Source organism: Physeter macrocephalus, chromosome 8, assembly GCF_002837175.3.
Source record: "Physeter macrocephalus isolate SW-GA chromosome 8, ASM283717v5, whole genome shotgun sequence".
Classification (NCBI taxonomy): domain Eukaryota; kingdom Metazoa; phylum Chordata; class Mammalia; order Artiodactyla; family Physeteridae; genus Physeter; species Physeter macrocephalus.
Genome location: NC_041221.1, coordinates 12,053,150 through 12,175,617, shown reverse-complemented (window position 1 = coordinate 12,175,617; position 122,468 = coordinate 12,053,150). Strand labels below are relative to the sequence as shown.

The following is a 122,468-nucleotide window of genomic DNA, read 5'->3' as shown; positions in this document are numbered from 1 at the left end:
TTTGTCTGATATGAGAATTGCTACTCCAGCTTTCTTTTGATTTCCATTTGCATGGAATATCTTTTTCCATCTCCTCACTTTCAGTCTGTATGTGTCCCTCGGTCTGAAGAGGGTCTCTTGTAGACAGCATATATACGGGTCTTGTTTTCGTATCCATTCAGCCAGTCTGTGTCTTTTGGTTGGAGCATTTAATACATTTACATTTAAGGTAGTTATCGATATGTATGTGCCTATTACCATTATCTTAATTGTTTTGGGTTTGTTATTGTTTCATCACTTTAAATATGTCCTGCCACTCCCTTCTGGCTTGCAGAGTTTCTGCTGAAAGATCAGCTCTTAACCTTATGGGGATTCCCTTGTATGTTATTTGTTGCTTTTCCCCTGCTCCTTTTAATATTTTTTCTTGGTATTTAATTTTTGATAGTCTCATTAGTATGTGTCTTGGTGTATTTCTTCTTGGATTTATCCTGTATGGAACTCCCTGTGCTTCCTGGACTGGATTGACTATTTCCTTTCCCATGTTAAGGAAGTTTTCAACTGTAATCTCTTCAAATATTTTCTCAGACACTTTCTTTTTCTCTTCTTCTTCTGGGACACCTGCAATTCAAATGTTGGTGTGATTAATATTGTCCCAGAGGTCTCTGAGACTGTCCTCAATTCTTTTCATTCTTTTTTCTTTATTCTGCTCTGGGGTAGTTATTTCCACTATTTTATCTTCCAGGTCACTTATCCGTTCTTCTGCATCAGTTGTTCTGCTATTGATCCCTTCTAGAGAATTTTTAATTTCATTTATTGTGCTGTTCATCATTGTTTGTTTGCTCTTTAGTTCTTCGAGGTCCTTGTTAAACGTTTCTTGCATTTTCTCTATTCTGTTTCCAAGATTTTGGATCCTCTTTACTATCATTACTCTGAATTATTTTTCAGGTAGACTGCCTATTTCCTCTTCATTTGTTTGGCCTTGTGGAGTTTTACCTTTTTGCTACTTCATCTGCTGTGTATTTCTCTGTCTTCTTATTTTGCTTAATTTACCGTGATTGGGGTCTCCTTTTTGCAGGCTGCAGGTTCGTAGTTCCCGTTGTTTATTGGTGGCTAAGGTTGGTTCAGTGGCTTGTGTAGGCTTCCTGGTGTAGGGGACTGGTGCCTGTGTTCTGGTGGATGAGGCTGGATCTTGTCTTTCTGGTAGGCAGGGCTGCAGCTGGTGGTGTGTTTTGGGGTGTCTGTGAGCTTTGTATGATATTAGGCAGCCTCTCTGCTAATGGGTGGTGTTGTGTTCCTGTCTTGCTAGTTGTTTGGCATGGGGTGTCCAGCACTGGAACTTGCTGGTCATTGGGTGGAGCTGTGTCTTAGTGTTCAGATGGGGATCTCTGGAAGAGAGCTCTCGCCACTTGTTATTACATGGGGCTGGGAGGTCTCTGGTGGTCCAGTGTCCTGAACTCGGCTCTCCCACTTCAGAGTCTCAGGCCTGACACCAGACCGGAGCACCAGACCCTGTCAGCCACACAGCTCAGAAGAAAAGGGAGAAACAAAGAAAGAAAAATAATAATAAAATAAAATAAACTAATTAAAATTAAAAAATTATTAAAATAAAAACATTAAAAAGTAATTTAAAAAAAGAAGACAGCAACAAAGTCAATAAACAAATCTGCCAATGATTAGAAGAGCTAAAAACTATACTAAGATAAACATAAAAATCAGAAACAAGTCAGTCACAGACAGCAAACCCCAAGTCTACAGTTGCTCCCAAAGTCCACTGCCTCAATTTTGGGTTGATTCGTTGTCTTTTCAGGTATTCCCCAGATGCAGGTACCTCAAGTCGCTTGTGGGGATTTAATCCGCGGCTCCTGAGGCTGCTGGGAGAGATTTCCCTTCTCTTCTTTGTTCGCGCAGATCCCAGGGTTCAGCTTTGGATTTGGCTCCGCCTCTACGTGTAGGTTGCCCTCAGGCCTCTGTTCCCGCCCAGACAGGTCAGGGTTAAAGCGGTGGCTGATTAGGGGACTCTGGCTCACTCAGGCTGGGGGGAGGGAGGGGCACGGTAGTTATAATTGGAATGCGGGGCGAGCCTGCAACAGCAGAGGCCGTGGTGACTTTGCAACAGCCTGAATTTCACCGGCTTTCCACCAGCATTCTTTTATTGTTCCAGGGTCCCGTTCAGGTCCTCCACGGATTGAGCTGTTGCTTTGCGTTTGTCCCCTGCGGGCCGTAACAGTTTCCCAGTCTCCCCTTGTCTCTCTGTGACCTTGACAACTCTGAGGGGTCTTGACTGTGATTTTGCCAAATACCCCTCGGTTTGGTGTTTTCACGCAATCGGACTGCAGTTGTACAAAGCACAGAAGTGACGCGCCCCTCTCAGCGTGCTGCGTCACGGGGCGCGGGGTGTCCGCGTGGCTTACTGCTGGGGAGAAGCAGTGGCCTTCATTCCTTGGTTAAGGTGACTTCCGCCTGTTTCTCTTCTTACACCTTATGTCTCCTCTTATCCTTTCCCCCTATAGTTACCACATAACTTGGGGAGATGCTTTGAGATTGTACAAACCCTGTCACCCCTCATACTTTCACTCACTGATTTTGGCATCCATCTGTGTATCTCGTCTGCAGCCATTGACTTCTGTGGAGTTTGCCTAATGATGATTTTCTGTTTCCCTCTCTCCTTCTACATTTATTCAGCGGGATTCTACTGCACGAAAGAGCTGCCACTTATCCTCCATCTGTATATTTAATTGATGATTTACATCAGTATGGACTCATGGGTATTTATTTTATTCCATGGGTTTATAAATCAGTGCCATCACTATTTATTTTGTTGCTTAAACTGTTCTTGTTTTGGCCATTAGAAGCTCTTTTGTGTTCTTCCATTGAGATGTATATATAAATATATATATATATATAAATACATATATACACACACACGTGTGTGTGTGTGTGTGTGTGCGTGTGTGTGTATACACACACATAGTTTTTTTCTTTTCTTAGCATTTCCTTGCTTGTTGGTCCTGCAAGATGTTTGATCTGAGCTCGTCTTGTATTTTCCTCTTCTCTGGCCCTGGATTCAGACACTTTTCTAAGCAGCTCTGATTCCTTTTCCTGGAGAAGTGTTTAGAAAACAAGATCTGGGCATCAGGTGTGCTCATTACTGCTGGGGTCTCATTGCTTCTAGACCCTCTTCGTGGACAGACCTAGGAAATGTATACATGGAGGCTAACACGTTCATATGCGCACACATCTCTGTGTCTGCATCTTCAAAACCACGACTGTGCCTATATCCTGGATTCTAGGTCAACGGCACAGAGTTCATTTTCATCTCCCCCTTTCCTTATCTCTAACTTCTTCCTCCAAAAGTGAGGTACCTGGGACTAGTTTACACATAATTCTAGTTTACACATAACTTACTTTCTGGATTGCTGACCTGTACCCCCATGAGAAACACATTTTCTGACTAGATTCTCACATTTATGAGCAGCCAGGATACTGTTTTCTTCGGTTTCTCAGGTTAGATCTGTTTCCCTCCCCTTCGCGTGGTTGTGTTCTTTACTTGTAGTGGAGTGAGGTTTGCGTTCTATCTGGGTTTCCTCCCATATCCAGATTTTTCAAAAATCCATCTTTCGCCAGTGATTTGGGATGCCACCTTTGTCACGTACTGTTTCCACATGTGTTGGGGTCTCTTCTGGACGTCCTGTTCAGCCCTACTAGTCGTCTGTGTGTTCACACTTTGAATTACAGAGGTTCTAGAGTGTGTCTTAACGTGTGGGAGAGCTAGTCTCTTGTTTTTCTTTCTCAGTGTTTTCCTGGCAATTCCTGCCTGTTGCTTTTCCTGTGGACGTAAAATCTTGCTCTAGTCTGAGTGGGGCTGAGTCTGGAACGGGGATGCCTGCCCAAGGACAGGGTGCAGAGATGTGGGAGTTTGTGGTTATGCTTCATGCACGCCGGGCTTCCTGAAACTCAAGGGTCAAGCAGAAAGGGAAGGGGAACCTCTGGGTCCTTATTTTAACTTCATAATGTATTTCCTTTGTGAGACTGCCCCTTGACATTAACTTCCCTAGCAAAATATTTCCAGGGTTTTCATTCAGAAGCTGTCATACATAAGAGGGCATAGATGGCACCTCCTGACAGGCAGGGGCAGGAGGTGGCATCGGGGCTGCTTAAGGCAACGTGGTGTCTTCAGGCTGGTGCAGAAGGTGCGTTGTTTCACACGCAGTCCCGGCAGCTGTAACGACTCCCGCAAGGGGTCAGCTCCCTGCCTGGTGCTAGGCTCTGTGCTGGGTGCTGCTCTTTCAGCCACGCAGCTTGGCACACAGAGCGATGTCATCCCCAAGCCCCTGGTCAGCAGGTCACACCAAAACAAGCTCTAGCCGTGGAGGATGTCAGCAGAGCAGCCCCCAAGGCATGACTTCATTGCGCTTGAGAAGAAGATTTAATTCTTCCTTGATGATTTTCAGGGAGTGAGATCAGTGTTGCCAAGACAGGGTGAGGTTAGAAGCATGTCAGTGACAATGTTCTGTGCCTTGTAGGTTTACTCTGGATCACTGGGAATTCTTAAGAAACAGCCCCGTGATGACTTCATTCTTGTTCCTCTGTACTGCACTTGCCAGGAGAGATTTGGTGCCTTTTTGTACCATTTTAATTCCCTTCCCTTGATCTGGCCTTGTAGTTGGAACCAGCACGCCACAGCTGAGAGTCTCAGAAATAGATGAGATACGGAGGGAAGTTGTGGGTCTGAATCTCTGTTTTAACCAGTCAGTCGGAGCTCACTTGACGATGATGTACTTTCTGCAGCATGTCAGGAAAAGAGTTTAAGAAGAGTTTCGTTCCGGGGTCGTACTGTAGGCGTAAGTGTTCAGCTTCTCAAGAGAGCTTATTTTTAAAAGGCCAAGACTTGGTCGGCAATCCGAGCCTGATTTGTTCCTTTATAAAACATCAATCTTGATGCCTTGTGGTCGTGTTCATTACTTGTACGTCTTGCACTTGGAGATTTTAATTGCAAGAACCAAAATGGGCGTAGGGTGACAAGTCACAGAGGACTTTTCTGGAAGCTTATGGGGATGCATAGAGCCGAGGGCGGGGTTGAACCGGGAGACCCTGGAGGGCAGGAGCCTGGCAGCTCTGCAGGAACCCGATCCTGGGCATGGCCACCGGCCCAAGTTCATTTCCAGCCAAGGAATCCCAAATTCCGGGGAGAAGCAGCCACACCTCCCACCGGCCCCGCCCGGGTTCCCGCTCACGCGCCGTTTGGGCAGTGAGAGAGGAGAAGGGGCCGCCCTAAGTAGAGTGCCAGCGCCCGTGTGGAGCAGGGAGAGGTGATTCTCTGAAACCGGAGAGCGTGCTTTCCCAGAAGAAGGGCAGCACAGCCCTTGAACCTGCTGTGCTTGGCCAGGTGCTGGGCTTCATCTCCAGACCCACCATCCACCCCAGGAGCCTGGGCTTCTCCCCTTACACTGTAAACACGAACTCTCAAAATATCCTTGGCCGACTTTATTGCAACATCTTTGGTTTTGTCCCTGCGTTCCTTACTGATAGTTGCCCGTTGCTGCTATTTAGAGGTATGGATTGAACCAAAAGAAGTCAGACCACGTTTTCTGAGGTCTGCCGAGCTTTGCGGCAAGTACGTCATTGCCTTTAGAAAGTAGCCACCCTGCCTGGCACTGCACCCATCTCCTCACTGTGCTTTTCCGTTCCAGGGCCCGCCACTCTTCTGCTTCCAGGAGGACCCGCTGCAGCAGCCCCTGGAGCTGGCCATGGGACAAGTGTCCAGCGTGGCCCAGTCAGCCCAGGAGAAGGTGAGCCGGGCACCGTCACCTACCTTGGGCCTTTCCTCACTGAGGAAGCGAATTTAAAGCAGGGTTGGATAACTGAGTCACGTTGCTGTGCAGCAGAGATTGACACAGCATTGTCAATCAGCTAGACTTCAACTTAAAAAAGAAAAAAAGCTGGGGTGGGGGAATTTATTCTGTCTTAGAATGATTGAAAATGCCAGACACCTTATATCAAAAGAATAAATAAAAGCTGATCCATCGACTTGATGACGAGATAAATAAAATATGGCATGTCCACATGATGGAGTATTATTTGGCCTCCTAAAGCAATGCAGTTCTGACACGTGTTCCCACGTGGATGAGCCTCGAAGACACTCCACTAAGTGAGAGAAGCCAGACATGAAAGGACACATAAGATTCCATTTATATGAAATATTCAGAATAGATCAATCAGTAGAGACAGAAAGTAGATTAGTGGTGTCCAGGGGCTGTGGGGCCGGGTAATGCTCGAGGGGACGTGAACAGTGACTCCCCAGGTGAACAGGGTCAGGGTTTTGGGGGGTGACGAAAATGTTCTAAACTGGTGATATTTGTACAATGCTGTGAAATATATTTAAAAACCATTTAATTGTATAGTTTAAATGGGTGAATTGTATCTCTCTATATATAGTTATATAAATAATATGTGAATAATTTCCGTAACACGATATATAGATTTGAGTCATTTAGATATTACATAGAGTTTATTTTATAGTTGCTAAAAACAGCTCACATGCTGAAGTTGCTTATTAGACTGGTCAAATACCATAAATAATTGTAAGTTCTTTTTTTTTTTTTTTTTTTTTTTTTTAACAAAAAGTATCTGTAGAAGTGCTGAGAAACTCTTAGGTACAAGGCTTACCCTTGTATCTCTGTATATTTTATTATCAAATTAAATGCATATCATTTAGCAGACAGCAAGGAGGGGACACCTGGGTGGCCCCCGGGCCCAGAAGGAGCTCACATCCAGCCCCCTGGAGCCCCACCTCTTGTGTATCTCCTCCCTGGCTCAGCTAGAGCATTGTTTGTGCGTTTCAGACGTTTATGGTTCTGTGTGCACAGTTTCACAGAAGCTTTCTCCTTATAGAACATGACAGTTTGGAGGTTCATCCAGGTTGATTTGTGTTACTCTAGTTCATTAGCTGGAACTACAGTTCAGGATTCTGGGTGGACCAGGGCTGCCTTTTCCACCTTCCACTGATGGATAATTAGGTAGTTTTCTCTTTTTCTCAAGTACAGCAGAGCTGCCATGGACTGTCTCCCGAGTCCTCAGGCGCAAGAACGGGAGTATCTCCAGGGCAGGAGCGGCGTTCCTAGGTTGTAGGTACGCACGCTTCAGCTTCACCACGGATTCAGGAATTGGTCGCCCAGGGGCTGGCCCAGCTTCCTCTGCCCGGGCAGCGCAGGGAAGCTGTCTTTCCCCACCCTTGGCCGATACGGGGGTCACAGAGCTCCATAACCCCTGCAACAAGCGTGGAGAAGTCGCTGGAAGATATTGGGAGGAAACCCGTGGCCACAAGGCAGGATGCTGAAACCAGCACAGCCCATAAGAGCTGGAAGGGGCCTTGTGAGCAGATGCTCCAGTGCCTAAGTTTCAAAGGCTGGGGGACTGAGGGACAGATGGCTGCTGGCCTCACCTACCCAAGGCCCCTGCTTGGGAAGTGTCCCTGTGCAGTGGGTGCCCTATTATTACAAATAGACCCCAGGTCGCTTTGTGGTGGACAGTTTCTGTTTGCTGATTTCTGACACTGTCGGCGTTAAGAGAGGGACAGGTCTCAGGGGCTGGCCTGGAGGTGCCGGGAGGGAGCAGAGATTGGAAATGGCAATAGACTATTTTTATTTTTTAAATTTATTTATTTATTTATTTATTTATTTATTTTTGCGGAACGCGGGCCTCTCACTGCTGCGGCCTCTCCCGTTGCGGAGCACAGGCTCCGGACGCGCGGGCTCAGCGGCCACGGCTCACGGGCCCAGCCGCTCCGCGGCACGTGGGATCCTCCCGGACCGGGGCGCGAACCCGCGTCCCCTGCGTCGGCAGGCGGGCTCTCAACCACCGCGCCACCAGGGAAGCCCAATAGACTGTTTTTAAAGGTCTTGATATACAGTGCCAGAAAAGCATCCTTCGGAAAGTGGACAGTTAAACTGTGTTTGTTTTAATACCGTTACAGAAATTGTGCATACCCGTCAAAAAGTAAAAAACAACATATAGAAGTGCATAGGCTTTCTTTTTAGGCCCGCCCTCTTCCTCTCTCCGCTCGGCCTTCCTTCCTCTGCTCTCCCCGGATAGGGCCGTGGACGGCTGCCCACACTATCTTCTAGGAAGCTTTTCACCCAGTAAACTACTGGGAAAGTGCACGTGATCTTGTTTTCTTTTACAAGTTTCTTCGTAGTTCTTGGCTCCCGTGTTTTCTTGACCAGGGACCGGTTTTGTGGAAGACAGCTTTTCCACGGATGGGGGCTGGGAAGCAGTGGGGGGGGCGATGGTTCAGGCAGTAATGGGAGTGATGGGGAGCGGCAGGTGAGGCTTCGCTCGCACGCCCACCGCTCACCTCCTGCTGTGGGTTCCTGTTAGGCCACAGACCGGCCCCGGGGTTGGGGACCCCTGCGTTAAACGAAGGACAGGCGTTGTCCCAGGAGCTCGTGCTCTAGGACTGCCTGTGGGGCAGGACGCTGATGACGGTGTCTTCCTCCTTTTAGGATCTAAACACCCCCATGGGTTCCAAACTTAGGTTGAATCCTGTGCCAGCGACGTCATGTGTTCTCTCTGCTCTGTGTAATTCCTGAGAGGGGAAGAACCGTAGCAGAGTCTGAGGACTCAGACGGTGTGCGAGGAATGCAGACGGGCGGTTCGGTGACATCCCCCTCCCCTTTCCACGCGCCCTCCGGAGTGTCAGGGTCTGTGTTTCTCGTCCCGCTAACTCAGTGCTGGCAAGGGACGTGTGGATGACGTTTGAGGTAACGAAAGGGCTGACTCTGGGGTCTGGTGTCTAGTCACGTCTTCGATCAAGTAGATGAGAATATGGGGCTCTGGTCTCCCTTTGCAAAGCATCTTCCCAGCTTGCGTTTTGTCTTGGGTCTCCCGGCACGACCCTCGCAGAACAGGACCGCGTCTCCCCTGCCTTCCGGCTGCCACGTGCTCGGACTTTCTCCTGCAGCCCTCAAAGACCCCCATGTGCCAGAGCAACTACCTTTGCAAGTACCTGGCTCATCAGCAAGCCCCCCGCCCCTCGTCCTGCACAGAGCGTGGGGTCTTGCAGAGCTTAGAGCATCTGAGTCACCTTGCGGGACCCGTGGTAGATGGACCGTCCACACCCTGCAGCCGTGGCTGAACTGGGGGCTTCTGAGCAGTTTACTCATGACTCTTCTGACACCAAACGTGTGCGATGTTTCTTGCACCCAACAAGCAGTCCTGCAGTTCTCTGGACACCAACAGGGTGTCCTACAATTCAACTCGATCCTGGCACTAACTACCCACACAGCACAGACCCTACAGGTTAAGGGCTCAGCCCAAGACTGCCCCTCACTTTAGACGCCAACCCCAAGTCTGGGCCACCTGTACCCACCAACTGGCTATAAAGCGGCAGGTTCCCACAACCCCTTCCAAATGCTTGATCATTTGCTAGAACAGCTCACAGAACTCGGGAAAGCACTTTACTTACTGTTATCAGTGTCTAATAAAGGACACAGCTCAGGAACGGCCAAATGGCAGATGCCTGGGACAGGGAAGGGAGGAGGGGTGGGCAGCTTCCACGCTCTCCACGTGTACCGCCCTCCCAGGACCAGAAGTTCTCCGAACCCCATTGTTTAGGGGTTTTCTGGAGGTTCCATTACAGAGGCCTGGCTGATTAAATCACAGGCATGGGTGAGCGTTCCCTCTCTGGTTCCCATCCCCTCCCCTGAAGTCCAGGTGGCAAAGCTGCTACCCTCTAACCACATCTTGGTCTTTCTGGCCCCCAGTCCTCATCCTGATGTTATCTAGCACCCCCCCCCCCAGCAACCACCAGTCATCTCCTTAGCATACAAAAGACGTTCTTATCACTCTGGAGATTCCAAGGGTTTTAGGAGCTGTGTGCCAGGAATTGAGGACAAAGACCAGATAGTTATCCCAAGAGGCAAGCTGTGCTGGGGCAGGGGCACTTCTCTAAAGTTCTCCCATGCAGGGCAGGACGCCTGTGCCCCCGTGTGGACGGGCATCTTTTCAGGTGGCGACTGGAAGCACCCCTGGGTCTCCAGGGCTCATGGTCTGCAGACACACGCTCAGCTTAGCCGGGTGGCAGGCCCAGTGAGGGCTCGGTACCGAGAGGCATTCTCGGTGGGGCACTTCTTGTGGAGGAGAGCATTGCCCTTCAACTTCTCTCCAGGGCTCTCTGTGTCCTCCCTTCCAGTCTCAACACACCCCAGTACATTTCTCTCTCCCAGACTGTAATTGCGCTCTTACACAAGAGCAGCGAGTTTCAGCTATGTTCTTTCCTCATGTCCTAGGAGAGGTTTGCTCCAGAATGTTTGACCCAGAAGGAGCAAACTTAATTCCGCAAGTGGCCTGAGAGCAGCTCTTCCTTCTTGGGGTTCAGCCATAACCCCTCCAGGGCAAATGCTTGGGTTCGGAAGCTTTGTGAAGGCATGAGGTCTACAAGGGCAGCGTGGGAGCTCTCCAAACGTGAATCAGGGCTAGGGGTGTTGTGCTGGGACAGGCACTCGCTGCAAAGGCCACACATTTACTTAGCAAGCGTGGCGAGTGTCCCTGTGAACAGGATGTATATGTGGAAGGCTTGCCAGGCAAAGCAAGGGTCACTTGCTGCTGGGGGACTGCAGTGACGCTGGCCTTCTCGGTGTGAGGCCCTCTCTGAGCCACGGGCTTTGTGTCTGTAAAGGACGAATCCCTCGCTGGCCCCGGCCTGTGCATGCAGCACATGCAGGGCCCCTGCCACGTGGTAGCTCTGATGCCATCGGGCAATAAGGGCCGTGTCTGTTCTCATTAGTGCCCACAGCTCTTCTCTGCCCAAGGAAGCATTGTGCCCACTGTACAGAGGAGGAAACTGAGGCCAGGAGAGGCTGGGGCACTCGGGCAAGGGAACTAAGAGCTGCTGAATAACAGCGGCTGGAACTGAACCCGAGTCGGCCTCCAGAAATGAACTCCAACCGCAGTACACCATAAACAGCACTGTTACTATTATTGTTTATATTTTTATTTTTATCATTTCACTTAAGCTCCCACCCACCCCCACCAGGAAGGAGACGGTGAAAATGGGAAAAAAGGAACTGAAAGGCACTAACCAACCCTTGCTTCTGTAAAACCATAGCAACAAACAGACCTCGGGCAATTGCATGGAATTTCCCCTGGAATCTTGTATGTCGGGAACCCCACAGCCATCACTGGGATGAATTGTATATTGTGAGCACATGGGTTTTTTCTACCTAAGGCTGTTATACATTCATACACTAAAATATACTCTAGGAGCTTCTGGGCACTCCTGTGCTCTTTCCAGACCTTGGTGGAGCCCTTACTTTGCAAGGGTAGAGCACACAAAGTTGTAGTTGCAAATAGGAAATTTGGTTGACTCTTTTTTGGCTTTGCATGACTTGAAATTCGAGGTACCCCATTAGCCTGGTATTTATGCTAAAATACTCACAGGTTGTGAAATTGTTTTGAAGCCAGGTCTTTCCAAGGGCAGGTGCAGAATTCCTCATTGGAGGCCCCGCCCTTTGACATGTGAATGGGAGCAGTGTCTCTGGGAGGGCCACCTGTTTGTTCGGATAAAGGCATGTGGAATTCTGGCCTGAGTCAGCCCTCAGGTACTTCGCCTGGTGAAGACCAGGTAAAAGGACCCTCCGGTAAGCTGGGGTTTTGTTTGTGAGTTGGAACACACCCAGCAGCGGCATTAGGTGGAGGTGTGACCAAGTGCCTTCATTTCAAAGGAAGTGTCCTGTATACGTCTTTTAATGCATAGAGTCCGTGGAGGAGAACAGCACATTCTTGGATTTTTTAAGCCAAGGAACGTTCACATTAAACCACATGATGTAGTAACAATACCTTCTGGTCGTGTACTATTACTGAAAAGCCTCGTTGTCCTTTTTAAAGTATCCCAACAAGAGAAGGGATGGAGAGTGTAGTTGGGGGTGGGGTATCGGAGCCCCGTGTGGCCCAAGGCACACCCCTCGAGGGGATGAAATAGAGCATCTACCCAGCATTCCTTGGGGTTGGCTGCCATCTTGTTTCCAGCATTTTTCACCTCGGTCCACTGGGAGAGTCCTTATAGAAATATACCTTCAGCCAGGTATTGTGAACAAGCCGGCAAGTAGGGTTAACTTTATAGATGTTCTGAGAATAGTCAGCTCTGACGGAGGTTACTTTTTAAATTGAGTCTGTTCCAGAGTACAAGTAATATTTTCTATCAGGCTCGTGCCATCTTAAAGAATACTTACAGGGCTTCCCTGGTGGCGCAGCGGTTGAGAGTCCGCCTGCCGATGCAGGGGACACGGGTTCGTGCCCCGGTCCGGGAAGATCCCACATGCCGCGGAGCGGCTGGGCCCGTGAGCCATGGCCGCTGAGCCTGCGCGTCCGGAGCCTGTGCTCCGCGACGGGAGGGGCCACAGCGGTGAGAGGCCCGCGTACCGCAAACAAAAAAAAAAAAAAAAAAAGAATACTTACAGGGCCAAGACTGGGTTGCAGAGTTGGGGAAGAAATCTGACTGGGAACTCTGAAGGATTAGTGAAGGGTCTTTACTTCCATTTTTATTTTGGAGCTCTTTCCCGCACGATGTCATATAGCGTGATTGAAGTGAAATCTGTTGGGTGACATAAACTTTTAGGTCCTTTTTCTCAGCTGTATTCCTAATTCTTTTGGAGACAAAAGTAATTAAATTATTTCCAGTTCTCTAGAGTGTTCTCAGAGAAGGAGGAGCTGAGGCAATCATACAAGAGGCTTAATTGAAAAGGAAAGTGGAAAAGTGTGGTGAGATTGACAGATATCTGAGGACTTTCTTGTTAGCAAGCAATAGCAAAACCTGGGACTACCTAGGCCTGGAATTCTTTGGGCCCCTGTCTAAACAAAGGAATATGGTTTGAAGATAAGAGCTATTTGCATAGGTATGTGACTGAGTTTAAGGTCTGGAGGCTAGAGAGAAAAAAAACCCTTGACTGATGGCCTCCCTGCCGGTATAAGGAACCGTGCCCACTTTCTCATCCTAAAGATGCTTCCCTCGGCTGCCTCCCCTCTTGACCCTTGGGGGTGGACCAGGGACCCTGACCCTTCACCTGTCAGTGCAGCTGCTCCTTGGGCTAAAGACTTGCACCTTTGAAACCCTCCCCATGTGGAGCCCACCCCCCATGAAAGGCTCTCGTATGTAGAGAGGAAGGAGGAAGGGGATTTATCTGAATACACGGTTCAGCCTTCTGTTGTGTGATTTTTGAAATGGTTTGTGTAATCGAGGATTTCTTTGCTTGCTTTGGGAAAAAAAAATCTCAAGAATAAAGCAGGTGGATTTGTGGCTGGCTGCTTTCAAGGGAGCTCGCTTCGGTGCGTCCAGATCTTGGCTTTGTGGAGTCCTGCTCCAGGGCCTCCACCACAGAAGCTAGATATTGCTTCAGTTTAACTTTAAAAATCCAGTACAGGTATCAGACTGCTTCGGGGGGAGGCCCACGCATTAAAGGTTTGACAGCCATATTTAAACAGCCCTGTATAATTGGGATATGCTCCAAGGAGCTGACCTGTAACCTTCAGAAGGGAGCCTCGCGAACACGACTGTGTCTGGGGCAGGGAGACTCCAGGGTCAAGATCAGGCTCTCCACCCGCTCGTCCATATTTAGGTAGAAGTCAACCCTGGGCGCTCTGGCACCAGCTGGAAGGGTCTGCTTCACCTTGCATCAGGTGATTCTGCCCTTCTGCTGTTCCAAGAGGGGACCCCTTGGGGATGCGGACAGCCTTGCCGCTATTTGCCTGGGTTGAGAGAATTTAACCCCCATCGTGGATAACACCTTAATGCACTAAAAGAAGATTACTTATTTTTAAAGCCTCCTTTCCATTCTGTTCTCATCCATTTGGCAAATGGGACATCATTCCTCTCAGAGGGGCAGGGGCAGAGCCTGGCCCTGGACGCGGATGTGGCCTAATGGTCACCCCTCCAGCTGGACCCATAGGAACGGTGGTGGCATTTCGTTTGGCCATATCAAAACTGATCAGATTGTTGATTTAATTAGTTTTTCCAGCTGAATATACTAAAGAGAGGCCAAGAAATGGTTGGTCTGTGTGACAGGTGTTATTTAGAGGGTCAGAAAGCCATAGGGCCAGGGAAGACCCTCCGGGGGGTCTCTACAAAAGGGCATTCAGACCTTTAGATGTCCCATTTTGAGTGATTGCACTTACTTTCCCGATGTGACTTGAATGGTAATTGTGACCTTTGGAGGCTTGCATTCTAGAAGTTTTAAAGTCTTTTAAAATCTTTGTTGGATTATTTGTTTATTTGCTTTTAACCAGGTGCTTGGGCTCTCTGTGTATCAGGAATGGAGCAGTGGGGTAGCTTTTTGTAGAACTGGGTACAAACGGAAACCAAACTCTTCCTTGAGTCAGGGCGCTAATGAAGCTGTCAGTGTTCTCGGTAACACTCTAATTAGCTTAGTATAGAAGTTTCCAAAGAAGAAGTCAGCCAGTCACTGTCTGGTTTTTCATTTTAAGCAGTAAAACAGCCTCGGCTATTGAGACAAAGAACAGAGAATTTTCTCCGTGTCATGTCACTTGTGTGTATAACTCATCTGGCATCAAAATACATTCCTTCTGGGACTTCCCTGGTGGTCCAGTGGTTAAGACTCCACGCTCCCAATGCAGGGGGCCCAGGTTCTATCTCTGGTCGGGGAACTAAGATCCCGCATGTCACGTGGCTCGGCCAGAAACAAAAACAAGTTCCTTCGAAAAGGATTGTTTATAGAGCATTTATTTTTAAAATGAATAGATGACATTTCTTATACAAACATTTTTTTGTGCCACCCTTTGATGAGCTCTGGAGATGCAATTACCATGATGAAGATAATAGAACTAATCCACATAAATCAGTCCTCTGAGAGGGACTTTACAAGAACGGATGAAAATAAGGGTTGTGCAATTTTCTGCCAGTATTTGGAAAATGCAAGATTTTCTTTTTCTAACCCTGCACTGTCAAGAGCATTTCTAGTGGACACTGGAAATGGGCCCCTTGCTGGGGGGCCTGGTATAGTAGAGGACAGGTTTCTGTTGGAGGGGCAGGTAGGCCCCGAGTGGAGAGGATTAGCCACGGGTCAGCAGGGGGACATGTTTTTAGTCTGAACTTAGTGAAATAGCAGTTACGCTGACAAAGTAACTGTTTTGACAGTCTTTCTACTTGGTATTTTAGGTTCTAAATCCACCAGAGAATTAAAAGACTTTTTCCTTCCTTCCCAAATGACACCATCCAATATGGGGTCAGCAGTTCCCTCGGGAATGTGGGACCCATCCAGCCGTACCCTCAGCCTCTGCCGACCCGGCCTTGGCCAGACGCACTGGCCACCCACCTGCTGGACCCCCTCCATCCTCTCCCTGCCTTTGCGCACCTGGCACCTGGCCTTGTGGTCATCCCACAGTGGGCTTGCCTGGCATCTTGCCAGGAGGGTGGCCGACCCCTCATTCTGGAAGGGCTGCTCCAGTTGGGGGATTCTGTGACAGAAACTCGATTCTCCTCTGGGAGGTGACAGCGTTCACACTCATCCCTGTAAAATGCTTTGCGATTTATGTCAGGAATATGGTCAGGTTTATACCTGATGTAATTATTTTGTCTCGTAGGTCTTTAAATGAGCTCATTTTATAATTCTGTTTTTGTTAAGGCTATATCATCTTGTAACTGTTTAATATTGCATTCGTGCTTTGAATTATCCCTGCATCTTTGAAAACCACAATAGGTTAAAATTTATTTAAATAGAAACAATTTCTTGTGTTCTGGGTACGTTTTTTATTTTTTCCTTGTAACATCCGTAAGGAGTTTTCTTTTTAAGGCCCATTTTTAGTGAGAGGCGGTGGCTAATGGCGTTCACTCCCTGTGAATGTGGAACTGTTTGGGCAATTTAAAATCAGCTGCGTGGAGAAATAGAACAAAGCCACGTTTAAAGAAAAAAATCTTTATGAGCGGAAAGATCCCAACTAGATTTGGGCAAGTCAGAGTTAGCTCCCAGGAATCCGTCGGGAAGAAAAGATCTGAAATATTGTTTCTAGTTTTCAAATTACTGCGTAAAAGAAAAGGTGTGAATCTGGATATTCATCCATATTTGAAACTCTGAATTCGTGTCCTTGCTGATTTATAGAGTCCAGATTATTTTGTTCAGTGAAATGAAGATGGGTAAGGTGCAAGCTCTCCTCTCTCTTGCGTAAAGTTCTGTTGTTTTATGGCCCCTTCTCTAGGTGGTGTTTTGTCATGTGGTGGGCGAGACCATCCAGTTCCTGGTCAGCGTGGGGCTACCCTCGTCCGAGGACACGGGGCGCCCGCTCTACAGTGTGCGGCTCTCCCCGCTTCATCTACAGGTAAAGCTGGGGAGACTGAGCGAGTCCTAGGAAAACAGTTCTCATAAACCTGCAGGTGAGAGGGGTGCAGTCACAGACGTGGATGCTCCTGTTTTCATTAATTACTGTTCATGTCATAAGTTTCGAACTGTCACCTTCCATATTGTATTGACTCTGTAGGAAATAAAGTGTGTGTGAAATAGGTGTATGCATATACACACACACGTATATACACACATAGGTATACACACAGACACATATATATACACACACGCGCACACGTACGTACACGTATATATAACGAATTCAGAGTTTCCCATCCATCAAATACGGGAGATACGGTATTTTTCAAGGCACTGAAGCATATCTAGGGTGTTGTCCACTGTTAGATTAAGGAAAATGGCGTCTGAGAGAAGGCAAGTGGTTCTATTTCAGGATCAAGTACTAGACCTCAGAAGTCTCCTGCAGCCTGGAAAACAGCTTAGGGGCTGGACTTGGCATTCCTCCTTTTAGTGTTTGAAAAAGTCAGCTTTAAAAGACCCCTTATTATTTTTCTATGTTAAAGGATGAGTACTACCATTATTTTTTTGGATAATAGACGTGATTATAATAATTATATTAGACTTACATAATTATAACTTTTATGATTGATATATTTCTATATCGTGTATATAACGTTAATAATTATACATAAAGCAATTATAAATAGAGACATATGTAATAATTATAATAGACTTATTAGTGAAACTTCTGGATGCCTAAACCATCCGATGGCCGTGCATGTCACACACACACAGAGGCGGAAGTTCACTGAAGCTCTTGTGTAGCCGGTGTGTAAAAATTGTGAATTTCTGGGTCTGTTTCAGGGGTCACTGCTGATTCCAGCTGTTCCCTCTCCTCTGTCCTTGTGCTTGGCTGCTAATTTGGGGCACGAGTGCAAATCATTCGGGGTTCTCAGCCACAAGGGAAGATTATATTCCATTCGCTTTGCTTAAAAGACATGGTTTTAAACAACCAGAGCAAACAAAAATTTCTGGCTCCCTAAATGGCTTTTCTCTGAAGCCCAGCCTCCCCACCCCTACCCTGGTAACATTCCCTTTCTGAGAGTCGAAGAGGTTAATTGACCTCGTGGACTTGTCAGATGTTAAAGCCCTCCTGCTCCCCGCCTAGTTTTTTGGACAATGTGATTAGAAGATTATTTTAAATTCTGGGACACACGTACCCAACGTGACACACGTTTCAGGAGGGGGTGAGTCCAGCAAGGACCACAAACATTCACCGAGGAGACATAGTTTCTGAGATGCTGTTTATGTGCCATTTTCGGCAGCTCAGATACCGGTAACACAATTGTATCTTTGATCTCTTACCATAGTTTAAAAGCAGCCTGCGGATTACCTCTCAAAGCAGAGGCAGCTGCTAGAGGTTGGTGAATTATTAATGCTCATGGCAGGAGGCGTCCCCTCCCCTGCAGATGAAAGATGCGTAGAGACTGGCGGCTCACCCCTCTCCCCGACCTGGTGGGAGCGACTCGCGGACTGTGGCCGTGAAATTAAAGTGCACTTTTGTGAGAGTCACCCAGAATTATAGGGCAAGGGAAGCGTCATTTCTCTTACCTCATGCTAGTTGCTAGCGTGAGGGAGAGTACTGAGTACTGAGAAAACAAGTCTAAAGCCATTCTCTCCTTCCCTTTCCCTGGGTGGTGGGGCGGAGGCGTGGAGGTTTTGGCTTTAGAATGAGTCTCCAGCTGAAGAAGGAAGGATGGCGTATTAGTCTGCTGTAGCTGCTGAAACAAATCACCGTAATCTTAGCTGAAAACAGCACACATTTATCATGTCACCATCCTGGAGGTCTGATGGCCAACACAGGCTAAAATCCTGGTGTTGGTGGGCTGCCTTCCTTTCTGGAAGCTCTTGGGGGAGAATCTGTTTCCTTGCTCACCGTCGTCAGCAGGATTCAGCTCCTTATGGCTGCAGGACTGAGGGTCGGATTCCTTGCTGGCTGTCAGCTAAGGGCAAGGTCGCAGGTTCGAGAGGCAACCTCATTCCTGGGCTCCTAGCGTCCTTCTCTGTCTTCCGGTCACATCTCCCTGGCATGCTCGTCTGTCTTGCTCTTCCATTTTTAAGGGCTCCTTTGCTTCCCCAGGGATCACCGGGTTAATGCAGGGCTGTCACCACACCCCAAGGCCCTTACCCTAATCACACCTGTAGAGCCCCTTTTGCCATGGGAGGTAATATAGCCACAGGTTCCAAGGACTGGGGTGTGGACATCTTGGGGGGGGCAGGCGTTATTCTGCCCCAACAGATGGGTAGGGCCGGAAGGGGCATCGGGAGAGATCAGAGTCCAAGTGGAGGTTGTGTAGTGGCCCCGGCAAGAGAGGATAAGAATGCTGACGGCTCTGTACACAACCCTCGGGGGCTGTGTCAGCATGTGGGGCTGGACAAGGCGTCCGGCTCCCTTCTCTTTGTCCCTCCGGCTCCATTATGCCTTGGTGATGCTCGCAGAAGAGAGCTGCAAAGCAGAGGGTTGGTCATCAAGAGGCTGCAGGGTTTTCATGGCACCTGGCCTTTAGCCCCGACCCTGACGTTCCTCTCTAAGTGACAGGCTGAGGCAGAGGAAGGCGCCGGGGAGGGCGAGGTGGGCTACACGACGGGGAAAGGCAGGTCAGGGGGTTTGGGACCCTCCTTTCCATTTTGAAAGCACACAGTATGCCAAGGAGGCGATAAATAGCGGTCTAAGAAAACAAATGAACACACAGACACATTTTGAGGCTCCAGTGAAGAGAGCAGTCCTCCAATAATCTTTTTTTTTTTCTTTTTTTCTTTAATAGCTGGAGCTCCACATGAAGGAGAAGAGAGAAGACATTCAGATCAAGTGGTCCTTCATCAGTGCGCCGGAGATGGCCGTTACGATCCAGCCCAAAGCACCGGGGGAGGTCAGTCCGTGAGTTTTTGTGATTCCTCCCTCGTGTATGTGCAAACATGGCACATTATGACCACCTGCTCTGGGAGACGGAGCCTCTGATTAATGCGTGTCTGATGCGTGATCCCGGGGAATGCACAGGGCCGTGATGGGGTGGGCGGGGTGGGGGGTAGGGGAGGTGGGGAGGGCCTTCCGTGGATTTAATGCCAGCTCTCACCTGGGCTGCACCTGCAATCACCTGGCAGCTTTTAAAAATCCTGAAGCCTGCCCTGTCCCCCAGGCTTTTAAAAATCCTGAAGCCTGCCCCGTCCCCCAGGCTTTTAAAAATCCTGAAGCCTGCCCCGTCCCCCAGGCAGGTTTAATTGGACTGGGGATTTTTTAAAGCACGTGTGTGCAGCACGTGTGTGCAATGGTTGAAAACCATGGCAGTGATGGAACCTAGGTTTTCCTCACCCTTCTATCACACCCGACCCTCAGATGCTTTTCCTTCACTGTGAGGGCGCTTCACTCACCTACAGCTCAGCCTGAGTCCAAAGCCCGGCTTCCAAGGCCACCACCTCCTTTCTCCCCACAGCTTTTGCAAAGCTGCGTCTCAAGTCTGAAGGTGATCTCCCCGCTTCCTGTGGTCTTGGGGGTGTGAGGAAGTGAGTTTGGGAGCAGGAGGGGCCTGCTGAGTCACTTGGGTGCTGTCACTTTCAGTTGCTGGAAAGATCGTGCAAAATTTAATAATTTGTCCATAAATAGTGTAACTGTTTGTGCCATGATGTAGGTGTAGGCAGTTTGTTTTTAAGACTAAGAGGTTTGAATTGTAATTCTTTTCCCTTGCATACGTCAGAAGTGGAATTGTTGCCTGACCGTTTAGTTGTACAAAGTACGCGTGTTAACTGTTTCCCTAGTCACTGCTTTATTTTCTTTTTCTCCTTCCCGCCCACGTTTGCATCTGCTTTCCCCCACGTGGCACTGCTTTTTCAGGCCTACAGTACCCACAGAACGGTTCTGTAAACGGCTCCCCTGCCACCTCTGACATCAAACCTTCCGAAGTTCAAGATTGCTCTGCTGGTCTTCATAGCAGAGTGTATCCCGCCGAGGGGGTACTGAGTTCTGTGTTCAAAAACTACTCAAATTAAGTGTTTTCCTCTGTGTGGTTACGTTACCAACTTGATGTGATTTAATGTAAGCAGATGTCAGCATTTGCTTCTGTTAGTACAGTTTCAGGTTTTGTCCCCCATCTTTGTTGATTTACATATTTTTTGAACGTGCAGAATATTAACATAGTTCAGAAGTCAAAATTACATGAACTGTTGTGTGCAAAAGTCCAGTCTCCACCCCTCTCCCCTCCACCCCATCCATCCCCTTCTCCCGGCTCGCTTGTTTCTTTCGTTTTCGTTTACCCATCCTAGGCTTCTTTCTGCAAAATGGACCTTATTCCCCCGTCCTCACCCGCTCAGCGGCATGCTGTGTGCGCTCCTCGCACCTTGCTCCCCACAATGCGCTCTACGTTTCTCTGCCAACTGTGGCCTCCCCGTGTTAACGAGAAGCATGACTTTCCCAACGAAGTATTCCTGTGCGATTAAACCAGCCCCTTGGAGCTGGGTCCTGTGGGCTTAGTAGCCCCTTGGGCCCCTGGCGGTTGAGATGGCATGGGGGCAGGGGGACAGCTGTAAAGGAAGGTCCTCAAGTCAGCTGCTCTGCGGATCTAAAATGTGACGGACCCTGAGCACCCCCGAACCCAGCTTTCCCCCTTGGTTTCCTCCTCCGTAAAGCGGGGAGAAATGTGCGGGTTAAAAAAGATAGAAATGGGTAAACCAAATGCAGTACATCCATACAATGGGCTATTATTCAGTCATAAAAAGATTGGAGTACTCATATGTGCTAGATTATGAATGAACCTTGAAAACATTGTGCTCAGTAAAAGAAGCCAGACATAAATGACCATGTCATAGGATCCCGTTTCTAAGAAATACCCAGAATACACAAATCCATGAAGATGCAAAGCAGATCAGGGGCTGTTGCGGGGAGGATTGGGGAGTGACTGCTAATGAGTAAAGGGTTTACTTTGGAGGTGATGGAAATATTTTGGAACTAGATAGAGGTGATAGTTTTACCACACCGTGTATGTATGTGCTAAACACCACTGAAACGCGTACCTTAAAATGGTTACATTTATGTTATGTGAATTCACCTCAGTTTAAAAATAAGGGTATCAAGAACCTATTGCAATAAGAGAAAGATAATGGCGGAGCGGTTCTCAGTGCAGACCCCGGAGCCTTAGTGCCTGGGCTTAACTCTCAGCTCTGCCACATATGAGCTGCGAGACCCCGCACATGTTAATTAATTTCTCTGTGCCTCAGTTTCCTCATCTGTAAAATGGGGATGATGGTTTTCAACGTGGTTGTGGGGATTAAACTAGTTAATGTGTGTAAGTGCGTAGCATCGAGGCTGACACATCCTAAGAGTGACATAAGTGTGAGCCATTTGGATTACTATTAGTTTAGAGTTCCTGGCAGAGAGTAGATTTTCAATAAATGGCAGATTTGGCCTAAGTTTGCTGTAACAAGGCCTGGCCAGCTGGTTGTCCTTGGGACACCACAGACCAATTTCTGAAATCACTTCCAGCCCCGCAAGTTGGAAGATTTTTCAATAGGTCTGTGGTCCTGGTGGAAATCAAGTCCTGCCAGTGTCCACCCCCCTGCGCAGGGGGGGCTGGAGCCCCACAGTGGGGGCATTTACACCAGAAGTGACGAGGGACACAGAGGTCCCTGGAGCCGTCAGTGGCAGAGCCAGAATCGTGGCCAGGATGGCCGAGCATCGGCCCTCACCACACTGCAGCAGCTCTCCTGAAAGCACGGAATGATGGCGTGGATGCCAGCAGAGCTGGCAGAGTTTGACATTTTCTTTTAGCAAGTGTCCAGCCAGATCCAGCTTTTAAGAGTTCAAAACAAAAGCTATTATATTTAAACAAGGCTTTTAACTGAGATTTTAAAAAATAGATCCTCCTTGCTTAAAAAATGAGAGATAAGATATGCAGAAAAGTGCACATATTGTAAACGCGCAGCTCATTGAAGCTTTCACACGCTGACCATTCATGAGTACCCAGCGCCCGGCTCAACAAACAGGGCGGGGTCAGCTCCCCAGCAGACCCCCTCTACCCGCTTCCACTCGTTACCTGCAGCCCCTACAAAGGGTAACCATGCTCCTGACTTCTAACATGTATGAGTTATCTATGCTTGCAGCTAATAATTACCTCAAACCCAGCAGCATGAAACAACACACATTTACCTCATAGTATCTGTCAGTCAGTCCAGGCTTAACTGGGTCCCCTGCTCAGGGTCTCATGGGCTGTCATCACAGTCTGGTCTGGGCCGACTGCCCTTCCTAGAGCTCGGGATCCTCTTCCAGTCTCCTATGGTTGTTGGCAAAACTCGGTTCCTTGTGGTTGTAGGACTGAGGCCCTCAGTTCCTTGATGGATGTGGGCTGGGGCTGCTCTCAGCTCCTTGAAGCCCTGCGGTTCTGTGCCATGTGGCCCCCTCACACGTGGAAGCTGACTTCTTCAAGGTTGGCAGGAGAATCTCTTGCTCTGGTTTGCTAAGAGGGAGTTGTATATAACATAACCTTTGGCCATCACATCACTTTGCCGTATTCCGTTGTCTGGAAGCAAGTCACGGGCGCCACCTGCCCTCGAGGCGAGGGGATGATGCAGAACATGACTCGTTGAGGGTCATCTTAGAATTCTGCCCACAGACAGCATTAGCTTAGTTTTGCTTGTTTTGGTACTTTAAGTAAGGGAATCATGCAGTACTATGTATGTGTTTTTCTGTGTTTGGTTTCTTTCACTGAACATTATGTCTGTGAGATTCATCTGTGTCACTGTGTGTGCTTGTACGTTGTTTGTGCTCGTTGCCCTGGGGTATTCCATTGTGTGACTGCACCATAACTTGTGTATCTGTTCAGGTATTGATGGATACTTAGGTAGTTTCCAGTTCGGGGTCGTTGTGAATAGTGGTGCTGTGAACGTTCTAGAACACATGAGCGCGTTTCTGTTGGGTATTAATTATTGTAGCCTCTTATAGGGCTTGACATCTGGTGATGAGAGTCATACTGCTCTGTTATTCCTCTGCAAGCTTGTCTTCATTTTTATTGAGCCTTTCCATTTACTTGAATACCATTTATTTTTTTTTCTTCTTATTTTTTTTGATGTGGACCATTTTTAAAGTCTTTATTGAGTTTGTTACATTATTGCTTCTGCTTTTATGTTTTGGTGTTTTTTGTTTTGTTTTTTTTTTTGGCCACAAAGCATGTGGGATCTTCGCTCCCCAACCAGGGATCGAACCCGCAACCCCTGCATTGGAAGGTGACGTTGTAACCACTGGACCACCAGGGAAGTCCCTTGACTACCTTTTAACTAAAAAAAAAAAAAAAAATCAAACATCAGGCAAGAAAGAAAAAACATGTGCCTGTATGTTTACGGGAAGGGACTGAAAGGATATACGCAGAAATGTTAACACATGTCTATGTTGCACATGTCTTATCTTTAACTTTTAAAAACAAGGAGGATGAATGACTTCTGAGATCGGCAAAGATAAGAGTGAGTGAGCATCTCACTGTCCTAGTCTGATCTCCTGGAGCCCCGGTGACCCCAAGTCTGTTTCGTCCCAGGGACGTCCGGAGAGCCATGCATTTGCTTTTGCCCACTTGTACACGTGCCTGGTGACAAGATGGTTTGGTGACTCCCTCCTCTTTCAGCAGGACCCGGCGGTTGGGGCAGATGCAGTCTCTGAAAGTCTCAAGGATACTTTGAAACACCTGGTTAGCTCTGCCTCCCCATCAGTGGTTCTGAGCACAAAGCCTACGGATGTGAGGGAAGTTCAGGTAAACCAGTTCACGGGGTGTGGGTGCTTCGTGACCCCCTGAAGGACCGCGGTCCACCCGCTTGGAGAATTTGTGCGCATTTCCCATGCTCACCCGCCCCCCACCCCTGCACCTTGCCTCTGGCCCCCCCCACACCCCCCCCGTGGTAGAGCGAGATTGCACGGTCGCTTGCTGGCGGGTGGCGACCGTGGTCTGGGGCAAAGCTCTGAGTTCAGGGCACAGGGTTCCGAAGCCCCATGGGAGGAAGGGAAGAGGTGTCTGGCCCACTCAGCAGAGTCCAAGCCGAAGTAGCCCGGATCCTCTCCTTTTAGGAACCAGAACTTGACTTTTCGCTGTGCCCCCAGAGCCTGTTGTCTGGGATCGCACCCTTCCAGAACTGAGGTACCTGGGAACTGCCCCAAGGCAGAGGGAATGCACTGGACCCACAGTCTTTTAGCCCCGGACGGGGACAGCCTCCATCCACACTGCCTCTCCGGGGGCTGTCGCCCTCAGACAGCGCGGACACATGAGGCCATCTCCTCTGTGGGGTCCTTCCCGTGCTGACGACCCCCCTCCCCATGCTGGGGCCCTCCCCACTGCCCGATTAGGTGCTAATTCTCTGGCTAAATTCACTTCCAGGGCATTCGCCCAGGACAGCCTCCCTGGGCTTGGTCCCGCACGTCTCTTTTGGCGACACATCTAAAAACCTTGGCTTGAGGTGAATTAATTCTCCCAATCATGAGCAGATCTTTTCGTGATGACTATGCAAAACATACATTTACAGTCCCTAAAGTTATTTTTCCATGTCTTTCCAGTATTTTTATGTGGCATGGTAGAATATCCACTGTCATTATATAGTGGGTGGCGGAGTCAGTGTGAAGTGTGAAAGTATAACTTTTTTTTTAAAGTCTTTATTGAATTTCTTACAATATAGCTTCTGTTTTTTATGTTTTGGTTTTTTGGCCATGAGGCATGTAGGATCTTAGCTCCCTGACCAGGGATCGAACCCTCACCCTCTGCCTTGGAAGGCAAAGTCTTGACCACTGGACAGCCAGGGAAGTCCCTAAAGTATAACTTTTTTTTTTTTTTTTTGCGGTACGCGGGCCTCTCACTGCTGTGGCCTCTCCCGTTGCGGAGCACAGGCTCCGGACGCGCAGGCTCAGCGGCCATGGCTCACGGGCCCAGCCGCTCCGCGGCACGTGGGATCTTCCCGGATCGGGGCACGAACCTGCGTCCCCTGCATCGGCAGGCGGACTCTCAACCACTGCGCCACCAGGGAAGCCCCGCCTAAAGTATAACTTTTACTATGATTTTTCGATGCAGGCTCTTGGTCTCTGGTTCCTGTTAGGGCATCACCACTGTGAATGCGTAGAGCGTGGAGACAAAATCTCTTTGATTCACTGCACAGATATCAGGGGATCGCAGTGCTTTGTGGTTCGCTCTGGGTGTTGAAGGTTATCAGAACATAAGAGCCCTGATGCAGCAGAGGGAGGGGCTTGTGGGCGCGCGGGGTTTTCCCAGGGCTGTGCCGCCAGGTGGGGCTCGGCCCCAGAGATAGGGGGTCAGGCCAGGCTCCCCAGAGCTGAGAGCAGAGGCTTGGCTGTTCTCTCTTTCAGGAATTCTATCCTGGTGGCTTAGTTCAAATCAGAGCTGCCTGTTTTGAATATGACTATACATTTTTAATGTCAAAATTTGAGAAACTTCACAAAATAGAACTGCATTTTTAGAATACATGGATTCAGAAAATAAAGGGACCAAGAGTACCAAAGATTCAATAATGCTTTTAAATAAATTTGTAGAGTGTATGTATCAAAATAACATGCATATTATACTAGGGTTCTCTAGAGAAACCGAACCAATGGATGTGTGTGTGTGTGTGTGTGTGTGTGTGTGTGTGTGTGTGTGTGTGTGTGTGTGTAAAATAGCCTCCATAACTGCATGAGCCAATTATATATTTATGTATAAAATATATATATTTATATATATAAGGAGACTTATTCTAGGGAGTCGGCTCATGCCAGAGGCTGACAAGCCCCAAGAGTTGCAGGAGAAGCCAGCAGGCTGGAACCCAGGAGAGCTGATGTTTCCACTCAAGTCCAGAGACAGGGAAAAATGGATATCCCAGCTGTAAGGCAGTCAGGCATGAGGAATCCCCTCTCATCTGAGGGAGAGTCAGCCCTCTGTTCTATCCAGGCCTTCACCTGATTGGACGAGGCCCACCACAGTAGGGAAGGCAATCTGCTTTACACGGTCTGTTGATCTAAATGTAAATCTCAGGCAGAAACCTCCTCGCAGACATACCCAGAATCGTGTCTGACCACATGCCTGGGCACCCCCTGGTCCAGTCAAGTCAACACATAAGCTTAGCCACCATGCATACACAATTGAGAGAACATTGCACCTCCACCCCAGGCATGTGGGCTGCTCTGTCCCCAGTGCTCAGGGACCTGGATCTTGAGGACTTCTCTGATTACTTCTTGGCCTCCCAGCACCTGCAGCTCGCAGTGGGCAAGGCCCTGCCCTGGCTCAGAATAACGTCTTCTAGGTGGTGACCTAAAGAACACTACAGTCGCTTGAGATGTTAGTAAGCATATCCCCCCCAAAAGCACTCTGAGGCCAGATCAGCTCTTAGGATCCCTCTCTGGAAGGCTCTCGCTGTGCAGAGGCCTGTGATGTCTCTGAGAAGCTTTTCCAGGATTCCCAAATGTTTGTACCTAAGGAGCCCCTTGTAAATAACACTCGTAGCCATGAGTGGGAGGTGGAAGCTAGCTTGAGAAAGGCTGGTCTGAGGGTGAGGTCCCACAAGCTTGGGGAGGCTCTCTGTTGGAAACACCGTGATGCCCATTTGAGGATATGGTGATGAAGCAGGCTCAAGGGGTACCTGCCTCTGCTTTGTCCCTAGCGTGACACCTGGATGACACTTAGATCCTCCCCACGTGGATGGCAGGTCTGCCGGGAGGTGGGAAGTAGCCAGTGTCCTGGCTGGTGTCACACTTCGTGCTGGTGGGCAGTTGGGCCCCTGCATCCCAGGGAGGGCGCCCCACTCTGTCTCAGGCTCCTGCCCTGGGTCACGCGTGGACCCATCTCCACCCGCAGTGAGATTCAGGGGAGTCCTCTCTGGGTGAGTGCTGAACTCCTTCGCTTGCTTTCTGTGGGAGGTACAAGGCTCCCAAGCAGGGGAAGCAGCTGTGGGTGACCGGTACCCTCCCTCCCCAGTTGTTACGGAGCAGGCCTGGGGGCCAGGCTCCCTCTGAAGGTTTTCTTGAAGATTCCTGCCCTGTAACAGGTGTCCAGCGGCCACTGCCCCTTTCCCACGGCTCACTGTTCTTTGTCTTCCTTTCTGCAGCATCTGCAGTGCACTTCATCTACTCAGGAGTCCTGCCCTCCCAAGCCTCCAAGGGCTCATGAGCTCAAACTATTGGTGAAGAATATCCGAGCCTCGCTGCTGAGCCATCCTGGTGCTTCAGGTGGGTGATGGCGCGGCAGGGGCACCCAGGTGAGGGCAGGGCACCCGGCTGGCTGTGGATGTGACCGTCTGCAGTGTGAGCAGAGGGGAGGAGGTGCCTTGTGGGTTGTCCGTGGCCTTTGCTTCCTCCTATGGAAGGGGGGTGCCACCTGGGGGGATTATGGGTGTCCGGAAGGCTTTGGGCCCACCGGGAACCCTGTGTTGCCCAGGGAGGCTGCTGTGGAGACAAGACAGAAGCGTTGCAGAACGGGTGACTCTTTTTCGGTGATTCTGAGTCACTGCCGAGACCCCGGATGCCGAGTAGCCTGGGACCGGACACATCTTTCCACTGTGGTGTGGTTTTTGCTAGGAGTAGCGATGAGTTCTTTGTATTGTCTGAGGATGTCGGGGTTACTTACGTTTATTTGTGGGGAGTTTCCTCCCGTTCCAGAAGTGCAGGTGGAACACACTGAACGACCTAGAAACTCTGTGAATGAAGCTGGGTATGGGTGGTGTTTTGGTAACTCCCACCTCGCCCCCCGAGGCCACGCCGCTTAGCGGCCGGGAGGGGCTCCCGGGACCCAGTCGGCCAGGGTTGGGGTCCCAACTTCTAACCTCTGCCAGCAGGTCCCCATCTGAGTCAGAGTCTATCCTTGAAAGTGACTGTGGTGATTAGTAAGATGATGTGTGTAGAACACCAAACACCACCTGGTACACGGTAAAGGGCCAACATATTCCAGTCCTTTACCGTTGATTATTGATTACACGGTATATTCACGGCTTTCTGCCATGGCGCAAGCATTGCCTCGAAGCAGACACAACTGTTCACTAGTGAAATGTCCTGTTACCTGGATCAAATACCTCAAAAAGTTTTGACTGAGCTGAGTTAGGTATAAAAACCTACATCTTTGTAAGAGGGAAATGGGTTCTCTGGGAGGTATCCCCAAATTTAGCAGTTACCCCAGTTGCCCTTCCTTTTCCAAGCTGTTAGTCTTGTCCAAAGTGAGGCCCACATCTCTGCTGGAGTAATGTTGCCCCCAGGGAGGGCCCTCACCAGAGAGCTGTGCCTGCAGTCAGAGCCGAGGGGGGAGCAGGGCGCTTGGGGCAGAGCCCAGGGCTGTGGACATCCAGTGAGTAAACCCAGGTGAGGTGCTTTGAGAGTTTGTAAATGGCAAATGAAAGGAACACTGGACCCTCTGAGCCAAGGGTCCAGTGAGCCAAGACCAGACATTTAATTCAGCCTTTCTTTCATATGCAAGATGTCTTAATGCAACTAGAAAACAAAAATAAAAGCCAATACGGTGCCCCTCTGTTTGATTACAGGCAACATTAACCCAGTATGTGTAGTTCAGCTGAATGATCCCATCCAGAAGTTCTCCAGCACCCTCTCAAAAAACGCTACCACCCTCACTTGGGAAGAAGAATTCACCTTGTGCGTAAGGGGCCCGGGTTTCCATGGCCACACCTACTCAAGACTGCCAGATTCTAAAACCATTCTGCAGCACTGTTCATACAAAAGAAGGGAGGGAGGGAGGGAGGAAGGAAGGGAGGGAGGGAGGGAGAAAAAAGGAAAATATAAAAAATTAAAAAGAAGTATATTAAGCATCTGAGGAAGCTGTAAGTCAGACATGGATTTCTTTTTGAAGGCAGCTCTTAGTATCGATTCACTCCTCGCCTACATATCCACGCCCTGTTGTGATGAGAGATCTGTTGTTGGGCCTTCCACTTGCTTTAGAAACACACACCATCCAGAGCAGAATGGAAGGAAACTTCTGATTGATACCAAAATCTGACAAAGAGAATGGAAAAAAGGAAAATTATAGACCACTTACAAATTATGATGTAGGAATTCTGACTAATGTATTATCAAATAGAATTCAGTAGCACACTAAAAATAATACACCAAGACCGGCTGAGTTCATACCAAAAATGCAAGGATGGTTTAATGTGAGGAGGTCTATTAATGAAATCCACTGTGTCACTAGATCAAGGGAGAAAACAAACTTATTATTTCTCTATATGCCCAAAAGATATTCAGTGACATTTAATAACCATTTCTAATTTTTTAAACTTAATTAGAACAAGATTTATGGTCACTTTTTTCATACGATTAAAAAAAAAATCACTGTAAGTGATAAGTAGTAGGAACAGTCCCACTAAAGTCAAGAGAAGGATACCCACTGTTTTGTTCTAGAAGTACTAGTGAATGCAATTAGATAAGAAAAAGAAATAGTACACAAGTAGTGGAAAGGAAGAGGCAAAACTAATCATTACTTGGAGATAATATTATTGCATATTTAGACTACTCCAGAAAATCAATTGAAACTATTAGAAATAATGAATATAGGGTAGAAATAATAATATTATAAAAACTAATATAAATAATATTTCAGTAAAGTAGCTGAGTACAAAAATACAGAAATCGATCACTTTCTGGTGCGTAAAAAATAAATAATTAGAAAAAGTAATGGAAGGAGGTGTCCCATGTATAACATAAGAGCCTTTATAAATTATTAATGAAAATATGAGCGCTCTCTTAGAAAACTGGGCAAAATTTCTGTACTAGAAAAGCAAAAGTAAGAGCTGTAGATAGCTAGAAACATCCGAAAAGATGTTCAGTCTCAGAAATAGCTAAAGTAATGCAAACGTAAACAAAAGAGATTGTTTTTTGCCTTATAAGTTGGTAAAGAAAAAGTAAGAGAAGCCAGTGGAAATACTGTATATATTAGAATAATCATTCTGGAGGCCATCAATATGTATGATAAAAGCAAGTCTCTTATATGCATGTACCTTTTGATTGGCAATTGCTCTTTTCCTAAGGAGATAATCACACAGTGTGTGCAAAGATATATGTATGAGGATATTTATCTCAGCTTGTTTATAATTACAAAATATTGGAAACAACCCATTATTAAGGGTTGGTTATTAAGGAACTGGCTGAATAAAATCTCTTAAGGCCAGATAGTGGAATACTAGACACCTATTAAAAAGGATGTTGCTCTGTAGTTATTGACGTGGAAAGATGTCCATGATATCTTAAGTGAAAAAAATAGGTTACAAAGGAGGAGGGAGGTATGTTATGTTCTATATTTGTTTTCAGACAATTATATGGCTATATCTTTCAATACAGTACCTACTAGCCACATGTAGCTCTTTAAATTTCAATTAATTAAAAGTAAACAAAATTAAACCCAGTTCCTCAGTTTGCACTGGCCTCATTTCAAGTTCTGAATAGCTGTATGTGGCTAGTGGCCGCCGAATTTGATAGCAGCTCTACAGAACATTTCCACCATCATTCAGAAAGTCCCATTGGATTACTCTAGGAGACTAGTCACCAAATATTAACAGTAACTGTTTCTGGATGGTGAAGTTGCAGATAATCTTTGTATTTTGGTTATATATCTCTGTAGTTTCTTAAATATTGATGGTGATTTGCATTCCTTTCTATCATCAGGAAAAAAAAATACTATTTCAAGAAAATAGTAAAGCATTTTTAAGGATTCATGGCCCTTCTTCCTTTCCACAGTGAGTTGAATGCCAAGTCGAGGGAGTTGCACCTGCAGATTTCAGAGGATGGGCAAAAATCCTCAGAAGGTGGGTGGTCAGCAGGCAGACGGAGACCCTGCTCTCTGGGAGGGTCATCCAGCGGCCCTGACCAGGGCCTTGGGGTGGGGAGGGCGGGAGACCCAGCAGAGCCTCGCCGCCCCCCCGCCCACCCCCCGCAAGCCGCTCCAGGTCTTCCCAAGGGAATGTTTGGTTGGAAGTCCATTCTGTTATTAGCAAGGTCAAACATTTTTGGGAAAGAGTATATTCAACTGGTTCTTTTCTTTTTCTTTTTCTTTTTCAACAAATATCCAAAATCTTTTATTTAACAGTTCTTGGCTTAGAGCAGTTCTCAACCCTCTTAGCCTTAATAGACCTTTTACTTTTTTTTTTTCTTCAGTTTTTAATTGTGTTGATACATATAACTTAAAAGTTACCATCTTAGCAACTTTTGAGTGTAGAATTCAGTGGTATTAAGTGCATTCACATGGTTGTGCAACCATCACTGCCATGAATCTCCAGAATTCATCTTACAAAACCAAAACTCTGTCCCCATTAGACACTCACTCCCCAGGCCCCTCCCCCAGCCCCTGGCCCCCAATCTTCTGCTCTCTGTCTCCATGAATTACAGCTGCCTTTTCCTTGTAGAATAAGCCACAGCAGCTTAACTTGGACACATACTTTAGATACAAATCAGCAACAAATAGAGGTAAAAATCACTAAAGTGAACGTGGCCCTAGTGTGTATGTGTGTAAATCAGTAGTTTCAGTATTTATTCGGTTTTTAAAAATCCCTATGAACATATCCAAACTTGGGAGAGGTGACCCTTCCCTGGCTTATTCATCTGTGAAACCAAGCCGTCTGGTTATCTCCTAAAGTTACAAAGGCATAGGAAAAAACAATTCAAGCTCCTAGGTATTAGCAAGGATTTTTGAGGCGGTTTCCCTGGTTCTGTAGTCTAGAGATAACTCGGATGCTCCCGAGATAAGAACTGACATTCCAAGAGAGGGCGTGTGGTCTGAACACAGGGCCGAACCACTGTTTGCCTCATCCATTGCTGGGGCACCAGCCCTGTTGGCTCCATTGGAATTTCATTCCAGTCCAGCCTGATGGGATCTATGAAATTTCAAACTTAAAAAAAAAAAAAAAAACAACAACCCAGAACAAACAACAACCATATAACCTTTCCTCAGGCTCATATATTTTTAACATTTGCCCCATTTCCCCCATCTCCTTTATTATTTGTACTCACAGTTGCTGGTTGCCCTCACTTTGCTCTCTCTGTCTGTCCACACACACACACACACACACACACACACACACACACACACACAGGCCACATCAGTGAGAGGCCGGCGTACCGCAAAAAATAAATAATAATAATAATAATTTATGTTTTGAGTGACAAAAACAATGTAAAGAAAAATATAAGGAAGCTAGTTATTTGATCATTGAAATGGTATAACTTCACACACACACACACACACACACACACACACACACACACACACACACACACCCCGAGGGTAAATGTGTGAACCACGGAGTGTAAGTTTCAGGCATCCTGGCCCTTTACCCTGAATTCTTTAGTGCCTATTTCCTAAGAGCAGGGATATAATTTGTCCGCAGCACAGTTATCAGCTTCCTGAGTTACACTGGTCCGCTTCTTCACTGCCCGGATTCCAGTTTCCATCAGCCAAGCCCCTGAGGTCCTTCTCAGCAGTATTTCCCAGTCCTGTGTAGGGTCAGGTACTACCTCTTGATTGTCACATCTGTAGCCTCCCTTGGTTTGGAACAGTTCCACAGCCTTCCTTTGTCTTTTATGACCTTGACTTTTCTCAAACGTTCTGAAACGGGAGCATTTCCCAGTGAGCGGGGCGTGTGTCCAGAGTTGGTTCTGGCTGCAGCCGCTCGCGGGTGCCCTGTTCCTGTGGAGCCCCATGGAGACGCTCCCTGTTTGTCCCCTGCCTCTTTAGCTCTGTTGGCGATGACGACTGTCCCCTTGGATTTGTTCAAGAAGCAGCCTTCTGGGCCACAGAGCTTTACACTGACCAGCGGGTCCTCCTCGGGCAGCTCAGCATTGGGTTCGGTCACTGCAGAGGTATGACGTCATTCTCGACAATGCCAAGGCCCAGCTCGACCCACTTGGGAAGAGGGGCATCTTCATTTATGTCTGTCAGAGTCTTGCTCTCGCTTCAACATAAAGCAAGAAGCTTGTCCAAGACCTGATGTTTCCTCCCAGGCATTTCTAGACGTGAATGGGATGCCCGGGGTTGCGTTGCATTGTCTACCTGACATAACTTTCCGTGACGCCCTCTCACGCGGGCCTAACCCAGAAAGGGCTCTTTTATTTCGTTTGGTTCTCCAGCTCGTGTTCCCATCATTATGTGCTGAGTGGCTGGGTTTGAGCCTGGGTCTCATCATCCTGTGTCAGTTCTGGGGAAATCGGTTAATTATAAGTTACTTATGATACTAAGCGACAGCTAAAGCCGTCAGAGGTTATTGCAAAGGCAGGCAGCGTGCCGTGGCGGGGTGTCCGTCTGCGCTGACTGCAAAGCGTGTAACCAGCCCTCTCTGCAGTTTTCTTACATCGAACCTGGGGAAGCGAAATCCTGGCAGATGCCTCCACCTGTTCCTGCTGCAAAGATAGAAAAAGACCGCACGGTGATGCCGTGCGGGACCGTGGTCACCACTGTCACTGCCGTGAAAACCAAGCCTCGCTTCGATGCGGGGAGGGCGTCCCCGCTGAGCTCCGGTGAGTTTCCTCCCCGCAGAAACTCTGAAGTCACGCCTCCCCTGTAAATGTCTTGCCTCTATAAACTGCAGAGCAACGTAGGCTGCAGGATTATCTGTAAGAAAATGTCCTGGTACGGGAAGAATGGTAATTGGCAAGGCTTCTGCGTAGCTTTTTTTTCCAGACAATTATCTTTCTACCTTGTCAGACACATGACAAGCCAAAGCAAGGTTCAAACCTGTAGTGAATTCTGAAGCTAAAATCTAGATACTAGATGAAATATCTCGTTACATTAAGTACTCCATGACATTTACGTGGGGGCGGCGCACTATCTTGAAACATTAGATGTTTCGGCCAGCATAGAGTTTCTTATGTTAAAAATCATTCATTCGAAGGCTTGATGTGCAGTCATTTTAGATCTAGCCGAATTCTGTACCTGTCCCCATCGCCACCGCCCCAGAGACAACTTCTGTATAAGTGTATGATTTATTATTTTTTAAAATTTATAATGTGTTCCTGCCTGTACAAAAGTATTATCATCCCAGAATAAATCACTTGGCACTGTTCTTGAATGCAAAACAGAAAGTGAAATTCCGGCTTAATTAAAAGGTTTCTGAAATTTTGTTTAAACCTGGGCTTCCAATGCCCCTTTTGGGCATTCCTCCCCTCCCCCAAAAAAGAATCAGAGAGGTTGTTAAAAATATCTTAAGGTTTCCCTCTTACCTTTTCCAACTGCATGAAGTAGAGTTGAAGTGAGGTGTGATTTCACCTTCTGGTAACTGTAAGAGTCAGACAGCTTTCGGAGGGCTGCTGTAATCAGATTTCTCCCGGGCAGAATCTCCCCTGAGAACACCTGTCAAGGTGAAGGTCATCGAGAAGGACATCTCCATCCAGGCCATCTCCTGCCACGGCGCCCCCGTCAGCAAGATGTTCTCTTCCTCAGATACAGGTAACGCAAGGCCGCTCGAGATGGTCCCTGCTCAGCTCCTTCAGGCTCTGCCCTCGAGCCCCGCATCTGGTGAGAAGGACGCTTTTCCTTTTTAGAGTTCGGGGAGAGGTGTTTTAATATAGTAAGTGAGGAATTAGAAGGAGAAAAGGGAAATGGAAGTCGATGGAAGACCGGGAGTGGCGTTGGCATCCCTGCCCTAAGTTTTAGGGAACACCTGAACAAAATCAGCACAGAAAGCCAGCTTATGCCTCACTGTGTAAAATTTCTGAATGTTATTTTTTCTCTTGTTCAACGTACTAGTTCCACGGCTGTCATAAAATAAGTAGGACTCAGGGGGCATAATCATAAAGGCAACTTTATTTTGTCCCCCACTGTCCCTGAAACCTGTTTAATAGGATTACTTTCCCCTGGAACTCTGGATGCGGATTTCCCGCTTTTATGGTCGCTTGTGTCAGTGTCTCTTGGAATCCGAGCATCATCTAAATTCGGGGGTTACATTCCCTCCCCTCGCTCACGTGTGGCCTGCAGTCGAGGAAGGGCTGGGTGGGCAGCTTCTCCCACCGCCGTCCACTGAGCCCTGTTTCTGATCCTGCCAATGTCAGGGACGGGACAGGGAGGGGCAGGCAGTGGGCAGGCAGCTCTCATTTGATGGCTGCTCTCTTGGGACGGCCGTGTGTCCTCTGAACCTGGCGGAAGTGGAAAACTGCGTCTTTCCCTGTGGGAGCTTCCCTGGTTGTTTGGAAGCTGCAGGGTCCCCCCAGCTGCAAAATCCTAGACGGAAGCAGTGCCCCTCATTGGCCGCTCCTGGGGGCCCTTTCTCAGCTCTGCTTCGTACCACGGGGGCACCTTCGCCCCGGGCTGACATCCCTGCTGTGGCTCCCCCTCTGGTCCGTGGGTGCTGGCACCTGGACGGGCTCGCTGGGGGTGGACAGACGCTCTGGGCTCAGCGCCCCCCCGACTGGTGTCCCAAGGCCTGGGACTCACAGCGCAGCCCTCTCCCCAGGCGCCCTCTCCCCACGTCCTGCTCTTCCCGACGGGTCGGCAGCCACAGGGTTCCCGGCTGCTTGGGCCCTCGCCGCCGCCTTGGGAAATGTAGCGTCTGTGTTGTTAGAGAGATTTTAATAGTATCTTACATCCAGTGATTCCTAAAGGATTTCTTCCATTTTATCACTTCCAACAGGCCTAGTTTCTTGACACCAAATCCACCTCTACTTCCGAGAAAGATGCTGGGCTGGCCTTCTCTTAAAGGTCTTTCCAAACCCTCCTGGCATTGACCTAGACATTTTCTAGGAAGTTCTAAGTTGAGAAATTTTTTTCTGTAAAAAAAATTCTCAGGAAGTAAAATTCCTTTACTACTTTGAGTTGATATCATAAATTTTTTTGTTGTTTAACTGAAAGTTATCATAAAGTTTTATGTGTATATGTTTACCAGAAAAAGTCGATCTTCCTTTTGTGGGATATCAGTGTATGTTTTAAGTCGTTAGCATACACACACACACACACACACACACACACACACACACACACACACACGTAGCATGTTGTCAGCGGGTCGAGGCCAAACTGAGAAAAAGTTCCTGGTAACATCCTGCCCCTTAATCCCATTGTCCTTTTCATTTTCCTGCAGCAGCAGACACCTTAGTGTGAGTTCCAGCGTCAGCTCTGAGTGGGAGAGACCTGGCCGGGCATCTCAGCTCCGCCGCCCACCTGGCTGTCTCCTACCTGCCGCATTTCTCAAATGGAAACTGAAAGGCACCTCCCTCGGAGGGCTTGGGGTTAATTACCTGAAATAATGTGCACGGAGCACTTTGCGGGGCACAGGTCCGTGTTAAGCCCTCCCCGGATGTTGGCCCGGGTTGTGGAACTAACCCCGGGAGGAAGCAGCTTCTGTGAACCAGCCCTCGGTCACCCTGAACACTGGTTTTTGTGTTCGACCACTCCTGGGAGGGCCAGGGAGTAGCTGCGTTGCCTTTCAAAGGTCACAGTCTCCCCAAAGCTCAGAGGTTTCTGTTTTTCACCCCAATCGAGGCATATTTACATTCATTAAAGTGCGTGATTTGAAGCGTACACCTCGGCGAGTGTGTGTAACCACAGCATCAGCTCCAGACCCAGGGGCATCACCTGTCCTGCTCGTAAAGTTTCCCCAGAAGCCAGCCGTGGACACTTCTACATCCGGTCTCTGCTTCCTAGCGTCCAAGTCAGCGTGGAGTACTTGTGACAGGCCGGCTGCCCACAGAGTCACTGTCTGGCCCTTTACAGAAAATATTTGCCAACCCCTGCTTCAAGACCAAATCTGTCACCCCAGAAGCTCCTGTCAAAGCTTCAGATTTTGTTAACGTGCTTCACGCCCGCTTTTCCTCCGGCAGAGCTACTGGTGCTGAACGGTGCCGACCCGGTGGCCGAAGTCGCCATCCGACAGCTCAGCGAGTCCTCGAAGCTGAAGCTCAAATCCCCGCGGAAGAAGAGCACGATCATCATATCTGGGGTCTCCAAGGTGAGCCAGCCGCTCATCCTGCGTCAGCCCGGCCCCAGCCCTCGATCAGCTCCAGCGAGTTCCACCCCCAAATGTCAGGTTACATTCCCTCACCAACGAGGGGTTATTCGTGGTATTTCGTTGATGCAGCTTATCCTGCTGAGGAAGGAATCTTGAAAGTTTCTGACCGGGGATGCTTTGGTCTTTGAGAGGTTGGTGAATCATGTGAAGAAAAATTATTGAAAGAGAAAGACCAGCATGATGTCAACTCCCCTTTGGGACAGAACCTCCATCCTCATCGCTGCCCCGTCTTGGGGAGCTTTTACTTCACACATTACACATTTCCAAACCGTTTCCTTTTTTTTTTTTTTTTTTTTTCGGTACGCGGGCCTCTCACCGCTGCGGCCTCTCCCGTTGTGGAGCGCAGGCTCCGGACGCGCAGGCCCAGCGGCCATGGCTCACGGGCCCAGCCGCTCCGCGGCACGTGGGATCTTCCCGGACCGGGGCGCGAACCCGTGTCCCTTGCATCGGCAGGTGGACTCTCAACCACTGCGCCGCCAGGGAAACCCCCGTTTCCATTTTGCAGTGAATGTTTATGCCTTTCGCGATCAGAGAAACGAAGCTTGTTTTAACTCATCCTGATCTCCATTCCTTCCTTCTCCTGCCCTGTGACCTTTGTCCAGAGCAGCTGGCGGGTGCGAGGCGTCCCTGGTGGACGCCGGGCAGGCAAGGGCCCGCATTACAGTCCCTTACTCTTCTTAACATTTCGGAACAAGCAAGGAGAATGTGAGCAATGGAGGGGCGGGTGGGACGTTTGGTAGTTGGGAGGGGATGAGGAAGATGCATTTTTGGACACCGAGGGTGAGTTGATACTTTGAGGGCATGAGAGGGTGGGGCGGGAGGGCATGATGGCAGTTGACCCCTTGGCTACTGGGAGAGGGGCCAGAACAGGTCCTGGGAGGTGCCAGAGGTGAGTCACCAATGTGGCCGTAGTGTCCAGGGGTCGGGGGAGTCTCTGGGCTTCCTGGGTGCGCTTCCAGAGGCAGCCAGCAGGGGGCGATGGCGTCTCTGGAAGCGCCTGGCCCAAAGGCTGGGTTTTCTTTAGGGTGAATAAATCAATGAGTGAAATAAGGACAAGACTCGTGACCGTCTCCTCCTCTGTGCCTTCTCTAAGATTTTATTCTAGATCATTTAGTCCATCCAACCGACTGCAGTTAATATCTTTGCTGATGATTAAATTGTCCCAGACTGAGTCAGTGGGCACTTCTGACTTGGCTCAGAAAAGGGCAGTTGTCACCTGTCACTTAGCAGACTCTCCTGTACAACTGCCACGCAGATCAGGAACAGCAGACCGGCCCCCAGGTACCCCCCGCCATGTCCCTGCAGTCACTTTCCTGCCCTGCAGCGAACCACTTTCCCACCCCCAAGCACCTACATCTCTTTTACACATAAATATAACTCTTAGGATACAAAGTGCATAGCGGTCAGTTCCTCCTTGCGGGAAACACAAAGGTGCTGTAGGAACAAAGGTTAAAGATAAATGGCATCTGGCACTCCAGAGCTCAGGTCCTGTCACGCTGTCTGCCATCCCATATGTAGGAAGAATGCTCTTCTCCCAGACCCCTCCAGCCTGCGACCGCGGGCCGACCCTCTGCCCCAGGAGACCTTCGTCCACTGCGTTTCGGCCCGTGCTTCCCTTAGCCGCCTCCTTGGAGGGCCGGGGCGCCTTCTGACGCTGAATCCGCCAGCCGGGACGTTTGGACAGGGCTGCAGAGGCTTCTTCTCACCCGCTGCCCCTTCCAGGTATCCTTGGCGTCCTCCTCACCCTGACTTTGTCTCTCGCCCCCACCGGGTAGGCCTCGCTATCTCAGGACAACGACGCCTCCCTGATGCTGGACTACGCAGCCTCCATGGATAGCACCTGCCAGAAGGACGCCCCGGACCAGCCAGGGGCGGCCGTGGCCTCTGCCCCACCCGAGGAGGAGGAGGAGGAGGAGGAGGAGGAGGAGACCCCAGCAGGGACCCGACTGGCCCTGGAGCCCCAGGAGACTGAGCTGGATTCCTGGGACCTGGAGAAGGAGCCAGCGGCCGGGGCGTGGGGTGGCCAGGCCCCGCGGGACCCCGCTGGGGATGAGCTGTCCGAGTGCTCCCTGAGTGTGTCTGAGCTGGAGCCGGGCACTTCCCAGAAGCGTAAAGGTACCAGCCCCTCCCGGCCCCGCCCTGCCCACGCCCCCTCACTCCCCAGCACGCCCCCCCGCCCCACGGCTTTGCTCTCCTACTAGTTCCAAGCCGAGCAAGTTCTCACCCTCTGCTTTCCTTCCCTTCTCCTCTACAAGGGCACCCCACCCTCAGCGCCCCCACACCTACAGAAACACCTGCGCTGAACATCTGAGCCCATTTAGAGCCCGTGGGCAGGGGTAGGGGGCGCGGGCTGTATTCAGAGCCCTTCCGAGTGTGGGCGGCCGGGTCATCTCTCTTCATTCGTGGAGGCAGTTTGGGTTCATGGCTAGAAGCGCCCCTTCCTCTGTCTGGGCACTCCCCCCCCGCAGGAGTAGAGCTATCCAGGGCATTGAGGGGGGTCACCAAGAGCCACGTACCACGATGGAGCCAAAGAGACCAGCCGGGCAGAGGCTGGGGTTCCCTCAGCCGCGGAGATGGGCACCCCTCCCCTTGTGTGCCTCTCAGAGCCCCCCCTCCAAGGGACAGCAAACCCGACTTCCCCACTCGACCCTAACAGGGTCCACGGGGAGATGAGCTCCCTAGAAAATTAGCCGATTAACTTCATATGTGTGCGGTGGTGAGGGAATCCTTGCATTAGAATAAGCGACTTGTTTCCCCTTAGCGCTAAATCAGTGCTCTAGATCTGTAAATGTCTTCAACGCGTGCAGTTTTTCCCAGACGGTGCTGCGGCACGATGGTGACCTGAAGATACTTGCCGAGGGAATATAGTCCAGGGGCTCGGGCCAGTTCTAGATGTGAGGCTTCAAGACTCACTGAGCCTCGGCTCCCTCCTCTGTAAATGGGCATGTGCCCACCACGTGCGCCCACCTCCCCGAGAACCCCACGGGCCAGGCGGTAGTAGGAGAGCCCAGCGCAGAGGACAGGACGGGGGAGCCCGGGCAGGGGCCGGAGCCCAACCAGCAGTCCTGGGTGCACCTCCGCACCAAGTCCCGGCTCCCCCGCGAGTGTAGACATCTGGGGTCTCAGCCACTCGGGTCGGGAACCTTGGGGAGCTGCTCTGTTCTTGGTGCCGCGGACCAGTGGTTCCTGCGTGGGCGATCGTGCCCCCTCCCCGAGGCACACGGGCCATGGCCGGAGACCGTTTCAGTTGCCACAGCTGGGGGCAGAGGGTGCTGGGGGCTTCCGGTGGGTGGGGGCCAGGGGTGGCGCGCCACACCCCACCACAGCATCGCGTGGCCCCAGTGTCCACGGGGCCGAGCCGAGAGCCCCGCGGGGAAGGTCGGCATCCTGCCTTGCCCCCCTCTTTCCCATTCGCTTCCTGGGCTCCCCCGTGACCCACCCCCTCGCCGAGCAGAGCGGGACAGACGGGGTGGAGGCAGAAGAAGAGGAGGAGAGAGAGAGGAAGGAGCAGGGTCCCCGGATGTGATCTCCAGACCCTGCGATGGAGAGTGGGCTCTGTCTGCCCGCCGCCCGGTCCTGGCGCCTTATCCCGAGGACCCCGTCGGGTGGCCGGGAGCAGCGTGGGGGTGGGCGCCGCCCTCTGTGGTGGCTCCCTGGCTTCTGTTATGGAAAAGGGGGCCCGGCTGCTGGTCCGCAGCCCGGCACGCGCCCCGGCCCGGGCTTTGTCTTGGGGCCAGAGCAGCGCAGGGGGGCTCACCTGGACCTGAGGAAGGCAGGTGGGCGCTGGGCAGGGTGGGGTGCAGGTGGGGTGCCCCGTCTGTGACCTGATGGACCAGCAGCCCACCTCCTCTTCTCGCAGAACCCTCCCCTCCCTCCCGCCGTCCGTTCATTCTGGAAGGCCGAGCCTCACCACCCCGGGTCCGTTCCGAGACCGCCGTTCCTCCATCCACCCTCCTGCCCTGCCTCCCTCCTCCCCTCTGCTGTCCCTTCGGGGAGCCCTTCCCCTTGGGTTTCCGTCCTTGCTGTGTCCTGGCCACCCGGCTCCGCTCCCGCCACCGGCCAGCTGGATGACACGCTCACCCTTGGGGACCTGGTGCCGGCAGGTGTGCCTCGTGCCCCACCCTGAGGCCTGGCGGCTGGGGCCGGGCGCGGACGCTGAGCCAGCACTCGTGCGCCTCACTCTTAGCCCTGCGCAGACCCGGGAGTTTTTAAAGGGACACGTTGGCAGCGTTTTAAAAATTGCTTTTCATTCCATCGTTTCCGGAGAGATCTGCACTCGGCATCTCTACGAGATACTGTCAGAACCTTAGATGATTACGCTCTATGGGTACCAAATAGTTTTTCTTTTCCACCAGAATTTTTTCCAAACTGGTGATCTAGGGGGCAGCTCTGTGGAGTCTTCTCTCCTTTGTAAACTGAAGCCTATTTTTCAGTTCAAGAACCACCTGCATCCCCTGTCACAGGAAGGAGTTGGCTCTAGCTTTCCAAGACTGCCTATTTAGAATTCCCCTGGAACCCTGCTGATTGGAAATGTACATACGGTTATGATGCAGCCAAGACGGGAAATGCATTCCTCAAATTTGGTTTCATTTTCAGCTTAACAAAGCATCGATGTGCTGGTACAAATATGTGAATGTGCTTAACACAACCGAACTCTACACTTAGAACTGGCTACGATGGTGCCTTCTATGTTATGGGTATTTTGCCACAAGTAAGAACAGAAGCATTGGTGGAGACTTTGAAAAATATTAAAAAGGGAAACAAAAGCAAACCTTGCCAAGCACCCCGCACGGTAGCGTCCCACGTTGTACATAGCGCAAGCGCTTCAGCCTCTTAACCGTGTCTCGTTCCGATTTCGCTGTTGCAAACTTTTCTTCCCTCTCCCTTCCCTCGTCTCCTGCTCACCCCCTTTGACTTACGAGGATCGCCATGCCGACCGGAATTAATTGCCTACACAGTAAGTTATTTTTGTTTTATATACGTATTTTTTAATTAAGCATAGCCTTGCTGTGAGAAAAGCACGTATCATAACTGAGCCGGAAGTTAACCCCTCCCCCCTTCCTTTTCCCTCCCACCGCTTTCCACTGTGACCGTCCCCGGATGCCAGCTTTCCCGTCTTCCTCCTTCAAGGTGCCCTGGTCCGGTAGTAGAGGACCATCAACTCAGGGGAAGGCATCCCTGTGTGTCAGCTGACGTGACAGAACCACCTCGCCAAGAAATTCAGACAGACCGACTCCCTTAATTGTCCTTGGTTCTAAAACGTTGTCACTTCTGTAATTGGGCCTTCCGTGGCTCCCCTTGTGATCTAAAGCTGTTCTTTGGGCAGCAAACTATAATTTGTAAGGTTGCTTTTGGTCACTGCTTTCCTACCTATAAGATGTTAAGATGCATTCTTCAATGAGCAATTTACGTCTGTTAAACTGAGACGAGTGGGGATAAATTTGGGAATATTTGCAACATTAAAGCTATAATTTAGAGTAATTATTTTTAATTCCTTCATACATCTGTTTATACCTTAGCCTTATGATGGTTTTTTTTTATTAACCTTTAGTCTTACGATTGTTTGTAGAACCCGGGAGAGATTTTTTTTTCTCTTCCCTGTCCCATCTAAGATTTTGGTTATTTGCCTTAAATTTCACCTAACCTGTTTCCACATCTTACCTTCAGGCATCTTTAAGATTGCGAGCGAGGTCTGAGTCTTGCTTCTTGCCTGTTGGGTGGACGAGGTAGCCCAGAGTGAAGGAGGTGGGCTTATTAAATCCACACGGCCCCAGCTGCCTTGCCCCATTGATGTGAATTTCCCTATCAGCAAAGGGTGGCAGATTCTGTGGGCCCAGAGTCAACTGTGACATACACCAAACTAGAGTTCTCCTCTCGGCCGGGGTTCTCCAGGGAAGCAGAACCGATAGGTTCTGTCGTTCAAGGGACCGGTCCGTGCTGATGGGTCTGAAATCTGCAGGGCAGAGGCAGGGGCTGGCGCCGCAGTCCCGGGGCAGAATCTCCGCCCCGGGGACCTTCCTTTTTGTTCTCGGGCATTCAGTGACTGGGTGAAGCCCACCCACCTCACTCCGGGTTATCTCCTAGAGCTCAGGCACTGATGGGAGAGCTGGACCACATCGACCAGGAGCCTTCCCTGCAGCACTCAGCTCGGTATTGGGATGGAGTCACTGGGCGTTCTGGGACAAACTGGCACAGAAAAGCGAGCTCCGAGGTCCATTAGTCACGCAGCCGAGGGGGGCACTCGCCCGTCTGAGCTACGACCTCACACCCACCTGTGGTGCAGCCTCCTCAGCGCCCACTGAGCCCCCCTGTGTGTGTTCACGTCCTTCCGGCGTTACTCACCCCAAAGGTCGTCGTGCTTTACCGGCCAAGTTTAAACGGACGATAACATTTTTATTTAGTCATGAAAATGGAATAACCTCTGTTTGTGCTGGTTATTCTTCATGTTTGATGAGTTAGTCTGTGGACCCTGGAGATGGGCTCCCGTTGCTAGGATGTTCCGTCCTACCCAGGCCGCCAGCAATGCCCCTCGGGAGATTTACGTCATCCTGCAAAGCCTGTCAGAGTCGTTCCCCGAGAGCAGGGCTCTGCTCTGCGACCCCTCTGAGAGCTGCATCCATCTCGCCCTCCAGAGGCTTCGCCGGCGGCCACCCGCAGACCGGCGCTCCAGACGCCTACTGGCCACTGGCAGCCCAGATGCCATCCTTAGCAGCTCGAGAGCACGGCTTTTAGCGCAGAGCACGTCACCCCTCCGAGCCTCCGCTTCCCTGTTTGTAAGCAAGAGATGAGAGCACCGTCAGAGGTGGCTGGGAGACGTAACCGGGGCTCCAGCCTGTAGATTTGCAAACCTGTGTGTCTCCCCTCACATGACTGTCCTCTGTCCAAGAAGCCGACGTCCCCACAGAAGCCATGACCAGTGGCGTCAAGTTAGGGGAAGCGCGGACCTGGTGAGCCGTGCACGTGACCTCAGGACGCTGCACACCGGGGTGCACGTGACAGCATCCGGTTCAGGCGGTGACGCTGGACGGGCAAAGTTAACAACACAGCACACCCGCTCCAGGGGGTGGGCTTGAGGACCAAGAACAGAAGCAGCGCGTGGCAGGCCCGCCGGGGCAGCACAGGTCCGCAGCCGACATGGGGCTGGCTGGGGCGGCGATGCGCTTGAAACAAAGCACAGCCAGCAGGGCCGTCTAAACAGTTATGGCCAACACACCTCTACCAGCTCTGCTCCCAGGACGCAAGTCCTTGGCTGTTTCATGTTAATGTGACGAGAGTTTGACGTTTAGGCGTTTCAGGTGCAGCGTCATTTAAACGAGAGAAAGCGACCGCTCAGAAGTGTGCAGGCTCTCTTTTTAAGGAGTTTTGAGCACAGCTGCCCCTTGCCTGTTCCTGTGTTCTGGTTTCTCGCTCAATCCAGGGTGCAAAGCCAGACCCTCAGAACCGGGTGCTGTGCCCTGCAGGCTAGGCTGCCATGTCCCCGTCCCCCGTCCCGCACGGCCCTGAGATATGAAAACGTGAAGGGGCATCAGGAAACTACGTAAAAGAAAGTGAACGCACTGCTTACCTTCTGCCCTCCGGTCTGGGCCCCGGTGCTGACGTCTGTGTCCGTAGCAGTTTTCCACGTACCAAGTACCGATGGCGGTTTGACCAGGCCTTGGTGGGTGGTTTCCAGCCCCAGCTGCAAGTTAGAAAGACCTGGGTTTGTTTTAAAGATGCTGATGTCCAGATGTCTCCCCAGAACCCCTCACATCAGATTCCCCAGGGCTGGGACCTGGACGTCTGCAGGTTTTCCAGGTTGCTGCCCGACTCCAGCATGTCTTGGGGCTGAGAAGACTGCTCTAGCATCTGCCCTCTGCCCTGATCTTCCGCGGGGCGTCCAGGGTCCGAGGATAAGCAGGAGGCCGTGGCCGGTGCTTCAGGACCCTCGTCTCAAGTCAGATCCTCCCCTCCCCTTTCTTGTCTGTGTTAGATTCCTGGGGCTGCTGTAACAAAGTACCGCAGATGAGGTGGTTTAAACGACAGAGATTTCTTCTCTCTGAGTTCTGGAGGCTGGAAGTCCACGATAAAGGTGTGGGCAGGGCTGGTTCCTCCTGAGGCTACGAGGGAGAATCTGTCCCAGGCTCTCCTCCAGCTTCTGGGGCTTTGTTAACAATCTTTGTCACCCCTTGGCTTGTAGAACATCACCTTGAGCTCTGCCTTCATCTTCACATGGCGTCTCCCTGCGTGTCTCTGTCCAAATTTCCCATTTTTATAAGGATAGTAGTCATACTGGATTAGCACCTGTCCTAATGACCTCACTATAACTTAATTGCCTCTTTAGTGACCGTATCTCTAAACAAGGTCACGTTCTGAGGTGCTGGGGCTAGGACCCCAACATAAGAATTTTGGAGGGACGCAGTCCAACCCATGACACCGCCCCTGCTCACACCTCAGACCTTGGCTCCAGGCCCCGGACCGAATTCCAGCACAGGGACATGTATGAAATGGGCTTTGCAGATGGAGGCTTCCAGGGGAGATCCTCTCTCTGCCGGGCTTCCGCATCCCGAGATCTGCAGCTGGCTTGGGGGATGGACTGGTCCGTTCCCCTCTCCACACTTCCATCCCCTGCCCCCTGCCCCGGGGAGGTGGGGGTGGGGTGTGGCGTTAGGGTCCAGGTTAACGGAATAGATCCATCAGACCTGCCTTCCTCTCCTCTGTTCCAATGTGACAGCCCCCCATTCATGTGCTATTTGGGGGCTCCAAGCTTAACCCAAAGCAGGTACCTAGAGATCAGAAATACCTCCTAGGTCGCCCCCCCCCCCCGCCCAATCTGAGGTAACCTGGCCAGGCTGGGAGGCCCTGGGGCTTGCGATACGCTGGGTAACTGACCGGTGGGCATCACTGCATCTGCCGCTGGGACTGGCCAGAGTCCAGAGTCAAGCCCTGTCGGTGGTGGTGACCCCCGCCGTAACACACCCTACCCGGTGGTTTTTTGAGATACGCTGCATCCTACAGGGATTTGAACGGCTCCGGGAACAGACCTTTCTGGCCCAAGGAGAAGCCCGCTGAGCCTAAAGCCACTGACACTTTTATACTCACCCCTCTGCTCCACCCCTGTCCAGGCTTCCTCAGCCCCCTGTACACCGCCCCCCAGCTTTAGATAACGGTAGAAAATGTCCGAATGAGTCTTCGCAACAGGTTGATTGTATCCGAAGAGCAAATGAAAAACAAATGTTTTGGACAGCTTTGACCAAATTAAATTCGGCCCATTCCTCGGAGCTTTGAGCTTCTGCGTTCTGCTGCTTAACCCAGGCAGAGCAAGTAGGACACACATCCTTTTTTTTTTTTTCTCTTCATTGTTAATTGGAAAATTTGTTTTTTAAAAAAATTTATATGGGAGTACAGTTGCTTTACAATGTTGTTAGTTTCTACTGTACAGCAAAATGAATCAGCTATATATATATAAAATATATATAAATACATAATATATATTTATATATACTATATACAGAGCAGAAACCATCCCGGTTTATCCAAACGGGAGGCTGGAAGGCATCACTTTGCTTTTCTACATGAAATGTATGGACAGTTGTGGAATCTGACCCAGCCTCGTCCACAGACCCTTGCAGAATCAGCACTTACCTCGGGAAAAACAGCACGCCCGTGACTTTAAGAGGATATTTACTGGACCTGACCTTAAGGATGCATGTCCGAGGGGATATAGATATATATATATATATCTATCTATATCCCCTCGGACATGCATCCTTAAGGTCAGGCCCAGTAAATGGCCTCTTAAAGTCACGGGCGTGCTGTTTTTCCCGAGGTAAGTGCTGATTCTGCAAGGGTCTGTGGACGAGGCTGGGTCAGATTCCACAACTGTCCATACATTTCATGTAGAAAAGCAAAGTGATGCCTTCCAGCCTCCCGTTTGGATAAACCGGGATGGTTTCTGCTCTGTCATAGGTGTTGAAGTATTCTTTGGATCTGTCATGAAAAGAATGAATTGCCAAATTAGCTATAAAGCTCCTCATTGAGATGGTCAGGCCATTCTTCTTTCAAAGTCATTAACACCTACATGCACGTGGTCATGGGTTTCACAGCCTGGCTGGAAGGGCCCCCGGATCCCCCTGGGCCTTGTTCATAGGATGTGAAACTAGTTTGTGAAAAGGGAAGCAGGTTAGCGGGCTCTGGCCATTGGTATGTTAGCTGGCATGTAGCCTTTAGGGAACCATTGCCGTGGAAATCATTTTGCTGCTGATAAGTTTTTTCCCATTTCATATTTGCACCACGTGGCGTCACATACAGATATAGGTCAAAGCAAACAAAATTGAGGGATTTAGGTCCAAAGTGATCAAGTAACAGACATTTCACGTGACTTAGCCTGATACACACGTGCTGGACCTGAAGTTGTAAAAGATCTTCCTGCCCCAAAGAATAAATGTTATTTAAATTTCCTAAGAAAGTGAATACCGTTGTTCTCGGAGTCCTTAATTTGGTTTTAATAGCATGAGCACCCTTTCTGGGGCACAAAGCACTGCTCTGCCCTTTATACCCCTCCTCGTGATGGGAGCGGGTAAGGCCAGGGCAATCTCTAAAAGTCAGGGACCTAGATGCCTGCCTGGGAATGGATTCCAAGTGACGGCCCTGCTTGCTGCGCCTTGGAGGCACCTGTGCTGCGCTCAGGCCAGACCCAGCTGCCTTTCTTGTGCCAACAGGGAGGCGCGCTGCAGTCACAGGCTGCCTTGTATTAGGGTCGCTGGAGGGAGCCGCCTGCCTTCCTTTCCTCCTGGACGCGTCGCCCACCCGGCTTTTCACCCGCAGCCCCCCTGACCCCGTGCCTTGCTCTTGCAGGAGGGATTTTAAGGAAGGGCGCGAAGCTGTTCTTCCGCCGGCGGCACCAGCAGAAAGACCCCGGCCTGAGCCAGTCCCACAACGACCTCGTGTTCCTGCAGCAGCCGGCAGGGCCGCGGAGGAAGGGGGCGACGCTTGCCCGGATCCTGAACAAGAAGCTGCTCTCCAGACACCGGGGCCAGAGCACCGCAAACGGCGCCCCCCGGGACCCCTGCCCCTAGGCCGGCGCGCGCCTCCCCCCGCCGCGATGCTGCAGACGTGGACCCTCCGTAACCACCCGCCAGGCCACAGCCAGAGGGCCCGTGAGTTGTGGACGGCCTCCCTGTCCCCAGTCTAGCTGGGGTTTTTCCAACGATTTCATCTTTTAAAGGGGAAAAAAGCCAACAACAATCTGAGCCTCCAGCCAGGAGGTTTCCCCCGGAGAGAACCTACAAAGCCCAGTTTGCCACCGGAAGCCACGGGACCCGACGGCTGCACAGCGAGGGCGGTGCTCACGTCTAAGAGTTGAAGTTAAATGGGAGAAGGATATTTACCGCTGTGTGAACTATGGAAGTTACTGTAAGGGGCTGTGGACGGGCCGGTGAGGGGGACAAGCTTTGCCCTCCACGCTCTAACTGTGGTCCGTGCCTGGACCGCATCACAAAGAGGACGGCCCCTCTGTGCTGTCACTGTGAACGGAATAGATGGGTCACCTCTCCTAATTGGCTGCTCAGAATAAAAAGTGCAGGCGGCCCTGAGTACTGAGAGGTGGCACACAGGCAAAGAGAGAAATTACCATGGGAATGGAAACGCTGACAAACGTAGGAAGACATTTGCCTTTGATATTGGCCATATAACTTGAAAAATTATGCAAATACTAAATATATCCTATGCATATTATGCTGAACACTTTTCTAAGTTTGCATTGAGCCTATTTGCGAGGGGGCGATATATAAATCCTTATGTGGCTTTTGTATTTTTCTCTATAGCATCAGAGCTGTAATAATACCCACAGAGCAGCCAGCACATGGAATGTTTCTCTCCCGTCCGGCCTCCTCGTTCACGGAAGAGCCAAACGATGAAGTTAGGAGCAGTAAAGCCACAGCTAGAGGGACGTGGGCCCCACACTTATACGGGTTTTCTTCAGTCCAAGGTTGGTTTGTCAAACAGTGCCCATAGCCGGAACAAAGTACTTTTAGGGCAAAAGAGGAAATTATTTTATGTCTCAGGTGTGAGTCTTAGGAATGGAAGTTTAATAACAAAGGAGCCAAACGTGCATCACGTTTCTTCTGTGAGCTCTTCGGAATTCTACTGTGTTTAGCAACTCCTGGGATGCCCTTGTTTTGATTTCCAGTGGAAAAAAACAGTCAGTCCGGCACACGATGTTAACATCCCTACGTGTCTTCCAAACCGCTTTCCTCGTCTGCGCGCCGTTACCCTGGGGTTCGTTCACAGTTTTCACACTGTCCACTCCCGCTCAATGAAACCCTTTTAGGAGACGTGCTTATTGAACAGCACTTGTTATCAGGGTGAAAGGTTTTGAGTAAGATTCACTTTCCTCCAATAAGATTTAAAGGCTATAATGAAAACTTGGCTTCTGTCACAGATGTGAAATTGGGTGAGTTCCTTCCTATAGCTGCTTTTGTGAATCCTTAAGCATATATTTCAGGAGTAAGAGAGCCATGGATGAGCAAAAACCTTTATAAAAATCAAAATTATAGAATTTTTTCCTTTCCTTTTTTTGGGGGGAGAGATTAGAAAACTACATTAAGAATTTTAGTATAAAATGCACATTTAAAGTTCTTAGGTATCCCAAGAACTATCAAGTAACTGTAAAATGACTTTTTCAGCATAGTTTGCTTTTAAAGATTATACTCCAGTTGTAATCACTGTAAATTAGCACCTGGTATTCCAAAATAGCGTGTGTTCATACCAAGTTAGTCCTCATAGCCTAGTAATCGCTACTAGTCTTTTTGGAACCGATGGTCTCATTACTGTTCTCTTCTACTTGAAGGATTACTGTTCTCTCTCATGTGGCCGACAGAACCTGTGACATTCCAGAATTAATGCTAAGAGGATATTGTGTGTCGAATATCAGGCACTGATCAGAAGTCGTTGGTGCAATTTGTTTTTGATTTGGAAATTCAGATGGACTCGATTTATTCGAGCGTGAAGGTGTCAGAGAGTTTGAGATTCAGCTCTCTCGCTCTAAAACACAGTCTTGGCTAGTCCCATTCCTGAAGGACCCCATGAGCATTCCGTTCACTGCTTCATACCTTTATCCGGGGCTCTGCTTTCTCAGCTTCCTCGTGACTTGAAACCTCTTCAGGGTCCTGGGGATGTGTCAGGTGGGCTGCGTGCACCCCGTGTGTGAGATGCATGTGGATTAACACGAGGGGGACAGTGTCGCTGGGGAGACGCGTGTTTCTCGGTGTCTGTCGGATGCACATCAAGACCCCCGTACATTTGAGTCAGTCCCAGAGCTTACCCTCCAGACACACACACACACGGAGTCACCACCAAATGGCTTCTTCTGAAGTTACGGAGGCCGCTGACGTAGCAGGGGATAGGATGAGAAAAAAGAAGCGTAGGGTCAGGGTGGCACCATGAGAACAGGGGCTGTATCGATACTGTGAATGTTTCCTTTCCAACCTGTTTATCCAGATCTGTTTTTTTTTTAGCGGTGTAGGATATTTGTGTCAAAGTAAATGTCATTAAGGCCAAACATCAATCTAGATCATACACCAAATGCAAAACCTACTCATCTGTAAGTCACCTTATTCCCTTACCTTTTCCACATGCTGGAGGGTTTTGAGGGCTTTTGTTTATGTTTTGTCCGGATGAAATCTTTGCAGAGTGGCGTTCGGAAAGCAGTTTCTCCCGAGCACTAATGTTAACGTGCGTCTGTGCGTCTGGAACCAGCCGGTCGCGTTGGTTTTCACGAGCTGTCAGCAATTCTCTTGGATTTGTTGAAGGACGAGCCTGTGTTCTTTGCGGAGGAAAGAAATGGACCTTGAGGTGTGCGTGTCCGTTTTCGTGTAGCACCGAGAGAGGTACCCACCTCCTCGTGCCAGTTGAAAACCTGCTGGGAGGAAGAAGGTTTAGACCGAGGACTTTATTTAAATGAGGTCTCAAGGGTAGGTTCACAGGCGGCCCTGGCTTCCTAGAGAGGGCTACCCGGCCGGCCACTGCCGACCAGTCAGTCACAAGCTGGGCGCCTGTCCCGATGTTTGACTGTTTCACCGGCCACAGCTATAGAAGACCATTGCAGATTTTCTTCTTGAGCAGAAGGGGACAGGTTAACGTACACTGCCACCTCTCAGTTCCAACGCTTTCCGAGTAACCATCTCGGCTCTCTTGGAACCTGACGGCGCACGTTGGTGGGTGTTCGAAGTCAGAACATTTAACTCCATCCGATGAAAAGCAGGTCTCAGCGCCCGCCTAGACCCTGACGCCAGGCCCTGCCCCTGCCCCCAACCTGCGAAGGCGAGTGGCTCAGGGACGCCAGCACGGCTAATCCTGCCAAGCAAACTCAGGGTACACCTCTCTGGTTCCTTTGCGGGGGGGGGGCATTCCTACCTTCCGGATGAGGAGGCATTTGAAATGCAACCCACTACGCCATTCACCCAGCTGCCAACTGGTCAGCGATGTGCCGTTTATAATTTAGGCTCGTAGGGTTTTTTTCCCCCAAGAGTGTATCAACGCGACATTTTTTTTTTTTTTTTTCAACAAGAAAATAAGAGGTTTTCCAGGCACGAGTGGCTCAGGGACGCCAGCACGGCTAATCCTGCCAAGCAAACTCAGGGTACACCTCTCTGGTTCCTTTGCGGGGGGGGGGCATTCCTACCTTCCGGATGAGGAGGCATTTGAAATGCAACCCACTACGCCATTCACCCAGCTGCCAACTGGTCAGCGATGTGCCGTTTATAATTTAGGCTCGTAGGGTTTTTTTCCCCCAAGAGTGTATCAACGCGACATTTTTTTTTTTTTTCTTTCAACAAGAAAATAAGAGGTTTTCCAGGCACGTGGAGAGGTTAAGTGTGGCGATGACTCTAGCCGACAACGACCGTACCCTGGGAAGCACTCTAAAACGGGCCGCGGCCCTGCGCCAGCCCCGCGCGGGCGGCTCCACGCGGGGAAGCTGTGGCCGGGGCACGGGCGGTCTTCGAAGGAAATAAACGTGCCCGCGCGACACCAAACATTGAGTCGTTTTTGCCCAGTCGTGCGCTGTCCCCAAAGTCCAGCGGCGTCTCTGAGGCGCCGGGATCCTGGTCTTTCTTTTGTCAGGCGCCACCCTGGTCAGCTGGCTAACCGAGGAGCTGTCCTCCTAACATCCTTCTTAGGTGATCTGTAAGTCGCTCAGCACCTGCTTTAGGCCTGGGGCGAACATCCTGTACTAGACCGTCCCGTGTCTCCCGTGAGCTTTTGGGTTCTGGTGAATCGTAGGCGCGGCCGGTCGGGGTCTGCTTGGCCTGGGTCCCCCAGTGGCCACGGGACCCTGTGTGATCCCCGGGGACCTTAGGAGGCGTGCTGTCCCCGTGGGGCGTGAAGCCGTTATCCACCCATCGCCCCCTCCCAGCAGTCGCCCGAGGGTGGGTGCACAGTGGACACCTGCACGGGGTCAGAGGGGCATACGCCAGGTGGGGCTCCGTGGTGGCTGGCATCCAGGCTGGCGTGGGCTCCTCCACGGTGACCGGATGGGGCCGGGGCCGGGGCCGGGAGGGGGGCACAGACAGCGCCCTGCACCCGCAGCCCTGCAGGCCTCACGTCTCTCCTGGTCATCAGCTTCTCTGTTTCTGTCAGTTTCATCGCCCTGCTCTGCCCAAGCGCCCGGCACCTAGGAAACTGGTACCCACCCCAGCCCCTCACCCATCCCCCCACCCTTCCTCTCAGCTGTCCTGGCCCTGCCTGTCCCTTCGGGTGTGGAGTGGTCGCTTGAGGGCCGAGACTGACGCACGGCTCTGCATTTCAGAGGAAGAGTCTACCCACGCAGAGCCCCAGTGTTAGCGGGGCTCAGACCCTGGATTCTCTGCTCCGGACGTGGCAGGTGGCGATGGTGCTGCTACTGGTTTGGGATTAAGGTGTCCCGGGGCCTGGGCCTTCTGAACTGCTGCTTCCTGTGGGACCGGTGGGGTCCACTCTGCACCGACACGCTAGGAATCTGGATGGACTCGCTGGACGGCCAGCTTTCGCAGCCTGATCTCCTGCCGGTCACCTGCAGGCGGGCACCGTTCTTGCCAGTCCCCTCTCTACAGCCCAAACGTATCCACTTCGACCACCTTTGGTCATTCTGGAATGCACACCCCTCGGCCCCAGGATGCACTTCTCCCTGTTCTTACGATCTAACCAAACACAAGCCCTGCCTTCTGCATGAAGTGGTCGGCCCGCCTCGGATGCCCCAGGGCACTTCCTTCAGTCCCTGTCACTTGGCGCCATCTCACTCTCTCCTAGACTTGCAGCCCAGCAAGAACGCAGGTGCCCGAATCCCCTGGGTTTACGATGGTGCCCGCTTCAGCAGACAGCTTTATAGAAGCTCAAATAGGAAGTCTGCTTACGCCCATCCTACCCCACTCACCAGGGCCCAGGGTCAGGGGACAGAGCCAGACACGGAGGGGCGGCACGTGACAAAAAACGTGCTGCTCTTGACCTCGGTCACTTCCTACAATTGTAGGGTGCTGTGTGTACACGTCAATAAGTCGTTTATTAAAAGAAAATGCAGCTCGCTCACCACAGAGGGCTGGCCACCAGGATGAAGGACCTTGCGCAGCGCCCGCCCTCAAGAGAGAGCTGCCAGGCCAGACCCCCTGAAGCACCAACCTTCACCATTGTCCACCGCTCACCTTGGCTCTGTAACCATGACTGTCCATAATGCAAATTGCCAAGCTGTGCCCTGCATGTGCCAGCCATCCGAAACTATTCATTATGTTGATGTCATCAATATTTATAAAGTTGGATGCTTGCTTCGGTGCCTTGGGTTACTTGGTATTTTAGAGAAATGCCAGGAGAGAAAGACTCGAGATCACAGTGATTATAGCCAATACTAACTGAGCACTTACTATGTGCCAGGAATTTTGCAAAGTGTTGAACAGATACTGACTCCTATACTCTTTGAAGCCATCCCATGAGTTATGATCTACCTCTGCTTTACAGATTAGGAAACTGAGGCACAGGGAGGTTAAGTAACTTGCCCAAGATCACACAACTGATAAGTGGCAGAACCAGAATTTGAAGCCAGGCTGTCCGGCTGGAGAATCCATGTTCATGACCGCAAGTCTCTACTACCTTGTGTCAACTGGGGAGACCAAGGACTTGTGGCCTTATGTAGTCTCTCCTGAACTTCCGTGCTCCCTGTTGTGGGTGAGAATGATGATGGAAAGTGAGATGTGCTGCTTTGCACGTAGTGGGAATGAGATTATTTGCTGATGACTTCTCTCTTTATCTGGATGGGAAGAATTAGCCAGATTGAAAGTAGAAGCTAAAGGTGGTGTAAAGAAGTGAAGCTTAGGATATGTACATCCATAATGTCCCCTGGCAAAGGAGTTTTATATCTAAATTAACAAAAAACCAGAGCTGATGAGACAAGTTAGTTGGAAAGTACACGTGTCAGGCAGGCCAATGTCAGGACTGAGAGCATGACACCCAATCTGGGGCCACACGGTAAACGGATGACATCTTAACGTCACAGCTAGTCTCTGTTCAGGAAGGAAAATCCACTGACAATAAGGGAGGTTCTTCCCTGCTTATGTTTTTTTTTAATTCTCCCAATTTATTTTAAAAAATTCCAAACCTACAGAATAACTACACGCCCTGCACCAAGATTCCCCAGTTTTGCTGCATTTGCTCTACCCAGCATCTATCGGTCAATCGATCAATTATTGTTTGCGGACACGTTTCACCCTAAATTCTTCAGAAGGCTTTTTCTAAGAACACAGGCATCTTCATGTCATAATTCAATGCAATGATGATGCCTGGGAAATTTAACATTAATGTTTAAAAATTTCAATTTAACATCAATGCAATCCTATTATCTAGTATCACAGTCTATATTCACATTTCCCCGACTGCCTCCATGACATCCTTTATAGGTGGTTTTCCTTTTTTTCTGCCTGGAATTCAGTGGAGGCCTGTTGCATTAGCTGTTAACAATGAGAATCTGACACTTTCAGCAACAAAACTTTTTTTTTTTTAACTTTAGAATTTTGGCTACAAATCATCTGCCTTAAGAGGAATTATTTCTAGCCCTCACAGACAGAATATAATGAACAGGCTGAGATTTCTTTTGAAGATGCAATGACCTTGGGGAAAGTGGACCCAGCCCTGGGCTGCATGCATTGCTATGAGAAATGGCTTTAGGGGGGCTGAGGTCTTGTCTGCTTTTCCACTCTTGCTCTGACCTGACACTTTTTTCTATAAACGACCTGCTTTTGTGCCTATATGCCAGTAGATACTTAGTGTGCAGAGACCGGAGAACCAGCCATCTGGGATGAGAATTGTGAGTGATGTCACCAGAGGGGTGGGCGTGTAGGTGGGGGGAGCACATTAGCTGTCGTGGTCAGTCTGGGGCTCTTGGGAGTTGGGGCCCATTTGGGCAAAGACCTGAATGACGGGGAGATGGTGGTGGAGAACCTGGGAACGTGTTCCAAGATAGTGGGAATGAGTGCAGATCTTGGGAACGTGTCGGAGGAACAGAAGCCTGGCGGCGGGCTGGGATTTCACCGCTGGAGGTGGGGGGGCACTAGCAGGGTGGAGGCGAGGGGACACAGGTGAGGTGATCTAGGTGTAGGAGGCTGTGGTGCAGACCTACCGTGAGCGCCACCGGGAAGCCACTGCAGAACGGAACATCAAGCACGGGGGGGTGGCGAGACGAGCCCCGGCAGCACTCCACACTCCGCAGGCTCCCTCCCCACTCCCTGAGGATGTGCCCTGCTGATGGGTACTTAAGGTCAACCTCGGGACTTCCCTGGAGGTCCAGTGGTTAGGACCCCGCGCTTTCACGGCCAAGGGCGCAGGTTCAATCCCTGGTCAGGGAACTAAGTTCCCACAAGCCAAAAAGATCAACCTCAAAACACATACCAATTCATACAAGTGAGTCTGGCTGAAGGATAAATTCCTGCAGGTGGGACTGCTGGGCTAAAGGCTATGTGCCTCTAGAGTTTCTGTGGATATTAACAAATGGCCTGGGTGGAGGTTGTACCCGTTAAATCTCCCACCCGGAAAGGATGAGAACATTTGTCTTTCCACAGTCTCTCCAAAATCATGCTATTCAACTTTGAAAATTCTTCGCTAATGTAATTGATAAAAATGATCTCACTGTGATTTTGCTTTACATACATGGTTGCAACAATATAGTTGACTAGCACTTCCTATGCTTAGGAGCCATTGCATTTTCTGTGCACTGTCCATAGACTGTTCATTTTTCTCTTGGGTTCTTTATCGTTTTCTCAACGGTTCTTAAGAGCTTTACATACATGAGGGGAACGAGCCCTTTCTAATATCAATTTCAAATCATTTCCCTCAGTTCAGCCCCTCTCTTTGACTTTGCTAACGAAGGTTTTTGCCAGGCAGAAATGAACAAGACAGCTTCCATCTCTGAACATGAGAGGCCAGGACTAGATAAGCCATCCCTCTGGTCCCTTCTATTTCTAGTACTTTGTGACTGGTGGGGGTCAGGAGGCCACACCAGCCCCCAAGCTTGGGGTGGAGGGAGGGCCAGAAACACTCAGTGCCAGGGAGCTCTCTGGCCTCAGTTTCGCAGCCTGGGTCCGTGTGCAAACTTTGCAAAGAGCAGTGTGAGGTAGTGGTTACGGCGGGGACTTCGGGGACTCACTGGGCCTGGACTGAAATGCCCCGCTCTCCGCTCACCAGCGAGCTGCTCTGATTCATGAAATTGGGGGGCAGAGCAAGGGCTTCCAAGCGTTCACTGAGCGGACAGAGAGATGACCAAGAATGGCAGCAGTCCATGGGCTAGATTCAGAAATCATTATGCTTGGGCAGCAAATCTTAGAACTGTTTTAAAGAAAAGTTCGACCCCCGCTCTCACCTAACCCTCCCGGTCCCCTCCAGGGAATTCAGGCTCGACGGAGCCATCAGAAGAAAGGTACTGGGTGTGGGTAGGGGGCCCGCGCGAGCTGCCTGCGCAAAGCTGCCGGGGGTGGCGGCACCCGGCTGCGCCACCGGGTACGGGGCCGCGCGTGGCCGCCTGACGCCCCCTCCAGTCTCGGGGAGAGGGCAGCCTTGAACCCGCCCCGCTTCTCCCCGCCGATCCGGACCCACGCCACTCGCTCACCGCGCGCCCCGTCCACGCCTCGCCACTGCCCTGTGCACCCCGCCCAAGCCCTGCCACAGCCCTGTCTACACCGCTCCGGCTCCCCCTCGTCCACGCGGTCCGCAACCCCGCTGCCGCGTCCACCGCAGCCGCTCCCGCTCCACTGGTCTGTGCCACCTTCTCCTCCGTCCACACGACCCGCGCCCTGCTGCTCGCTGGTCCATGCCGCCCGCTCCACCGTTCCCCCTCCACACTGCCCGCCTCCGCGCCCGCGCCGTCCGCTCCGCGTTCACGCCGCCCGCTTCCCGTCCACGCCGCCCGCTCCTCCGCCTCCCCGTCCACGCCGCCCACTCCCAGGCTCTCCCGTCCACGCTGCCCGCTCGCCTGCTCCCCAGGCCAGGCCGCCCGCTCCGCGGCCACACCGCCCACCCCCGGTCCAGGCCGTCCGCTCCCACGCTCTCGCGTCCACGCCGCCCGCGCCCCGGGAGAACTACAACTCCCACAATGCCCCGCCACCGCCCCCCGGCTTCCGGTGCTGCGTAGTTTCCGGAGCGGATCGCAACCCGGAGTCCGGATCCGATCCCGCTCTGCACATTCCAAAGGCAGGTAAAGCCCGGGCCCCGCGCCCGCCGCCCGCCCCCGCACGCGCCGCCCCGGCCCGGCCCGGCCCGCCGCCCCCGCGCGCCCCCGCCCGGCCCGCCGCCCCCGGCCCCGCCCGGCCCGCCGCCCGCCCCGGTCCAGCCGCCATGCCGCCTGTTCTTTGTTACATTCGCCGGCTGCGGGCACCGTGGGCGATCGGAGTCAAAACCCGGCTGGATTTCCCGGAGCCGCTCCGGGATCGCCCTGCGCGCCGCCAGCCCGCCCGCCGCCGGCCCCGCCGCGGGCCCCGCCGCCCGCTCCCCCCGGCCCGCCCGCTCGGGGCGCGGGGCCGGGGCCGCGCTCGCCCGTGGGCGCGGCGCTGGGGGTCCTCCGCCCCCGGCCCCCGGCCCGCGGTCCCGCCCCCGGGCGCCCTCGTCGCCGATGGTGCCTCGTGATGTCACTCTCCGCCGTCCTGGGCCCAGCCCCCGGGGGCGAATGGGGAGGGTCCCTGGACCCCCCCGCTCGTGCGGTTAGCAAGGCAGACCCCAGGATTCGGGCGACGGGGCTGCCCAGCCTCCCCCCGCCGCCGCCCCGCCCCGAGCACCCTGCATCCTGTTTGTGTAAACCCTTGGGTGGCAGAGGCAAGGTAGTGAAATCCGTGGACAGGTGACATGTGCCCGCCCTCGGGGTGGGTGGCTGTGCTGGGAAACGGCGCTCTGGCCCCGCCCTGGCGCGGACAGGTGGACCAGACGGCCATGTGGCCTCTGGCGAGGGGACGGGTATTCGCGATGAAGGTCAGCTTTGAGAAGACAAGTGAAAACGCATTATGGAAATATCCACCGGGCTGATAGCTGTAGTTGTTATGTGTTAATCTCTATTAAGCTCTTAAGGTAGTAGATGAGATTTTTTTTTTTTTCCACAAAAACTCAGAAATTGCCCCCCTGCCTCACCAAGGGTAGATTAAAATGGTAGAAACAAGTGTGTGATCAGAGACACGTGGATCCATGTACATATTTAAGCGGCCAACCCACAAAAACCACGTTTGCTTAAGCCACTCTCATAGAATCTGGACTCACCAGATAAATTTGGAGAAACCCAGCTTGGTTCCTGGACGTATTTTTAAGGACGAAAAGTAAATGAGCAAGTGGTTTTGTGACAGATCTTCAAAGGCAACAGTGAGAACTCTCCCTGGAGAGTGTAGTGATGTAGACAATTTGTTTTTATAAGTTAGCCTCCCCCCCTTCACACGCCGCCCCCCCCCCACCCAGTACACACACAACACCACCGTATTTTGTTTCAAACCTGGACATTTTCACGTTTTCCACATTTTCATGGCTCCACTCTGCTTCTCTGGATTTCCTTGACATCACTGCCTTATGGTGAATGGTTAAGAAATAGGACTATGGTTTGAATTTTGAAAGGGAAGGATAGTAAGATTTATCCTGTATAAAGTTTTTTTCTCCTATATCTTTGATTCATATTTTTGCAAAAAAGCTGCCAACAAATACAATATGTTCGATTTTGCAAGCAGAAAGCATAGTTATTTTTTCCAGAAGACCAATAAATAAATTTAAAAATCACCGCCAGTTACAAGGCTAATAGCTTTTCTGGGAACAATTATATTTGAGAAAGAACTCCGTTAGCTTGGAATATACCTCTCCTATATCATTCTTTTGATATCATCGTCTGTGTAGAAGGCCAGGGGAAGAACACTTCTCCCATTTTGCAGATTTAAGGGAGATTGAAGGCAGCTGTTTCTTGCACATGTGATTTGAGAGGCTGAGATTGTGGGCAAGGACTCAAATGCTTTCTCAGCCTCCTTTCCACAGTTGTGACGTGTGACAACACCTGTCTTTCATCTCACATGGTTCACGTGTGCACGTACGTGTTCATTGGCCGTCCACCCAGCAGCTATCACGTGCCGGGCGCTGCAGAGGGCAAGAGAGAAGGCCCTCCCTGGTAGACCGAATGCTCTGGAGGGAGGGAGGTGGACAGTGGTTAGAGCATGTAGAAGAAGGCAGGAAGGGTGACAGGTGGAGGCGGGGGATGGGCAGGGGTAGGCACACTTGGGCAGTGGGGACCAGGAAGGTCTGTCTGAGAAGGTGACATTCCAACGGAAACCAGTGTTGCGATGGCCTCAGTGGAGATCTGGGGTGAGGGTGTCACAGGCAGACGTGGCAAGTGCAAAGGCCCTGGGGTGGCAACAAGCTTTGTGTGGCCGCGTTGGGGCAGCACAGGAGGGTGGCACAGGCTGTACTCTACTCAGAGTTTACCCTGAGAGCCCAGCGGACACCACTGGGGTTTGGGGCAGGGGTCCAAGGGATCTGTGTCTTTTTAGAGAGGACCCCGTGGCTGCCCGACCAGGTTCCCCTGGAAACAGGGTGGGGGCAGAGGGGAAGTGAGGTGACAGGACAAAGAGTATTTCTAGAGCGAGGCAGGCCTTGCTGCTGGTTTGGGTGGGGAATGTACAGGGGGTGACAGGAGGTGCCATTCACTGAGGTGCCGGTGACAGGTGTGCAGGTTGAGAGGTGGTCGGGGAATCAGGACCTGGTAGACCAGCAGCATCTTCACACTGCCCCTCGGGTGGGAGAAACCCAGATCTGGGGTGAGGGTGTCACAGGCAGACGTGGCAAGTGCAAAGGCCCTGGGGTGGCAACAAGCTTTGTGTGGCCGCGTTGGGGCAGCACAGGAGGGTGGCACAGGCTGTACTCTACTCAGAGTTTACCCTGAGAGCCCAGCGGACACCACTGGGGTTTGGGGCAGGGGTCCAAGGGATCTGTGTCTTTTTAGAGAGGACCCCGTGGCTGCCCGACCAGGTTCCCCTGGAAACAGGGTGGGGGCAGAGGGGAAGTGAGGTGACAGGACAAAGAGTATTTCTAGAGCGAGGCAGGCCTTGCTGCTGGTTTGGGTGGGGAATGTACAGGGGGTGACAGGAGGTGCCATTCACTGAGGTGCCGGTGACAGGTGTGCAGGTTGAGAGGTGGTCGGGGAATCAGGACCTGGTAGACCAGCAGCATCTTCACACTGCCCCTCGGGTGGGAGAAACCGTTGCCCAGGGCCCATGGTCCTGGTCATCAGCTTCCTTAAGTGCTCCCTTCCTAAGAAAGGGTCCCTCCCACTGTCCGGGAGATGGCGACCCCCAGCCCCAGTCTTGGTGTGGGCCGTGGTCAGCTCACAGCTATGTGGCTATCACGGTGCATGGGAGACCTCGGCAGGCGGTCGTTGCTAAGTGGCGACTAGAGCAAAGCTCCTCCGTCCCAACTACTTGTCTGTGGGAGCAGGGTTTCCTGCACTCACATCTGTAAAAACGAAGGGTAGGAACAGAGTCGAATCGGATTCCACGATACGTGACTGGATTGGCGGAAAAGTCCTATTTATCTCATTAAACCCAGCTTCTGTGCTAGGTGACTGTTTACCGGTGTGGGCGGTATTTCCGTCTTGATCGGTGGTGTCCCAGTTATTGGAACGAGAGCGTAGTCCAGGAGAAATTAGCACAAACTCATGGTCGTAGGAAATCAAGACTAATTTGATCTGTATGCCTAAAAGGTGATCAGTAGTCATTTCAAGCACAACACGTTGGGTTTAACATCTGTGGTGATGGTAAAGGCAGAAGTGCCACGAGCCTCCTGACAGACGAAGAAGAGCTTGTCCACGTGCCCTGTGACCGGATGGCAGTGGGTATCACGCTGTGGTGTTTCGATTCCAATAGATGTGTTTAGAAGAGCCGCGTAGCGGTTTTATTTTAAGACGTTAAGATTCATAATATGCTGGAGGTTACGTCCCTTGCAGCTGTTTAAAGTAAGGCTGAGCAGCTCACGCTGTCAGCTGAAGGGCAGGAGATAGGATTTTGTAAAACACTTTTGTGGGACTGTTGGCAAAGAGGTCGGTCCTGGAACCATGTGTCAGGTGGGCTCAGGGGCCTGGGTGGGCTCGGGCATGGGAGGTGATGGCGGGTACATGCTGGCCCCGGAGGGAGAAAGGACCGAAGAGCCGGCCTGGGCTGCCCCACTGTGGCGGCTTGAGATGGGAACACAGAGGGGCCTCGGGAGGAACAGCGGTTGTGATGGAAAGACCAGGAGGCCTCGCAGGAAAGGGTTTCCAGGGTGAGGGGTTGAAGGCTGCCTAGGGGATGAAGGGGAGCCGTCCACAGTGGAGGGCTTTGGTGGAGCCGTGAGGGCGGTTCTTTCCGTTCAAGAGAGAAGCCGCCGGAGTCCTTCCCAGGATTTTTGCAATGAAAGGAGATAGAGGTGCGGCCTTAGAGCCACAGTTAAAACTTTTTTGTTTTCACGAGTGAGCTCTGTTGAAGGCTGGTGTGAATAATCCAGGGGTGTAACTCTGCAGCAGAGACAGGTGTGTAATAAGGGTGGTGCAGGTGGGGCGGGGCCTCCCGGGGAGACGTGGCCGCAGTGTGCCCGTGTGGTGAGTGACAGGTGTGGCCAAGAGGGCTTTGGAGAGGAGGAGCCATTTGGATTAGGTTTTAAAGGTTAGGTAGGAGTTTGGCAGGTGGAGGGAGTTTCTGGAGGAGGGAACAAGAGGAAGGGGTCGTGGAAGCTGGGAGGCTGGTCATGGATGGTTTGGGGTGGTGAGGAACCTTTGGCTGTCACGGGGCAGGGGACAGCTCAGGGTCACAGTGGGGGCCCAGTTGAAGCCTCTCATCCTAATAGCGTCTGAGGAAGCCCAACTCTGGATGCTCCCCTGGCGTCTCCCAGAGCCTGGGGGGTCATGATTCCACAAACTTACAGAAGAATGAAGCGTGGGCTTCCCGGAGCTGACGGCTTTCTGTACCTGAGAGGTGCTGGATGTTAGGGCTCCCTTTGACTTGTTTTCAGTGTTCAGCACCATCTGCTCCTCCAGCTTAAGCGCTGAAATATTGCAGGTACCATCAGAAAACTCTCAATAAACGGCCTTCCACCATGATGAGGCCAGAGGCAAATGTTATAATTCGAGTGTCCCTAGATCATGATTCGTGTGTGGGGCCTGCAGGGGATGCTGTGCCAGAACTGTCACTCCCTGCTTGCTGTCAGGGGGAAGGGACCCTACCTGCTGGACAGAGAGTCTGTCTTGGGGAAGGAGGGTTCCCAGTGTTTTGTAACTCAAGGCCTTTGGCCTTTTGTCAGCTTAAAAATATATATGCTAATTAGTTATAGTAAGTTTGCCTTTTGTTGTGACCAAAAACATAAGTGCAGTTCGGTGCCATATTAGTCAAGAGGTTTACAAAATCTGTTCTGACCAAGCCGCTTCAATTCTGTTCATTGATCCATTGCTTCCATGCCACCCGGCCCCCGCCCCCCCCCCCCCCCCCCCGCCGCCCCATCCCTCTGGGCCCCTTTGTCCCACACATCTGACTTCTCTGGACTGTGGTTTCTCTTTCCACTGTGCTCTCGCCCTTATGCTGAGAATGTGTGAGGATCTTTTCACCACCGAAGCTCCCAGGGTGCCTAGTTTTAAAATATCTTGTCTGTCTCACAAGGCCTGTTAAATAAGAATCAGGCCTCACATTCCCCTCTTTTTTTTTTTTTTTTTTTTTTTTGTTAAGCAAAAGATGATTGCCCGTTAGAGCCCTCATCGGCCTGAGAAGGCCAATGCTAGCTCAGTTTCCATTTTTAAGACGGCAGAATGCAAACCTCCTTGCCCCCTTTGCTCAGAAATCCCTCCTAAAGAACCAGATGTGAAAATCAGAAAAACAGATGTCATCCCGGTTGAAACTAAGAGGTTCAGAAAGAGGAAACAGAAGAAATTATAAAAGAAAGAACACAAGAAAATCTGAGGACTGCAGGACAGGAGAGCCAGGTTGAAAGGGCCAGCCCGAGCTCAGCACCAAGGCAGACCGTGAGACTTCAGGGCCCCGGAGCTAAAACAGTCTAAGAGATCTGGGGGGAGGGAGTCACGTACAGAGGGTTTGCCTGCTGGAAAGTCATCAGACCCCTCAGCTGGAGCATTGGAAGCTGAGGACGATGGAGTCTCACTTTGAACCTTCCGCAGGAAAACCACCGCGTACCAGGCAAAGCAGCTGGCCCGTGAGACTGGAGTAAAGACATTTGCAGACAGGCAAGTCCCCTCAAGAGATTTACCTCCCAGGCACCATTCTAAGGAAGCTACTGGAAAATGTGCCCCCCAGATCAAAGGAATAAACCAAGAAAATGGAAGCAGCGAGGGCTCAGGAAACAAGAGCTCCACACCCAAGGGGACAAACGAATCCCAGGTGACAGTGGAAGGAAGGCCCACGCAGCCAGTGTCAGACCTGAAGGGCAGGAAGGGGCCAACTAGAAAATGAGCAAAAGACACGAAGAGACATTTACCGAAGAGGATTTACAAATGGCAAATAAGCACCGGAAGAGATGTGCAGTGTCATTAGCCATGAGGGAAAAATGCAAATTAAAACCACAGTGAGATACCACCGCACACGCGTGAGAATGGCTAAAATAAAACACGGTGACACCAACTGCTGCCAAGGACGCCAAGAAACTGGATCTTTCAGACGTTGGCAGTGGGGCAGTTTCTTTAAACACTGAACATCCACCTAACATAGGACCCAGTAATTACATTCTTGGGCATTTATCCCAGAGAAACGTCAATTTATGTCCAGAAAAACCTGTGCACAATGGTTCATAGCAGCTTTATTTGTAATAGGCAAAAATGGGGACAAAACCAAGGCTTCTTCAGTAAGTGAGTGGTTGAACTCACGTCATGGAGTGAGAAGCAGTAAAAGGGATGAACCGCGGATACATGTAACAGCCCAGGGACGTGACGCTGAGTGAAGAAAAAAAGCCAGAGTCTCAAAAGGCCACATACTGTGTGGTCCCACTTATACGACACTCTTGAAATGATAAAATTTGTCGAGTTGGAGAACAGGTTAGTGGTTGCTAGGGGTTGGGGGTGGTCAGGGGACAGGGTGTGACTATAAAGGGGCACATGAGTGAGGTCTTTTCAGTGATAGAACATTCCTGAATCTGGAGTGTGGAGGTGGTCCCATGAGCCTACGCCTGTGATGAGAAGACATTGGATTGCGTGCACACGCACAGTGCCGAGGTCAATATCCTGGTTTTGAGAGTGTGCTGCAGTTACATTCTCAAACTATGTTTGTGATATACATAGTTATGTAAGATATAACCCTTGGAGAAAACAGTGAAGGGTTCAGGGGACCTCCCTGTGCTATTTTTGAAACTTCCTGTAATTATTTCAAAACTAAAGATCTAGAAAGTATTCCATGTGTGGCTTACCTTATACTTCTGTTGAGACCACTGCTTTGGTCACTGACAAGGAGGGACTGCTAAGTCACGTGGGCCAATGGCAAACTTGCAGGACCTCAGCCTTCATCACCTCTGTCCTTTATCCGTCCCCCTCCATCACATAGGCAGGCCAGGGACGACCTGGGAACGCCCAGCCAGATTAACAAACAAGCGATAACCTTCGTTTCATACTTATATCAACAACCTTCTTGAAAAGGCCTTTTTCTTTGAGTTATTTTTAGCTACGTGTCTTTTAAAATTGTGACGTTTTCATTTTCCAGTGTTTCAAAACTGATTGTTTTTTTCTAAACCCCAGCTTCTGCAGATCACATTTAAAAAAAATCCTTATTGGGACTTCCCTGGTGGTCCAGTGGTTAAGACTCCTTGCTTCCACTGCAGGGGGGCACTGCAGGGTTCAGTCCCTGGTTGGGGAACTAAGATCCCACGTGCCACGCGGCGAGGCGAAAAAAAAGATTCCTTTTCACGTTGCATGCACTAGGACAGCTACCGTCAAAAAACCCAGAAAATAGCAAGCGCTGGCGAGGATGTGGAGGGAATGGAAGCTGCCATGAAAAGCAGTATGGTGGTTCCTCAGAAATTAAATGTAGAATTACTGTATGATCCAGTAAGTCCACTTCTGCGTATAGACCCAAAAGAGTCGAAGGCAGAGACCCGAAGAGGTATTTGCCCCTTGTTCATAGCGCTTCATCCACAGTAGTTAAAAGGTGGAAGCGACCCAAGTGTCTATCGACAGGTGAATAACGATGGGGTATTATTCAGCCTTTAATAGGAGGGCCATTCTGACACACAGTCCAGCATAGATGAACCTTGGGGACGTGACGCTCAGTGAAACAAGCCTGGCTCCAAAAGAGTCGAAGGCAGAGACCCGAAGAGGTATTTGCCCCTTGTTCATAGCGCTTCATCCACAGTAGTTAAAAGGTGGAAGCGACCCAAGTGTCTATCGACAGGTGAATAACGATGGGGTATTATTCAGCCTTTAATAGGAGGGCCATTCTGACACACAGTCCAGCATAGATGAACCTTGGGGACGTGACGCTGAGTGAAACAAGCCTGGCTCGGAAGGAGGAACACCGTCCGATCGCCTACAGGAGGCACTTGGAGGACTTGGAACCTGAGCGATCGTTGTTGTAACGAGCGTTCTGTCCCACGTTTGGCGTACGGTTCCCCTTCCAGGACCCGTTTCCCCGGGGAATCTGGATCGAGCTGGTCTGTGCTGGGCTGCGGGGGGAGGTTCGTCTTACCCTCTCTTTCCTCTCCAGGTGGTGTTTGACCAGCCGCAGGCTGGGGAACACTCCCAGTGGCAGGTGATCTGTAGAGCTGCCCTGTGTTTTTATAGAAAATGTGCGTGAAGCTGACAACAGGCCAATGAGGTTTCTGGGCCGTCTGAGCTGAGGGTGGCGGCGGGGTGTCTGCCTGCACATCCAGCTTCTGGGTGATGAACGTTCGCAGCCGTAGGAGGGGACCTGGTCCCTGACCACCTGCCTGAGAGCCAGACTCGGCCTCCCGGGGCCCTCGGAGCACCAGGCAGGGAAGCTGGGAGTGGCCCGGAGTTTGTTTTTGGTGCGTTGGGCTGCTGCCGGCTTCCAGGCGGAGGTGCGGCCGGGGAGCTGGGCGTATGTGTGGGACCCCGAGTAGAGTCACCAGCATCCACGTGGTATTAGCATCAGCCACAGAAGCAGGTGTGACTGCCTGGGAAGAGGGTCCAGCACGAGGAGGGGTGAGAAGGGGCCGGTGCCGAGCCCACGGGAGCCAAGGCAACGATCGGGTGGCGGAGGAGGATTCCCCAGGGGGGCCGGAGCCCCGGGAGAGAGCGGCTCGGTGCGGTTGGCTGGGAGAGGAGTGGCTGTGGAGGAGGGGAGGCCAGTCAGCCACATCCGGTGCGACCCAGAGGTCAAGCGAGGTGAAGAAAAAGATGTTTAGTGGACTTGGCATGCGTTCAACGCCAGCTTTGGGGGCAGGACTCAGAGTCAGCGGAAGAGGAGGACCTGGGAAGAGTGTGTCAGCACCATTTACACATAGCTTTAGTATGAACACACAAAACAGTGGACAGGCAGGCAACAGCCGACTGCACGTGTCCATCACCAGCTCAGCTGCTGTCGCCCAGGTCTGACTGCCCCCTCCACTCCGTCTAGGACTCCCCACCGGTAGGACCCCGAGGCAAACCCTGGTCACATCACTGCGTTTGTAAATATTTCAGTCTGTGTCTCTACAGGAGAAGGACTCTAAAAATAACCACAATACTGTTAGCCACCTAAAACATTTAACGCTGGTTCCTTAATATGGTCAAAATCTGGTCAGATATCCAGTCGGCATTCAGATATCCAGTTGTCCGATAAAAGTCATATGTGCTTTATCTCCACCAGGATCCAGACCATTCCCACGCATTGTGCTGGAGGTTGCTTTTGAACTACAGTGATTTGATTTCACTGATTTTGATGAGATCACTGTAGGTTCCCAAGTGGTTATAAGAAAGAACACAGAGAGATCCGTGTATCCTTCATCCAGTTTCCCCCAGTGGTACCATCTTGCACAACTCCAGTACCGGCTGGCAGCAAGGATGGTCACCTTGATGCAGTCCAGATACAGAATGTTCCAGCCCCGCAAGGAGCCCTCTGGTGCCCCCTTATAGCCTCCCCCTCTTTCCTCCCACCCCTCTCCCTCCTTTACCCCCACCAACCAGTGCTCTAGTCCCCTTCTCAATAATTTTGTCATTTCAAGAATGTTATGAGAATGGGATCATACGGCATGTAACCTTTGAGGACTGGCGTTTTTCACCCAGCAGCATTCTGGAGATTCATCGAGATCGGTTGTGTGTGTGTCAGTAGTTTCATGTTTTTAGTTGCTGATTATTATTCCAGGCTGTGGATGGACCACAGATTAGATTGTTTAACGAGTCACCCAGTGAGGGACTCTGGCTTGTTTCCAGTTTGGGCTGTTAGGAATACAGCTACCCTCAGTAGTCATGTACAGGTTTTTTGTGGATGTAAATTTCCATTTCTCTGGGATAACCTCCCACCAATGCCAGTGCTGGGTCATAGGCCATGTTGGTTTTATCAGAAACTGTCAAATGGATTTCCACTCGCACCAGCGAACACAGATGTCCCAGTCTCCTCATCCCCACCGGCATCCCGCCGTGCTGAAAGGTGTGTAGTGGTGTCCTGGCGGTTTTTACTTGCGTTTCCATGGCAGCTAATGATGTTGGACATCTTTTCATGTGCTTATTTGCCATTCCAGTGTTTTTGTTGTTGAAATGTCTATTCATGTCTTTTGCCCATTTTCTAATTGGCTTGTTTGCATTTTTACTGTTGGGTTTTGAGAGTTCTTTGCATATTCTGCATATGGTTACGTGGTTTGCAAAAATGTCTCCTGGTCTTTACATTGTCTGTTCATCCTCTTAACAGCACCTTCTGTAGAGCAAAAATGTTAAATTTTGGTGAAGTCCCATTTGTCAATTTTCCTTTAATAAACTATGCTTTTGGTGACAAGTCTAAAAACTGGCTAGTTCTAGATCTCAAAGATTTTCTCCTGTTTTTCTAAAAAAAAAATTTACTGTTTTATGTTTTAAGTCTCTGATCCATTATGAATTCATCTTTGTGTGAGATGTGAGGTCACAGTTGTTGTTTTTTTTCCCTGCCTCTGCATGTCCAGTTGCCCCAGCACCGTTTGTTGAAAAGACCATCCTTCCTCCACTGAGCTGCTTTTTCCCTTTGTCCAAAATCAGTTGAGCATATCTCTGTGAGTCTGTCCTCCATTTCCATTGATCTGTGTGTCTATCCCTCTACCAATACCAAAGTCCTTATTACTGTCCTTTATAATTAAGCTTGAACCAGGTAAACGGATTTCGCTCACTTTAGTCTTCTTTTTCAGAATTGTTTTTAACAGTTGTAATCATGGGGGCTGCTGAGTAAACCTCAGGTGTCACAGAGAACATCTGCCCCAAATCTCCCCTCGCTCCCCATTTCCCACCAAGTTACACACAGATACTCCTGGTCTAAGCCTAACTGACCCTCATGACGAATCTGGTTTCCTGACGTGATTACTGTGGTCCCCCAGTGATCACTGTTGTGGTTAGTTTGTTTGCTTTTTGCAGTAGTAATCATGTAAGTGTTTAAAGGATTGAAGGTTAAGCAGCAGTTCTCAGATTTGAGCTGCATCAGAATAACCTGGAGGTTTGCAGATACACAGAGTGCAGGGCCTCAGCCCAGCAGGTCTGGGGAGGGGCCCAAGAATTCGCATTTCTGAGAAATTCCCAGGTCCTGCTGGTGCTACTGTTTGCTGGTCCAGGGACCACACTGAGAACCACTGGTATAAGTAAGTTTCCCCAGGATCGGTGGTTAAAATGGCTGAATCTCACACTTTGAATATTTTTCTGTCATTTTCCCTACAACGGTACTATTTACAATCCCTTGGTCTGGGATTTCTTACATGCTGGAGAAGTCTGGAGACTGGACTTCCCTTCTGCAAAGGAGCATTCTGCACACCAGAGGGATTTTGCCAGCACAACACAGACTTCAAGAGGCTCCTTGATAAAAGTTATTTATGGCAAACCCACAACCAACATAATACTCAACAGTGAAAAGCTGAAAGACTTCGTGCTAAAATCTGGAACAAGACAAGGGTGCCCACTCTCACCACTTCTCTTCGACATAGTTAGTATTGGAAGTCCTAGCCATAGCACTCAGACAAGAAAAAGAAATAAAAGATATCCAAACTGGAAGGGAAGAGGTAAAATTGTCATTATATGCAAATGACATGATACTATATAGAAGACCCTAAAGGTGCCACACAAAAACTACTAGAACTGATAAACGAATTCATCAAAGTAGCAGGATACAAGATTAACAAACAGAAATCTGTTGCATTTCTTCACACTAACAGTGAAATATTAGAAAGGGAAAGTAAAAAATGACCAATCTCTTTTAAAATTGCATTCCCCCCCCCCCACCAAAAACAATCCCTTTAAAAATTGCATTCCCCCCCCCCCAAAAAAAATACGTAGGAATAAACCTGATCAGGGAGGTGAAAGACTTATATGCTGAGAACTATAAAACATTGATAAAGGAAATTAAAGATTATTTAAAGAAATGGAAAGATATCCCATGCTCTTGGATTAGAAGTATTAATATTGTTAAAATGGCCATACTACCCAAAGCAATCTACAGATTAATTGTCCCTATCAAATTATCTGTGACATTTTTCACAGAACTAGAATAATCCTAAAATTTATATGGAACCATAAAAGATGCAGAACTGCCAAAGCAATCCGGAGGAAAAAGAACAAAGCTGAAGGTATAACTCTCAGACTTCAGACAATACTACAAAGCTACAGTAATCAAAACGTCATGGTGTTGGCACAAAAACGGACATATGGATCAATGGAACAGAATAGAGAGCCCAGAAATAAACCCATACACCTATAGTCAATTAATCTCAACCAAAGAGGCAAGAATATACAATGGAGAAAAGACAGTGTCTTCAGCCAGTGATGTTGGGAACGTTGGGCAGCTACATGTAAATCAATGAAGTTAGAACATACCCTCACAGCATTCACAAAAATAAACTCAGAATGCCTTAAAGACTTAAATATAAGACATGACACCATAAAACTCCTAGAAGAGAACATAGGCAAAACATTCTCTGACAGAAACCGTAACAATGTTTTCTTAGTCTCCCAAGGCAGTAGAGATAAAAGCAAAAATAAACAGATGGGACCTAATCAAACTCATAAGCTTTTGCACAGCAAAGGAAACCATAAACAAAATGAAAAGACAACCTATGAAATGGGAGAAAATATTTGCAAACAGTGTGACTTGATTTCCAAAATACACAAACAGCTCATACAAGTCAATAACAAAAAAACAAACCAATCCAAAAATGGGCAAAAGTCTTAAATAGACATTTCTCCAAAGAAGACATACAGACGGCCAATAGGCACATGAAAGGGTGCTCAACATCGCTAATCATTAGAGAAATGCAAATCAAAGCTACAATGAGGTATCACCTCACACCGGTCAGAATGGCCATCTTTAAAAAGTCTACAAATAACAAATGCTCTTGCACTGTTGGTAGGAATGTAAATTGATACGGCCACTATGGAGAACAGTTTGGAGGTTCCTTAAAAAACTAAAAATAGAGCCACCATGTGATCCAGCAATCCCGCCCCTGGACATATATCCGGAGAAAACTCTAATTTGAAAAGATACATGCACCCCAGTGTTCACAGCAGCACTATTTACAGTAGCCAAGACATGGAAGTCTTGAGAGGCCAGACCAGAGGCAGGCACAGGGGAGGCGGCCACACTGGGCCACGAGGAAGGCCAGAACGGTTCCCTTTGTCCGCACCCTCCGATGCTGCCAGCTTTGTAGGCAGTTTGAGGGCTCCCTTAAGAGCCCACTGTTCTTGCAGAACTTCCTTGACCGTGAGCTGGTGTTGGTGGGTAGAGTGGGTTCCTGCTGATGGGCAGAGGGTTCTCAAGCTCCTGGGGGCACCTCAGCAGCTCATGAAAGCGGGTTTTCATGTGTTTCCTCTGCTTCTTTGTCCCTCTTCGCCTTTTGCTCCGTGACCAGCCGTTGCCCCTGTTCCAGACTGGCCCCTGACCCCACCCGTGGAGCCCATCAACCAGGAAACACCAAGTTAAACGTGCTGAGGCCACATGAGGCATCTTGTAATGTAAAGGGGTGTCCCCAGGAACAGAAAAAACTGCTGTGTTTGGGGAAAAAATATGCCCTGGTTGTTGATCCTTGGCATTTTAGGGGCAAATTGGAAACGCCATCTCTCTGCCTTGTTTCATTATAACTAACTCACTCTTCTCTGGTGGACCTTTCAACTAATCATGTGTTCAGCAAATCAGTTTTCATTTGGGCTTTGCATTTGTCTGCTATTCATTCTTCAAAAGCTCCCGGGATGGAAATGGGGCAGAGGGCGTGTGGAATCGGCATTCGTGGAGCGCCGGCCTGTGTGCCTCCCCAGAAAGGTACCTAGTGCTACACCCAGGCTTGGCCAGGAGTGGGATGCAGGAAGGATGTGTTGAGTTAGCTTAACTGGGGATGGAGGGGTGGGAGGGGAGAGGAACGATTATTGAGTGGCACATACGGGGTGTTTCTCACTTTATGCTCCCCCCAGAACTACATGAGGTGGGCATTTTAATTTCCATTTTTATAGATCAGGAATCTGAGGCCCCATCTGAACATGTCCAGATCGCCCACGAATATGCGGGGGGCCTGAGCGCAGCTGCCCGCTATGGAGGTGAACCTCAAGGTTGAATAGGAGATAGAAGTGACCAGTTGTGATAAAGGTTTTGTGGAGAGCAGGCGGGCTCTCCTCCATGATGTCAGGCGGTGCTTGGTCCCCCCCGAGAGAAATTTGGTGTCACGCACAGGTTAGCAGGTGGAAAAAAATGGAGGGCGCGTGTGATGCGACTTTGCCCCGGAGGAAGTCACAGTCCCGTGAGGGAGGAAAAAATAGAAGTGGCAGTGTGAAAACTGGCTTTTAAAAATAGTGGTATATTTATTTTACAACTGGAAATGGATGGCTGACATGAAAGATGAAAGCCTGAGTTCACGAAGACGTCCTAATTGAGAGCCATTCACATCAATGGCTTATTAAAAAGCAGCATCATTCTAGGTTAGAAAACATTTCACCAAAAAAAAAAAAAAAAAAAAAACAACATTTCAAGGCCCCCACCCGAACCCACGATAAAGGGGACCCTGCTGCCTGTTGCCTTTAAAGCACAGTCAGGGACTTCCCTGGCGGTCCAGTGGTTAGGACTCCACGCTTCCACTGCCCGGGGCCCGGGTTCAATCTCTGGTCGGGGGAACTAAGATCCCGCAAGCCACGTGGCAGGACCAATAAAATAAAATAAAAAATTTCTTAAAAAGCACAAAGTCAGTCCCTACACAGGCCATTAGCCAGGGACTGTCTTTAAAAACGCCAATGGAAAAGAATCTGGAAAAGAATGTAACTGAATCACTTTGCTGTACAGCAGAAATGAACACAACATTGTAAATCAACTGTTCTTCAATTTTAAAAATGCCTTTGGCCAAAAGCTGATCACTAACGCAGCGCTCTGTCCTGACAGGTGGTGGCGATGGCTGAAGACGGGAACGAGGAGATCATGTTCATCTGTAAGTGGCCCGTGGCCCGTCCTCACCATGGAAGGCAAAGCCACGTCCACGCTTGGTTTTTATGGTAGAGAAGAGCTGTCCCCTTTGGACGTGGTCTTACTTGGTTTAGGAACCACGATTTATTACACGAGAAATGTGCTGCCGGGTACAGTTTTAAAAGGATCATCTTTCTGAGAACTCCCGGCAAAGGGCACTCGGCAGGGGTGGCAGTTGACTCAGATAAGTAACCCCAGGTTTTAGAAAGAGGTTTACAACATGTTAGATTTATGATAAACAGGTTAAGTTGGTGAATTTTCATTTACGCTCATTCCCTGGGGACACCCCTGTCCTCCGTCCCCATGGAGGGGACTTGGCCTACTTTGCAGCATGCCGTGGAGCTGGGTTTTCTCCTGGGGGCGCACGTCCCGCGTTGCACTCTTTTTGCATTCGTGGGGAGCACTGTCGCTTACCCCCAGGCCGCGCGATGCTCTGTGGGCGTCTCCCTCCCCACTCAACGCCCCCTCTGACGCTGGGCTGTTTGTCTGCAGGGTGTGAAGACTGCAGCCAGTACCACGACTCTGAATGTCCCGAGCTGGGCCCAGTGGTCATGGTCAAAGACTCCTTTGTGTTAAGCAGGGCAAGGTGAGTGACCACCTTGAGCTGCTTTTATCGTCCTGCCTGTCAAACGGGGTTTTCGGCATGTCACCTGCTGCAAGAGCCTGGTGGCCTGGGTGTCTACGAAAAGGGTGGGGGGGGACAGCAAAAGAAGAAGCGGGAGAGACTTCGGTGAGAAGGGCTGTCCTCACGTTTGAGGCCGTCCGAAATCTCCGTCCCACCGTGAGCTGAGTCTCCTGCCGCCAGGATGAGCCGAGGCTTGTTGCAGACACTTCAGGGTCAATGTCTTTTATCTAGTTCCTGGTTCAGCTGATGGGCTGGGTCGGTTTATGCGTTGAGCGGCCACGGCCGAACTTGTTCAGTCTCCCCTGTGGTCCGAGCCCAGGCCTGCCGTCTAACAAGCACCCCCTGTGAGCAAGGGGCGGGGACGCGGGCAGCCGGGCAGAGCTGTGGCAGCTTCTGGACGAGCACCTCGATCTGGCGAGGGGGCTCCGTCGCTCTGCCAGTCCGCGTTTCCCTGGGCGGGAGGGGCACAGCCCCAGCTACCATGTCGTAGCTGTCTGAACCCGGACGAGACGTGCCTCGTCCTGTCTGCACCTCAGTTGCCTCATCTGTAAAGTGGAGAGAATAACTACGCCTTGGAAAGTTGCTGTGATCGTTACACCTGATTTAGGGCCTGGCATGTAGTGGCGCTAAAATTGTCATCTAATCAACGCTGTTCCTAGAAGCCGCCCAGCTGGTTTTCCCAGCCTCTTTATTTACTTGTCTTACTGTGACTTCCCTGCACAAAGCAAAGAGATTACTAATTTCGCCTGAAGTACAGATCTGATGAGCTCTCTTCCAAAAACCTTCAGTGGTTGTCTGTTGCCCACAAAGTTCCCGGGGGAGCCATCGGTCCCTCTGTGTTGGGTTCCTCCTCTCAGCCCCCCGGCTCGCTCCGGTGAGGGGTGTGTGCTCCAGGCGCCCTGGGGGTCCGCCCCACTCCCGACGTGGGCCAGGCTGGCCCTGGCCTTGGCTCACGCAGGGTCCCAGCCCACATGCCTTCCCACTGGCACGCATGCCCCATCCTCGATATTCTCCGAGTTTACTTAGAAAGGCCACATCCTCGATGAAACCAGCCCAGCGCAGCCTGGCTGGAAATGCTTTTCTGGTCTTTGGAATGCGGCGGCACTTCTTGTCTTCCCCGTGGTACTTTACACGTGGCACCTCTTTGTGGTCTCTCTGTGGTCCTCCTCTCTCTGTTGGCCGATTGAAGCCCACACTTAGGATGTGTGTGTGTGTGTGCGCGCGCGGACGCACACATCGGCTCTGTCTCCTGGGGGGGGATTTTAAACGCATCCTCGAGTCAGTGCCCCTCTATCGCTACTCTGGGGGCCAGTGAGAGCGACCTTTTCCGTCATCCTAACCCTCTTGTCCCCTGGTGTGGGTGGCACCTCGGTCAGTGGATGCCCGGGGCCGAGAGTCTCTTGCTGTGTTCTATTTCTAGGTCGTCCCTTCCCTCCAACCTGGAGATCAGACGCCTGGAAGATGGAGCCGAGGGGGTGTTTGCTGTGACCCAGCTCGTCAAGCGCACGCAGTTTGGCCCCTTTGAGTCGAGGAGAGTCGCCAAATGGGAGAAGGAGTCTGCGTTTCCATTGAAGGTAAAAGCTGGGGCCAGTGGGGGAGGCAGAACCCCTGCTTTGTGACCTTCCTCGTGCGGATGGGGCGATGCCCGCTGAGTTCCAGTGATTCATAAATGTCTTGGAAACAGCTCTAGGTATTATAGTTCTGCTGAATTTCCAAGACAATGTTCAGATTGTTTTTTAGTTTGTTTTTATATCACAAGAGCATCAGAGTTAAGTTAGTATTTTGCAAGACATTAAAGAGAGTCTCTTTAAAACATATGCAAGAGTAGACCCCCAGTGCAGGCTTTAGGAGGGGGGCTTTCTGTGGATTTTTGCAGGAGTGCATTAGTATTTTCACACCGGTGCAGAGCGTAGGATACTTTGCAAGGCTCTTTCGAAAGGAAGGTGTCTTGTCGAGGCCTTGATGAGAGGCCAGTGCAAAATTTGGCAGTCCTGAAAAGCACATCAGGCTGGAAAATGACAGCTTTTATATGACACTGAGAAAAACGAAATGGAAGGAAATCGGTGGGAGGGCTTGGACCACTTAAAGCGAGACCCACGGAGGCGCCGTGAGGCGAGGGACGTGGGTGTCGGTCACAGTTCTGTCCCCGCACCCAGTACGCGCCCAGCCTCAGCCAGCCTTCAGAAACACCTGTGAAATAAACAGAGAGGAACAGGTGCTGGTCGGGCAGTGGTTACCCCGAGAGGTGAGCTTTCCTGGAGACCCTTAGCAGAGACCCACGTGTTTCAGGACAGAGATGATCTAGGTGACCGCGGAGTTTCGCCAGTCCTTGGAGAACTGAGTTTACAAGGCAGATTTCAGCACAGCAGAGCGAAAGGAAAGGCACTTGATTTGTTCACAAAGAAAGAAAAGAAAGGAACGTTATTTTACGTGAAGGAGTGAGGTAAAGAGGCCTGGGCCTGACATACGTAATCGCTATGGGCCCGAGGTTGGCCGAGGCCCCTTTGAAAAAGTCCTCTGTGCCTGTTTTGGTTTCTTTCAGCGACTCAGATTCTGAAGGTCTGTGTCTCGTATTGAGTTGTTTCCAGCACAGGCTCAGCGTTGGTTATCTGGGCGCTGGGGGCAGCTTTATGCCCATGGAGGGAAGGCAGGGGAGCAGTTCCCACACCGCCTCAGGGTCGTTAGGCACCTGGTGGACCCCTCTGCCCCCTCCCCTTGCTTCCGAGGGCTCCATCCTCAAAGGGGGCCTCTAGCTCTTAGCAGTGGGGAGCCCCTACAGGAAAAGCCCAGGAGAGGGGGGAGATTTCTTCCTACAACGAGGAAGCAATGATTGCATCAGAAAATGGCGGACAGGAACCCCCTATTCCATGTGGTTCCTTTGAACTTCAAAATCAAAATATTCAAGCTTCTCCCCCTGGTCCCTGCCTGCATTTAATCCATCAAACAATGGTGCCGCTTTGCAGGTGAGGGCGCAGCTTATAAAGATCGAGGAACTTTGCTCAAGTCACTGACCATACTTGCAACAGAGCTGGGAGAAGAACTTGGGTGTCCTGATTCCCACCTGGGCCATGTGTAGAGTTCAGGTGTCCCCATGACACCTGGGCCGGGAGTAGAACTCAGGCGTCCTGATTCCCACCTGGGCCATGCCTAGAATTGAGGTGTCCCGATGACACCTGGGCTGGGAGTAGAGCTCAAGTGCCTTCGTGCCCACTTGCAAACTCATTAGAACTTGAGTGTCCAGGTTCTACACCTGAGCCACAAGTAGGCCTCAGATGTCCTAGTTCCCAGCCGGGCCACGCCTAGAGCTCAGGTCTCCTGATAACTCCCGGCCTAGGAGCAGAAGTCGGGTCTCCCCGTGCAGCGGAATGCACGTGTCCGGGCGCGCGCCTGGACCACGGGTAGAAATTAGGTGTCCCAGTTCCTGCCTGAGCCATGCGGAGAACTAGGGTCTCCCAGTGACGCCTGACCTTTTGCTGTGTCTCCTGCTTCCCTTTTGCTTGTGATCAGCCGGACCTGTTCAGGGGTCTACCTCTGCCCTCCCAGCCCTGTAAAGGCCTGAATAGGTCTGTATGGAGCACGGTTTGGCCTCTGATGTGGTGCCGTCCAGACTGGTCACTCAGCAGCCCCCCTTCTCTCTCTCACACACACACACACACACACACACACACACACACACACACACACGTGCTGACACGCACACCGGTGGATACCCAGCCCCCGCCCCGGCCCCTCGACGGGCCGCGCTCACCCCCAGGTGTTCCAGAAGGACGGGCACCCCGTGTGCTTTGACACCTCCAATGAGGACGACTGCAATTGGATGATGCTGGTGCGGCCGGCGGCGGAGCCCGGGCACCAGAACCTCACGGCCTTCCAGCACGGCAGCGACGTGTACTTCACCACCTCGCGTGACATCCCCCCGGGCACCGAGCTGCGCGTGTGGTACGCGGCCTTCTACGCCAAGAGGATGGACAAGCCCATGCTGAGGCAGGCCTGCCCTGGGCTCCACGGTACGTGGGGGCCCCTGTCCCCAGCGCGTCTGCCGTCCTGCCGCCCCGTGGGGACCCACGGCCCCGTGGCCGCGCGCAGCAGCCCGGTGTTAGCGAGGAGAGTCGGGCCGGGAGGGCCGGCGGGCGTGGGGGCACCGAGGGCTCGGTCCTGACACCACGCGGTGGGTCTGTAGGTCTGCTTGTTGAATATCCGGGCTGAGAAACCATCAGAAGAGCTCGCCCCAAGCCAGGTGCTTGCTGGCGGGCAGCTCTGCCCCCAGCTCTGCGGCTTCACATGCCTCACTCGCGCACCTAGTCCCTGGGGGTCAGGTTGTGGCCCCCGGGTTTGGGCGAGGGCACGGAGCACAGAGAGGTTAAGGAACCTTCCCTGAATCACGGCGCAAAGAGGGAAGGAGTCAGGGTTTGAGCGCGGAGTCTGGCTCCAGTGCCGGTGCTGGCCGCCTTCCGGCAGCCTCTTCCCGGAGGTCGGGGTGTGCGCGTGCACGCGTGTGTGTACGTGCGTGTGGCGCGTGTGTGTACGCGCGTGTGTGCGCCTGTGTAGCATGTGTCTTCAAAGAAAGACCTGGCGGAGTCACGTGTGATTCACCCACATCCTTATGGAAAAGCAAATCGGAGTGCATGTCCTGCTGACCTGGGGTCGGGGGTATCACCGCACGAAGGGGGCCGATGAATTGAAATCTTTTCTCCCCACGCTGTGGGTCCTCGGGGAGTTCATCCTCTCCCCCTGGCCTTGAGGGGCCACGTGGCTCAAGCGGCTCACACGTGGCGGCACCGTGACCTGGGAGAGCAGGGCTTTCGTACGGCTCCACCTGATACTGCCCGGGGCAGACATGCTTGTTGCTGCCACGAAGGTTACTCCCTGTGGGGGAGACGCTGACACAGACTTTCCGTCCGACCCCCGAACCGCGGGGTTCTCACGAGGAGGTGATCCCTCTTATCATGAGCACCGTGGGATACAGACAGCTCCGCACAGGTCTGGGAGGCTCTGGTCTGTCCCACGTGTGCCCCGTGGCGGAGGTTTGGGAGCTGCTCCCGGTGGGCTCACGTGGCGGTGGGAGGGAGGGCGGGACGGAGGGGTCCCTGAGGCATCCCAGACAAAGCACCACAGACCGGGGCTAAAGCGAGAGAAATGTGTCGTCTGACAGTCTGGAGGCCTGAAGCCCAAGATCCGTATTTCCAGCTCCGGTGTTGCCGCCAGTGCTTGGCGATCCTGGATTGTAGCCGCGTCACCCCATCCCCGCCCAGGTCTCTCCCTGTGTCTCTGGGTTCTCTCCTCGTGAGGACACCAGCAGTCACTGGATTTAGGACCACCCTCAACCAGTCTGACCCGTCTTATCTTGGTTACCTCTGCAAAGACCCTACCCAAAGGTTCCAGGCGGACGTGAATTTCCAGGGCCCCGGTTCAGTCACTGCAGGCTGGCTGGGTGACGGTGGCCCGAGGAGCCTCTGGGGGGTGCTCCGGGAGTGACGGATGGCTGCACGCGGGGTCTGGTGGCAGTAGAGGGTTTGCATCTTCACAGGGATATTTGCAGAGGGAGACTGGGCTTGATGGGCCTTTCTTTATTTTGATAGTAAAGGGGGAAGAAAGAATTTGGAGAGACCCTGGGTTTTTCACCAGACTGCTCTAGCCCCTAGGATGTGCTAAAACCGGGTACTTGGCCCTGCCCCTGCCCCTGGGAGGCACCTGCAGCGGGGCCAGGAGTCATTTTCAAGCACCGAGGTGAGGCCAACTCCCCGGTGCCGTCCAGGGTCACCCGGATCTTCCTGACCTGGTTTTCTCGTGTCGTGGATTCCTTACCCCGTGCGTGTCCCGGGACCAGCCCAGACTGCGCGTCAGGGTTTGGCTTGTAGAGTCGGACCTTGTCAGTTGTGTCCTGGAGGTGGCATGCATGCCCCTCGTGGCTCTCAAGGTCAAAGTCAACACAGAGGTCACCTCCCCGTATCAGAGTTCCCGTTGTTGTTGGCTTTTTGCCGCCGGAGGGCTCTTTAATCTGGGGCTGCGTGTGAGAGCATAGGTCTTCGTGAAATTAGCCCAGGACCGTGTTGTCCAATACCTGCCCCCTGATTCCGTTCTAACCGTTCTCAAGCAGGACACTAGGGTAGCTGTGGCCCCTCCTCTGGGCTTCCGAGAATGTAGGGCGCTGTTAATAACCAGGCAGGCAGCGTGGTCACCCTGAACTAGCTTCTGAATTGGGGAAGTAAATAAGCAACTTAGGTACTCTAAAATTTTAGAAAGAGCTTTTATGATTTTTGTCGCTTTCTGTTTTGGGACAAATGGCAAAGAAGCCCAGATTTCTTGGCGATGTGGTGAAAGTTGCTGACTACTGTTAACTAGTTGGTTAGTTGGGTTCCTTGTTTCCTTTCTTCCCGGGAGAGCCGCCTGCCGAGTGACCACTCGGCCCTGGCAGTGCTGCTGGCGTCTGTACCATTGCTGCGCCTAGGGACATAGCAGCCGCCCTAGGACCCCCGCGTGGTCTCCTACCACCCTGGCCTCCTGCCCAGCCCCTTCCCCAAGCGCCTCCCCCCTCCCCTGACGTCCCCTCCTGGCACAGAGAGGCCTCTGGAACCCTGCTCCAGCCCCACCCATCCAGGTGCCCAGGGCCCAGGGCGGTCTCCGGTGTGTGTTTTGAACACCTCGCCCGTCGGAAGCCGTGCGTTGGGAGTACTGGGTTACTGAGTGCCCACTTCTCAGTAATGGGAGCAGATAAGACCTGTGAAGAGAGGCCTAGAAACCCGTGGAAAGCTGGTTCTCTGCATGATTCTGATGATCCAGGTGTGACAGGTAGGGAGATGGCTTCACCTCTGCCCCTCACGAGACGCGGCCGCTCCCCATCCCGCCTCTGGTCTGGACGCGCCCATGAGATCACACGGGGCCTTTGTGGCCAGCGCTGCACCTTTAGCCCGATGGGGGTGGGTCAGAGCAAGGTGAAGGGGCCTTAGGAGCCACCAGTTTGTTCCAGAAGAGTCGTGAGGGGGCCTAGGGGCGAGGAGCAGTCTGCCTCTCCATTATTTATCAGCTTTCTAGGTGAGCACCAGAATTGCTAAGGCTCCCTAGTTCGCTCTCTTTTTTGAATTTGCTTCAGACACCTTTGTCATAGAAATCGGCCAATTTGTAGACTGGCAGAGTAGACTTTTAAATACAGAGGGAAGTGGGTTTCCTTCTACCTGGCACACTCCTTTCAAAACTTAATCTGTAGGTTTTTTTTCTGGGAGTGGATTTACCTTTCTAATCACATGTTCTCCTTGAGCTCACTTTAAGGCTGATTTTTCTGCTTTACACACACCTGGGCCCGTTGGCGGATGAAGGAGGAGGCCCAGGAAGCCCAGTGGTCTCAGTGGGCGGGTGCCTGGGGTTCAGAGTCGGCTGTCAGCATCAGATTTTCAAAATCACTTTTCTACTGAAAAAAATGAAATATAAATACACTTCATAACATTGGGGAACTTTTAAATCGCATATAACACCACCATCTTAACGACTCTGAGCATTTTTTTTAACTTTTTAGTTATTATTCTTTATTTTTGGCTGCATTGGGTCTTCGTTGCCGCGCGTGGGCTCTCTCTCTAGTTGTGGCGAGCGGGGGCCACTCCCTGCTGCAGTGCACGGGCTTCTCATTGCGGTGGCCTCTCCCGCTGCGGAGCACGGGCTCTAGGCACGTGGGCTTCAGTAGTTGTGGTGCGTTGGCTCAGTAGTTGTGGCTTGCGGGCTCCAGAGCGCAGACTCAGGAGCTGTGGCACACAGGCTCAGTTGCTCCGCGGCACGTGGGATCCTCCCGGACCGGGTCTCGAACCCGTGTCCCTGCATCGGCAGGCGGACTCCTGACCACTGCGCCACCGGGGAAGCCCCAGCTCTTAGCAGTTTTGATTAGCATTTTCTAATAGTTTTAAAAAAACCCAGCACTGTGGGCGTGTAGTTAACGAACAATAACATAGCGATTTTAGGTGGACGGTTAGGAGTTTGGACAAACGTCTACAGCTGTGTGAGCTCCACCACAGTCAAGATGTAGAACGCCCTCAGCACCGCAGACGGCCCCCTTGTGCAGCTCTGGACTCCATCCCCTGGCGACCGGCATCTGCCCTCCGTCCCCGCAGTTCTGCCATTTCTTTTCCGTCGTCCGTGCCCTTCTGCGTGGCTGAGGTCTTGCTGTACGTGCTGATGTACCACGCGACGGGTCTTCGCTACACGTTTGGCTGGCCGTCCTGCTGTGGGCCTTCCCCCTGTCTCTCCGCCGCCAGCTACTGTTTCATTTTGCGTAGACACTGCTCTTTTGTTGGATGTGTCAGTGGTTGGGATCAGGAATTGCCTTCTGGTTGCTGGCTAATTTTTTCTTTAAAAGTCTTTTTTTTTTTTTTTTTTTTAAGTCTTACCTTTTAAAGATAATTTTTGGAAAATAGAGTACTGCCCTCGGTGGGGGGACAGCGGTCATGACTGGTTCTTCTAGTTAGTCCTGTGGCCCTAGCGTTCGGGACACCAGGCCGAAGAGATGGGTTTCCTGCCGAAGGTCGGGTCACAGGTCAGGCCTATGTGGATTCCGTTCCTGGGCAGGGACCTCGTGGTGGAGGGATAGCAGCTCACTCAGATTAAAAGAAATTGCCTTTATTCCCGAGTACCCACCGCCAGCTAAGCCCTTCTCGGCCTCCTTCTCTGAAACCCTCCTGTTTAAAAGAGTGCCCCGCCTTCTTTAGGACCATGTGTGTTTGGGAAGGCAAGTGAGACACAGGAATCTGGCCCTTTATTCCATTTGTCCCTGCCCTCCTCGTGATGCTCTTCAGTGGATTCCCAGAGACACCCGGGTGCAGAGGCGAGCAGAGGCTGGGCCGCAGGGCACATCCCACGGCAGTGCCCTGCCTCTGTGCTGCTGACTGTCCCCTCTTTCTGCTCTCGGTTTGGTTTAGCCAAAAATTCCACATACTGCAGTGACGTTTCTCTCTTCTTGCTATCTTACGGAGACTCAGAAAATGCGTGCCAGCGGTTGTAGCAGCCGTCTCCGTCCGTTCCTTCCACCCCTCGCGACCTTACCGCTGTTCTGTGACACAGACAGAGGTGCGCTTTTTCCTGGTTCTGAACGCGCGCGCGGTCACCGCTCTGGATGGTTTTGCCTTGTGAGCGGCCCCGGGGGGTGGCTCTGGGTCGTGCGTATCAGCACAAGCTGCGCAGAGACGGGAGTGGAGGTGGTGGCGAGGGCTGGTGGCCCCCGTCCGGCCCTGACAGGCTGCCACGTGGGGTTCAGCGAATCAGTTTCCTGGGCCAGGAAATCACGAACATACATTCACTTAGAATGTCCCCGTTACCAAGTCAGCTTGTACTGCTCACCGCACAAGCAGCCAATAAATCGAGAGACCAGTTGGGGCCAGAAATAGCGACTTAATTTGGAAAGCCAGCAGACCGAGGAGACGGTGGACTCGTGTCCCAAAGAACCGTCTGAGTTAGAATTCAGGCTGCTTTTATACTAAACGGGGAGGGAATAAAATCGGGCATTTCCTGGTTCCGGTCAGGGGATGTGTGAATTTCTTCCTTCCTGCAGCCATTCGCAGGTGAGCCTGCTCAGGATGTTTCCTGTGAGCCAAACAAAGGTATTTTAGTTTGACTGTCTTTACCCGGGAGGCAGGGTTCCCACTGAGGGGCCGTTAGGTATAATTTAAGCTTATAGGCAGCGTGCCTTTAGTGGTTAGCTTGTCATAGCATACAAAGGTTCTTCTCCACCACGTCCCCAACTTTGAGGTCTCACAAGAGCGTCGGTCGTTGTCTTGAAAAGGAGCCTGAGCAGCCAGGGTCTCCCTCTGTGTTCCACGGACCCTGGTCCTCTCCCCCCATCCCCAGACTCCCACGGGGGTGCCGGGAGGGCTAGGGGCACTGCCTCCGCGGTAAGCACCTGCCCCAGGCGGCTGTTTCAACCTAAATTCAATAAAAGTGAAAGTCCGGTTCCTCAGGGCCGCTCGGCGCACGTGGCCGCCCCCCCCGGCCGGCGGTTACAGAACATTTCTGTCATTGCAGAAAGCTCTGCCGGCCAGCGCTGGGCAGGAGCCGTGGCCGCACCAGGGCACATGGCCTGGCTGTTTGGGGCTCCGCCCTCTCTTGTCACATGAGCCAGCGAGAGGCTGGGGAATTCGATGTGGGCCGTAGCATATGCATTTTTTCTTTTCTTGAAGTTGTACGGGGGGATGGTGTCTGGTCCCACCAGACTGGCTTCTGGGCGCAGGCCACCTTTCCGTGACTGGTGACAGCCCTGCGTCAGGCTCTGGTTCCAGTGCTCTGTGCCCGGCTTCCTCATCTGTGAAAAGGGGACGTTCACAGGCACCAACGAGTCCGTGTAGGTAAAACTCCGAGAACGGTGCCTGGAGCGTTGGACCTGCTCCCAGGCGGTGGCAGTTGTTACCGCTGTCATTGTCACCTCCTACGAGGGCAGGTGTGCCCTGCACTGGGCCGGGCTGCACAGAGAGAGGAGCTGCTGGACCACCTCCCCCTCTTGTCTTTTGAAGCTGCAGGCACCCCAGAGAGCAGCACGCCAGTGGAGGCGGAACCCAGCCGGTGGGTGTGCAAGGTGTGTTCGGCCGCCTTCCTTGAGCTGCAGCTGCTGAATGGTAAGGGGCAGGCGCCTGCTCAGCCAGACGCCAGCGGGTCCCGTGCTGCGCTCACCCTGATGTGCTCTGTCACTTCCACGCCATCCCTCTGGGATGGTGGCAGAACGCACGGGAGTTCCCTGGCTTTTTGCAGGAGCAGCTCAGCTCCCAGCCCGTGTCTCCCAGGCCTCCTCCTGGGGCCTGTGCTTTTGCTTGAAGTTCTCCGCGTGTCTGGCAGCGAGGGATCTAGTTTTCTCTCTCTGAAGCTCAGCAGAGCATTAGTTTGGTGTGGGGGGCGGTCTCTGTTTTTGTAGCCTTCCCAGGCATTTGCAGCCGGGTGGCCTCATCGTTAGCTTGTTCTGCTATGTGGCCAAACTTCCGAACCCTTCCCGTGACACGCAGCACGTAACGTTGTCTGCATTAAAACTTTCCTTCCCTCATCCCTTTCCTTCCCCGGCCCCTCGAGGGCACTCTCCCTGCACAGGGGCCCTGAGCGTGGACCAAATGGGGAGATAGCCGCCACTTCGCCCCGAGGCCCGTGTGAGCCAGTCAAGGCTGTCGATGGGAAGAATCGGTCTCTGGCCGAATGTGCAGGCGGGCGCCAGTGGTCGCTTGAGGGCGCTGGTCCCCATCTGTCTCATGGGTCACTCCTCCGCCCTCTTGCTGGTGCCCTGCCCTCCGGCCAGCCTGAGCCCAGCTCGCCTTCACTCGGGGAGCATGGCCGTCTCTGTCTGTTTCCTGTGCGTGGCCCAGTTACCTTTCCTTGGGAGCTCTTTGAGGTTCCTTCCATTGAAAATAAAGGTTTTTGGCTTTCATGCAGTGTTTTGAAAGACAGTTTTGTTCATTATGAATTGAATATTTATCAGTATTCCTCTTCAAAGGCTACGTTCCAAAATCATTGTATTATATATATTCATTGTAGAAAACTTAGAAAGCTTAAATAAGCTTTGAGAAGACTATAAAAATGGCCTGTAAGGCCACCATAGAGAGACCCACATTACCTCTTTTGCTGGGTTCCTTCCACAGTTTCTCTTTGCTCATACACGTGTACCCGTGCTTTCAGTTTTTACAAAACGGTACGCGATTTGCCAAAACTGCCCTGCTTCTATCGCCTGACTGACTTTTTAAAATGGTGGTTGTGTTTGGTGTAGTGGCAATGCTGTCATTTTCACAGCAGAAGAAATAAAGTTTGTTTGCCTCTGCAGAGGACACACTATTAGCAAATAAAATTAAAAACGAACAAAGTGGAGGTCGGGAGTGGACGCCCTGCCTCATGCTTTCGCTTCCCTGCGCTGCAGAGCACCTGTTGGGCCATTTGGAACAATCCAGAAGCGTCCCCGCAGCCGGCCAGCGGGATTCGGCTGCGGAGAAGGAAGCAGACGTGCCCCGGGGGGAGCCTCCCGCAGTTCCCGAGAGCGTCAGCGCCGCCAAAGAGCAGAAGAAAAAGCCTCGAAGGGGGAGAAAACCCAAAGCATCCAAACCAGAGCGGCCTCTAGTTATTGTTGAAGGCAAGGAGCCCGCAGGTGAGGCTGGTCCTGGGGAAGCAGGGCAGGGAATGGGGAGGGACCGGAGGCCACGTCGCCTCCACGCCAGGTAGCAAAACTGGGCACGGAGCCCACGCGGAGGCGAAAGCCAGGCCCTTCCCTTTCGCCGAAGCCGCTCTTCGCGCGCGGCGACTCACAGGGCAGTTGGCGGGGGGCTGCCGGCTGTGACCTTGGACAGGCGGGTCCACCTGTGTCGCCGGATATCGGGACAGAGAACGTGTCCGTCCCCCGCAGCCGCTTCCCTGCTTGTCTCCGCGTGGACTGGCGTTCCCGCCCCGGGCGCTCTTTCTGTGCCCGGCGTCTCCCGCACGGCGCGCAGGGGAGACTGGTCCGCATTCGGGTCCCCGCTGCTTCCCCTTTGCTGCTGAGCCGTGTTGGTCCGTCACGCGGACACCCCACCGTCTGCTCGCGTGTCCCCTGTGCACGGTCGCGCAGCTGGCTTCCAGGCCGTGGCTAGAGCCGTCCTCTGACTATACAGTAGCCTCAGTTGAGCTTGGAGGGACCTGGGGCCTCATTCTCGGGTGTGGGAGTCCCAAAATGCCAGGTGTCCTCGGCCCTCACGTGGCCTCTGCCAGAAGTGCCTGGTGCCAGAGGATGCCTGGCGGGTCTCGCACGTAAGGACCAGACGTGACGCTCAGACACTAGCGCGTCCCCTCACTGCCTTCCTTACCGATCGCTGGGCAGTTTTTCTTTTCGCTGTGTCTGCTGTAGCCCAGGATTTCTTGCGCGAGAGCGAGAAGAAATTTGTATCCTTTCTTGGAATTAAAGCGAATTCAGTGGAGCAGCCCTCACATAATATTCTCAGGAGAAGTGGTTTAAACTTCCCCCGGACAGTTTCCCTGCTTCTGTATAAACAAGTAGAGAAAAGGAGAAGGAGGGGAAAAGCTTACTAAATGATTATTTCACTAATTCTAAGCTGCGTTAGGAAGACATCATAGTAGGTGAAGTGGCGAAATCTTTTCATGTAACCTTCCCAGATTTCATTTGTCCAGAGGTTCAGGCCTGGGTCCCTATTACTGTGGTTATTTGATATTTGACTCTTGTACAAAATGAGGACCTGCTTTTGAACATACTCGGGATGGCTTGTGTAATTATAAAGATTAATATTTCCAAATCTCTGTCAGGACAGATTTAGCTAGGTTATAAGGTCCTGCCGTACATCAGAGTGTTGCGGTTTTAGGTGGTAATGAAAAGGGATTGAGACAGTGTCGTGACTTAATCACTGATTATAACTCCAGTTTTGAGTTAAAGAATAATATTTTGCTTTTCTGAATCTGCAGGTAAATGTGCGGATTCTAAACTATTGCTAGTTTGTTTGTTTGTTTTTTTCCTCTGTGTCAATCGTGTGATCTGTGTCTGCAACGTCGGCCCGGCCGTGGCCCCTCGGGCCTGTCCTCCTGGTTCCGTTGCGTTCCATCCCCGGCCCTGGTGATGACACGGCTTGTCCTGTCCCCTCCACACAGAGCAAGTGGCAGAGATCATGAGCGAGGTCGAGCCTGTGGCTGCGTCGCCGGACGAACGGATCATGGAGCTGGTTCTGGGGAAGCTGGCCGCCACCCCCAGCGACGCAAGCTCAGTGCCAAAGTATGTCCCAGAGCAGCGCGTGGGCCCGGCTTCACAGGCAAAGGCGCCGTGGTGGCTAATCCATTCCAGAGGGAGGGCCGGATGAGAGGGGATGGTTTACTTCTTGTAGGAAACGCATGTGCTTGGGAAAGCAGCAGGAACTCTGGAGCCCAGGGGGTTAATAGTGCATCCACTGTGAAAATAGCTTAAAATTTAAAAAAATATTTTTTACTGTAGTAAAATACACACGGTACAAAATTTACCATCTTCATCGTTTTTAAGTGTACGATTCGGTGGTTTTACATACGTTCACGTTGCAGTGCAACCTTCCATCCATCTCTGGAACTTCTTCATCTTCCCCAAACGGAAACTCCATACTTACTAAAAACACTGACTCCCCATCACCCCCTCCCCAGCCCCCGGCACCTACCATCCTGCCCTCTGTCTCTGTGAAGACCTTAGAGGAGGTACCTGTGTCTCTAGGGACCTCATAGAAGTGTTCTCACACGGTGTGGTGTTTGTCTTTTTGTGACTGGCTTATTTCAGTTGGCGTAATGCCCTCGAGGTTCAGCCGTGTTGTAGCAGGTGTTCGGAATGTCCTTCCATTTTAAGGCAGAATAACATTCCATCTTGTGGGTGGACCACGTTTTGTTTATCCGTTCTTCCATCAAGGACACTTGCGTTGCTTCTGCCTTTCGGCTGCTGTGAACAAATGCCGCGATGATAGAACAGTTTGTATTTAAATTTCTGTAAGTTTAACACCTTGCTCTGTGTGTTTCTTCTTTTTATGAACGAGAAAATATTTGTATTATAGTTATTATCCTTAGGCAGTTTTTTGCCCTGAAGTCGAATAAGCTGGTGGCAGCATTTTTTTCCAGCCCTTTTCCCACAGGGTCAAAATGCGCCTGGTCCTGTAGGGTTCGGGAAGCTGTGGAAAGGCTGAAAACAGAGCAGAGCAATGTCAGAATTGGTGAACCTGACCTACTTATTTATACTCCCATCTTATTGCCCAGAGGGTTTCGGTGACTCACCGTCAGAAACACATTTCATAGGGAGAAGAAGTTTGAAAAATCAGGTTCAGGGAAAATATGAAACAGGGTAGAGGCAAGTGAAAAAAAAAAGAGCACCGTTATGGTTACTCTGGTCGGCGCACAAACTGAGCTCCAGGCTTCCTGGTGGCCGGAGTTAACGCCCAGGGAGCTGAGTGGCCGGTACAGGAAGAGCCAACTGGCGCCACTGTACGTTCAGGGCGTCTGTCCCTTCCAGATGCCCCACAGCTGCGGGGGTGCGCCTGAGCAGGGCCCCCCACCCCCGTGTCGGGCTAGCAAGATGTGACGGGGGCTCTCTCCAAGGGGACCGCGACCTCGAACTTTTTCCTCCGACGGCCCCGTCTCCCACCTGTCTCACCAGCTTGTGTGTCTAACGCGGCAGGTTCCCCCACCATCAGAGCAGCAGCTTCACCCTCAAGAGGAGCCTGATTCTCTCGAGCCGCCACGGCATCCGGCGGAAGCTGGTCCGGCAGCTGGGGGAGCACAGGCGGGTCTACCAGTGCAGCATCTGCAGCAAGATCTTCCAGAACAGCAGCAACCTGAGCAGGCACGTGCGCTCCCACGGTGAGTCCCCGCGGGCGTCGGCGCGGGAGCCGGGAGCCGGGCGGCGTGTCCCGGGCGGGCACGAGGTCTCGGGGCACCCGCGGCAGTGGCGCGCGGCTTGTCACTGCTTGTCCCTCAGGCGACAAGCTGTTTAAATGCGAGGAATGTACCAAGCTGTTCAGCCGCAAGGAGAGTCTGAAGCAGCACGTCTCTTACAAGCACAGCAGGAACGAGGTGGGTGAAGGACCACCGCTCCGTCTGGGGACGGAGGAGGGCAGGCCGTTGGCGCTGCCGAGAGAGTCACGGGACAGGGAGCGGCCGCGGTGGCTGCGGGCCCGGCCGGGCGCCGCCAGGGCTCGGGGCCGAGCGGGAGGCCCACGCGGGCCGCGAGGCCACCTGGACGCGGACGCGGGGCTCCCTTTCCAGGGCAGGGCGACGGCCGGACAGGGTCCACGCCCTGCGCTGGGCGGGAGGGTCGCGGGGGGCGGGGCCCGTTGCCGGAGCGGCTCCCTGAGGGGGCGCGTCCCAGCTGCCCCCGCCTCCCGCCCCCCTCCCGCCAGGTGGACGGCGAGTACAGGTACCGGTGTGGCACCTGCGAGAAGACCTTCCGCATCCAGAGCGCGCTGGAGTTTCACAACTGCCGGACAGGTGAGCGGCCCGCCCGGCGCTGCGGCGCGGGAACCTGGCGGGGCGGGAACCGGGTGTTCGGGCAGAGGGTGAAGGTGGATCTAACAGGTATCCTCACCTGTAACGTTCCCCTCCGTTCGGGGTGCTTCGAGCAGCTGTTCCTTACTCTCAAGAGACCGAAACTTTCCCTCGCAGAGGGGATCTCTTTCACGTCCTGTCGTTCCTCAAAAGCAGCCGCATGTGGCCCACAGTTGAGACCGTCGCGAGGCAGGGGGGGTTTCATCGTCGCCGAGGATGGTGAGCGGTAGGGTTGCTCTGGGACCCCGTGAGAAGTCGTTGAAGAGGTGGGGTCCCGGCTGGAGGGGCGGCTTCCGCCTCGCTCCCGGCAGGAGCTTCCCCAAGCCTCCGGCCTCCCCCCGCCGAGGACCCCGCCCGGGTCCAGGTGAGGGCCTCGCCCCTCCCTCGCGCACACCGGCCCCCGCTGAGCCTGCCGCCGTCCCCAGTCCCCACTCGTGACACGGACCCTCGTCTGCTTGCGTGCAGCTGAAGCCGGCGTGCTTGGACCCGCCGGCGGCCGGGACGGGCCTCTGGGCCCGGCCGAGGGCCTCAGGCCCCGCGTCTGGCCGAGCGCGCAGCTGGCGAGTGTACGCGACGTGTAAATCCCCGTGGACGGCCAGGGGACGGCTGCGCAGGAGCCCAGCCGGCGGGGAGGCCCGTGTCCTGTCCCCGCGGCTCTTGGCCCCGTGCCCCGTGGGGGAAGGCGGCGGCTGCGTTCCCACCCAGGGAGGATGGGGTTGGCGGAGGGTCGCTGTGGTCTTCTCGGCCCCCTCTTCTAGGCATCGTCGCACACCTGGGGGTGGGTACCAGTGGCAGTCGGCTTAGGGACCTGCCAGGTTAACCTTTGATTCCGAACCCCCTTCCTGTCGGGCCCTCTGTGTGTGGCACCGCTCACTCTGTATCTCTGTGCTGGTCCTTGCTAGGGTGCCGGCCGGCCCGCATCTCAGGGCACCCTCACCCCGTCACCTAAATCGCCGCTGCCCCTCCCTGCCGGTGGCCGGCACCCGCTCCCGCAGCCTCTGCAGCGTCCCTTCGTTCGGTTCATTTGCTTGGTCCGCTTTGAGGGCTCCTGTTGGAAACCGCGGCTGGTTTCCTCCGTCCGCAGTGCCTCGCTCCCAGGGCGGGGCTCTTCTGAGCGGCAGGTGAGTCTTGTCTCACCTGAGCTCCGACAGCCCTGAGCGTCAGTCGCGGCATGAAGTGGCCTTGGAAGCTTCCAGGTGCACTTCCAGGTGCTACACCACCTGCATGCTGCAGCCCAGGTGCTCCCCAAACCTGGGGGAAATCCACCAAGCTTTTGATGCCGTATCAGTCAGAGGATCCTCGAGCTGTGCTTGTCGCCGGGCAGGATGGCGCCCCGTGAGGCCACGCTCGGTTCTGCACGAGCTCAGCGGGTGGGCCTCAGAGCGGAGGGTGATGCCCCCGTCCCGGCCCGGCTGTTTGCTGAGGCCCGCTGGGGGTTGAGGCAGAGAAGTGCTCTTCTTTTTATCTTCATTTCTCTGGACACAAATGAAACAGAAGGTACTAAGTCAAAGCAGCAGTTGCTACATGTCAGCAAAAGTTCTCTTAAACCAGACGTTTGTCTGTCTTCGTTACGTAGAAGTTAACAGAGCAGCGATGAATTGAGATGCAGTTTCTCTCCAATTTCAAAGGTCAGAACTTTTGGATGGAAGACAGAGGATAAACCTGGGAGCTGAGGTCATTTGTGTAATATATTATTTGCATGCTGTTGTACTTTCTTATAGTGTTCATGTTAGGAGAACGTGTCTTCCGTAGACCATTAAGTCAGGGAATTGTGTGAGCTTTGAAATGATGGGTCTGCTGGGCTTTTTCTCAAGCTTTCACTCAGCAGGGCCTGTCCTGGGTGTGAGGTGGCCCTCGTCTGCCCTCGACCTTCCTGAGGGAGCTGGAGAAGAGCAGAGGCTCACGTCCAGGCCCTCAGGCAAGACAGGGTCTCCCCGGAAATCCCCTGTCCCGCCTCCGGGTGACCCTGTGCCCCCTCCTTCACCGGAGCCCACGTGTTGGGCTGCACCCCCAGGCCTGCAAGCCTTGGGGCTGCCCAACCTCGAGACCAAAGAAAGAGCCCGGAGACAGTGACAGAGACATCAACGATTTATTGGATTTATCGGACGGGGGTGGGGGGGAACGTTACACGTCGGAAACAAAGGCCCTGAAGCCACACCCCGCCACGTGCAGAGGGCAGGCAACACACGTCAGGCAGAGATCTTCCCCCCTCAGGGGAGAAGGAGGCTGCGGTTATACAGGGGAAATGGACGTCTGGTTGGCTCATCAGTTACCAGGGAAACCAGCGGCTGGGGCACAGCCCTCCCAGCCCCTCAGGTTAACGACCATCAGGAGCGCAGGTGCTTCCCTTTAATGAACTGGCAGAAAGGCAGAGCCTTTCTGGCCTGAGCGTTAGTCGCCAGCTGGGGCAGGGGGCCAGCGGTTCAGGGGAGCGTGTGGAGGTGAGGCGGGCACTGGCTGGGCAGGGGGCGGACAGAGAGCGGGGCACAGCCATGCTGAGAGGCCTGACCGTCCACCACATAACAGGTGTTTGTTCTCAGTGGCTGCATTTGGTTAAAGCGTGAGTGTAGACCTCGAGGGCAGCAGGGGTTACGGGTGGGAGAAGGTTGTCTCGAGCGCCTGCCTGGATTCCTGAACTGGTGACCCGTGGACGCCATGGCAGGAAGAGCCCCCGTGGTGACAGCCTGGCCCGGACAGCTGCTGCTTCACCCGGCGAAGGCCACACCGGAGCTGTTGGGGATGGTTGGAGGTGGGTCCTCTCCATACGCTGGGAGGGACTCGACCCGTTAGAGAGAAGAAGCGAAAGTCCAAGGGCCGCGCTGCACCTTCCACGGCCGTCGGGTTCCTGGGCCTGTGGGCCACCTGCCCAGGAGGGGGGCTTACCCGTGTGGTTCAGCAGGCCCAGGGTGGACGGGGTCTCGGGTGATCTGATGGAACAGCCCTGTAAGGCGCGGCCCTTCACAGAGCAGGATGGCAGACGCGCCCTTGTCTCTGGTGGTCTCATTCCTAAGGATCCGTGCTGAGGAGATCTAGCAGGAAAAGGATCGTTAAGTTACCTACAGTATCAAAAATGATGAAGTAAACCGCGATGTATGAACTGGGTGGAATATCATGTGACCACTAAAATAAGCATGGCAATGTCTGCACGATAAGCACAGGTACTGCGCGCGCACAGACGCGCGGACAGGGGATCGTGTGGCTACCCCGGGGCCTCCGCCTGGGCTGCACATCGGGGTCCGCCTGGCAGAAGTTAGCCTGCTGAGGCCTGAGTCCCCGGGGACGCTGGGCAGAGTCTGGAGCCGGTTTGGTCGGAACAGCTGCCTGGGGGACGCTGCTCAGCATACAGGGCACGGGACAGCCTCCCGCGGTGATCCGGCCAGAACGTCACCAGCGGCCAGGCTGGATTCCCGGACGCGGGAGCCCCACCGTGCAGCAGAGTCAGGACCGCGGTCAGAATCGCCGCAGAAAACGGAACTTGGCCTCCGGCCTCCGGGATTCGCGCGTTCAGCAAACGTTTACTGACTGCGGGAAGTGGTCAGTGGGCTGTAGCCACAGGCCCCGAAATGAGGGTGACACGGTGTGACCTCAGGCCCTCGCTCTGGAGGGGGACACGCACACTGTCACGCCCACCCGCTCAGGTGACACGGGACGGTGTTCCCGGCGCCGCGGGAGGGCCGTGGGCGGTGAGAGCTGCCTTTCGGGGCTGGTCTGGGTGACGGACCCGTGGGCAGTTACGTGTCCTGGCCGGAGCAGGGTGGGCGTGGTCGGGTGGAGGGCAGAGGACGAGTCTGAGAGGAGAGCGCAGGCCGAGGCCCCGAGACCCCCTTCACCAGGGGCGGAGGCAGACAGCTGAAGAGGAGCCAGGGCCGGGCAGGTGCCCTGCTGGCCCCTGTGCTTGTGTTGATGGGGGGCAGACCCCCCCCGGGCCGGGGGGAGGGGACAGGACACCTCAGGGTCGCCTTGGGCACCTGGAGGGAGAGAGCAGGGTGAGGACTGTCAGAGGCCCTGGTGGGGCAGTCTGGCCACCTTTGGGGAGGGACTAGGCAGGGACACCGGGCTGTGGGTGTCTCTGAAGGCTTCACCGTGGGGAGGGGGTGTTTGCAGGGGGTGGGTGCACGTCTCCCAAAGGGGACCTGGGGACCAGACGGTTTTGTTAGGTGGGAGACGTTGGGGGTGTCTTTGCGCGATGGGGGAGGAGCCCGTGGAGGGCGCGTGGGAGAGGAGGGGCAGGTGATGGGGGCGCTTCGGAGGAGCCGTGGGGCGGGGCAGGATGCCGCTCATCTGACGCCGGGGGAAGCAGGGGCCGGCGCTGCGGTCAGGTTGGGTGAGGGGCTGAGGGCCCAGGACAGCTGTGGTCCAGCCGCTTTCCTCGCCACGGATCCCCAGATGCTGTGGGAGGCTTGTGGCACCAGGGAGGAAGGAGGTGAGCTACCTGTCTGCTCTGCACGCTGCTCAGGCCTGGCTTGGCGGGGTGGGGGGCGGGGGGGCTTGGTCAGCTCAGGTGGTGCCCTTTCCTGGCCCCGCCCTCCTTCTGTGCCTCGTTGCCGGTCCCACGGCCGTGATGTTGAGCCTGTACTCGGTGTCACGTACCTGAAAGTTGCTGTGTGTTTCCCTGCTTCCTCGACAGATGATAAGACGTTCCAATGTGAGATGTGTTTCAGATTCTTCTCCACCAACAGCAACCTTTCCAAGCACAAGAAGAAGCACGGGGACAAGAAGTTTGCCTGTGAAGTCTGCAACAAAATGTTCTACCGCAAGGATGTCATGCTGGACCACCAGAGGAGGCACCTGGAAGGTGAATGCACCTGCCGGGGAGGGGGCGGGGCTCACGCTGGCCCCGTCTCTGTGGGTGCCTGTTGGCGGGGCGCCACCTCATGGGAATCGGCTCAGGCATCCAGAGGTGCTGATGGGGGATTAGAGCATCACGTGCGAGTGGGAACGGTTGGAAATGTCCCAGACGCTCCACAGCGGGGAAAGTTAGGAAAACCAGACCCTTTGTAGGACTGAATTTTATCAGTCACCGAAAACCTTTTGTTTTCAGAGAGCTTAATATTGTGAGAAAATGCTTTCCATACGAAAGTAGGAGAAAAGCAGTGTATGAAATCTCACATGGGGTGTGGTGCGCTTTCAGCCGTGTGCGTGGAACGGAACGTTTCAGGCGGAGGCTGTTTGGGGCCGTGAGTGATTTTGCCCTTGTTGCTCTGTTTCCCCAGGGACCCCGATGACCCTTGCCGTTTGCGGTGGGCTTGGGGTGCCTGGGGGCTGCCTGTCGTGTGGTGGGTTTACGAGAGGCCAGCGCAGGAGAAAGACGGACTTCAGTGGGGTCACTGATGGCGGGGAAGGCGGGAGGCAGCACGATGAGGGACGAGGTGGGGTTGCGGGCGACCCCAAGGGCAGACCCCGAGCTGTGCAGGGGAAGGCAGGGGCCCCGAGAGAAGAGAGAGACCGGGGACCTTGGGCCACAGGTGTGTCCCGAGCACCTACCCTACCTGGGAGGCTTTCTCAAAGAGCCTGCTCAGACGGACCCTCTTTCAAAATAGCATTTTAGTTTTAGGGATCTTGACGTTTTGGTTTTTTACCCTAAAACCCACTGCCCTCTTGCTGACCAGCCTCTGTAAGAAGCACTCACTGACCCGAGCACCTTGTTATAAAAGTCTGAACAAAATCGTTTTACAAAGAATTGTAAATGAAGTATATGCTTGTCGGGGGAGAAAGGTCAGAAAACGAAGTTGTACGCGAAGTCTGACCATCGCACACAGCTGTGCATGTACACGTGTCTTCGTGGCTTTTAAAGCAAGCCTGGAGTCAGGTCACGTCCTGCATCACCTTTGCACTCTGCCTCTTTACCTGGCCCTTCTTCACGTGGGTTCATAAGCTCCACCTCCTTCCATCTGTGAGCCGGTGCTGCACTTAGCGCCTGGTGTCCACTAAGTGGGTGGCCTTGGTCACGCTGCTGGGCCTCGGCTTCCTCCCCTGTGTTGCGGGGTGGCCGTTGCGCTGACCTGCTGGGCCGGCGGAACCGGGCCCTGATGCCAAAGCCCCGGGCGGGCCCGCGAGTGCCGCCATCACTGCCGGAAGTCAGGTGTTTCCTGAGCGACAGATACGTGCGTTGCATCTTACAACTTTATCCTACAACATTTTACAGCGGACACGCTCAGATCATTTTCCTCGGGAATGAGCGAATGCTGTGTGGCCGTTGCATGGTTTTTCCCGCTATACTGAAGCGTAATCCACGCCCGGTTCAGAGCTGTGTGCTTTACACCGCTGGGAGCGTTTTGGGGAGTGACGTACTTGTCTCCAGGCCCGCGTGCTGGCCGTTCTGAGCCCAGCTGTGCGGGAATGTCCCAGAAGGACGGGTCAGCGGTGTGGAGAGAGACCATGAGAAGGAACTACTCTCTTTCTTTTGTTCAGAGATTCCCTGTTTCTTGAGAACTTCTAAGTCTGTTTCGATCCCAATTATGAACACTTATGCCTTAAAACCACAGAAACTTTATTATTTTCTGACTTCTTACCTTGATCGTCATTGGGCTGATTTAATTTGAAGGATGAATATTAGTGTCTTTTTAATAAAAATGCCCTCCTACTTACAGATACCTCTGAGACCCCCCCCCACCACACCTTTCTCTTGAGCCTTTAGATTGAGCACAGATACCTCCCTTACCAGTAGCTCATTCTGACCCCTCTGCGTGGAAAGCTCAAGACGCTTGGTGCCCTTGGATTTTTCCAAGTTTCAGGTGTGGCCCGGGTTCCGGAGTCGGCGGTGCGGGCCGCCTGCCCTCTCTCCCGGCTCCCGTGTCGGAGCGCCGGTGCGTCCATGGACGAGTGAGCCCGCTCGCTCCTTTGTCCCACCCGTGGGCAGCCCTGTCCTCCGTCCGCTGGAGGTGGCCCTGGCTGCTGTGGGAAGGTCTCATGTATACTGACTCTCTCGGGCGGGGGGCGGGGGGTTTCAGGAGTGCGGCGGGTGAAGAGGGAAGACGTGGAGGCCGGCGGTGGCGAGAACCTGGTGCGCTACAGGAAGGAGCCGTCGGGATGCCCGGTGTGCGGCAAGGTAACGCGGGCTCGGCCCGGGGCCCGGGGCCCGGCTCCCCTTTTCTTACGGGAAGACTCAGAGCTCTATGCACTGTGTGTGGCGGGGGAGGGGGAATGTTCAGATCGAGTGGGTACTCGGCGTCCCGAGCCGCGGCGTCCCCTCACTTGGTGCTCTGGTCATCTGCTCTCTTGCTGTGGAGGAAGGAGCTCAGCCTTGTCTCCCTTCGGCCACGATTTTCCACTAGTGCCACCCCGGCACGAACACTCCGTCTCCAGCACCCCGAGCCACGTGCCTCTGGCGGAGACGGGATGTCCGGGTTTATTTTCCTGGTCAGCGCTGGTCCCCCTGCAGCGTTTGCCTGTGAGAGACCGACCGAGCCACAGCCGTGTGCTCCGTGCCCGGTCCACGGATGCCGGCGCCCCGAGCGAGCAGATCTGCCCGGGGCGTCGGGCTGGCCGTCGGGGGGGTTGACTCCTCAGCAGGCCCTAAACGTCCGGAGTACACTGCCCATCCGAGCAGCCCCGGGCCACGCCAGCCCTGCACGGGGAACCCTGTCCGGGCGCTGCCGTGCAGGCCACGTCAGCTAACCACGTGAGATGGCGGCGGTCTTTGCGCACAAACGCCTGGTCCCGGCTGGAGGTGCGGTTGCCCGTTCCTTAGGCTCACCTCCCGTGACTCGGCTCGCCCAGGTTCTCAGCCACGCGCAGCCCACGTGAGCCGCGTGGCCCTGGAGCGACAGCAGCCGCCGGAAGGGAAGGCCTGGGCCGTCCGCCAGCTGTGACTCGGCCCAGCCAGCTGGCACGTGGCAGCATTGCCAGATCTTTTGACCTTTTCAAGAGAAAACGGAACCCCGTGTTTTTACGGGAAATTTCCTGATTTTTTTTCAAACCACAAAGCAACAGGTCCGCAGGGTAGCGTGGCCTGTGGGCTCCACGCTGGGGCTCTGACTTAGTGTGGGTTTGGGGGTGGGAGGGGGTGGGGGAGCCCGCGTGGCCAGGCCGGGCCGCTCGCGGGCAGGGGTGGGTGGAGGCTGCCCCGTGTTCACGTGTCCTGCCCATTCTACCCACTGACCACCGGCTCTGAGGAGTGGTGGCGCCGCGTCCCTTCCCTGTCCTTGGGAGATGGTGTACGTGAAACCAGCCGGCTGTGTGACCGACATTCAGACGCCTCTTATTCTGCGAAACGTTCACTGAACACTCACAGAGGGTCCAGGCAGGCGGTGAGAGAGCCGGAATGCCTCTAGAACTGACTTCTTCATTGCTTCCAAGTACCCCTGTCTCCAGCCCCGTCTGCCTGGAGAACACAGGTGCCGGGGGACACCTGCAGCCTCCGTCCCACCCTGGAGGCCCGTCTTCCCGCCCTGCTGACTCCTCTTCCCGCCCAGCCTCCCTGGGCTGTGGTCTCAGGGCCGTTGGCCCCAGGTCACCTGCAGATCTTGAAAAGCCGTGCGCCGTGAAGGCGTTAGCCTCCGTTCCCCACGGACCGTTTCCCTTTCGTTCACGGCTTGTTCTCTTCCTGAGGCCACGCGTGGTCGGGGTGAGCGCTAAGGAGGCCTGCTCTCCAGGCTGCTCGGCCACGGGGCGAAGGCCGTGTGGACGGAGACTCTCAGATCAGTGCGGGCCCTGGGGGTCGTCTCTGCTGCCCATGTCGTCCACTGAGCTCTGCCGGTGGACGCGGGGCGGCACCCGGCCTGTGGGCGGCAGAGGGGACACCCGGTGGGTGAGTACTGGGTGAGTGGCCGCGTCTCCACACTCATCACTTTAGACCTCAGGACGCACTGAGAAACCGGCGGGGGCGGTGTGAGTTGTGCATGAAATGCGGAACACCCGCTGGGGACGTAACTCTTTTTTGACATCCGCTTTCAGAGCACTGCGGCTGTTTCTGTGACGTAGTCTCCCTGGTAGGCCCCATCCTAGCGAAGTATTTAAGTGAGCTGAATGAAATTGAGCAGAATACCGTTCATGGTGAAGACGAGACGACGCTTAGCTCTGTAGTGTAATGTAAGCGCCTATGTAAACGGCCATGATTCTAGCACCACGTGATGATTTGTGTCTCAGACACTGAGGAGTTGCTGCAGCTCAAACCCCGGGGAGAGACTGCGTTTTTGTGCCCGGTTACGGTCTCCCAGCGGGCCGGGCTCCACGGTAACAGGCTTCTCCGGCCCGGCTCTCCTCCCCGCAGGTGTTCTCCTGCAGGAGCAACATGAACAAGCACCTGCTGACCCACGGCGACAAGAAGTACACCTGTGAGATCTGCGGGCGCAAGTTCTTCCGCGTGGACGTGCTCCGGGATCACATCCACGTCCACTTTAAGGTGAGCTAGCGCCCCCCCCCGTCCCGGGCCGCGCGGGGGGCGGGGCCGGCCCTCGTGGTCAGCGTGGCCGCGTGGCCGCTCTTCCGGCGAGCTCTCTGGAGTCTTCTTGCTGTGTCTCCCGCAGCCCACCTGCAGGGCTCGCGTTAAGACCCCTCCGCGCTAGGTACCTCCCGGGAGAGGAACGAGGGTCGAGGGTCGGGACGGGGTGGGGGTGGGCATGTGCTTCCCTCGCTGCCTTTGAGGAAGGTGAGACGGGAGCTTGTGGGTGCGGCGGGGAGAGGAGTGAGGGTTCGGGGTCATGGCTCGGGGGGCCGGGGCAAGGAAGTGCCGATCCAGGGAAAAGGAGGGAGTGGTCGGTGGTGCCGAGGGCCACGTGAGGACGGAGAGCACGCCCTCCAGACGCGGCCCAGCAGCTCCAGCCCTGGCGTTCACAGTCACCTGAACGCGAGCGAGGCCCGATGGCACCGCCGTCGGGGGGTGGGGTGTCCCAGGCGCCCCGAGGGCACGGTTTCTGCATCCGGTCTACAAACCTCCGGTTAAAGCTCGCACCAAGCATGTTAGAAATCGGACACGGTGACTGTTGTGCAGGACATCGCGCTGATGGACGACCACCAGAGAGAGGAGTTCATCGGCAAAATTGGCATCTCCTCAGAAGAAAACGATGACAACTCCGATGAGAGCGCAGACTCGGAGCCTCACAAGTACAGCTGCAAAAGGTGTCAGGTAACCGGACCTCCAGCCTTCGAGCCCCGGCGCTGCGGGGCTGCGGGGCTGCCGGCCCGCAGAGGCTCTGGCATCGGAGGGGGCGCGCCTCACAGATGTCCTGGAAGGCGCCCCGGGTCTCGCTGCGTCTCAGGGATGGTGGGTACGGGTCTCACCGCCGTCGGGGGACCGCTGTCTCAGAATCAGTCTGGCCCACACGTGCCTGTGTGGCTGGCCGGTGGGGATCCGTGTCCATGAAGGTGGGCGCAGGCCAGGGCTCCTCTCTCCTCCGCCTGCCCCCCACACGGCAGGGACCCTTGCTTAGAGGCCGGGGGCGCGGTGAGTTTTCAGCAGTTTGCTGTACGGCCGTGCTCTCTGCGGCTCCACCGCTCGGAGCTGTGGTTCACCACTGCCGAGCAGGTCCCTGCGTTCTCCCTGGGCGTTCGCACCCGTGGGCTCGGCGCGGCACCTGGCCGCGCACCTGTCAGAGCCTTCAGGCTTGGGGGAGAGATGGGGTCAGGTGGGTGGAGAGGAGGGGCTTCTGGAAGCCGGCCGGGGCGGGGGGGGGGGGGGCGGGACCTGCCGGGAGGTCCAGGAGGACCTGGAGTCTGCTTCTTCTGGTCCCCCCCGCTTCGTGATTTTGCCCACCGCCGGCCCTGCTCTCAGGAGTCCCCCCTCTCCTGCTGGGAAGCGGCCTCTCCCCGGCGTCCAGGGCACCTGGGTGGCGGCGGCGCATCGTTAGCCGCGGAGATCCGGGCCGCGTGCGCACGTGAGCAGTGTGCGTGTCCGCAGCTCACCTTCGGCCGCGGGAAGGAGTACCTGAAGCACATCATGGAGGTGCACAAGGAGAAGGGCTACGGCTGCAGCATCTGCCACCGGCGCTTCGCCCTGAAGGCCACCTACCACGCCCACATGGTCATCCACCGCGAGAACCTGCCTGACCCCAACGTGCAGAAGTGAGGCCCCCCCGGGCAGGGGCTCCCTGGTCTCGGGTGGTGCGGAGGGGGGGCTGGCTTCCTTGCAGAGAGGCGGGTGCTCAGGTCAGCCGTCCGGAGCGTAGAGCAAGTTCTCTCTCCTCCGGGAGCCCTGGGCGGGTCTGTGGGAAGCGCTGGCCTCGCTCCTTCGTGGGTCATCAGGCCTCTCCCAGCTTGCACGCCTTCCCGGACCCCCGGCACGGTGGGCCGCCTTGCAGGCCCTGCCTGCATAGGACCAGAGCCCCTTTGCCCCACAGTAATTAGGTTTCGTGAACGTCAGTCCCACATCTGGCTACAGCCCGTAATCAGCGCTGTGTGTCCAAGCAAGTCGGGCAACAGCCCTGTTGAGAGCTGAGTAGTCCGCTCGGGCTGCCGACTGGGCGGCTTGGACAGCAGAAGTGTATTATCTCAGTGCTGAAGGCCGGACGTTCTAGATGCAGCAGAGCTTCTGCTTCCTTCTGCGACCGTGAGGGAGCAGCTGTCCCAGGCTCTGTCCTTGGCGTGTGGATGCCGTCTTCTCCCCGCGTCCTCGTGGCCTTCCCTTTGTGCGCGTCTCTGTGTCCCTGTTTATGAGGGCACCAGTCACACTGGATTAGGGCCTGCCGTGAGGACCTCGCTTTTAACTTAGCCGCCTCGGTGAGGACCCCCATCTCCAAGCGCCGTCGCCTTCCGCGGCGCTGGGAATCAGGACACCGGCATGTGAATTTTGCGGGGGTCGGTTCAGCCCAGATGGAGGCTGACGTCTCTGGGCCCCTTGTCCCCCCACGCCAGCACCTTTTATCCCCCCCCCCCCCCCCGCTGGTAGAGGCGCCCAGGCAGGCGCTCTCGGCCGCCGGCGGCCCCGTGAGGCTGTGCGGGCCGTCCTGAGCCCGGGCCTGGTTTCAGGTACATCCACCCGTGCGAGATCTGCGGACGCATCTTCAACAGCATCGGGAACTTGGAGCGCCACAAACTCATCCACACAGGTAGCCGCGCCGGGGGGACGCGGGGGCCCGAGCCGCCTCCTGCCCGCCGGTCCTTCTCGCCTCCCTGCCGGTGCTTCTCTGTCCGTCTCTGCCACCGCTCCCCCCGCCGCGGCTCGGCCCCTCCCCGCTCTGGGGCCTCGCGGAGGCCGGGGAGGAGGGCGCAGCGGGCACTGCTCCAGCTGCAGGCGGGGGGCCGGACTTCTCCCGTCCCTGCCGTCACGGGGGGGACCGCGGGTGCGGATCCCCTGCTGTGAAAGTCCGACCTGTTTGTTTGTAGGTGTGAAAAGCCACGCCTGTGAGCAGTGTGGGAAGTCCTTTGCCAGGAAGGACATGCTAAAGGAACACATGCGCGTGCACGACAACATCCGCGAGTACCTGTGCGCCGAGTGTGGGAAAGGTGAGGGCAGGCGGGGGGACCCGGGCTGTGTGCTCGGCCTGGCGGGCGGGGAGGGGCGAAGGCGAGAGCGGGCGCACGGGGGTGGGGAGGGACCTGGCCGTCAGGCCACACGGGGCGGGGGGGCGTCGCCCAGACCCGAGTCATTTACTCAAGAAAGATAAGACCCGAAGAGGGTCAGCAAGAAAAATAAAGCCGTCCAAAGGCAGGGAGACGGGGTAAAGTCAAAGCACAGGTAAGTCGTTTTAAAAGTAGGGAAACAGTGCAACACATAATTCTTTGAAGTGCAGAATAATCTGAGGATCCTCATGTGGCCCGAGCATAGGCGCCAAATCCCCGACCTCCGACTGGGACTACTGACTAGGGCCAGCTGTGCGTTAAGACAGAGGTGTACGGTTATCACCGTGACCTTTATTTCAGTCAGGTGAGACGAGTTAAATGATAACAAATCTACTAATAAAGTATCTCACATCAGTAAGTGGAAAACGAGGAACAAAAAGGTACTCGCAGTACACGGTAAAATTTTAACCCATTTCTGTTTGAAAACAACCCAGAACTGTCAGGAAGACTTGGGGCAGCGGATCTTTGGTGCTTTCAAGTGGCCGCCAGTGTTCTGTGTCGTGGAGCGCGGCAGTGCCACCCTCCTTCAGATATGGGACTGATCAAGTTCATCTGCCTTGCTGTGAGGGTCTTTTAAGAAACTTAATATTCCATAAAGTTTTTACTTTTTTCCTTTATGTGATTTTTAGGCAAGTACGAAGAAAACACAGATGCCCCGTAATTCCACTCACTGGATAACCCCCTGCTAGACTCATAAAATAAGATTACATGCAGAAGGCTAAAAGAACTGCAGAGAAAAGCAGAAAGTGCACAGTCCCCCACCCCTGGCCCCCAGTCCCTCTCTGCACAGGTGACGGTTTCTTGTCTGTTCTCCAGAGTAACTGTGTGCAGTGTGTAGATGGTTTTATTGAAAGAGTAACCCGGGCACCTAACCAAAAAAAAAAATCTGTTTTACACAAATGGATATGCAAAGTAAAATTCCCGCCTCGGACCTCAGTTACGCTCTTCAAAAGCAGCATGTGATGGTTGTGCACCGACATTTCTAGAAGTTTCTACGCGTGTCTTAGCGCCGGCCGTGCTGGCTGGAGCTCCAGCTGCAGCCGCGTCTTTGCCGCAGCAATCCCAGCCCCTTTCCCACAGAGCTAGAGCCAGGTAGAGGTGGGAAGGCTTGTAGGTAGACAGGTGTGGTGGGCCGTCCCCCCAGCTGGGCAGGGGGCAACCACACCTGAGACCTGAGTGCTGCTCATTGGGCCCCGGCAGGTCAGGGAGGGGTTGCCCAGGGTGGGCGCTGAGGTCTGCGTCGCATCTTGTGTTACATACGTTTGTATATCTGAAGTGTATTTAATGTTTAGTTGCATGATTTCTTTCATGACTTCTGAATACTTTAAATACACTGCATGTGTTCATACTTGGGTTACCATATTTATTTTCCATAATCCTAAACTATCAGTGGTCGTTTTACTTTCATATTATGATCACTGGCACATGCAAAAGCAGATGCTTGTGCTTAGCTGTTCTTTCCATACCTTACTTTGTATTTACTTCCGTATCCATCTTGGTGATCTTTTCGTATCAGGCAAATATTGCCCGAATTTTCCTCTCAAAACCTTGATAGGATTCCATCCTGTGGATTCCTACAACCAGACCCTGTAATTTATATCTTCAGGGGTTTTTTGGTGTGCAGTCTTTTATCATTCCAGGTGATGTTGCGGGAAATGCCCTTGCTTATTATTATCAGTACTTTACATTTTCCCCCCAAATTCTGGACCTGACCGGGTCTTATTCAAATGGGAGGCTGTAGAAGTAACGAGAGTCCCGTCACCTGGCAGCGGAGACCCGTGTGCCACGCCTGGTGGGTTTCCACGTATAGCACTAGTAGCCGAGGATACACAGGAAGATTCGTTCAAAACACTTCATGCACCATGAGATGCTAAGGCTGCCCCGCAGGCGCCCTTTGCCCACAGACCCTGCAGCCCTCCCTTCCCGTCCAGCACTGCTCACCTGGTGGCTCCCCTGGCCTGAGACCCTCCACCACTGATTCAGACCCTAAACCAGGGTCTTTCCTTCTTCAGCGCCTGAGTTAGGGAGGTTTTAGCATATTTCGCTCCTTTCCGCAAATGTTGACTTTGTTACGTTAACCCGAAGGTAGATGGAAAGTCTGTGTTTGGACCTTAAAGTATCTAATCTTAATCAACACTCACATCACCAAGATCGAGAGCGGGCTTCAGCAGACTTGGAGCCGCCTGCCGGATGATTCAGTTGGGTCACAGCGGTTAGATGTGCACCTCTCCCCGCAGCTCCCGTTGTTGGGAGCGCTGACCGTGCAGGCTGGCCGGGCACCTGCCGAGACGGGCCGTCTGGAAGTCGGCCTCGAGCCCCTGAGTCTGGCCTCCGAGGACACCCGGCCCGCCTCGCCGCTGGTGGAGGGGGCCCTCTCGGAGACGAGCCCCCGCGCCCTGTCCCTCCTCTTGGCTCTCACCCAGACCTGTGTCTGCCGGGGCGAGGGGGCGGGGTGCGCGCGCCGCTGGGGTCCGCGGCAGGGCGGGGGCCCCCGAAGACCCGCCGCGCTCCGGCCCCGTCCCGCAGGCATGAAGACCAAGCATGCGCTGCGCGCGAGGGGGCGGGGTGCGCGCGCCGCTGGGGTCCGCGGCAGGGCGGGGGCCCCCGAAGACCCGCCGCGCTCCGTCCCGCAGGCATGAAGACCAAGCATGCGCTGCGCCACCACATGAAGCTGCACAAGGGCATCAAGGAGTACGAGTGCAGGGAATGCCACCGCAAGTTCGCGCAGAAGGTCAACATGCTCAAGCACTACAAGCGGCACACAGGTGAGCCGGCCCCCGGCCGCGGCGCCCTCGCGCAGAGCGGGGCCAGGTCGGCGGAGCAGGTGCAGCTCGGGGAAGAGCCGCCGCTGCTCCGCGCGCTGGTTAGCTCCCGGCAGGCCCCAGGCTCCCTGGTCAGGCTCTAGGAGGTGGGTTGGTTAGGTAGCCGGTTTCTCAGGAGCTCCCGGTCCCCGCAAGCGCCCTCCATCCTCATGCGCCCTCACGGAGCTCGGGTTACCGCCCAGCTAGCCGTCCCCAACGCCTTCCCGTCCTCTCCGCCCTCTCCCTGCAGGAGCGTGTGAGGGAGAAACCGTCAGACGAGGGCCCGGGGCGTGTGTACACGCTGGTCATCCTGTCGTCTGGACAGGAGACTGGGCCGTCTTAAGTGTCCATCCGTAGGGCAGTGGCTAAATCATGGTGTGTTCACCATGAGGGACAGTGCGCCCCTGCAAGTGATGGAATCATGTGTTAAGTTACGCGGACATTCACGATCCAGCGGGAGACAAGCCAGCCTCTACAGCAAATGAGTTCATTGTTCTATAAAACATTTGTGTAGGGACGAACGTGTGTGTGTGAGGGGATTAAGGCCGACAGCGGAGTGAGAGACGGTTGCCCCTGGGTGGTGGGGTTGCGTCTGAAGTTTCTGGTAGGAGCCTCTGGTTGGTTCCGTGCTCTCCCTAAAACGCACCTGAGTCCTGCCACTACCTGGCCCGGCTTACCTGCGCGCCCACCTCTCTCGCTGCCCCCAGGGCTGTCCAGGCCGCCACGCAGGTCTGCTCCGGGTCCCCCTGGAGTGCCAGCCCCCAGGGCACTGGGCTTTCACAAAAGTGTGCTGCCCTCCTCTTCCTGGGGAAGCTCATCCGTTTCGCTTCCCCTTTTCTGGGAAGCGTCCAGCCCCTGGGACTGGGTCCTGCACCACCTCTCGGGTCTCACAACGCTGCACCTGCTGGGCTGTAGTGGCCTCTGGCCTCCGAAAGCCACGGTGAGCATACGAGGGGTTCGCGGAATACTGGGCCAAGATAGGTCCAAGATGAGTGGACCTTGAAAATCACTTACCTAGTTTTCCATTTGGGGGGATACCTTTATTTAAAAGGCATTCGGAGGACCCACCTTCTGTCAGTTTGGGGAGAGAAACAGTCCGGTGCCTTGGTGCTTCCTCGCCAGGTTGCAGGCAGGCAGGGTGGTCACCCCAGCCCGAGTGACTGATCTGAACACTCAGGACTGGAATGAAGCGGGTGGAAGCCTTAAACGTGTCATAAACGTGGCCCTGCCTCCCCTGGTCGCGAGCTGTGCAGGGTAAGCTCATTGAACCGGATTCTGCTGAGACTCTGGCAGTCTGTGGGCCTCGGGCTGAGACTGTCCTTGTCACCCCTCCTGCGGAAGGAGCTCGCCCGGGTGCCAGCCATAGGGTAGCTTTCAAGCCACAGTGTGCCGGTCGCGTGTGGGAATGAACATTTCCTGTCTGCTCTCTCCTGGTAATTTACCTCCCGTGCAGCTTCTGCAAATACGGAACTGTGTCAAGGACGAGACAGCTTCTGTGTGTAGTTAAAACACTCGTGAAACGTGAAATTAAGTGTGCCTTTTTCTGCAGGGATTAAAGATTTCATGTGCGAACTGTGCGGAAAAACGTTCAGTGAGAGAAACACGATGGAGACGCACAAGCTCATCCACACGGGTAAGCGGGGCACCTGGGGACCGGCCGGCCGCCCGCCGCGGTCTCCGCTGAGGCCATCGGAGCGTGCGCGGTGGGCAGGGCACGGCTGTGATGCTGTTGGTAGGCTTTTTCAGATGTCTTGGGGCTCTTCTGCCTTCACGATGGCCCCTTGCCCCCCAAAACTCAGCCCATCACAATTTTCGGACGTTGAAAACTTTGAATTTTCAAAATTTTCGGACATTGAAGTTTTCGGACGTTGTCCGAACCTTGACGTTTTCGGACATTGGAGTAGCGACTGGGCTCCGGGAGGGGGGGAGGCCGCGCTGCCCGTCCCGCGGCCTGACCACCGGGTGGGTGGCCCGGCCGGCGACCCGGGCCGCGCGTGCAGAGGCTGACCCGCTCACGACCCGTGCTTTCTCTTCTGCTCCGTGCGTGTGGGAAGTGGGCAAGCAGTGGACATGCTCCGTGTGCGACAAGAAGTACGTCACCGAGTACATGCTGCAGAAGCACGTGCAACTCACCCACGACAAGGTAGAGGCCCAGAGCTGCCAGCTGTGCGGGACCAAGGTGTCCACCAGGGCTTCCATGAGCAGGCACATGCGGCGCAAGCACCCCGAGGTGAGCCCGGGCGGGCGGCCCTCAGCCCGCCTCCCCCGCCTCCCCACGCAGGCCCGGCCCCTCTGCCCGGTGGCGGCTCCTGCCCAGAGACCCCGCCGCACTGGCGCACCATCCCCGCCCCTCGCAGGCCCGTGGTTCCTCCAGGCGGGGCCTGGGCCTGGCAGCTCCCCCCTGCCTGCGCGCCGACGGCGCTGAACGAGTGAGTGAACGAAGAGCCTGGGACGTGTTTTTTGCTGAGGTCATAAATTACATTCTCGCTGGAATTACAGCGAGACGGGAGTACGACCCCGACCCCTCCCCCTCGCCTCCCTTTGGGCAACTGAAAGAGGCTCAGGACGGGGAGCCTCCGTGTGGTGTTGGGGGCTGATTAGAAGGTGGCCCTGGGGACCGAGGGGGAGAAGCTGCATTGAGGCAGATAGACCCTGGCTCCCCCGGGGGCTGGTTCTAAAGGCAGGTCCAGGGCACTGGAGAATTTAATGCTTTTTTAAAAGAAGTAAACTGAAAAACAAAGCTAGAAGAAAGTACAGGAAAATAGTTATATCACTGAAAGGTGGAAAGTCTCTGAGCGCAAAAGCGGTGAAAGAAGTCTCGAACAAACGGTTTGACTAAGCGGCCTAACGTTTAGAACTTCTGTAGGTCAAAAGGGAAAACGGAAAAAACGTGTCCAGGTGTTACTACCGTTAACAGATAGAAACCGTTAACGTTAAAGGTAATACGCATTCCATGAGAAGAAGGCGAAGAACCCAGTGTGTCCTCGGAGGTTCACGAGAGGAAACACCTTTCACGGTTGAGACGTGGTTAAGACACAGGAGAAAGCCTTTAACGGTAGAAGGTGCCATCCTTCCTCCGCTGAATTAGAGGAGGTTCTTAGATTCAAAATGGCCAGGCGCCCGGCCGTGGCATGTCCTCCGGGGGTTAGCGTGCCCATCCCTCCAGTGTTTGATAAATGACTACTTGGACCCCTCAACGTCCAGCAGGAGGAACGTGATTAAGTTAGTGGTCGTCGAGCGACGTGCCAGAATGTAGCGTGTTTGCAGAGAACTCTGAGTGAAAGTGTGGGCGTCTGTTGTAAGACAGCCGTGCACACCGCGCGCGCACTGCATGTGTATACACGGTACGTCGTTCACGTTGTGTGCGTTTATGGGATACTCACCTATGTAATATAAATGGGGTGGGCGAGACAGGCAAGGACGGAAACACTACACAGTGGTCTTCTCCTGGCGTTGAAGTTTTGGTTATTTCCTACCTTGTTCTCCATTTTAAAGAATTTCCTCTAGTGAACGTGGGTTACTCTCGCAATTAGAAAAGCACGCTCCGCCTCATTTGGATGGTAGGTGCGTCTTCTTCTTGCGTTACCTTGCCCCCGAGCTCTTGCCGCTCGGCACGAGGAGCCGGGGCTCCACCAGCTTCGCTCTCCTTACTCCTGGCCTTTCTCACCCAGTGGCCAGCTAGCGTTTCCACCTCGAAGAACAAAGTTGGGAGCAGGAACCCGAAGTGTCAGCGTCCGCCCGCTGCCCAGTGTCGGCAGACAGCGCCCTCCGGGTCTCGGGGCCCAGGGCCGGCGCCGCAGGCTCCCCCGGGGGCTCGTGACGTGTGGGAGTGATTTCTTGGTTACGTGTGGGTGTTCGTAGCTACACGTGCTAGCAGCGTGCACGGCAGCGTTTGCAGACGGGTTGTGTGATGCACGCTGCTGGGTGCGGGAGGCCTCGCGGGTGCGGAACAGCCCGGCAGACGCTTTCGTCTGGTTGACGGTCACTTCCTAGCCTGCCCCTCTGTGGGGCCGCCTCTTTGCACCTCCTCCTCTCATGCCCACCATGCCGGCGGCACAGCGCCCTGGAGGGGGCTCCAGCAGACGGAGGGCTCCTCTGTCGGGGCTCTGTTCTCAGTCCCTTTTGTCTCTGAAGCCTTCAGCCTCTTCCCCCGTTGATCCTCTGATGTTTCTCTGTCGTTTCCTTCTGTGTTGCTCAAACAGATACAGTTAAGTGCCTGCGGGGATGAGCGCCGGCGACCGGCCGGACAGGGTGCGCCCCGTCCTCCTGGACCGACCGTCTAGGGCGGGAGCCAGGGGGAGGGGTAGGACGCAGACAAGTCAGACAGAGAGGAGTAGATGGAGTGAGGCCGGGGGAGGGCTCTGCTGCCGTGTGGGTGCCACCCTGGGGCCCGGCTGTGCAGGGGTGCTGGGCACAGACTCGGGGGCAGGGGTCCCGTGGCGGCCGGCTAAGGTGTTCAGGTGTTAAGCGTAAACTGCTTTCACATATTTGAGACCTTTCAGAATTGATGCGATTTTATTACTTCAAGGTATGGTGTTTCCCTCTGCTTTTTTTTTTTTTTTTTTTTTTTTTTTTGCGGTACGCGGGCCTCTCACTGCCGCGGCCTCTCCCGCTGCGGAGCACAGGCTCCGGACGCGCAGGCTCAGCGGCCACGGCTCACGGGCCCAGCCGCCACGCGGCACGTGGGATCCTCCCGGACCGGGGCGCGAACCCGCGTCCCCTGCATCGGCAGGCGGACTCCCAACCACTGCGCCACCGGGGAAGCCCTCCCTCTGCTTTGAGTGAATGTTACATTCAAAAAAATTCAAACACACAAACTACTTTGCATGCGTGGTCTTCTCTCCGAATAAGAGCAAAGCCAGCAAACGCTTCTGTGGTTGTTCGTCGTGGCCTCAGCTTCCAGACCGTGTGACTAGGACACTGGTGATGTCGTCGTTGGTGATGGTGGAGGTGACGGTGGTGGTGACGGTGATGGGGTAGCGGCAGTGGTGGAGGTGGTGGTGACTGACGGTGACAGCGATGGAGGTGGTGACGGTGGGGGTGGCAGAGGACGGTTGGTGGCATATCTGGCTGCTGTGACTCAGCTTTGCAGCATCGCGTCACACTTGGGTCCTCGGCGTCACGTCAGCATTCATGTTGAAACACACGTGACCGCGACCACCTTGCTGGCCGTCCTTTCCGAGGAGGCCCAGCGCTGGTCTTGGAACCTCAGTCCGGAAAGGCAGCTCCCCATCATTCTTCTTAACTGAGCCCCACCGGCTGTGGATAGCCTGTAATTTTGTTCTTACCTTTTTTTTGAGCAAACGTGTAAAGATGCTTGCAGAGCCATTTGGCTGAAGAGCCCGTGCAGATAGACTTTCCTGGTTTCCCTGGTCTCGTACAGTCTTTCCACAGCACCTCCCTTCTTCAGCAACTCCCCGTGATCACACGTCCCTCCCAGGGATTCCGTTCTCTCTCCGCTCAGGGTCCGTCCCCCACCTGTGATTTGTTCACTTAAGAGATCGCAGTCACGGTACAGCCGGCGCCAGCGGGTGTGTGGACCAGGCTCAGGGATGACCGGGTGGGCCACGGGCGTGGGTCGTGGCGTAAGGGTCTGCGTGCTGCGGGCCGGCCGGCGCGGCTCACAGGCGCACTTCATCAGAAAGGACCCGTGAGACAACCCGGACTTCTCTGCTTTTCAGGTAGAAAAGTCAGGTGTTTACAGTGTAAATGTGTCATTTTTGATGGTTCCTTGTAGGACAGGTTTCCTGTATCTTATGCCGCTCCGCGCTCGGTTTGAAAGAACAAGACTGAGTGAGAACGCACTGCGCGTTATGCGCTGTGCCCGTTAGTGTTTTCACTAAACGAAAAGGGAAGGAATAGTCTCCACCCTCGAGCGGTGGACGGTGCGGTGACACGTGGACAGGGGCGAGGTGACAGCCCCGTGTGTGAGAGCACAGCAGAAACCTGAAGAGAGGGGACCCGGGAGGAGGGAAGGAGAGCCCGGACGGGACAGTGGAGTCCAGGTCTTCAGGTCCCGAGCAGGGCCCGTGAGGGCGTGGGCGCCTTTGGGGGTGGCGGCCTGTCCGCGCGTGTCTGGGTCCCGCCTGACCTGAGCCTGGGCCTCCGGGCGTGGTGTCCCGGGCTCACCGCCCTGTGGTCACTCCTAGGTCCTGGCCGTGAGGATCGACGACCTGGACCACCTCCCCGAGACCACCACCATCGACGCCTCCTCCATCGGTATCGTCCAGGTGAGCCCTGCGCACGCGGGGCCCGGGACGTCTCGCCCGAGGGGCCCCGGCAGGTGTCCTGAGCAGCCTTTGGGGAAAAACCCCACGTTTCACGCTCGTTTGCCTCTGTTTTATTGGTCGGTCGTCACCCCAGCAGCCTTTCAGTTTCTGTAAAACCTTCTAGAATTTCAGTTTTCTGAATCCTGACATATCTCCTTTTGGAGAATAGATGGTTTCTTAAGCCACAGTTCCCCAGAGAAAACAGTCAATAGAGAGCGTGTGTACACGTGTGTGCGTGTGTGTACAGAGAGAATTAGATTTATTTTAAGGAGTTGGCGCCCACGAGTGTGGAGCTGGCAAGTCCAGAACTTTCAGGGCGGGCCGGAGGCTGGCGGCCCAGGAGGAGTTGATGCCGTGCCCGAGGTCCATCTGGAGACAGAGTTCCCTCTTCCTCTGGGAGCTTCAGTCTTTCCTCGCGAGGCCTTCGCCCGGCGGGACGAGGCCCACCCGCGTCGCGGAGGGCGCTCTGCGTGACTCGGCACCCACCGAGTTCACTGTCAGTCACGTCTGAAGAATACCTTCAGGGCAGCCTCTAGACTGGCGCTCAGCCACCCGGCCGGGCGCCCGAGCCCAGCCACGTTGACACGTAACCGTCACAGGTGCTGTCCGGAAAAGCTTATTAGCATTATTAGATTATTAGGAGCAAAACAACTTTCAACGTATTAGGTGAACTTACTTTTAAAGGGAACGTTTAGTCAATACCTTTATAGAAAAAGCTTCTCTTATTTTAAAGGAAACGTGTCATGCTCTCGGTTACTTTAAAGTCACGTCTATACCTCTGTGTCTTGCAACGGGGCTTTGGGCGCGGTGGTCAGCGGCCGGCTTGTACTGAGCCGCCGTGCCCCACGCCTCAGCAGCCCCGGAGGGCCAGGACCACGCCCACCCCTGACCAGGGCAACCCCTCAGTGGCCGTGTCCTGGCAGGCCTCCTCGGGGTCTGTCTGCCGCCGGGTGGGAGCAGGTCTCATGGATGGCGCCGAGGACCAGGAGGGGTGGTGGGTGACCAGGGTGGAGAGCCTTGCTGGCCACCACGGCTCAGCGGCCTCCGTGATGCTGGGCCAGCCCAGCTGTAGGTCGGAAAACAGGCCACACTTAGCAGCTCGAGAAGACGTGTGCCGGGCCCCCGCCTGGGGTCGCCATTACCGCTGGGCCCTATTTGCTGTCCCCAGAGAAGGTGACCGTACAGTTCTTGGGGTCAGCCTCAGTTTGATCCAAGATTATGTCTGCAGTGAATTTGTTTCAGCCAGGGGATGAGAGTCCTGACGTGAAAGCATTTTTCAGTCTCAGACTGAGCTCACCAGGGCTGAAAGAGTGGCTCAAAAAATCTGTTTTTAGAGATGTTTCTATTTCAGCACACAATGTGGCTTTTGAAAATATGACTTGTATCTAAAATCCTTCACTTGAAGGAAAAGCAACTGAAACCAACAGGAACTTGCCCCCGTCCTTAGACGTGCAAGATAGCAGACAAGCGTGGTCACCTGGTGTCCAGGAACAGGCCAGGATGTGCTGGCCGCCTCGGGGACACGGCCCGTTGACCCGCCGTTGTCGCGCCTTCTCTTCCTGCAGCCTGAGCTGAGTCTGGAGCAGGAGGACCTGGCGGAAGGGAAGCACGTGAAAGCCGCCAGGAGGACTCACAAGAGGAAGCAGAAGCCAGAGGAGGAGGCCGGGGCCCCGGGGCCCGAGGAGGCCGCCTTCAGCGAGTTCTCGGAGAAGGAGGCCGCGTTCTCGGGCGGCGGCGGGGACGAGACCAACTCTGCCGTGCAGAGCATCCAGCAGGTCGCCGCTCCCTGTGCTGAGCTGGGGGCCCCGGGTCGGGGGGGCTTGGACTCTGGCCGTGGTCAGCACGTGCCCCGTTGCCCCGTGAGCGTTTCCCAGCTGAGACCCAGAAGTGACAGCCATCCTCCCTGGTTGGGAACGGGGCTGTGTCTAGTTTGGGGAGGTTCTCAATGGCCTGGGCGTGCCGGCCAGTCAGGGAGGGCCCGACCCTGCCCGCCAGGGCGTGTGGCCGTCCAGTCTGCTGCTTTTACGCAAAGCTTCCCCGCTGGGGTTTCGAGGCCCCCAGCTCCCGGGCGGCATGTGTCGGACGCCACACCTCCCTTGACTGACCCCGGTCCTCCTGGTTGCAGACGTTCCTGTGTTTCCTCCGTGTCTGTGGGGTAGAGCGTGGCTTTCTTCTGCATTTATTAGCTCTCGCACTGCACATCGGTTCACCGCCCTCGTGACCTTTACGGTTGGGATGTCCGTTACCATCGCCACTTCACAGAAGTTAAGAGACGGTGAAGAATGCGCTCTGTTTCTCTCATTACTTTTTTCTGCTTTTTTTCCTAGCTACTGAAATCCTTTGTTTTTCAGTTCCAGCTGATGGCCTCGATGATTGTGTCTGTATCTTGTTTCTCTTTTTCACTAGAATTCTTTTTCCAGGAAAACGAGCTTGGTTTAATGTCTCACCAGCAGGTGTTTTAACTCCTTCCTTTGGGCCAGGAGTGTGATGACTCCGGCGTCACGGGATGGCCTCCGTGACGAAGTACAGCGCGGGAAGCTGCTCTTGTTCTCCGTTCTGCAGGAACTAACGGTCCCGTGTTGTGCGTGCCTCTTCCAGGTGGTCGTGACGCTGGGTGACCCCAATGTGACCACCCCGTCGAGCTCCGTCGGCCTGACCAACATCACCGTGACCCCCATCACCACCTCGGCCGGGACTCAGTTTACCAACCTCCAGCCGGTGGCCGTCGGGCACCTGACCACCCCGGAGCGCCAGCTGCAGCTGGACAACTCCATCCTGACCGTGACCTTTGACACCGTCAGCGGCTCTGCCATGCTGCACAACCGCCAGAACGACCTCCAGATCCACCCCCAGCCGGAAGCCTCGAATCCGCAGTCGGTGGCCCACTTCATCAACCTGACCACCCTGGTCAACTCCATCACGCCCCTGGGGAGCCAGCTCGGCGAGCAGCACCCGCTCACCTGGCGGGCGGTGCCCCAGACAGACGTGCTGCCGGCCCCGGCCCCCGCCCCGCAGGCCGCCCAGCCCCCGGTGCCGGCCGAGCAGCAGCCGCAGATGTACAGCTACTGAGTCACCTTGCGGGGACCCCGGGGCCAGAGAGCCACAGACAGGTGGTCTGTTTTGGTTTCTAGTTGAGATTTGTTTGCTGGATACCAAACAAAAAACCAAACACCGTGCGTTGCGGTGTCAGTGAGGTTGACTTAGCTTTTGCGGCGTTATCTCCAAATTCCCCCACGGCCGTCACAGTCTGTCCGCTGAACTCAGAAGTGACCCCGAGCTGGTCCCCCTGAGGCCCCGTGCTCTGCCCGGCAAGGCCGGGCCCCCAGGCTTCCCTCCCAGAACGCGGACGGGCACAGGGTCGGGGAAAAGGAAACCCAGAGAGGAGCCGCAGGGCAAGACCCGTATGTCGTCAGGGATGTTAAGTGGCTTGTTTCACCTTTCCCTTCGGGGCTCCGCTACTGTGTGAAAAATGCGGCCGGTTTTCTCCTGGCTCCTGGACTGTTTTGCTAGTGAGCAGAGAGGAGTTCAAGTAACGTTTACTCTCTTCGAAATCTGAGTTGAGTCAAATTCGTTCTGCACCTTTGGGCTGAAACCATGTGGGAAGATGCCCTGTGGGAGCGGACGCCCCTCCTCTGGCCTTCACGAGTTCCTCTCGGGCAAGGGGCCACGTGAGGTCGCCGACCAAGGCACCTTAGTGATAGAATTCGTGAATCCATTTTCAGTATGGCTCTCTCCTTGTTTTTTTTTTTTAAACTGTATCTCCAGCATACCCTGCGTGATCGAACTGCGGAAGGCCACGTCGACGCCCCTCCTCTGGCCTTCACGAGTTCCTCTCGGGCAAGGGGCCACGTGAGGTCGCCGACCAAGGCACCTTAGTGATAGAATTCGTGAATCCATTTTCAGTATGGCTCTCTCCTTGTTTTTTTTTTTTAAACTGTATCTCCAGCATACCCTGCGTGATCGAGACTGCGGAGGCCACGTCGTTCTCTATTTTCCTTTAACACCCGGAAGTCGTTTGCACTGTGGGGCTGTGGGTCCACGTCCAGCTCTACGCGGCTGCCCCGATGCAGGGGCCGTGAGCCTCATGCTGGCCCTTCCGGAGGGTCCTTGGAGTTGTCTCAGGATTCTCTGCCATCCAAATATATTTATTATGGCTGAGGCGCAGCCAGAATCCCCTGCACTAGAGAACAGGGGAGAAATCCATGTCTTTTTTTCTGTTTAAACTTTAATTCCAAAGGTTGGTGTGTTTCAAGACCAGTTTTCTGTAAAAATGGTGAATGAGCTTGGCTCTTTACCCGAGAAAGGTATAGGTTTTTTTCTGAAATACGAAGACAGTGCTATTTCCTGCCAAGTGGTATGAGAGCAGAAAGGCTATTAGCTGACCCGTAGAAGCGTCGGTGCCCCTACTGAACGAATGAACGAATGTGCTGAGCGACCGCAGCCCTGCTCCCCCGGGGGACGCGCGTTCACACGTGTGCGCCCGCTTCCGAAGTGGCAGGTGAGGCTCAGGACCACCGAGGTGGCAGCCGGCAGCCAGCCCTCCCTGCCCAGCCAGGGAGACAAAGAGGCGGGCAAAGGAGCTTGATTTCCACCCTCCTGATGCTTTAACGCTGTCCAGGATGAAATGATACGCTTGCCTTACTTTGTCCTGATCAGTATTCGTCCCCGATCCTGCATTGTTTGGGAGACCATCAGTAGTGGATAAATGAGGCAGAATAACCTTATGCTGCTAGCGAGGCTGCGGACAAGCTGTTACGCAAAATGCAACGCTCTCAGCGCTTCGCTTCATTCTCGCGAGACTTTGAGGAGGGGGCTAGGCCTTGATCTGTGCAATACATGCTTTCGCGGACGAAGTTCGTCACCCACGCAGCACGTGAAAGGGGCTTCAGGATTCACCCTCCGCGCCCAGCTCACCGGTAACCCCCGACTCGCACCTCTGCCTGGAATTGGTAGCGGGGGATTGTTTGACTTTTAATTTATGATAATTATTTTTATGTTATTTATGTATATAATTAACTGCTTTATACATAACAGTTTCATCAAATGAACTTGGGCTGGGGGTGACATACTTTCTAAGTATTGTCTCTGTTCTCCAAATGTAAGGGGTCCAGGCATCCGTGGAATCATCAGAAGCGCCCAGGTTCCTAAGGCATTTTCTTAAAAACCGCTGGCCGTTGCCTTTTGCGTTTGCAGAATATAAGGGGTGAATGTGACCAAGGAAAAAATCCAAACGTGATTGACCACCCGCTAGCATTTATCTTCTCTTCCTCTCCCCTATGAAACAAAGGCCTTTAAATCACAGTTTTATTTTTTTAAGAGAAGTTGTTTTTATGCTTAGAGTAAGAACGCATCAAATGTCTTTAAAGAACCTGGTTTAGGTTGTGTGGCCCCAGCGTACTTCCCGCCGTTTATTTAACTACGCAGATGCTTAATCATACTTCCTGTTACAATAAGTGAGAACTCTAAATAAAAATCAAATTGACTCCTGAGTTCTCTGTAGAAATATTTGGTCCGATAGGGTCACTGTCTGAGGCAAAGTAGGTTCGTGTTGTCTTAAAACAGTTGCTATGAATTTGCATACGAGAAACTGGGAAGCAAACAATAAAAAATAAAAAGTACTACTCAGCCAAAAGAGTTATCAGCTGTAGGCTGTTCTGCATCTCTATCGCTGTTTCCTGATGGAAAAGATTTACTTTTTTTTAACTGACCCCAGCGCACAGCTGTATCCATAGGAGGAAATTAGGTGGAGCCGTTGTGACCGCTGAGCTCTGTGAATCCCTCGGGCTTATTCTAAACGAATAAACAGAAGATGCTTGGTTTTGGCCGGCGAATTGGCGAGGTTGTGTCGTTCTGTGCCGCCCGACGGTGTGAGCCTTGCAGAGCAGGCCCCCGGGATTGCGTGTCCCTGAGGCAGGGAGGGGACGGGGGCCCCGGGAGGGGACGGGGGCCCCGGGTGGGACGTGTTCCTTGTGCCGGGTGCCGCTCCACTGTGACCGACAGGGACCCGCCTTGGAGGATTCGGGGCCCGGGAGGCAGATGCACGGACCTCACAGTCACCGCGGCCAGAGCTCGAGGCTCCCAGCTCAGGGCCGTGTCAGTGACTTTCCCGTTGGATTTTGAAAGGCATCAAGGCTGAGAGGCCGCGTGTATTTCGTGTCCCATTAGTTTGTATAACGACAAATAAAAGTTGCCACGAGCTGTGTTTTTCCATTGCTGGCCCTCTGCTCAGACCGCCCGTTCCAAGTAGTGGACACACTTGGCATATTTTTGAGGAAGGTTGTAATTCCCGTGTAGTTCAGACCCTGTGAAATGTTTGGATTATTTTAAATTACCCAAACATTGAAAATAAGCAAGATACTGAGATATCAGAAGCTTTCACAAGGGTTGGTTGGTTTGCTTAAAAGCAACAAAGCAAGTGGCTGTAGCATTTTTTGTAAAGCTTAGATGGAGAGAATGGACACAGACAAAGATGAGCAGCCAGAGAGAGGGGAGAAGTTAGTAAGCAAGCGTTTCTTAGGGCACGTGGTCTGGAACAGTCCCTTATTTTATTGATCAAATCATGATATGTTCCGGGTTGTTAGGAAGAGTCATCTTAAAGTTATGAAACACCTGGAGTGTCATCCGATCTTCTAAGGATTTGAATTGTGAGAACCTTGTTTTAGGTACTTCAGTTGTATCTTAGAGAACAGCTGGTAGCAGCTAATTCTTCTGCCAGTGAATAGGATCCACCCCCTCAATGTCCAGCAAATTGTGAGCATGTTCTTGTATGTGCAACAAATTCCAAAAGAAAGGGGGAGACCGCTGGGCCACTGGCTGCTTCCTCTTGTGGGTGTTTGCATCTGGCTCGAGCGCCTCCACGTCAGGAGGTCCTAGTCCTGGAATGACAGCCAACGATCTGACCTGCGTGTGCTGCAGGCGGCAGAATTACCTGGGTGACCCACACAACGAGCTGGCTGGGACCCCCCCCTCCCCCCCGAGCCCTGGTACCCATGGACCTGAGGCTTCTCCTCCCTGAGCCGGGACCTGTGGCTCCCCGGGGCCCTACAGTCCCAGGAGCAGGCCGCTGGCATGCAGACGACACTTGAGGGCAGGCACCCCACATCCAGACTGCCTTGGCACCAACCTCCTGCTCTCCCTCGCTGACCGGCCTGTCTGCCCACATTTGCTCCATAAGGAGGGAGACGGACCCCCCTCTCCATGGGAAGGCGTCCCTTCCGTGGGACACAGACCCACCCTGAGTCTCTGCAGAGAGCCCGGCCCAGCGTACTTCCCGGGAAGAGCGGGGATGCCGGACCCGCGACGTGGTGCCCGCTGTTTACTGTCTGTTCCACTTGGGCCTTTCACCTCCTCCTGGGGGCAGAGCATCACCCCCTCGCGTGACCATCTCGAGCCTGCCCTCAACCCCGGGAATTCTCTCTTCCTGGTTTTAGCCACAAAACAGGGTAGCAAGGTCACAAAGGAAAGAGAAGGCGCGGCCGCGGTGTTGCGGGAAATGCTCTAGGAATCCGAAAGCTGCCCTGTCGCAGTCTCCAGAGTGATCCGGGGCTGGGCAGGAGGGCGCTGCGGTCAGGAGCGGACGCCGTTTCGTTGGTGCGTTGCCGTGCTCTGTTCTGGGAAAGCACACGGACTCATCACCTGGATGTCGCCAAGGACCACCAAGCTCGCACGTCTGACCCCGGAGTTCATGACCCGCGGCCCCAAACCTGGCGCTCCCCGGCTGTCCTCACTCACGGCCCACGGCCCTGCCCTCCACCTACTCGCACGGGTGGGAGCCCAGAGCCACCCCACGCTTACAGCCCCTGTGCCTTTGGGCCTGTCCGGGTGCCATCAGGCCGTGACCACCCACCCTGCACCTTGCCAGCTGACAGCCCCTAGGGGCCGTTCGGCCCCGCTCGGCCCCAGGAGTCTGTCCTCCACACGGTGGCCTCGTTGGCCCTTGTAAAGGCGCCATTCTATGTGTCACCCACGCACCAAGGTCGGCGTCCTCCAACGGATCCTAAGTGCTCCCGGGACACGCCGATCCTTTCTGCGGCCTCGAGCCTGCAGGGGCTGCCCCGCCTCCCTCCCCGCCATCCTCTCCATCCTCTCCCAGGGCCTCCGCACGCCCAGCGCCCCGACGCTCCGCTTGGTTAATGCTGCTTGGCCCTCGGATCGCGGCTCAAGCGTCACTTCCTCAGAGAAGCCTCTTGGAATCCCCCGGAAGCCCTCACTTCCCACTCTGATAGCACGCAAGCGCCAGTTGGCAATTACACGGACTGTTGACTCATTCTATGAATGTGTTCCTCTCTGTGCCTCCCTGCTGTTCAGTAAGTTCCGGAAGGGCGGGGACCGTGCTTCTTGTCATCGTTTCATCGTTTCCCCTGAGCCCCCACCCCCGACAGTAAGCCGGACCCACAGAGATGAATAGGCAAGTGTTTTTCCCGAGGGTGGCCACCGAAGCTTGGAAGCTCTGCCCCCCAAAAGCCCAACTTTGTTATATCCAGTTGGAATATTATCACCTGAAATTTCTGCCTTCCTGAGGCTCTTGGAAATCCTAAAATCTCCAATGACTCGATTTTATGGATAAGATTATTAATTACTTCTTCAACTTTGTTCGTTAAGTTTTGATTTTTGCCCCTTGTTAGCAAATAGTAAAACGTAATCAAGCTTTTGATTCTTCACGCTTAATGATTAATGGCAGGTGACCACTTAGCAGAAAATGCTTCTTTCTTTACAACAAGTGCTCTTCGTTATGTTAAATGATCACATGATGGAAATGGCGGTAAAGAACGCAATCACATAGGTTTCACGTCCAGCGTTGTAGTACATTCTTGCAGGCCCTGAGGTACATGTCAGCGTGCACCCTGTGGTTTTCAAAAATCGTATTCCCTGGGCTGCCCCATGCACGCCAATCATCCCCTACATCACCTTCTAGCGTCCTTGCTGTAACAGTCTATCGGAGACACGTGATGAATGGAATAGAACGATGGAAGTTTTTTGGGGGGGCAGTATGATTGCTTTACAATGTTGCGTGAGTTTCTGCTGTACGGCGAAGTGAATCAGCTCTATGTACACATATATCCCCTCCCTCTTGGACCTCCCTCCCATCCCCCGCCGTCCCGCTGGAAATTTCTAATAAATGCTATAGTGAAAAAAATACCCATGCCTCGTGTTGTTAGTATCTCAGTATCCTGAGCAAAGATCTCTTCACTGCGGTTGGCTATCTTTTTGGTAGGTTGGACATTGATTTTTCGAGTTCTTTAGAAACGGAGCTGAAGCGCCTGTCCCTAGATTTTCAGTTTGGATACATCTCGTAAGCATCAGCAAAAACATAACTGAAAGGAGTTGTATTTCAACACCCTGCATGTCAGTTTCGGATAAGAAGAGTGACAGCCCGAACTCCTGCTTGCTCGGGGCTCCACCAACGTCAGCTCAGCCAGTCCCTCCAGGGGCCCCCCTGAGATGGCTGTCGTCTCATTGTGACATGACGCGGGGCTTCTCAAGCAAAGGGTAGACTTCACTGCCAGTGAAATATCGTTAGAAAACGTTGTCTTAATGGATCTGTAATGTCATGTGTGTGGAATTGGGTTTCTTCGCTTATTTTTAGAACCGTGTCCGTACTTCTGGAGACATTGTGAATTTTTGCCTGAATGGCCAAACAGTTCCTCTTTAGGAAAGAAGACGCCCGTGTAGCTGGCCCACACCAAGCCGACATTCTTAGGCTTCTGACTAAGAGCGTATCCCACGGGGATTCATCAGAATGTTCCCCAAATAACCAGCATCTGAATGTGACACCAAATAGTACAGAGATTTCTTTTTTAAAAACAGAGGCCTATTTTTTTTCCTTTTAATTTTTTACAAAATTGAAGTCGAGTTGATTTACAATGTTGTGTTTAATTTCGGCTGCACAGCAAAGCGGCCCAGTTATACCTGTATATATTCTTTTTCATATTCTTTTCCATTATGGTTTCTCACAGGACATAGTTCCCTGTGCTCTGCAGTAGGACCTTGTTGTTCATCCATTCTATATATAATAGTTGGCATCTGCTGACCCCAAACTCCCAGTCCTTCCCTCCTCCACCCCTCCTCCCCCTTGGCAACCACAAATCTGTTCTCTATGTCTGTGATTCTGTTGCTGTTTCGTAGATATGTTCACTTGTGTCATATTTTAGATGGCACATGTAAGTGATGTCATATGGTATTTGTCTTTCTCTTTCTGACTTAACGTCACTTGGTATGATCACCTCTAGGTCCATCCGTGTTGCGGCAAATGGCATTATTTCGTTTCTTTTTATGGCTGAGTCGTATCCCATTGCATATATGTACCACATCTTTATCCATTCCTCTGTCCATGGACAATCAGGTTGCTTCCATGTCTTGGCTATTGTGAATAGTGCTGCTATGAACATTGGGGTGCATGCCTCTTTTCAAATTATAGTTTTGTCCAGATATCTGCCCAGGAGTGGGATTGCTGGATCATATGGCAACTCTATTTTCAGCTTCTTGAGGAACCTCCATACTGGTTTTTTTCCTCTTTTTAATGGCAAATGCAACAAAACATTATGACTTTACTGGCTCCCATCCGACTGTTTTTCAGCCGTGGTTCAGCTTTCCCGCTCTGGCTGTAATTACCCTCACCCCACCCCACATCTGCCTTCAAGGGGGTCAAAGCCTAAACAGTCTAACCGACTAGTCACCAGCCGCAGTCGGACTTCTGACTCTCCAGGGCTTACCGTCGCCTCTAGCTTGCTGTGCAAATCTACTACCACGACTGCCATCAAAACTCCTACTGGGAACCAGCCCATCCCGGGCTCATCCCCGCGGCCCCGCTGACCCGCGCTCACCCCGGCGGCCCCGCTGACCCGCGCTCGCCCCCGCGGCCCCGGTGACCCGCGCTCGCCCCCGCGGCCCCGCTGACCCGCGCTCGCCCCCGCGGCCCCGGTGACCCGCGCTCGCCCCCGTGGCCCAGCTGTCCCGCGCTCGCCCCC

General features: G+C 53.3%; 2 protein-coding genes across 6 annotated transcripts; both read left to right on the top strand.

The window, feature by feature from the left end:
- The first annotated feature begins 1,896 nt into the window (after window positions 1-1,896).
- Window positions 1,897-48,578, top strand: C2CD2 (C2 calcium dependent domain containing 2). 3 transcript variants are annotated; one of them, XM_028492680.2, is made up of 15 exons: window positions 1,897-1,927; window positions 5,670-5,768; window positions 16,183-16,302; window positions 19,109-19,213; window positions 23,948-24,070; window positions 27,396-27,516; window positions 28,818-28,926; window positions 31,021-31,088; window positions 33,014-33,138; window positions 33,618-33,792; window positions 34,607-34,720; window positions 37,087-37,214; window positions 39,050-39,389; window positions 45,244-45,342; window positions 48,108-48,578. In XM_028492680.2, exons 2-15 carry the CDS (start codon window positions 5,727-5,729, stop codon window positions 48,326-48,328), a joined length of 1,890 nt encoding a protein of 629 aa, XP_028348481.1. In that variant the 5' UTR covers window positions 1,897-1,927; window positions 5,670-5,726; the 3' UTR covers window positions 48,329-48,578. The 3 variants fall into 3 exon arrangements, with proteins under 3 accessions (XP_028348481.1, XP_028348483.1, XP_028348482.1); XM_028492682.2 differs by lacking the exon at window positions 45,244-45,342; XM_028492681.2 differs by lacking the exons at window positions 1,897-1,927; window positions 45,244-45,342 and having other exon boundaries at window positions 23,945-24,070.
- A 24,516-nt stretch (window positions 48,579-73,094) lies between these two features.
- PRDM15 (PR/SET domain 15) lies at window positions 73,095-115,270 on the top strand. 3 transcript variants are annotated; one of them, XR_003680831.2, is made up of 23 exons: window positions 73,095-73,304; window positions 73,832-73,925; window positions 75,385-75,538; window positions 77,719-77,971; window positions 84,449-84,550; window positions 85,828-86,052; window positions 87,537-87,657; window positions 89,068-89,249; window positions 89,368-89,462; window positions 89,789-89,876; window positions 94,561-94,728; window positions 96,884-96,981; window positions 99,145-99,276; window positions 99,865-99,999; window positions 100,771-100,934; window positions 101,838-101,917; window positions 102,195-102,314; window positions 105,065-105,196; window positions 106,782-106,865; window positions 107,287-107,462; window positions 111,382-111,462; window positions 113,067-113,776; window positions 114,100-114,173. XR_003680831.2 is itself a non-coding variant. In XM_024120443.3 (23 exons), the coding sequence occupies exons 1-23, from the start codon at window positions 73,268-73,270 to the stop codon at window positions 114,568-114,570; spliced, it is 3,402 nt and encodes a 1,133-aa protein (XP_023976211.1). In that variant the 5' UTR covers window positions 73,095-73,267; the 3' UTR covers window positions 114,571-115,270. The 3 variants fall into 3 exon arrangements, 2 of the variants coding, with proteins under 2 accessions (XP_023976211.1, XP_028348480.1); XM_024120443.3 differs by having other exon boundaries at window positions 113,067-113,276; window positions 114,100-115,270; XM_028492679.2 differs by lacking the exons at window positions 73,095-73,304; window positions 73,832-73,925 and having other exon boundaries at window positions 75,503-75,538; window positions 77,679-77,971; window positions 113,067-113,276; window positions 114,100-115,270.
- The last annotated feature ends 7,198 nt before the right edge of the window (window positions 115,271-122,468 follow it).

Excerpts from the sequence above, each read along its gene's own strand:
- C2CD2 (XM_028492680.2), top strand. The coding sequence starts at position 5,727 with ATGGGACAAGTGTCCAGCGTGGCCCAGTCAGCCCAGGAGAAG. Across the intron at positions 19,214-23,947 it reads AGCCCAAAGCACCGGGGGAG|GACCCGGCGGTTGGGGCAGA; the intron begins GTCAGTCCGTGA and ends CTCTTTCAGCAG. Across the intron at positions 39,390-45,243 it reads CACTTCCCAGAAGCGTAAAG|ATTCCTGGGGCTGCTGTAAC; the intron begins GTACCAGCCCCT and ends TGTCTGTGTTAG.
- PRDM15 (XM_024120443.3), top strand. The coding sequence starts at position 73,268 with ATGGCTGAAGACGGGAACGAGGAGATCATGTTCATCT. Across the intron at positions 105,197-106,781 it reads GCACTACAAGCGGCACACAG|GGATTAAAGATTTCATGTGC; the intron begins GTGAGCCGGCCC and ends CTTTTTCTGCAG. Across the intron at positions 107,463-111,381 it reads TGCGGCGCAAGCACCCCGAG|GTCCTGGCCGTGAGGATCGA; the intron begins GTGAGCCCGGGC and ends GGTCACTCCTAG.